Source organism: Balaenoptera musculus, chromosome 4, assembly GCF_009873245.2.
Source record: "Balaenoptera musculus isolate JJ_BM4_2016_0621 chromosome 4, mBalMus1.pri.v3, whole genome shotgun sequence".
NCBI classification, from domain to species: Eukaryota; Metazoa; Chordata; class Mammalia; order Artiodactyla; family Balaenopteridae; genus Balaenoptera; species Balaenoptera musculus.
This window is the reverse complement of record NC_045788.1, coordinates 86037279-86145416: the sequence shown is the minus strand read 5'-3', so window position 1 is coordinate 86145416 and position 108138 is coordinate 86037279. Positions and strand designations below refer to the sequence as shown.

The window sequence follows — 108138 nt, the reverse complement described above, 5'->3', positions numbered from 1 at the left end:
CTCTTCCCTGTCATTTCTTGGGCTACTGTTTCAGAACGAATGACCCTTGGGAAGAATATTCCTTCATCAGCAAAGTTTCCTGTTTTTCATTAGTAAGACTAACATAGAATATAGAAAGTTAAGTTATGTTTCTGGAGGGAAAAAAAAATACAAACTAGGTTTAAACACTGTAAAAGTTAAAAGCTAAGTTAAAAATAAAATTCCAAGGGTCAAAAGACCAAGTAAAGCCCTTATCTAAAAATATTAAAAACAGACAATATTCTGGGCCTTGTAAGCAAATAAGTGGGCTTCCCCTGAGGAGTCAAGCGGAAATGAGCTCTAAGCACCTTTCTCAGGCCAAAATTGGCATTACATTCTTTCTGGTGAAGGAGGAGTCCTGGGCACACAATCACCATACCCTGCTGAGGAGGGTGGGTATACACCTTGCAAGGTGCTGCAATTATTTCATATCTCAGTGCCTTGTTCAGGCTTCTTTCCCCACGTGGAAATGTTTACCCTCAAGGACACGGACCTAGTCAGACACTGACAATGACTAATATTTTTTGGAGTGTATCCTTCTCTTCTCCATTGGCTTAGATTTCCACCCCCCTCCTCCCCACCCCAAAAAAATCTAGAGAACTTAAAAAGCATTGTAAATTATTCTGAATGTATTTGGGTGATTTGAGTACCAGTGTCATCACGTCTAGCTGTGACTTTGAGCAATTTTCTGGATTCTTTAAGCTCCATTACTTTCTCTTTAAAATGGGATGATGATAGTACCTACCACCTAAAGTTCATGTAGTGATGGCTTAAGCTGAAATGAGGGCAAGACCCTCAGAAGAGTGCCTGGTGCACACTAAGCTCGCTGTCAGTGATGGCTACTGGCAGAGAGCACTTCTTCCCCCTCCTGATTTCTGGTTCCAGATTGAGGGCTTCACTCTCCATTGCCTTAACACTCCTGGCCTGTCACCACCTCCTCATTCATTCTGCTGATGTGGAGTGGCTTATCAGGTTAATGAATTTGGAAGCAGAATCTGGATGTTCTTTGTCCAGCCCCTTCTTCCTGATTCCTTTTGGGGGCGAACTTGCCCTTAGAAATCTTATTTTCTACTGTTCTCAGCTATGCAGTAAGCTTAATGGTAAATGCCTACAGTGGTAAATCTATCCCAATCTGGGAGTCAAAAGGCAACCATGTATTCCATGTCAGCTCAGTCACTAATAAAGGTGTGTGTGTCTGTGTGGGGAGAGTGGGATGTGTGTGTTTTAGTTTCTAAGTGCCTTAATCCTCTGTCTTAATTTTCACTTGGTTCAGAACTCAGGAGAGGAAAGGTACTCATTAATAAGATCCCTCAGGTATTATGCTAAGTGAAATAAGTCAGACAGAGAAAGACAAATACATATCACTTACATGTGGAATCTAAAAAATAAAACAAGCTAATGAATATAACAAAAAGGAAACAGACTCACAGGTATAGAGAACAAAGCAGTAGTTATCAGTGGGAAGGGGGAGGGGGCAATATAGGGATAGGGGATTAAGAGGTACAAACCATTATGTGTAAAATAAATATGCTACAAGGATATATTGTACAATACGGGGAATATATCCAATATTTTATAATAACTAAAAATGAAGTATAACCTTAAAAATTGTGAATCACTATGTTGTACACCTGTAACTTGTATAGTATTGTACATCAACTACATCTCAGTAATAAAAAATAATGTCTCTTCAGACATTAAAAGAGCTGTCATGTAACTATCACTGGAAAAGAACTGGTTGAGTTTAGTTTTGGAGAGAAGTGATAGCAGTTTGATTTGACTTTCCCAACAGCAACAAACCAAACTGTCTTCTCCACAAGCGCATTTTGTGAATGGAGTCTCTACACTTGGCTTCTGAAAGCTGTGCCTCCCACCAGTTGTAGCAAGAAAAAAGTTTGGAATAACATCTCCCAACCCCTGGGTGGAAGCATGATCCTAAAGACATATATTTAAATTTTTATAAATTCTTCAGATACTTATTTAAGACTTACCATACTGGAGACTTACCATATGGTAAAATAGCTAATCACAGGCTTGTTTTCAAATCTCTGCTCTGCCTCTTACTAGCTGGGAGGTTTTCGGCAAATTGCTCGCACTCACTCTTTCAATTTACTCATTTGTAAATTGGAAATAATAGTACCTACCCTACATGGTTGTTGTGAAGATTATGTAAGTTCATAACTGTACAGCATTTGTCATATACCAGCATACAGAAAGCACACAATATCTCTTCACTGTTAAGATTACCTTTTAAAATTATGTGCTGGGCGTTGTGGTCACTGCTGTAAATATAATGATGAACAAAATGGACACTGGCAGTTTCACTTAGGACTGAGTTACATGGTTCAGTCTAAATCCATTTCCATTCTTTGCTATTTTAATTCACTGAGTGCTTCCAAAATGAGTGAAGTGCAATGAGTGACAAAAATCAATACTTGGTTCAAGAGCAACATTTAAAATACATTTTAATAGCATTTAATTTTCATAAAGTGAAGCAAACTATTTTTGCTCTAAGAGTAATATGCAAATTATTGAGGCGGCATAAGCTCATTTTCTGGCTCTAAAACCAAAACTCACTCTAAAATTTTCTGGGGTGTTTCACATATTTTAAATAACAGATATTTTAAATCAAGGAAATTTTGCAAAAGAAGTATTTTAAACGGAACAGTTGCAAGGTCCAAACTTCTTTCCTTGTGGCACCAAGAACATTCACACAGGATCCAACGCGAAGTTGCTCCCTCTTGAGGTAGGGAAATGCATTTCAAAAACAGGAGGCATCCCGTGACAGCAAGTGCCAATCAATGCATGTGTCAGTCTTCAAAACAGCCTTGTCAACCATTTCTAAAAAAATGAAAAGGAAAGAAAACAAAGGCAAAAGAACTTTGGAATCTTTCAACATTGACCCACAACCTGGGATAGGATGTATTGGAGTGTCATTTTCATTCTCACCAGAAACATCTGGTCATTATTGATGAGGCCAAGGAAGGAAGTTGAGCAAGTGAGTGTGAATCATTCATCCTCATAAAGGGGTGGCAGCGTGATTTAAACTGGGAGTCCGAATCCAAGTAGCCCTTGGCGTCTGCTGAACCAGACAGGGGTATTTTATGCATTATCAGGAAGAGGGTTTTCCATTGTGGGAATAACTCACTGGAGTCATTATCACTCACTGAGTTTCAGCTCTGGCTATTACCACTCCCTTTCCAAACACTATGGATTGCTGAGTGTAAAGGGTGGTAAAAAAGAAAATACAACTTTAAAGTAATTTATATTTGAATAATGCTTGATAGTTTTACAGTCATATTTTTCATTATAAGAGTAATAAAACTGCATAAAATAAGAGAGGTAAATAAGCCCATCCCTACTCTCACCTTTCCACTTAATTACATCATTTGGATTTATCTTTTCTGGCCTTGTTTTATGCTAAACAAGGTATAAGTACAGTTTTGCCTTCAGCTTTTATATTTTACATTGGACTACTCAACCAGTCTTTTTCATGGTTTTATGATACTCCGTGTATGGATGTTCTGTAGTGAAATGATACACTTTCTCATTGTTGAACACTTAGGCTCTTTTAAATTTTTTGCCCCTAGAAATAGTAGTGTACTAGACATGTTGTACATATGTCTACTTGAATACTTTGGATTACTCTCTTTGGACTGATTTTTACTCTCTTTGGATGTCAATTTTCAGATTGATTTTTTCAAAAAACACTGAGCCCAAGAGTGTAAGCATTTTTATGACTTTTGTTAACAAATTACTTTTACTTATCTACCAGCTAAATATGAGAAAACAAGTATCACTCTATTTTCAGTTATTTCAAAGGAAATAATTCTACCATTGAATAAAAGTTGCTTATTTAAAAAAACAAATGTTAATCTTCATTGTTGTTTAGTTTTGCATTTTTAATTTTCTCTATATTCTGGGTATTGTCTTTTCCCTGAACTGGCTGTTCATAAGTTTGCCTGTTGGAATCATAGTGTTTTCCTCATCATTTTGTATACATTTTTCCCATGTGCTGCAAATAATTCTTGCAAACACCTTTTCGATGGTGTATTGTTACCTTTTAAATCTATTTTTAAATATGATCTTTGCCATAGGAAGTGGTATGCAAGAGCTAACGTTTTTTAAATGGAGATAAGATTTATCTGAAGGTCATTTTTAACCCAGTGATATTCTTAAAGTAACATAGAGTCATATAAAGCACTTATAAACACATATTTCCCCAGAGACACCACATTTTGAATGGCCAACAGTCAGGCTGGTCTACTCATTGTTCCCCCAAAGTCTTGCTCTCTTGTGTCTTCTATTCTGAGTATCCGCTTCATTTCTCTACAAAGACTTTGTTTATGCTCAGTAGCTACTTTTTCTCTTTTGAATTCATTTAGCTTCAGCTGATGCTGTCCACGTTGTATCTCATATTGTTATTTTAATTGCCTTCTGTGTGGTATGTTTTGTCTCCTTAACTAGAACATAACTAAACTTTGGGACATGAAGTCATAGCTTATTGCCTGTTTACATTTTCCACAGTGCATGGCTGCCTGAAAAATGACCTCCAAATTGGGAGCAACCAGTGTTATGTGTGAGGCTAAATAGCAGAATATAGAGAGGGAACCACGAGACTATAAGGTTTTCAGAAATCCAGATAAAGGAATCTTATTTTAAAATTAATTTTCCAAATTCGAATTTAGAGCTAGTGCCATTAGCAGCATTCTGGCTAGTGGAAGGTGGTATAATCATACTATCACACAAAGGCAAATAAACTGGCTTCCTTCACATCTCCGGGGACAGGTGTGATCCTGATCATGTTGGAGAAACTGAGGCAGCTTACCAGACTTTCATTTAGGCTTATTATAGGTGTCCTCATAGATGTTCTTATCCTCCGTGGTCTTAACAATTGATTCTGTAGGCTGTTGATTCTAAAAATGGAGGTAGGAGTCAAAGTCTGAGACTGTTAATAAGGGTCAGATTTATAAAGCAGAGCTGGTGTCAAATCTGGTCTGTAGATCAGGGCACCTAGAACTGGGACTTCTGCCAGTGACAGCACTGTGTGGGGACCAAAACATTTTGTAAGGAGTCACTTTATGTTGTGTCAGGCTTTTTGATTATATAAAGGTAAAGCTACAATTCTGGGGTGGTAGTAGTAGGGCAATGGTTTGAGGGGAGTAGGAAGGGAGCTGGCTCAGAAACATAGCCAAGATCTGACATCAGGGAGAAAAAAGCGTTTACTAAATAACACAATTTGTTGATCTCTGTATGTCTCACTAGCTGATGTTTCTACCATTTAATGGACTGTCTCTCACTTTAACACTACTTCCTCCATATTAGCAACCATCATGCAATCATTTTTCTTAATTAAGAAAAAGCAGCATTTCGGGGCAAAATGTACCAGGAGAGCACTAGCTTCCCTGGCTCCTCCCTCCATCCCCTCAAATATGCTATTAAGATGACTCCTACAGGCTTGGCAGCCTGCCAGGGCTAAGGAGAAAGATGGCTTAATCGGTAAGCTAGACGAAGCCATCTAATATTTTATCTTAAGTGCCTTCCTCCTCTTTTTTTGTTTTTTAATTGTAATTTCCCTTTGTTATTTCCTAGTCCTCAGCAGCAACTGTGTTTGGGAGAATTAGAGGAGGTGACTGTATCCATATTTTTTTAGAAAATTAATATGGGGAGAGCAAAAGAGGTTTGGAGAAGTAGTTTACAATGTTAAGAAGGGGTTAACAAAGAATAATAGACATTTTGTGTATGTATTGCTTGTTATATGTCAAATACTATGCAGCGTACTTCCCATTTCTTTAATCCCCATGTAGTCGCACTGTATGAAATAGGCATCGTTATTATCCTTGTTTTATAGACAGGGAAAAAGTGATGCTCAGGCAGGTTGAGAAACTTGTCCAAGGTCACATGGCTAATATGTGATGGAACCAGGAGACAAACCAGAGAATTTCATGCTAGAGCCCATACTCTTAGCCCCAGAGCTATTGGGTCAGGAGTTCCAGGTAACAAGCAACAACCAGGGAGGGTTTGAGGAAAAGCTTCCCCAGGAAGACTCCAAAATACTTAGGGAGAAAGTGAACTTCCTGCTTTTATGCAGAATGAGAACATGTGTGTTAAAGAAGAGTATTGGCCTCTTGAAGACCTGAGAACTTTGACACATTTGAGTTTAAGACAGACATGAGAAAAACACCTTCAACCTCCCCCATGGGACCTATAATCACCTTTCATTCAACATACACTCATGAGGAGAGTTTCAGGGGAAAGGGAGCATGTGTTTTGAGTTTGATGCCTACTGCTAATAGAGCAAGTAGACTTAACTGATGTAAAACATTTTTAACAATCAAATATACAATTTTCTGATGTATTTGTAGTAGATATTTCTCAGATTCTGGTCATGATAATCAACATCTCCTGGAAAAATACAACCAGTTTGGAAAAGACAAGAATTAAAAATAAATTCTCCCCGAAACTAATATGTCAAATATACCTCAACTGGGCTTCCCTGGTGGCGCAGTGGTTAAGAATCTGCCTGCCAATGCAGGAGACATGGGTTCGAGCCCTGGTCCGGGAAGATCCCACATGCCGCGGAACAAATAAGCTCGTGTGCCACAAATACTGAGCCTGTGTGCCACAACTACTGAAGCCCACATGCCTAGAGCCTGTGCTCCCAAGAGAAGCCACCACAATGAGAAGCCTGCATGCCACAATGAAGAGTAGCCCCCGCTCGCTGCAACCAGAGAAAAGCCCACATGCAGCAACGAAGACCCAACACAGCCAAAAATAAAATAAATAAAATAAAATAAATAAATTTTAAAAATATGCCTCAATTTAAAAAAAGAAAATGTATTAAAAAAATAAATAAATAAACTCTCTACCCCACCTGGAACTCCCTAAAATCCAGTCTACAGGTAGGCTGGTGTAGATCTAGTGAGGTAGAGTCGTCCCTAGGTATCGGCAGGGGATTGGTCCCAGGACCACATTCCCTCTTCCCACAAGGACCAAAATCCATGGATGCTTAAGCCTCTTATATAAAGTGGCATAGTACAGTCGGCGCCCAGTATCCACGGGTTCCGTGTTCTAGGATATGGAGGGCTGATTGTACTTTCACTGTATTTCTCAGTTTACCTGAGTACTTGTCTCTTCTTGAGGATGTTCTTCATTGGTTCTGCTTTCAGCTGCTTCAAAAAAGACTGCATTAGTTCAAGCACTGAAACAAAGGACTGTATCAAGTAGTCCGACTCTCAAAGTCAACCACGTTCAAGTCACTTACACCCAGGACCTGTGATCTGAAATTGGTGGTAATTTCAATTGGTAACAAGTGGGGTCACTTTTCAAAAAAGGGATTAAAAATCCTCTATTATAAAGATTGTGTAACAATTGTGCAGATGGTTTGGAAAGTAGAGAGACAAAATCATCTATTGTCCCACCATCCCCAAAATACTTTTATATTAATATGCATTGAGCATGCCAGGCCCATTGGTAAGCAATGGGGATACATAAGAAAACAAACGAGTTATGCTCTGTGCCCTCTTGGAGAAGACGGACCAGCAAAAAAAATAAAAAATGGGAAAATATGACTGTGTGCATAGCGGGCTATGGGAGCACACGGGAGAGTGAAGTGTTGTGAATTTGGAATGTATCAGTGATGCTGAGATTTGAAGAATAAGAAGTTAGCTCCATGGAATGGAGAGATGTGGGGAGAGGCATGTTTAGAAGCTCCAGGCAGAAGGAAAAGAAGGAATGTGCAAATGTGAGGTCTCCCAGATTATGTGAACCATTAGCCGTTTGGTATGGCTATGTTTTAGAGAGTGGGGAGGGGAGATGGCTGAAGAAAGAGAAGATGGTGAAGGTTTCAATACCATGTCCCATTTCTGCTTAATCTAAAGATGAGAGGAGACTCATGTGATGACAGTATTGTGTGTCCACATGGATTCAAAGGTATATGATTGTAACATAATAAAGATAAAATTTGTTTAATATTAGCAACACAATGTTGTATCATTGGTATTTTCACTTGACATGTATCATTGGTCTTTTCCAAGTTACTACATGGGAAATTAATTGTTTAAAGGTTATTTAGCATTTAATCATGTTGACTAATGTGTTAATTTAATTAACCATTCATTTATCATTAGCCATTTTGATAACTTCTACTTTTTAGTTTTATAAATAATGCTCAATTACCTTTTTCACTTTTCTGCTTTATTTCTTTACAATAAATGTCTAGAAATTATACTATTAATTAATTTTTTATTGAGGTATAATTGACATATATAGAAATTATATTATTTAGGCAAAGGATATAAATACTTTTATGGCTTTTGGAATCCTGTGATAAATTTATTTTATCAATTAGTACTGGTATCAAGGTAAGAATGTATATCAGATTCACAACATTTTTTTTTGAGTATTAGGCATTATAATTCTTTAAAAATCTCACTAATTAAACAGACCAATATTTAATTTCTGTTTCTTTAAATGGTAGTAGTGTTGAACTTCTTTACATGTTGTTTTCAATATAACTTTTCTTCCATGAATTGTCCTTTGCTGATCTCTTGATTGGTAATATTTTTATTGACACAGAATTTTAAAATTAATTTCTATATTTCTAAGTTTAGAACTATGTCCCTTTCAGTGAAATGATAAATATTAAATTATATTACTATTTATTCCATAATTTAATTATTTACTATTTAATTTTAAAATCTACCTCAAACTCATTTTCCAAATTTTAATCAATGGCTTAATAGTATTTATTAAATAATCATTTATGTTCTGATTCAACTTTATTCATGCAAAGTTTGTATGAAGAATAGGCTTTATAATAAGGTTATTTATTGGGGCCCTGAACCAAGATGACAGAGTAGAAGGACATGCTCTCACACCCTCTTGCGAGAACACCAGAATCACAACTAGCTGCTGGACAATCATCCACAGGAAGACATTGGAACTCACCAAAATAGATACCCCACATCCAAAGACAAAGGAGAAGCCACAATGAGACGGTAGGAGGGGCACAATCACAGTAAAATCAAATCCCATAACTGCTGGGTGAGTGACTCACAGACTGGAGAACACTTATACCACAGAAGTCCACCCACTGGAGTGAAGGTTCTGAGCCCCAAGTCAGGCTTTCCAACCTGGGGGTCTGGCAACAGGAGGAGGAATTCCTAGAGAATCAGACTTTGATGGCTAGTGGGATTTCATTGCAGGATTTCGACAGGAGTAGGGGAAACAGAAACTCCACACTTGGAGGGCACACACAAAGTAGCGTGTGCATCGGGACCCAGGGAAGGAGCAGTGACCTTAGAGGAGACTGAACCAGACCTACCTGCTAGTGTTGGAGGGTCTCCTGCAGAGGCGAGGGGTGGTTGTGGCTCACTGCAGGGACAAGGACACTGGTAGCAGAAGTTCTGGGAAGTACTCTTTGGCGTGAGCCCTCCCAGAGTCTGCCATTAACCCCAACAAAGAGCCCAGGTAGGCTCCAGTGTTGGGTTGCCTCAGGCCAAACAACCAACAGGGAGGGTACCCAGCCCCACCCATCAGCAGACAAGTGGATTAAAGTTTTACTGAGCTCTGCCCACCAGAGCAACAGTCAGATCTACCCACCACCAGTCCCTCCCATCAGGAAACTTGCACAAGCCTCTTGGATAGCCTCATCCACCAGAGCGCAGACAGCAGAAGCAAGAAGAACCATAATCCTGCAGCCTATGGAACAAAAACCACATTCACAGAAAGATAGACAAGATGAAAAGGCAGAGAGCTATGTACCAGATGAAAGAACAAGATAAAACCCCAGAAAAACAACTAAATGAAGTGGAGATAGGCGACCTTCCAGAAAAAGAATTCAGAATAATGATAGTGAAGATGATCCAGGACCTCGGAAAAAGAATGGAGGCAAAGATCGAGAAGATGCAAGAAATGTTTAACAAAGATCTAGAAGAATTAAAGAACAAACAGAGATGAACAATACAATAACTGAAATGAAAACTACACTAGAAGGAATCAATAGCAGAATAACGGAGGCAGAAGGACAGATAAGTGACCTGGAAGACAGAATGGTGGAATTCACTGTCGTGGAACAGAATAAAGAAAAAAGAATGGAAAGAAATGAAGGCAGCCTAAGAGACCTCTGGGACAACATTAAACGCAACAACATTCACATTATAGGGGTCCCAGAAGGAGAAGAGAGAGAGAAAGGACCAGAGAAAATATTTGAAGAGATTATAGTCGAAAACTTCCCTAACATGGGAAGGGAAATAGCCACCCAGGTCCAGGAAGTGCAGCGAGTCCCATACAGGATAAACCCAAGGAGAAACACACCGAGACACATAGTAATCAAATTGGAAAAAATCAAAGACAAAGAAAAGTTATTGAAAGCAGCAAGGGAAAAACGACAAATAACATACACGGGAACTCCCATAAGGTTAACAGCTGATTTCTCAGCAGAAACTCTACAAGCCAGAAGGGAGTGGCATGATATACTTAAAGTGATGAAAGGGAAGAACCTATAACCAAGATTACTATACCCGGCAAGGATCTCATTCAGATTCGATGGAGAAATCAAAAGCTTTACAGAAAAGCAAAAGCTAAGAGAATTCAGCACCACCACACCAGCTCTACAACAAATGCTAAAGGAACTTCTCTAAGTGGGAAACACAAGAGAAGAAAAGGACCTACAAAACAAACCCAAAACAATTAAGAAAATGGTCATAGGAACACACATATCGACAGTTACCTTAAACCTGAATGGATTAAATGCTCCAACCAAAAGACACAGGCTTCCTGAATGGATACAAAAACAAGATCCATCTATATTATGTCTACAAGAGACCCACTTTAGACCTAGGGACACATACAGACTGAAAGTGAGGGGATGGAAAAAGATATTCCATGTAAATGGAAATCAAAAGAAAGCTGGAGTAGCAATACACATATCAGATAAAATAGAATTTAAAATAAAGAATGTTACAAGAGACAATGAAGGACACTACATAATGATCAAGGGATCAATCCAAGAAGAAGATATAACAATTATAAATATATATGCACCCAACATTGGAGCACCTCAATACATAAGGAAACTGTTAACAGCTACAAAAGAGGAAATCGACAGTAGCACAAAAATAGTGGGGGACTTTAACACCTCACTTACACCAATGGACAGATCAGCCAAACAGAAAATAAATAAGGAAACACAAGCTTTAAATGACACAAAAGACCAGATAGATTTAATTGATATTTATAGGACATTCCATCCAAAAACAGCAGATTACACTTTCTTCTCAAGTGCACACGGAACATTCTTCAGGATAGATCATATCTTGCGTCACAAATCAAGCCTCAGTAAATTTAAGAAAATTGAAATCATATCAAGCATCTTTTCTGACCATATCACTATGAGATTAGAAATCAATTACATGGAAAAAAATGTAAAAAACAGAAATACATGGAGGCTAAACAATACGTTACAAAATAACCAAGAGATCACTGAAGACATCAAAGAGGAAACCAAAAAATACTTAGAGACAAATGACAATGAAAACACAATGATCCAAAACCTATGGGATGCAGCAAAAGCAGTTCTAAGAGGGAAGTTTATATTTATATAAGCCTACCTCAAGATACAAGAAAAATCTCAAATAAACAATCTAACCTTACACCTAAAGGAACTAGAGAAAGAAGAACAAACAAAACCCAAAGTTAACAGAAGGAGAGAAATCATAAAGATCAGAGCAGAAATAAATGAAATAGAAACAAAGAAAACAATAGCAAAGATCATTAAAACTAAAAGTTGGTTCTTTGAGAAGACAAACAAAATTTGTAAACCATTAGCCAGATTCATCAAGAAAAAGAGGGAGAGGACTCAAATCAATAAAATTAGAAATGAAAAAGGAGAAGTTACAACAGACACTGCAGAAATACAAAGCATCCTAAGAGACTACTGCAAGCAACTCTATGCCAATAAAATGGACAACCTGGAAGAAATGGACAAATTCTTAGAGAGGTATAACCTTCCAAGACTGAACCAGGAAGAAATAGAAAATATGAACAGACCAATCACAAGGAATAAAATTGAAACTGTGATTAAAAATCTTCCAACAAACAAAAGTCCAGGAGCAGATGGCTTCACAGGTGAATTCTATCAGACATTTAGAGAAGAGCTAACACCCATCCTTCTCAAACTCTTCCAAAAAATTGCAGAGGAAGGAACACTCCCAAACTCATTCTATGAGGCCACCATCACCCTGATACCAAAACCAGACAAAGATACTACAAAAAAAGAAAATTACAGACCAATATCACTGATGAATATAGATGCAAAAATCCTCAACAAAATACTAGCAAACAGAATCCAACAGCACATTAAAAGGATCATACACCATGATCAAGTGGGATTTATCCCAGGGATGGAAGGATTCTTCAATATATGCAAATCGATCAATGTGACACACCATATTAACAAATTGAAGAAGAAAAACCATATGATCATCTCAATAGATGCAGAAAAAGCTTTTGACAAAATTCAACACCCATTTATGATAAAAACTCTCCAGAAAGTGGGCATCGAGGGACCCTACCTCAACATAAAAAAGGCCATATATGACAAACCCACAGCAAACATCATTCTCAATGGTGAAAAACTGAAAGCATTTCTTCTAAGATCAGAAACAAGGCAAGGATGTCCACTCTCACCACTATTATTCAACATAGTTTTGGAAATCCTAGCCATGACAATCAGAGAAGAAAAAGAAATAAAAGGAATACAAATTGGAAAAGAAGAAGTAAAACTGTCACTGTGTGCAGATGAGATGATCTATACATAGAGAATCCTAAAGATTCCACCAGAAAACTACTAGAGCTAATCAACGTATTTGGTAAAGTTGCAGGATACAAAATTAATGCACAGAAATCTCTTCCATTCCTATACACTAATGATGAAAATTTGAAAGAGAAATTAAGGAAACACTCCCATTTACCACTGCAAGAAAAAGAATAAAATACCTAGGAATAAACCTGCCTAGGGAGACAAAAGACCTGTATGCAGAAAAGTATAAGACACTGAAGAAAGAGATTAAAGATGATACCAACAGATGGAGAGATATACCATATTCTTGGATTGGAAGAATCAATATTGTAAAAATGACTATACTACCCAAAGCAATCTACAGATTCAATGCAATCCCTATCAAATTACCAATGGCATTTTTTACGGAACTAGAACAAAAAATCTTAAAATTTGTATGGAGCACAAAAGACCCCGAATAGCCAAAGCAGTCTTGAGGGAAAAAAATGGAGCTGGAGGAATCAGACTCCCTGACTTCAGACTATACTACAAAGCTACAGTAATCAAGACAATATGGTACTGGCACAAAAACAGAAACATAGATCAATGGAACAAGATAGAAAGCCCAGAGATTAACCCACGCACCTATGGTCAACTAGTCTATGACAAAGGAGGCAAGGATATACAATGGAGAAAAGACAGTCTCTTCAATAAGTGGTGCTGGGGAAACTGGACAGCTACATGTAAAAGAATGAAATTAGAACACTCCCTAACACCATACACAAAAATAAACTCAAAATGGATTAGAGACCTAAATGTAAGACCGGACACTATAAAACTCTTAGAGGAAAACATAGGAAGAACACTCTTTGACATAAATCACAGCAAGATCTTTTTTGATCCACCTCCTAGAGTAATGGAAATAAAAACAAAAATAAACAAATGGGACCTAATGAAACTTCAAAGCTTTTGCACAGCAAAGGAAACCATAAACAAGATGAAAAGACAACCCTCAGAATGGGAGAAAATATTTGCAAACGAATCAATGGACAAAGGATTAATCTCAAAAATATATAAACAGCTCATGCAGCTCAACATTAAAGAAACAAACACCCCAATCCAAAAATGGGCAGAAGACCTAAATACACATTTCTCCAAAGAAGACATACAGACGGCCACGAAGCACATGAAAAGATGCTCAACATCACTAATTATTAGAGAAATGCAAATCAAAACTACAATGAGGTATCACTTCACACCAGTTAGAATGGGCATCATCAGAAAATCTACAAACAACAAATGCTGGAGAGGGTGTGGAGAAAAGGGAACCCTCTTGCATTGTTGGTGGGAATGTAAATTGATACAGTCACTACGCAGAACAGTATGGAGGTTCCTTAAAAAACTAAAAATAGAATTACCATATGATCCATCAATCCCACTACTGGGCATATACCCAGAGAAAACCATAATTCAAAAAGACACCTGCACTCCAATGTTCCTTGCAGCACTATTTACAATAGCCACGTCATGGAAGCAACCTAAATGCCCATCGATAGCCCAATGGATAAAGAAGATGTGGTACATATATACAATGGAATATTACTCAGCCATAAAAAGGAACGAAATTGGGTCATTTGTGGAGACATGGATGGATCTAGAGAGTGTCATACAGAGTGAAGTAAGTCAGAAAGAGAAAAACAAATATTGTATATTAACGCATATATGTGGAACCTAGAAAAATGGTACAGATGAACCAGTTTGCAGGGCAGAAATAGACACAGATGTAGAGACTAAACGTATGGACACCAAGGGGGAAAGCGGTGGGGGGTGGGGGTGGTGGTGTGATGAATTGGGCGATTGGGATTGACATGTATACACTGATGTGTATAAAACCGATGACTAATAAGAACCTGCTGTATAAAAAAATAAATAAAATTCAAAAAATGTTTTTAAAAATAATAAGGTTATTTATTTAGTCGCATGATTTATATCTCTGTTGTTCAGACAGTGCAGCAATATTTTCATTATTACTGCTATATAAAATATTTTAACTTTTGGGAAGAATTAGAAATTCCCTCATTAATTACTTTTATACACAAATAATGTGTATAATATATAATACATATTATAATTATATGTGTTTGTTTTTATAGATTAAATATTAAAATTTCTAATAACTTAGATGTTCTCAGTTTTAATTCACACATTGGATATCAAATATGGCAGTTAAAAGGATTCCTCAATACTCTAGGTAGAATGCCTACAAGTTTCCAAATACATATACGACTATTTTACAAAAGGAAAGTAAGTTCCCAATTACTCAAAGAAATCTAACATACCTGATGCTGCAGGATGAGCTGGTTTACGTGAAGCTATATACTTTCTAGTGTTCCACCTGAATTTATTTGAATCAATCGCAGTTTGAACAATTGTTACCTTTGTGAAATCTTCAGTGCCTTGTATCTGAAAGTTGACAGATTACAAGCTATATCATACAGTTGAATGTTTCTCTGTTAGGCTACTATCTCAGACCCTCTCTAAATATCTGGGCCTGAAAATTGACAATATCAATAGATATTAGATATCTTTAAATACCTGGATATGTTAGTCTTGTGAGAGTCAATATTCTACATACTTTCACTGAGTTTTAATTATTTTGCTCATTTTTATTACAACTGAGAAAAATAATCAAGAGTTAATCATCAATGACCCTTTAAAATATCACCCAGAAGGTTTTTCTATGTGGCAGGAAGAAAGTTTGAAAATCAATGGATTTCAAGAAATCTTCCAACCTTGTGACTGTCTTCAATATGCTTTGAATAACATTGGTGCCCAAATCCACAGTGAGCAGAGCTTTATGCCTAGTAGAGTAGACAGAGTTGGGCAGGTTTGGTCTGCCTCGAAAATCTCTTACTTGGTCATCTAAATTCCCAACCAGCACCCCCAACTAAGCTCTATTATTATGTATTCAAGAATAGAGTTGGGGAGCACCATAGTTAAGAATAATGTTTTACTTCCTCTCACTTGGCATCAAATTGGTGCTAGTGGCATCCACGTAGAAAATTTTCTTGTGACTGTTTCTCAGCTTAGGATTCCTCTTATTCCCACCTCAGTTTTTTTCTTGTGTCCCAAATCTACCTTTTAAGCACTTCTACCATAGCTGTAAATGTTTATTCATCTATTTATATATGTTTCTTTCCGCTTGGTTGAGAGATCTCTTGAGGGCAAGCTGAAAGTCTCATTCGTCTTGACCACTTTAGCATCTAGCACTGTTTCTGTCATAGTTGCTTTAAAAAAATGCCTGATTTAATTGACTCTAGGTCCCTCTTTCAACTTACTTTCTTTAGCTGTATTTTATGCGTCCTCTGATTCCTCCTGACATGTGCCTCTCTTACTCTACCCCAATACACACACACACACACACACACACACACAGACACACACACAGACACATACATAATACAGTCTTCTTTCTTTCTTCTCATGGCACAGCATCTCATTTTAATTGGAAGGGTAACCCAGCGGCTTAAATATGAGAAGTCCTTCATTTGTACATTCACTTTCAATGTAGCTGGGGAAATACCTTGGTACTCACTTCAGCATGGGACTGACAGAACATTTTTAGAACACTGCTGTTATAGCCCAGAGAGAGTAGTCCTTCTGCAATATGTACATGAACTTAATAGGTCCTCTTTTGCTATTTACAGTTGCACCAAAATCTAACTGCAGTCAAAATGTATAGCTTGGCCTAATTCATTGACAGTGAATAGGAATAGCTTGGTGTTTGGGCTACCCAGTGCCAAAGCAATCAATTAATTTGGTGTGTGTGTGTGTGTGTGTGTGTGTGTGTGTACACGGAGGTGGTGGGGGAAAGGGAGAGAATGGGAAGGTGGAAAAGTGACAATTTTTCTAATATTAACACATTGTTGGACAAACGGCATATTGACCTGAAGATATGAATCAATATTTCTTTACCTGATGGCATGTTATAGGAATTAAGAAAGGAGCCTTATAAGCTTTTCGTAACTGACAATCTTCCACAGCTCCATGAATGAGGATGACATAAATTACAGTTTCATCATAGATATCAGTTTTGGTGTTCTTTGGTATATCTTTTACATAAACATTACAGAGTTTTAACTGCATCTTGTAATTCCAATCCTATAAGAAAAACACAATTTCATAGTCTATTGTTTATAAAGTTTAACATAAATTCCTAAATAGTTAATTTCTAACAATACTTTAGGGCAATTTCACTCAGAGAGAAGTACAATTTTATATAAACACCTCTTACCTCATAAGATAAATGCTCCCTGATTTTTTTGGCAGTAATAGAAAGTCCAAGTTTTAGCCACATTTTATATTCAATGTGAGGACAGAATTGTTCAAAAGCTTCATACAAGTGATGTTTGGGAATAAAGTATGCCTGGAAAAAAGAGGATATCAATTTTTTTTGAGTCTTTTATTGAATTTGTTACAATATTGCTCTGTTTTATGTTTTGGTTTTTTGGCTGCAAAGAATGTGGGATCTTAGTTTCCCAACCTGGGATGGAACCCACACTCCCTGCATTGGAAGGTGAAGTCTTAACCACTGGACCGCCAGGGAAGTCCCAGAGGGTATCAGTTTAACATTTCATCCTGTGTACCCATGATTTAATGAAATGAGGTTTTCTCATTTATATATGTAACATTAAAGCTAATAATTTAATTTATATAGATTCATGTTATTGCCTGGAAACCTAATAAAATGTATCTATTTAGTAAATATTTGTGCAATCTTGTCATACACTAAGCACTAAAAGACTACATGATCCAATGAGAGGTTCTTTATTATCCTTATAGATTCTGAAAAAAATAGAAAACCAAGTATCAAAGATCATTTAATCTTTTCTAAAGACATAACTATTTCTAAAAACATATTATTTGAGGGGAGCAAGTGTTTTGGTCAATAATAAAATGCGGATACTAACAATGAACAGACTATTGGCTATTAGGAATAAGCTGCTATGAATACACAAGACATTGTGTATGTTGGTTTTAATTTCTCTTAGTAAGTATCTATGAGTGGGGTTGCTGGGTAATAGGGTAAGTGTGTATTTAACCTTATAAGAAACTGCCAAACTGTTTTCAGATGAAGTTGTAACATTTTACCCTTTAACTAGCCATGTATGAGAATTTCAGTTGCTTCACATCCTTGCTAATACCTTGTGTTCAGTTTTTTTTATTTTTAGCCAATGTAGTAGGTGTGTAGTGATAACTTATCATGATTTTAATTTGCATTTCTCTGAGAGCTAATGATATTGATTATCTTCTTCATGTGTTTATGGGCCATTTGTATATTCTTTTGTGAAGTATCTGTTCAAATCCTTTGCCCAATTTTTAAAATTGAAGCATAGTTGATTTATAATATTATACTAGTTACAGGTGTACAACAGAGTGATCCAGTATTATTATATATTATACTCCATTTAAAGTTATTACAAAGTATTGACTTTATTCCCTGTACTGTACAATATATTTTTGTAGCTTATTTATTTTACACATAGTAGTTTGTACTTCTTAATCCTCTGCCCTTATTTTGTCCCACCCCCTTCCCTCTCCCTATTGGTAACCACTAATTTGTTTTCTGTATCTGTGAGTCCATTTTTGTTTTGTCATATTAATTTGTTTGTTTTCTTTTTTTAGATTCCACATATAAGTGATAACTTATAGTATTTGTCTTTCTCTGTCTGACTTATTTCACTAAATATAATACCCTCCAGGTCCATCCATGTTGTTGCAAATGTCAGAATTTCATTCTTTTTTTATGGCTTAGTAATATTACCATATATATGTATATAATATATATATATTACCACTTAGGTTGCTTCCATGTCTTGGCTGTTATAAATAATACTACTGTGAACATTGGGGTACATGTATCTTTTCGAATTAATGTTTTCATTTTCTTCATATGCCTATCCAAGAGCAGAATTCCTGGATTATATGGTAGCTCTATTTTTAGTTTTTAGGAACCTCCATACTGTTTTCCATAGTGGCACAAATTTACATTCCCACAAACAGTGTACTAGGCCTCCCTTTATCCACATCCTCACCAACATTTGTAATTTGCAGACTTTTTTTTCCCCACTTTTTGACCGCACCATGCAGTATGTGGGATCTTAGTTCCCCAACCAGGGATCAAACCTGGGGCCCCTACAGTGGAAGCACGGAGTCTTAAACACTGGACTGGCAGGGAAGTCCCATTGTTATTTGTAGACTTTTTGATGATAGCCATTCTGACAGAGGTGAGCTGATATCGCATTGTGGTTTTGATTTGCATTTCTCTGATAATTAACAATGATGAGCATCTTTTCATGTGCCTGTTGGCCTTCTGTATATCTTCTTTGGAAAATATCTGTTCAGGTCTTCTGTGCATTATATAATTGAGTTGTTTTGATATTGAATTATATGAGCTGCTTATATATTTTGATATTAACCTGTTATTAGTCATGTAATTTACAAATATTTTCTCCCAATCAATAAGTTGTCTTTTTGTTTTGTCAATGGTTTCCTTTGCCATGGAAAATCTTGTAAGATTGTTTTTGTTTCCTTTGCCTTAGGAGACAGATCCAAAAAAATATTGCTACGATTTATATCAAAGAGTGTTTTGCCTATGCTCTTTTCTAGGAGTTTACAATATCCAGTCTTACATTTAGGTCTTTAATTCATTTTGAGTTTATTTTGTACATGGTGTGAGAAAAAGTTCTAATTTCATTTTTACATGTAGCTGTCCAGTTTTCCCAGCAACACTTACTGAAGAGCCTGTCTTTTCTCCATTGCATATTTTTGCCTTCTTTGTTGTAGATTAGTTGACCATAAGTACATGGGTTTATTTCTGGGTTCTCTATTCTGTTCCATTAATCTGTGTCTGTTCCTGTGCCAGTACCATACTGTTTTGCTGACTGAAGTTTTGTAGCATAGTCTGAAGTCAGGGAGCATGCTATCTCCAGCTTTGCTCTTTTTTCTCAAGATTGCTTTGGCAATTTTGTGTCTTTGGTAGTTCCATATAAATTTTAGGATTATTTGTTCTAGTTCTGTGAAAAATGTCATGGGTAGTTTGATAAGGATTGCATTAAATCTATAGACTACTTAGGGTAGTATGGACATTTTAACAATATTTTCTTCCAATCCATGAACACAGGATATCTTTCCATTTCTTTGTATTATCTTTAATTTCCTTCATCAATGTTTTATAGTTTCAGAGTCTTTTACCTCTTTGGTAAAGCTTATTCCTATATATTTTATTCTTTTTGATGTGTTAAACGGGACTGTTTTCTTTTATTCTCTTTCTGATAGTTCGTTATTTGTATATTGAAAAGCAGTATATTAATCTTGTACTCTGCAACTTTACTGAATTCCTCTATTAGTTCTAATAGTTTTTTCAGTGGAGACTTTAGGATTTTGTCATCTGCAAATAGTGACAGTTTTACTTCTTTGCTTCCAGTTTGGATGCCTTTTATTTGTTTTTCTTCTCTGATTTCTGTGGCTAGGACTTCCAATGGAACATTAAATATAAGTGGCAAGAGTGAGCATCCTTGTCTTGTTCCTGACTGTAGAGGAAAAGCTTTCAGCTTTTCACCATTGAGTGTGATGTTAGCTGTGGATTTGTCATAAATGGCTTTCATTATGTTGAGATATGTTTTCTTTATACCAAATTTGATGAGGGTTTTTATCATGAATGAATGTTGAATTTTGTCAAATCCTTTTTCTGTGTCTCCTGTGATGATCGTGTGATTTTTATCCTTCATTTTGTTAATGTGGTGAATCACATTGATTGATTTGTAGATAATGAACCATCCATGCATCCTTGGAATAATTCCACTTGGTCATGGTGTATGATCTTTTTTATATATTGTTGAATTCAGTTTGCTAATATTTTATCAAGCATTTTTGCATCTATATTCATCATAGATATTGGCCTGTAATTTTCTTTCTTTTTTTTCACAGTAGTAGTCATGTATTGTAGTCATGTATTGCTTAGAATCTTCCCTCTTAGAACTGCTCTTGCTGTGTCCCACAGATTTTGCAAAGTTGTGTTTTTATTTTCATTTGTCTTGAGGTATTTTCTGATATCCTCTTTGATTTATTCATTGACCCACTGGTTTTTTTGGTAACATGTTCTTTGTTATTTATTTATTTATTTTTGGCTGCGTTGGGTCTTCGTTGCTGTGCACGGGCTTTCTCTAGTTGTGGCAAGTGGGGGCTGCTCTTCGCTGTGGTACACAGGCTTCTCATTGCAGTGGCTTCTCTTGTTGTGGACCACAGGCTCTAGGTGCAAGGGCTTCACTAGTTGTGGCACGCAGGCTCAGTAGTTGTGGCTCATGGGCCCTAGAGCACAGGTTCAGTAGTTGTGGCACACAGGCTTAGTTGCTCCATGCCATGTGGGATCTTCCCAGACCAGGGCTTGAACCTGTGTCCCCTGCATTGGCAGGCAGATTCTTAACCACTGCACCACCAGGGAAGTCCAATAGTCTCCACGTGTTTGTGTTTTTCCCAGTTTTCTTTCTGTAATTGATTTTAGTTTCATATCATTGTGGTTGGGGAAAATGCTTGATATAATTTCTCTCTTCTTAAATTTGTCAAGACTTGTTTTGTGGACTAGTATGTGATCTATCCTGAAGAACATTCCATGTACACTTGAAAAGAATTTGTCTTCTGCTGTTTTTGAATGGAAAGTTCTGTAGATATTTATTAAGTCCAACTGGTTTTGTATGTCATTTAAGACCACTGTTTCCATATTGATTTTCTGTCTGGGTGATCTGTCCATTGATGTAAATGGGGCATTAAAAGTCCCCTGCTATTACTGTATTGTCAGTTTCTCCCTTTATGTCTGTTAATATTTGCTTTATATATTTAGATGCTCCTTATATTTGGTGCATATATGTTAATGAGTGTTATGTCCTCTTCTTTTATTGATCCCTTTATCATCATATAATTCCTTTCTTTGCCTTTTGTTATAGACTTTGTTTTAAAGTCTATTTTGCCTGATGTGAGTATTGGTACCAGAGCTTTCTTATTTCTATTTGCATGAAATATCTTTTTCCATACCCTCACTTTCAGTCTGTGTGTATCTTTAGCTCTGAAGTGAGTCTCTGGTAAGCAGCATATAAATGGGTTTTGTTTTTTTTTATCCAATCAGCCAGCCTATGTCTTTTGATTGGAGCATTTAGTCCATTGACATTTAAAATGATTATTGATACATACATACTTATTGCTATTTGTTACTTGTTTTCTGGCTGTTTTTGTAGTTATCTGTTCCTTTCTCCATTTTTCGTTTCTTCCCTTGTGGTTTGATGATTTTCTTTAGTGGTAGGCTTGTGTTCCTTTTTTCTCTAGTTTTTGTGTATCTATTGTAAATTTTTGATTTGCGGTTACTATGGGGTTCATATATGTTGACCTATAGCTATATCTACTTATTTTAAACAGATAGTCATTTAAGTTCAAACACATTCTAAAATATCTACTTTTTTTACTCCCTTGTCTCAGGTTTTGTGTTTTCGATGTCATATTTTACATCTTCATTTTTATCCCTAACTATTTATTGTAGCTATAGTTGATTTTACAATTTTTTGTCTTTTAATCTTGTAATAGTTTAATTAACTGATCCACAACTTTTACTACATATTTGCCTTTATTAGTGGCTTTTTTCCTTCCCTGACTCTTTTACTGCCATCTCCAAACTACTCTTTTAAGTTCTAAAATTTCCTTTAGATTCTTTTCTATTTTTCAGTATTTCCTATGTCTTCTCTCATAAAGATTATATTTTCCTTTAGCTGCTTGAACATATTTCCCTTTAGTTCTTTGAATAAGAACTAAAGGGAATAAGAACTATAAGAATAACGCTTTCATGTCCTCATTTAATCCATATTCTGGGCAATCTCACTGTTGGTTTTTTATTTATTAACCCACCAACCTCCAAACACACACACACACACACACACACACACACACACACACTATGGGTCACATGTTCATGTTTCTTTGCTTGTTTAGCAATTCATGATTGTTGATGATAAATTGTAGAGATTCCAGATTCTGTTATCTTCCTTTGAGCACTGCTTATTTTTGTTGTAGTAGGCCCTTCATTTACTGTCTGATAACCTTGAGCTTGTATAGGTTGATTTGTTTAATCAGTAGAAAACTCTAGGTATTTTCCATGATTGTGTAATTTAGTGGTACTTAACCTCCAAATTCTGTCTCCACTGTGAAGCCTGCCAGGGCTTGCTCTCAGGCTTTGTTATAGTAAATCTAGAGCTAACCTTACTAAGTCATGGTATTTACTCCTAAGGTCTATTCCTTCTGTCCTCTCACCCCCATGCCTGAGGTTTTAAAAGTTCTATCCTTTCCGGCAAGATAGAACCTTAAACATCTCAAATCCTTGGCACTGCTTGACCTCTAATATCTCTGGTCCATTCTTAGCAATCTGATAATTTAGTTTTGTCTCATCTTGTGCATGTGCACCCTATCCCTCAACCAAGGACTTGTGGAGAACCACCACACAGATTCCTCAGTTCTCCCTCTGTGCAACTCCTGCTCCTATGCCCAGTTCTACAGATTCCAACCACTTTAGCTGCCACAAATTCTTATCTCTCCCATCTCAGCTCAGCAGGATCATGGACTTCCTCTTGGATTCTTATTGTGCTGTAGTTGGAAAGTGTCCTAGTGAGAGGGTCAGGGTGGATGTGGGGCTTATCTTGTGAGCTTCTCTTCTCTTGAGGTTTCCAAACTTAACACTGCCTGTTTTCCAATGGCTGAAAATATTTGTCTCATATATTTTGTCAAGTTCCATGGTTATTTACAGTGAGTATGCTACCACGTTCTCGGTAACTTCATTATATCCAGAAGCAAAAGACTAGAGTATTTTTATGTGAATGCCCGGTATCATGTAATTTCACTTGTAAATATTCTAATATGCATTGCTGAATGATAGAGACTTTAAAAATTTTCCCTTGCCTTCTTCCTCCTCCCCTCCCTTTTTATTCCTTTGATTTGTTGAAAAAAAAAAAAAAGAAACAGGTCATTTGGCCTGTAGGACCTTCCACATTCTAGGTTTAGCTAATTATTCTCTCCTGGTGTCAATTAACTTGTTTCTCTCCTTCCTGCATTTTCTGCAAACTGGTTGGATTTAGAAGCTTCAGGTTTTCTCTTTTCTTGTGCAAGAAGACTCCATGGTGCTAGTCCTTCTGTTGCATCAGATCATGAAGTATGTGATGCCCCAGTAGTCATTACTTTAGTGATGCTAAGATTATCCTTAGGTGGTGTGACCCTGGTTTTTCATTATAAAATTTCCCATTAACATTCTGGTTAGTAGTTTTAGCATCAATTGGTGATTGTTGCATAGGTTTATTACTTCATTAAGGCTGGCAAAATGGAGATATTCTAATTCTGTCATTCAACATTTGTTAGCTGGAATTCTTCTACAAAGAAGAATTTTTCATCATTTTTTTTTTCTTCTTAGCTTCCTTGAAAGAGTTCATAGAGGAAAGGCAGGATAAATGTTTCATTTTTTCTTTTTTAAAAGAAGCAATACAGAATTTCCTGGTGGTCCAGTGGTTAGGACTCCGGGCTTCCACTGCCAGGGGCCTGGGTTTGATCCCTGGCTGGGGAACTAAGATCCCTCAAGCTGCGTAGCATGGCCAAAAAAAAAAAAAAAAAGTAAAAACATAATAAATAAAAGACTGTCCTTTAAAAAAAAAAAAGAAGCAATCTATTTTCAGAGACATAAGTTGATATCTTAACAACCTTTTTGGAATAAAAAAATAGGTGTCATTATCAACTTATGGGTTTTTTATATATTTTGGGGGTTCAATTGTTTACATCATTATTCTTTCTGAGTTCACATTAGGCCAGTGGGAGTCCCTGCTGCTTTGAGGATTTTGTCCTCAACTGTGTGTCAGGAAACTTCCATCCACTTTGCTCAACTTTTCTAGTAATAAATCCCAGCTCTTTGACTTTTTCCCTTCCTTACCCTCCAAATTATGGTATTGATAGTTAAAATATCCCATCTAGTTTTCCCATGAGAGATCTCATATAACCAGTTTTTCTGGTTAAATCCTTGTTTCAATATGGCAGGTTAACTTTTACAAACCATTTTGTTAGGACATTATACTGTGTTCATAAAATTTTATAACAAGTTTTATTTCTTTATCATCCCTATTTTTAAAAAAATTGTCACTAGACTGTAAACATATACAAGTACAAAAATAACCTTAAATTTTGTAGTAGATATTTAACAAGGTACAACAGTAAGACATAAGGTGATGTTTTCTGACCTCCACTACAGTTTTGCAGGTGGCGGAATATTTCATGGGTTCATTAGTCAAGCAGTTTAGCTCTCCTATTATTGCCCCACTGATCAAAAAGTCTGTGTAAGTTATTTGGTAATCTTTCTCCTCTGACTCCCAGATTATTTGGTCAATTCCCAAACCTGGCTTTGATCTTTGAAGCTGTTCAGAAACAAAGAAAGAAAAAAAATACATATGCCAGTTAATTTACCAAAACTATTTAATTTATGGCTTTTTCCCCCTTTGGTTTTAACAATTTTAATATTTATATATTGTTTGACAACATGTATCACTCATAACTTTTAAAGTGAATTTATTAAATTAGCAATGACTTGGAAAAAAAGCATTTTTAAATACTCTGATCTTTCTGATCCCACCTACTCACCCAACCTATACCTGTCTTAGAATGGCTAAAAGCCCAACTCAAACATAAGATAAACAACAATTTATATTATAATTTTCCATCTTAATGCGGATCCTTTGAGGTTTTTTGTTATCTATAGGAACGTATGGCTTAAAGGTGATGGCTGGTATTATCATTGTGTCTGAGGAAGAAAATTGTCGTTTGGATAACAGCTGCTATCCAAAAAAAGGAATAATAGAGTTCTTAACATTGAAAGGTATTTATTCTCTATTATGTAACTTTTTAACTAGTGCTCACAAGTGCATTTATAAATGTCTCTGCCTTACCTTTACCATGCCTGAAACAATTACATAAATTCCTTGGGGCTCATCACCTTCTTCAAATATATCATTTCCACAATCAAATGTTACAATTCTGGATCTTTCCTAAAAAATATCACCAAATACATAAGCTATAAATAATATTTTAGTGGTGATTGAAGTTTACATTTTTTTAAAAGTTGTACATTTTTAAAGTAAATGTTACTCAAAAATATCTGAGATTTTGTGTTAGTAATAAATTTGTAAGAGAAAATAGGAATTATGGCTAACAAAGAGAAGAAGGTGGATATTCACAGGTATATGTAATTTCAGATGGGGTGTTCATACATAGATTAGAAAACAATCTAATCTAGGAATAAGAATGTAGTAGAAGGATGAAAATATTTCATTTGGATGAAAAATAGGACAGATGCAAGCTAATGGCACATGTGTGTCTTATACATACTCGTGCTCTAAACAGCTGATGAAGTAATAAAAAAAATTCATTCATTCAAAATATTTTAAGCAGGTGAAAAAAATATAATTTGTCTTTTGGTACTTATTTGATATAGAAAAAGATGTTAATAGAACAGGTTAAATCTCTTTATTTGTTCATCCCACAAACACTTATTGAACACCCGCTATGTGAGATGCTACATGGTAGGAGTTGAGTATTCAAAAGCTGGATGAGGTAAAAATTATAGTAGGGGAGAGAGATGTAAAGATAATAATTGTAATGTAATGTAATGATGCTATAATAAAGGTATATAGTTACAGTGGTAATTCCTTTAGTCCTCCAAACTCTGGATGGACCATAGGATGTTCTTCTACTGGTGGGGTATTTGACTCTAAAGCCTGCTTTTCAGAGTACCTTTGGTGGGGGGTTTCCAGAGAAGCAATAAGCAGAGGAGGTTTGGGGGGAAAAAAATGAAAGCAAAGAGCATTTCAAGATAAGTAAATAGCCCTCACAGAGGAATGGAATTAAAGAACAGTATAAAGTTCTTGGGGTACCATGAGTGGTTCAGTATAAATAGAGTATGGGGTATATGACACATGGGTAACAGAAAGTAAAGATGGAGAGGTAAGCAGGAGGCAGACTGTGGGAGAACTTTGCATGTCATTCAAAGAGATTTTGATTTTATCTTACAGGTAATCAATGACATTTAGATAATTTAAAACTGAAGAGTAGGGCTTCCCTGGTGGCGCAGTGGTTGAGAATCTGCCTGCCAATGCAGGGGACACGGGTTCGAGCCCTGGTCTGGGAAGATCCCACATGCCGTGGAGCAACTGGGCCCGTGAGCCACAACTACTGAGCCTGCGCGTCTGGAGCCTGTGCTCCGCAACAAGAGAGGCCGCGATAGTGAGAGGCCCGCGCACCGCGATGAAGAGTGGCCCCTGCTAGCCGCAACTAGAGAAAGCCCTCACACAGAAACAAAGACCCAACACAGCCAAAAATAAATATAAATAAATATATAAATAAATAAAATTTAAAAAAAAAAAAAAAAAAAAAAACTGAGGAGTATCATGGTTAAATCTTTACTTTTTAAAATATCATTTGCTGATACATTAGAGATACTATTACTAGCAAATACAAATATTACCTGAATAAAGCTTATATGGTCTTGGTCTTTATCCAGCCATGGAATATGATAGAGTGCTTCGTCAACAGTAAGAGGTTTGTACATAGGTTGAAGATCAAGTATCTCTCTTTTTCTGGCCGTTATTAACTAAAACCACAAAAGTTAAGAAAGGAGATGAACAAAACTGGTGTTCACAGAATGTTTAAAACAATTATGGTTTTATACTATTTCCTTTTCTTGCTCTTCTGACATTTTTGTTCTTCTATGGAAACCTTCAACCTCTCTCCTGTTATAGCATTTTTCTATGTTATCATTATTCTGAAGTCATAGGTTACTTTTAAAAGTAAATCTTATATGTCCATGCCACTCTCTCACTTCATCTCAGCTACCAAATGTAAAATAGATAGCTAGTGGGAAGCAGCCGCATAGCACAGGGAGATCAGGTTGGTGCTTTGTGACCACCTAGAGGGGTGGGATAGGGAGGATGGGAGGGAGACTCAAGAGGGAGGAGATATGGGGATATATGTATATGTATAGCTGATTCACTTTGTTATAAAGCAGAAACTAAGAAAAAAAAAGTAAATCTTTTACCAAAGTATAGCACATATGCAAAAAGTGCACAAATCATAAATGTCCACTCAAAGAACATTTACCACATGAAAATATCTGCGTAACCAGCACCCAGATTAAAAAATAAAACATTTATTGAACCCTAGAATCCTCCCTTATGTTCTCTTCTAGTCATTACTTCTACCCCAAATTAATCACTCTTTTTCTATTACCATAGTTTAGCTTTGTCTGGTTTTGAGCTTTATCTGCATGAAATCAATGAGTATGTACTTATTTGTGTCTGGTTTCATTTGTTCAACATTATGTTTCTGAGATTCATCTATAATGTTGCAAGGAGCAAACATTCATTCATTTCATTTTCACTGTTGTGTAGTATTATGTTTTATGAATATACCACAGCTTTATTTATCTGTTGTTGATTGACATTTGGGCTGTTCCAGTTTGGGACTTTTGAAATGCTTCAGTGAGTACTTGCTTGCTGTACATATGTACTCATTTCTGTTGTATATATGGTTATGTAATCTAATTTCTGGGTCTTAAGATATGTATATGTCCAAACAATTTTCCAAAGTGATTGCATCAGTTTATACTCCCACTCTAATGTTCCAGTTGCCGACACTTGGTATTGTCAGGTTTTTTGGGTTTTTTTTAAATTTTAAGTATTCTGATGGCTGTGTATTTGTATTTACTTTTGGTTTTAATTTGCATTGAGCTTATGATGATGATATAACATTTCTTATGTTTATTGGCTTCTAGAATATTCTCTGTTGGGAAGTGCCTCTGTTTGAAGTGCCTTCAAATCTTTTGTTGATTTTTTTTAAATGAATTTTCTGTCCTGTTCTTATTGATTTGTAAGATATTTTTATATATTCTGAACATGAACCCTTTTTTAGATATATTTATTTTGAAAATTTCCTCTACCTTTTTGTGGATTGTCTTTTCATTATCTTGTATCTTTTTTTGTCTCTCATTTTCTGCATTACTGTCTTCTTTTTTTTTTTTAATTTATTTATTTTTGGCTGTGTTGGGTCTTGTTTCCGTGCGAGGGCTTTCTCTAGTTGTGGCAAGCAGGGGCCACTCTTCATTGCAGTGCACGGGCCTCTCACTATCGTGGCCTCTCTTGTTGCGGAGCACAGGCTCCAGCCGCGCAGGCTCAGTAGCTGTGGCGCACGGGCCCAGTTGCTCCATGGCATGTGGGATCTTCCCAGACCAGGGCTCGAACCCGTGTCCCCTGCATTGGCAGGCAGATTCTCAACCACTGCACCACCAGGGAAGCCCTGCATCACTGTCTTCTTTTGTATTTAGTTGATTTTCTGTAGTGAAACATTTAAAACTCATTTCTCATTTATTTATATGTAATTCTTTAGTTATTTTCTTTTTTATTACCACAGGGATTACATTTAGCATCCTAGAATATAACACTCTAATTTGAATTTATAACAGTTTAACTTTCATAACATACAAAACTCTGCTCCTTTAAAAGCTCCATCCCCACCCCTTGCAGTTGATGTCATAAAATTACATCTTTATGTGTTGTCTGTCCAAAACACAAACTAAAAATTTTTTTAAATGCATTCATCTCTTAAATATGACATTACAAGCCAAAGCTATAATAATTCTAGCTTTTAGAGTAATAATTACTTTAAAAAACATATTAGTCTCTTAAATCATGTAGAAAACAAAAAAAATGGAGTCAGACACAATTATTACAATAATACTAGCATTAATAATTGCCCATGTATTTACCTTTACTGAGATTTTTATTTCTTCATATGGGTTTGAGTTATTGTCCAGTGTCCTTTCTTTTCAATCTTCATGACATGTTTTAGAATTTCTTTCAGGGCAGGTATAGTGGTAATGAACTCCCTCAGCTTTTGTTTGTCTGAAAATGTCTTAATTTCCCTCTCACTTCTAAAGGACATTTTTGCTGGATATAGGATTCTTAGTTGATTATTTTTTCTTTTAGTACTTTGAATATATCAGCCCACTTTCTTCTGGTCTCCAAAGTTTCTGATGAGAAATCTGCTGATAATCTTATTGAGGATCCCTTGTACGTGAAGAATTTCTTCTCTATTGCTGACTTCAAAATTCTCTCTTATCTTTCAGCGATTTGATTACAATGTGCCTTGATGTGGATCTATTTGAGTTCAACCTACTTGAAGTTCACTGAGCTTCCTGGATGTTAATATTCATGCTTTACATCAAATTTAGAAAGTTTTCAGCCAATATTTCTTTAAATTTCCTGTCTGTTCCTTTCTCTCTCTCTTGTTTTCTTGGGACATCTACATTGCATCTGTCGGTCCACTTGATGGTATCTCACAGGTCCCTTAGACTCTGCTCACTTTTCTTCAATCTTTTACTTTCTATTCCTCAGATGCTATAATTTCCATGGTCCTGTTTTCAAGGAGACTTATTTTTTTTTTTATGCCTTTTAGTTCTTGCCACGTGGTGTTATACATATTTTACCTTAGGTTCATTCTTAAGGATTTAGAGTTTTTAATTGCTATTGTGAATACAATATTTTTCCACATTTTCTTTAGTTGTGGAATAATTTTGAAAGTTGATCTTGTTTCTGGAAACCCTATTGAATTACTTTATTGATCCTATATTATCAATTTTAAGTTAATTCTCTAGGGTTTTAGATTAAACAATCAATAAGCAATAACAGTTTTATCCTTTTTCCAAAACCTCCATCTCTCAAGTTCCTTTTATTTTTCTTCTTGATCTGGCTAAGACTTACAAGCACAGCATTCACTACTTGGAATGACACTGTTTTTCTTTTTTCCTGACTTTAATGGGAATAATTCTAAATGTTTTGCCATCTAATACAATGTTTGCTTCAGATTTTTAATAGATACTTTTTATCCAGTTAAGGATGTTACTTCTTTTATTAGCCTTTGAACATTCTGAATGAGAGTTGGATTTTATCAAATGACTTTTCTTCTTTGATCTCTTAATAAATGAGTTATATAGCTATTTTGGGAGACAAAACCTTCTTAGTCATAGTGTATTATGCCAGATTCAACTAGCTTCTATTATGTTAAAAAGTTTTATATATGTATTCACAAGTATAATAGCTTTTTTCCCCGTATACTATTCCCGATTTCGGGAATAAATTTTGTACTTACAGAATGAATTGGGACCCTCTCTAACTTTTTACATGTCACGGTACCATTTAAATAACTTAGAGAAAGGAAATGTAATTAATTCTTACCCTATAATTGAGTGCTCTTATAAATCATAGTTTTTATGGAAAAAGTTGTTTCAGTGTCACAGGTAACTCCCAGGAACATATTGATACCCAGTCTAGCCTAGGATGAGGAATAGTTTCATTATACCTTTAGTCTGGGTGCAAAGCATAGAAAGAGGTTGTCCCTCACTATGGCAAGAAAGGAAAGGGAAGTTGACCAATAGAATTGCAGGAAGGAAACTCTCTCTGGTAGGTGCTTTTCTTCAGACAACTGTTTTAAGTTATATATTTATATTGCAAGAATGGCCTATATTGGAAAGAGCCAAAAGTAGGTTTGAAGATCATAAATGACTATATATCAAGTAAGTATATTTGCTTTGAAAATATTCTACCATACCTTATTAATTTCAAAACCTTCAGTTTTATGAAGAATTCCTTTTAACCTGAAAACTTTAACAATTTCTCTAGCCAAACTGAGCATGACATTAATCTCCTCCTTTGTTTTCATAGTGACAGCGATTTCTGGGTGGTCATACTCTAAGTAGCCTGAAAAATAACAAAATATTTTCAGATGAAATAGGACATTGCTTAAATATTTCATGTGGACAGTAAGCTAATACTTCTTCTTTAAACCCATGGAGTATAACCCTCATCACAGGGAAATGTATCTCTCCCTGAAGAGGCCTCTACAATCAATCAAAATTCACCAGTAGTTGCAGAATTCTGCCTGACATTTTCTTGTCGGCAGCCCATACCTGTGTCTAAGCCCATGAAGGACAGGCAGCCCTAGTCCTAGGATCAAAATTATACTGAAGCACCTATGCTGGACACTGAGGGCTCTCCTGGGCTCTAGGTCTGGAGTTATGACCCAATTTTTTATTCTGTTTGAATGAAGATTTCTGACTACAGACTGTGTGCTTAAATATGGCTTCTGATCAAGTCCTCTCACTCCTCCTGGGTCATTTCCACCCGTCCTGCCTGGGCATCTAGATGACTCATTTATCTATGTTCTCCTGCCTGTCTGATGTGGATTCCTGGATGCCTATGAGAGTTTCATCCACTTAGGACTTTTTCTTGGTCATGACCTCTTGTCTGGCTTGACAACTATCTGCCATGCAAGATCTCTCATGCTTGGCCTCATTCCCAGGCTTGCTGTGTTCTTTTGTTGTCCACCATCTGGTACCAAACCCCCTTCTTCTCCATACACATAATCACTGTGCTATAGGCATGTGTCTGTCTCACTCCCAGGATTTGTGCTGCACTAGGACCATGAACTGGCGTGATTCAGAGAACAGGCTGTTGTCATGTTTGGGCACTGAGCCTCCTAGCAGTCACATCAGCGATCTGTGAGGCTCTGTTCCGATTTCAACTCGTTTTAAAGCCTAAATCCTCAGATGGCAACTCTGTGGCAAATGGAGGAAAAAATAGTTTCTTTCCTTGTGTTGCTCAGGAAGGTATGTTTGGAAGAAAATAGAATTTATAAGGTGATAAAGACATGCATAACCATGGCATGCGAATGCGTTTTCTTTAAACAGAAATTAAAAGGCCTTCATTGTGGTATAAGGCAGAGAGAACAAATGTGGAGGGGTAATATTACACTATTCTCATCCAGCCAAAGATACGATCATGTTGATTGTTGAAGTTATTCACTTTATTATTGATAGTAAGTAGGTCTCCTCAAAGATCAGTTTAGTTATCAAAACCATTACCTCTCTGTAGAAATGATGATAAAAGATGGTCATGCTAGATCTTTAAGGTGAGAGGTACTTACCTAGCTCTTTCATAGCTTGTCCTGTATTCTTCGTTACCCTCCTTAATAACATCTACAGAACAAAAGAAATGTTTTGGGAGACAAAACTGTTATAAAATGTCTTTACATTAGCAACTGATGAATTTTTAACCTAAATTAATAACTTTAGGGCTTCCCTGGTGGCGCAATGGTTAAGAATCCGCCTGCCAATGCCGGGGACATGTGTTCGAGCCCTGGTCTGGGAAGATCCCACATGCCGTGGAGCAATTAAGCCCATGCTCCACAACTACTGAGCCCGCGTGCCACAACTACTGAAGCCCGTGTGCCAAGAGCCCGTGCTTCGCAACAAGAGAAGCCACTGCAATGAGAAGCCTGTGCACTGCAACGAAGAGTAGCCCCCACTCACTGCACCTAGGGAAAGCCTGCACGCAGCAACGAAGACCCAACGCAGCCAAAAATAAAAAAATAAAATGAATTAAAAAATAACTTTAAAGAAAAATACGATGGGGAACTTTCCAGGAATTAGATTTGAATTTTGTGCAATGAATTTTATTTTACTCCAGCAAGAGTGGTGGAGAGGATAAGAAGCGGCATTACCTAGGCTAATTTTGAGAAGCCTAAAGGTAAGTCGTATATTTTTTCTTAAAGTAACTTACTTTTGGATACTATTGATTCTGAAAAATGCAGGCATGCTAGGTACTCTCCCATTCAATTTTTGAGAGCCTCCAAATTTGGGAAACAGGTGTGGCTTTCAACCTTAAATGAGACAGAAGTTTTAACCAAACTATGTGGGAGGAGAAATGAGGACTGAAACTGGCCAATATCTTAGAGATTCAAGGCCTTCTGTATTTTCTACTGTGTATCCTCAATATGAGTGGTTATAAAAGGTAACAAAGTTTAGCAAAATAGTTTTATAGTTACAGGTGGTGAAGAGAGAAAAGATACAGCTCTTTGTGTTCAACTACATATTGAGTGTTCAATGTTCTCAACTACAAAGCTTTGGGCATATAGCATATAGAATACAGCATTCAAATGTTCTAAATTATCTTGAAAGGTGACTGTTTAATTCCACATAGCTGGCAAATTTGTGGGGACATATAATCTGCCTAATTGAGAAAATGAAAAATAAGGTCTAGAACTCAGGCCCTAGCTTTCTTTTTGCTGTTTATTAGCTATGTGTGTGACTTAGGGCATAATCATTTAACCTCTCTTGGCTTCATTTTTCTCATCTGTATAATGAGAGAATTAGATGTGGTTTCCCTCTAAGTAAGTTATTGGTACGTCTTTCCATTTGCCATATCCCCATCCTTTACTTCTTTCATTATTTATTGTGGGAAAATCAGGGATATAGAGAAATAGAAGGAGCCTTTGGGAATTATGAGGAAGGTCTGTTGGCTCAACCCTGCCATCACTTATCGTCCTCCAATATTTCCTATTTAATGCATCTGTAGCCTGACAGATCCTGTAACTTGCATTGAGAGAAGCTGACTGTTGCACACGGGTTTCATGACAGCTCCACAAGGACAAAAAATGTGCTCCAAGAGCCTCATAACTTGTTAATATGGCATAGACACTTCAGTAAGGAGCCTTTTGAGTAATCTAAATGTTGATCGGTTTCAGTTTTTACAGACATTTCTTAGTAAACCAGGAGTCAAATGTCATATATAGACAGAAGACATGATGGGTGAGGGAAACTGAGGGGTGAGGGACATAAACCATTTTCTTAGCATTTAAAGTTTTCCTCACCTGTTTAACCTGTTTAGAACTTGCAATCTTATCAATTATAGTCATTATGTCTGCTTCGCCTTGGATATATCCTTTTAGTATAGCATACTTAAAGGACAGCTGATGACTCATCCTTTTATCTAATATCTGCAGCAACTTTGGTGTTACGAGCTAAAAAAACAGGACCACTATGTAATATAAATTGTACAAATTATAGTTGATTTTATGTTGGTTAGTTTAAAATAGGTATTAATAAAAAATGACATGTTCTCAATGGTAACTATAGTAACTTGTCAAGATTCTTGGTTATTTTATTCATAGTATCTCTATAATTTCATGGCTAGCTAGAGCTATTTCCCCATAACTAATAATATTAGATGTCTCTGTGAAGTTAAGACTTTATTCTTTACTTATTTCCCTTAGAGAGAATTGCATGCTATTTTCAACTGGTTTAAATTCTTGGAAAACAATGTGATTAATCCTCTGGGCTTAGGCCATAAAATGACTGTCTATAAAGTACTGTCACTTTTACCTGCTAAACCTCCCACTAAACTTTTCACTAGATGGTTCATTTGAGCGAGAGTCCACCACAACTATACTCCCTGTTTGACCCCACAATTAACTTCTCGTTGTTTCTTTGCTGAGGGTTTAAGTCCCCAGGTTATCTGTTACCCTTGTACAGTCTCCTAACTTCAGCAGAGTTGGCTGATCCCTAAGTTTTCTTGTCTGTGCTCCATAATCTCCACACTCATATAGAAATAAATAACTACTCATTATACTTGTTATAGGAAGACATTAATTAGACAGTCAAAGGTCATTTTTGATGTTGTGATTTTATAATATTATGAGTTTATATAACACAAAATGTGTATTTTTCGGTTTCTTAATTTGTATGAATGTATACTATTTGCTTTGTTGCTACATGGTTTGTTTTGTTGATTTCCATCATTTATTTCAGGTATTCATAAGAATAAACATTACTTTGGAGTTTTCATGTGCTCTCTATTCAAAGGAGAAGCTGTGATGAGTATTTCTGTACTTTCATGTGCTAAACAAATTTCTAATATAACTTGGATATTCATAATATAATCTGTTATAAAACTTAATTTGTCAAAGGGATCTAAAATATAAACATTAGCCCAACAGAAAGTGGAAACCATAAAACTAGTAAACTGATTTTAGTCCATATTTCATGAAGCAGTCAGAAGTTTGAAACTGCATGATTTAATAGTCCTTTACCTTCAAAATTCGTAGAATGCGAAGAAATCGAACAACTTTTATAAAGACCATTGTTTGAGTCAAATCAAAAGTATAATAATTAATGGAATTTGTCTCAATAAGCATTACATCTACGATGCCAATTAACGTAATTGTTAACTCAAATAGATTCCAGGCATGTAAAAAATATTCCTTCTTCATTGCTGCTATCTGTTGATTTAAAAAGAAATTGTATTTTCTTATTTGTTTTTGCTTTTACTACACCATTTTCCATAATAACTGAAACATTACTAGTTAGGTTTTTCTCTGATCTACCTTAAGATTCTACTTGTCTAAAATACTAGTAAGTGATCATATCAACTTGAAATTAAATGGTTAAAATATTGAAACATCTACTCCAAGAGAGAAAATGTTCAAAATACCTACTAACTTATTCATTCTTTATTTATTAAAAAAAAATTTATTGAAAACCTACTATAACTAAGAGAGTAGGAGTGGTCAAAAATGATTGTGGAATCCAGCCTGGGAAATTAGGTTTCCAGGGGAATTTTGAAGCAAGAGTAGGTTTAGAGATGATACATTTGTTTTGAATATGCTGTTTGAGATGTTTGCACAGTATTTTATTGCCGAGATCCAGTCATCAGTTGTCTATATGATCTGAGGCTCAGAATAAAATCTGAGCTGGAAACATGAGTTTGGGAATCATTAGCCTATGAATGGTAGTTGACGCCAGGGAAGTGGTTTGAGATAGCCTGACCCATGAGGCCCTTTATTATTTAATTCATGTCTGTGTCTCCTTTCTCATTTTCCATATCCTCCACACAGATTTAACATCTCTCCAATCTCCATCCTGACCAACCCATCCCTAAGCTGCTGTCATTAGGAATAACGTTCCCTGTATGTGTCACATTGTTGCTTCTAAGTTTTCCCTTGTTCTTGTTGTCCACTCACATACTCACTCTCTACTTTGACTCCTATTCATTATTCAGAATTCAACTCAAGCATCTCCTTTCCTTAATAGCCTTCCTTCTCTGAACCTACTATTCTGTGTAAGGAACTCCGGTTTTTTCCCATAGCACCCTGTGTATGTCTCTATCATAATACTTAAGATACTGATTTGTAATTTTGATTAATTTGTCTTTTTTAGCAGCCTGATCCCCCTACTCAATTAAGAAATTGTCATGCTTGTTTGTAAACAGACTGTTGTGTGTTTAATGGTAGAGAGTCATTTCCCTTGAGTCTGCTCACATTTGGCAGGGCTGAGGAAATTCAGTGTCTGAATCTAGGGAGCAGAAGACCAGATCCTGGTCTTGTGAGGTCCTGCTCAAGGCACCATTCAGCTACTGTAGATGTCTCATTTCCTTCTTATTGAAACAGAGTATAGGTTAGATCATTCTCTTAGGAACTTGAAAGAACTGGTATAAACAGTAAGACTTTATCCAGATACCAAGTATTCAGAAACGTGAAGGAGTTTTTTGGAGGTCAGTAGAATACAGCCACAGGAGAGGAAGAGCTTGGTATGAAAGGATAGTGTAGGCTTCAAAGGAAGAGGGGTTTGTTAAATATAAGGTTGTTAAAGAATGGTTAGAAATTCAGGTAATGGAAGCCTCCGGCACTCACATATAGAAGAGTGATTACCCTTCCTCTGAGAAAGTTTCCAAAGATCCATTACTCTAATAGGTTGAGGAGTGTTTTGGGAAAAGTTTGAAAATACAAGAAGGAAAGTTTAAGGCAGAATTGTGTATTAGAAAGAACACAAACTTTGAGGGATTGGATCCCAACTCTACTATCATTAGCTATGTGACTTTAAACAGCTTCTCAGAGACTCAGGTCCCTCATCTGTAAAATGCAAGGCATAATATATATCTACATTAAAGGGTTAACTTAAGGATTTGAAATGTTATAATTGCAATGATACCTGGTACCTTAATGATCATTTATTATTGTTATTAACATAATGAATATTTTAATAGGCATAGTACAAAGGGGGCAGAACTGAACTTGTGTAGAAAAGACAGCAAAGAAAATGATAAGTGAAGGGAAGCTTGTAAATTGGGCGGTGAAGATGTATCCTGAGTTAAATAGAAGGGAGAGACAAGAACAGGATTGCACATTTGAGAGTATCCTCTTAGCTATGAAGTGTAGCGATGTCTCTGCAGTCCTGGTCTGCTCTCTTAAGTGGACCTGATTGAAGGAGCTATGGCTATGCACAGTTGTGACAGCAGCTTAAACTTGGCAAAGTACAAAGACCACAGAGCTAGAGGGATCGTTATCTCTCATTTAGGCCAACCCTGATATTTTATAGAAGAAGAAACTGAGGTTGGGAAAAGTTTAGTGACTTGGTGAACAGCTAACTGTTTGTCAGAGAAAACCAAAACCAGAGCCAAGTCTGCTGCATCCCAGCTCAATGTTCTTTCCACTATGGTACATATTAAGTGATTTTAGGGAACACTTTACTCTCACCCTCACCCTAGTATTAACCCTAACCCTAATTGCTTTATTTCTTCTTAATTATGTGACATCTCCTATGGTCGTTCCAACTAATTGGAATTTATTACATACAATGTGATTGAATGTGAAGCCATTCCCCTCACCCCCCCAAGCACAGCTCTGCAGTAGCATTTTAATTTTCCAGTAATGATTTGAGATTTCATCCACTTTGTTTGAATGTCATATATAATTCTTCTATTTAAATCGTCTGGCTAAAAATATTTTATATTACAACTTGATCCATATGACACAATACTATTACCAGTTTGTGGACCCATCAATACATTTCCATCATTTAACAGCTACCTTTGTACTGGATTTAAAAAATCAAATTATGAAATGTTTTTCAAGTATAAATGAATTTCTATCAATCTACTTATCCATCTGTTTATCTATCCAGTATAAAAACAGTAAAATGGGACTTCCCTAGTGGCGCAGTGGTTAAGAATCCACCTGCCAATTCAGGGGACACAGGTTCAAGCCCTGGTCCGGGAAGGTCCCACATGCCGTGGAGCAACTAAACCCATGCCCACAACTACTGAGCCCACATGCCACAAGTACTGAAGCTTGTGTACCTAGAGCCCGTGTTCCGCAACAAGAGAAGCCACCGCAATGAGAAGCCCGCGCACCGCAACAAAGAGTAGCCCCTGCTCGCCACAACTAGAGAAAGCTGGTGCACAGCAATGAAGACCCAAGGCAGCCAAAAATAAGGAAAGAAAAGAAAGAAAGAAAGAAAGAAAGAAAGAAAGAAAGAAAGAAAGAAAGAAAGAAAGAAAGAAAGAAAGAAAGAAAGTAAGAAAGAAAGAAAATACCTTCCATTAAAAAAAAAATAATAAAATGAACATCCAGGTGCTGACCTCTCTGCTAGGTTAAAGAACTTTGCCAATACCTTTGTAACTCACTCTGCATCCCTTTGACACACACTAATTAAAAATTTGCAGGGCTTCCCTGGTGGCGCAGTGGTTGGGAATCTGCCTGCCAGTGCAGGGGACGCGGGTTCGGGCCCTGGTCTGGGAAGATCCCACATGTCGGGGAGCAACTGGGCCCGTGAGCCACAACTACTGAGCCTGCGCGTCTGGAGCCTGTGCTCCGCAACAGGAGAGGCCGTGATAGTGAGAGGCCCGCGCACCGCAATGAAGAGTGACCCCCGCTTGCCGCAACTAGAGAAAGCCCTCGCACAGAAATGAAGACCCAACACAGCTAAAATAAATAAATAAATAAATTTATTAAAAAAAAAAAATTTGCAAATACAAAATCAATCCTTAAAGTATGAATATTTTCTATTGTCACCCTAAAATCACCTTTAAAAAATAGATTTGTTTGAGGAGTGAGGGAGAATTTTATACACTCCTTTGGAAAACTGTCTGTAGCTAGTGTTGGAAAATGAAATTAGGAAATCTCCCTGTTAGACATATCACACACACACACACACAAACACACACACAAAATCACATTTTAGCTTACCTTAAGTAGTGCCTCCATAATATAAAATGCAAGAAAAGAGTAGTTAGCATATGTTAATTCAAGCTCATAGATATCGTTTAGCACAGATATCCAAGAAATTATAATAGGAAACATATTCATTAGTATCACAAGGTATCCGACATACTCAAATTCATCAGTAAATACTATTTTATGGCATACACGAAGAAAGCAATGTCTGTAAAAAAAAAAAAAAGAGATAGTTATATCTGATAAAATAATTACACTGAATTAATTTCAATATATGCTCAGTTCTGTTCTAATCATCAATAGCTACAAAGCCCAGCTTAATTCTGAGAAGTAGTTGTCACTACCATACACTTTCTGGCATCCTACTTCAGATACTTTCCTTTAATTTCTTCCTCTGCTAAATGTCTTCAGGCTGGTTTCCCCTCTTTCTTTCTCACTTTCCTCACCTCCCATTCATTTTTACTTATACTTTTAGTAGAAATACTTCAGATCATGAGACAGGGATAATTCAAACTGGAAATATTAAAAAAAAAATCTCTCCCACCTTCTAATAATTCCACTTCTCAGAGATGGCTACTATTACCAGCTTGAATATTTTTCCAATATTTTTGTTTATATAATCATATTTATAAATACAAAAGGAATTATATCATGCATATTGTTCTGTAACCTTTTTTTTTTTTCTCTTAGCAATGGATCATGAGCATTTTTCCTTGTCAAGGCATATAATCTGGAACAAATCCCAGCATGTGTGGTAGTGGAACAGTTTAGGTTGCATTTTATCAAAAACTTTAAATTAACATACATGCTTTGAAAAATTATTTTTAAACCGAGTATGCTAGACAGTAGAATTGTGGGTGAGAGGATTTACTTAATGTATTTTTAATTTTATTTTTAAATTATTCAACTAGTATAATAATGTATTATTATTGCTAAAACTCAAATGAAATTATTAATCAATTATTGACTGAAGAGTGGGTAAGTGCTGGATTACTTTGCTATTCTTAGAGGTAGATCCGTGTTACGCAGGACCTGAAATTTTACAATTTGGAGCCCTATTTAAGGAAAAGAAGATGAAATTATGAATACATATATGATGCTGTCATCAAATTGCAAAAATCCTCCAAGGCCTCAGGCAGTGCCAGTGTGAGGGAGGAGCCATGGAGTGTAAGTTTTGTTAAGTTTATGGTAACACTGCCACTGCCCTTCTCAGCCCTCTCTCCAGACTGTTTTTCTTTTCTCTCTATTTTTAAAAAAATGCAGCCATATTGAGGTATAACTGACATAAAAAATTGTAGATATTGAAAGTGTACATCATATGTACATGTATATGTACAATACAATGTATATACATATACATTGTGAAAGGATTCCCCCCATCTAGTTGATTAACACATCCATCACCTCATATAACTCTTTTTTAGGGGTGTGACCATTTAAGTTCTACTCTCTAGCAAATTTCAGTTATAAAGTACAGTGTTCTCAATTATAGTCACCATGTCTTACATTAGATCTTCAGGCATCATTCACCTTATAGCTGAAAGTTTGTAACCTTTTATCAATCCCTATTTCCCCAAACCCTCAGCTCTGGTTTCTACTCTCTGTTTCTATGAGTTGACTATTTTTTTTTAATGAATGAATGAATGAATTTATTTTTGGCTGTGTTGGGTCTTTGTTGCAGTGCATGGGCTTCTCATTGTGGTGGCTTCTCTTGTTTGTGGAGCATGGGGTCTAGGCACGCAGGCTTCAGTCGTTGCAGCATGCAGGCTCAGTAGTTGTGGCACACAGGCTTAGTTGCTCCACAGCATGTGGGATCTTCCAGGACCACGGCTTGAACCCATGTCCCCTGCACTGGCAGATGGATTCTTAACCACTGCACCACCAGGGAAGTCCCTATGATTTGACTTTTTAAAATCTATTATTTTATTTTATTTCATTTTTTTCATTTTACTTATTTTTAGAGTTAGCATATAAGTGATACCATGCAATATTTGTCTTTCTCAGTCTGGCTTATACTTAGCATAATGCTCTCAAGATCCAACCATGTTGTCACAAATGCAGGAATTCCTTCTTTCTCATGGTTGAATAATACTCCATTGTATTTTCTTTATCCATTCATCCACTGATGGACGCTTAGGTTATTTTATTTTATTTTTTTTTAAGAAATTCACGTTCTTTTATTTATTTATTTATTTATTTATGACTGTGTTGGGTCTTCATTTCTGTGCGAGGGCTTAGTTGCCGCAAGTGGGGACCACTCTTCATCGCGGTGCGCGGGCCTCTCACCATCGTGGCCTCTCTTGTTGCGGAGCACAGGCTCCAGACGCGCAGGCTCAGTAATTGTGGCTCACGGGCCCAGTTGCTCCGTGGCATGTGGGATCTTCCCAGATCAGGGCTCGAACCCGTGTCCCCTGCATTGGCAGGCAGATTCTCAACCACTGCGCCACCAGGGAAGCCCTATTTTTTTTTTTTTAAACATCTTTATTGGAGTATAATTGCTTTACAATGGTGTGTTAGTTTCTGCTTTATAACAAAGTGAATCAGTTATACATATACATACGTTCCCATATCTCTTCCCTCTTGCTTAGTTTATTTTTATATCTTAACTATTGTGAATAATGCTACTGTGAAATGGGAGTGCAAATATCTCTTCGATATCTTGTTTTTATTTCTTTTGGATATATACTCAGAAGTGGGATTGCTAGATCATGTGGTAGTTCCATTTTTAATTTTTTGAGGAGACTCCATACTGTTTTCCATAGTGGCTGCATCAATTTAAGAGATAAGAGAATGTGAAATGAACAAAGAACTATAAAGTAGCAAGAAAACAATTATCAAATGGCAATAGTAAATCCATACCTATCTACTGATGATTTTCAGTAGTGGTATGCTTAGATTCCTTTCTCTTTATCTTTTGTGTATCTACTATTGTTTTTTTGCTTTGTGGTTACCATGAGGCTTACGTAAAACATATTTATATTTATAACAGTCTATTTTAAGATAAACTTAACTTTGAATGCATACTAAAATCTTTACATTTTTACTCCTCCTCTCCACATTTTATGTTTTTGAGGTTACAATTTACATCTTTTTACCTTGTGTATCCATTAACAAATTATTGTAGTTAAGTTATTTTTAGTACTTCTGTCTTTTAACCTTCATACTAGACTTATAAGTGACTTACTCACCATTATTACAACATTAGAGTACTCTGAATTTTACTATATATTTATTTACTTATGAAATTTATACTTTGATATGTTTTCCTGTTATTAATAAATTCCCTTTCATTTTAGCTTGAAGAAGTCCATTTTAACATTTCTTGTAAGGCTGGTCTTGAGGGTGCTGAATTCCTTAGCTTTTGCTTGCCTGGAAAAACTCATTATCTCTTCTTCAATTCTGAACAATTTTGCTGGGTAGAGAATTCTTGGTTGGTAGTTTTTTTTTTTTTTTTTTCTTTCAGTACTTTGAGTATATCATGCTACTCTCTTCTGACCTACAAAGCTTCTGCTGAAAAATATGCTGATAGCCTTATTGGTGTGTGTGTGTCCCTTGTATATAACAAGTTGTTTTTCTTTTGCTGCCTTTAATATTCTCTCCTTGTCTTTAACTTTTGACAATTTAATTACCTAATGTGTCTTGGTGTGGGTCTCTTTGGATTAATCATATTTGGAAATTTCTGAGTTTCCTGGATCTAGATGTCTGTTTCTTTCCCTATGTAAAGAAAGTTACCAGCCATTATTTCTTTGAATAAGTTTGCTGTCCCTTTCTTTCTCTCTTCTCCTTCTGGGACCCCTATAATGTAAATACTGGTCCACCTGATGGTGTCCCATGAGTCACTTAAGCTATCTTCACTCCTTTTCATTCTTTTTTTCCCCCCTCAGATTGGATGAATTCTGCTGCCTTGTCTTTGAGTTTGCTTATCTTTTTTCTGCTTGATTTAGTCTGCTGTTAAACCCCTCTATTGAATGTTTCAGCTCAGTTATTCTTCAGCTCTGTGATTTCTGTTTGGGACATTTTTATATTTTTTATCTCTGTTAAATTTTTCCCTGTGTTTATACATTCTTCTTCTGACCCTAGTGAGCATCTTTGATCTCTCTAACAGATAAATCACTCTAACAGATCTCTTTAAGAGATAAATCACTTATCTAAATTTCATTAAGGTGTTTCTGGAGTTTTATTGTTCTTTTGTTTAGAACATATTCCTCTGTTTCTTCATTTTCCTTCATGCTCTGTGTTGGTTTCTGCACGTTAGATAAAACAGCCACCTCTTTCGGTCTTGATGGAGTGGTCTTGTGTAGATAAACCTTATCATTCAGCCTAGCCTGAGCTCTTGGTTGTCTCTCAAACCTTTGTGATTGTCCAAGCTGCCTTATTTGCTCTTAGTGGCTCCCAGTAGTTGAGGATGTGCCAAGACCTGTTTGTGTCCCATTGTGGAGAGTATCATTCATCACCTAGATGCAAGCTGATTGGAACTGGACTCCTCAGGTAGCAGCTTTTGAGGTATGCAAATAGACTTCTTTCAGGGAAAGACTGGGAGATGGGTATTTCTATCTGCTCCATCTGCACTGAGCCCTGGGGCTGTAGTCCATTAAGAAGTGTTTCTCTGTTTGCTACAGTCCTGTGGGTCCTAAAATACAAGCCCCCTTGGCCACTAGAGCCAGGCAATCAAGAGGTGTGTCCTTTGTGTGGCAGCCACAAAAGCCAGGGTGCCAAATTTTGCACAAGCTCCTTCCAAGGAGACAACATCCTCATGAACCTACTAAGAACTGTTTCTTTGTCTGCTCTAGTCTTGTGTATTTTGTGGTTATAAGCCTCATTAGATTTCAGAACTAGGTATTTTGGGGGCCCATTCCCTAGGGTGAAGTCTTAAAAGTTGGGGTGCTAGATATTGGGCTCAAACCCTTTGCTTCTCGGGAGATACTGGGAGCTGTGTGTTCCCTTCCGATTGTATGTCTGTGCCAAGGGGGTGAGTTTTATGGTGAAAGTGTGTCTCAGCCTTTCCTACCTCTTTCAAAGTAGGTATTTTTTCATTAGCCTGATGTGTAGGAGTTGCTCAGATAGTTTCTGGATTTCTTTCAAGGAGAACTCATCCATGTTTAACTGTAGATTTGGTGTGTCCATGGAAGGAATTGAGTTCAGGAGCCTCAGTGCCACCATCTTGGATGAGAGCACAGACTGCTTTTTAAAATTTCTTCCAGCAATAAAATCACATCTGGCACAGCATTACACTTGAGATTACCTTTTGCTTAAATTGATAATTGACTATAATCTGACTTGTTTATGTCAGATAGATAAATTAAAGAGGATATGATGGGAATTACTTACAATTCCTTTAAATCTTTAATGTTGGTGTTAGTTTTTAAACTCCTCCTGGAATGCTATATTGCTTCTTATTACTATTTTGGCCAAGGGTTCAACTTGGTCACTTGGCCATTTCTGCCATGATTCTTACAATATAGGTCAACAAGACAATGTGAGTGTTCAGCTAGACACTAAGTATATTCATCCCAATTATACACTTAGGGACTTAGGGAAATAACCACACAGTGGACCTGGTGGACTTCTATGAGACAGACTGGGTCAGAAACTCCATAAATTATCTGGCCTAAAAGCTCCCAGTTTAACTTGAGGAACACAATAGTATTTCAAGCCTTTGGTATCAGTATCATTTAAAATGCCATAACCCAAAGTCCTAAAAGAGTCTGAGTATTTTCTTTTCCCAATGCACAGGAACTCTGGTAAAATGATTAAATGTCCATTTGAGAGAAGATTGAGGAAATATTTATCCTACATATTTGTGGTGTTGTTGCAGTTCTTTCTCAAGGACTCTGGTTCTGAGAATTGACTTAGCTATCTTGCAGTAACTGACTTCATCCCTTTGCTCAACAGCTCTCCCTTTCTATCTTTAGAAAAGTCAAGTAATACCATAGTTAACTGTTTGTCTATATTGTCTTTTAATATACAATATTTGTTACCCATCCTTAGGTCAAACACTCTGATTGCTACTCCAGGTTTGCTGTCCACAAAATAAAGTATGCCCATCTTGCCTCTGACATTTAAGTGTTGCCATCTCTCTTCTGCCATTCCCATTTCCTTTTGATACTAGGGAGACCAGTTCCACAGCAGACTTAATGATGGTTAACCATGTTCTGCAGAGGACATCTATCATTGAGTTTCTCACTGTTGCCTTGGTGAAGGGAAATATCCTCCATTCTTTCCCAGGGAACAAGATCATGAGGTTGGTTCTTCATTCTAATATAATAAATCTAGTTAAATATTCCAATTTTATCATCTGCACTTCATTTATTGTAGGTTATTGGCCTGGTCAAGCTTCAAAGAACCATCTCAGGAATATAATAGCACCAGTTCCAAGTGTCTTAGATAGAATGCTGAATCCTGAATTATCATGGATAAGACCTCTGTGCCAATAAATTTCTCCCCAATCTGGCCTTATGTTGTAGCCCTCTGGTCCCATATACTCAAGATCTATCCCCTTATATGTTCTACTAGTATTTGCTGATGCCAGGTCCTGTAGTTCCGTCAGCTGACAAGTTGTAGTCTCCTGAAGCAGCCACTATATTTCCCCCTCCAGCTGTGTTGAGACCTGACCTGGGTAATTACCTTGGAAGCAATGAAAATGTGGTAGAAACTATTATATATATTTTCCATGTTATATAATTTATATATAAATTATATATTTTTTCATTTTCATTGTATAAATCTTCTTTTGGTGATTGGTCTTGTTCATGTTTGTGATTCCATCACTTACTAATTTCAACCTTTCATTAATACTTACAGTCCATATTGGATAATTTTAATAACTGAAGTCTTAGGGATATAAATCTGCTGCTGTTATTTCTGCTGATTCACTCTTATGATTATTTGCTTCCTTCTGTGTTTGTTCATCTTTGATAGTGACTTCGTCCACTGGTTAGAGAACTCAATTTTTATTTAGCACTTAGTAATAAATGCTAACATTTAAGTGCTTACTTAGTGCTAGTTTCTGGACTAAGTGCTTCTACACACGCTATTTATGTAATCTTTACAACAATCCCATAATGTAGGCAGAGGTGAACCCAACTAGCATATACTAGTACCTACTATGTGCCAGTTATTTTGCCAAATGCTTTACATATATCAGTCTCCAGAATATGACATAGATATTACTTTATCCATTTTTCAAATGAGAAAACTGAGACCTGTAAAACTTATCCAGCTAATAAATGATAAAGACTAGGATTCTAAACTAAGCCATCTGACTCCAGAATCTGTACTACCTACTGTGAGATGAATGATATGTAAGAGACAGCCTAAAAGGTAGATTGACTATAAATCCTAGTTTTTCAAATCTCCATTTCTTTGTTACATCAACAGAAATAAGTATTCAGAAAGTTGTAGCTTAAGTCACTATTGAAGGCTTTAAAAGAACCATAGTACAAAAATATCCATTGGTATTTACTGATACTCCTATTGAGAAGAGGGAGACCTCCCTTGAATCTAAGAAAAGAAATAAAAGACATCCCAGTTGGAAAGGAAAAAGTAAAATTATCTCTATCCCTAGGTGATATGCTCTTAAACACAGAAAATCCTAGAGAATTCACAAAAAGCAACTAGAGCTAATAAATGAATTCAGCAAAGCTTCAAGATACAAGATCAATTTACAGAAATAACTTGTATTTCTATACACTAGAAATAAACAAACACTACAAAAATGAAATCAGGAACACAATTTTATTTGAAATAGCATAAAAATACTTAGGATTAAATTTTACCAAAGACATGTACACTGAAAACTATAAGACATTCCTAACAGGAATTAAAGAAGATCTAAATAAATGAAAAGACATCCCATGTTCATGAATCAGAAAGTTTAATATTTTAAGACAGTAATACTACTCAAAGCAATTTACAAACTAAATGTAATCCCTATGAAAATCTCAATGACATTTTTTATGTGCATAAATAGACAAGCTAATCCTAATATTCATATGGAATTGCAAGGAACCCTGAATAGCTATACCAATCTTGAAAAAGAAAAGTAAAATGGATGGACTCACATTTCCTGATTTCATAATTATCTAGCAGATGTGGAAAACAATTTGGTGTTTCCTCAAGAAATTAAATAAATTAATTAAATTATATAAATTTTATTTTCATATGATCCAGCAGTTTTACTCGTAGGTGCATACCCAAAAGATGGAAAGCAGGAATTCAAACAAATACATGTACATAAATGTTCATAGCAGCACTGTTTACAATAGCCAAAAGGTGAGAACAACTCAAATACTCATCAACCGATTAATGGATAAAGAAAATACAGCATGTCTGTACAATGGACTATTATTCAGCCATAAGAAGAAATAAAGTATTCATACATGCTACAAAGTAGATGAACTTATGCTACAGATACATGCTACAATGTGGAAGAAACATTATGCTGAGTGAAAGAATCCAGAAACTGACTTACTTCACCCTGTATGACAGACTCTAGGTCCATCCACCTCACTACAAATAACTCAATTTCGTTTCCTTTTATGGCTGAGTAATATTCCATTGTATATATGTGCCACATCTTCTTTATCCATTCATCTGTCGATGGACACTTAGGTTGCTTCCAGGGTGGGATAGGGAGGGTGGAAGGGAGGGAGACGCAAGAGGGAAGAGATATGGGGATATATATATATGTATAGCTGATTCACTTCTTTATAAAGCAGAAACTAACACACCATTGTAAAGCAATTATACTCCAATAAAGATGTTAAAAAAAAAAAGAATCCAGAAACAGAAGGCTATATGTTGTATGATTCTATCTATATAATACATTTGGAATAGGTAAATTCATAGAGACAGAAAGCAGACTAGTGCTATCCAGGAGCTGGGGGGAAGAGAGAATGGGGAGTGACTGCTTAATGGGTACTGGATTTACATTTGGGGCAATGAAAATGCTGTGGAATTTGACAGAGGAGATGGTTGCCCAACGTGAATATACTAAATAACCCTGAATGGTACACTTAAAAATGGTTAATGTATAATCTTGTATGAAATTTACCTCTATAATAAAAGTTATTACACTATATCTTTTTTTCTTTAAGTAACTTTTTGTATGTATATAAGTAATTTAGTTGTAAACCAACTCAAAATATTTTACAAAGTAGTCAGGATATAAATTTTAAAAATAAATAAAAGGAAATTTCAAATGATTATAATAGCATTTCTAGTAAGGTTTAAAAGCACTTACCTTGATGGGATCCCTTTTTCCTTTTTCGTATTATACACCCAATTGAGCAATACTTTTCTAGTAAAGACAAGAATTTTTTTGCTTTCAGAATAATTCTTTATTGTCTCAGCACTCATATATCTAAAAAAAAAAAAAAAAAAGAAGAAGAACCTTTAAACATATTTTAAAAGTTTTGAGATAAGTTTAATGCAGTATTGTCAGGAGTCAGGAAAACTATTTTGTCCAGTGACGACAGGAAATGAGACACTTTCATGGGCATAGGTCCAAGTCATGAAGATGTAGATAAAGGTGAATATATAATTATGAAGTTAGATTGTGGGGCTCATCATTAAACAGAGAGTAAAAAAAAAAAATGGAGATAAATGGTTCAAAATAGAGAAGCCAAGTTTCAGGGAGAGAAAGCATACCATGATTCAAATATTTGGGATTCAAATATATGTGGATTTTTGTGTTTGATCCTCCATTATCTGGGTGGCAGTGAACAAATTACCTCATTAACCTGTTTGCTCTCAGAATGGAAGTAAAAGTACTTACGTCAGCCTGGGAAACTTAAATGAGACAGCATATATGAGGCATCCAGCCCAACTCACACATTCGCCCATCTCTTTTCTTGCACTTTCTGGGCAAGTAATCAGGGAGTTTATGGGGAAAATACAAGTGGTGAAGTGAAAGAGTAAAAATGGTTACTTGGAGAAGTTAGTGCTCATAAACCCCCAAAAGACATTTGCCCCAAGTTGCCTGTAGGTTTCTTCTGGGTTTTTTGTTGAGACAGTTCAGATCTATGTGCTATCATTTGGTCTCGCTCAGCAAATTCCCTTGGTTTTATGAGGAACTTACCTGCTGCTGACCAGATACTTACATTGTCTTCATCAGAAGGAGGATGGGGCTCCATCTCTGGATCTGAGGCCCTACCTTAAAATGCAGCTTAATGGAAGGGCATTGGTGACAAGTTCATAGGTGGACCTTGTTCTTCCTATGGATTATGATGTTCTCACCCTAAAATTTGGGCAATTTCTCTGTTACAGGGATACTGATATAATTAAAAAGAAGGAAGTTATTCCATTCTCTGTGATTCAATATAATAATGTGGTAATTACGTGGAAAATCATGAATGTATATATGACTTGATTCATTTCTGATTTTTAAAATATTTGATCGAGCACCTTTTATGCTTGATAAATGCATGGGGTAAACCATAAATATTGGTCTCTGCCCTCAAGAATCCAGAAGACTAGTGGAGTAAAACATGCAAACAACACTTGCAGTTAAGTGTACTTAAGTATTCTGCAGAGACAATAAGAGGACACTCTGGACCCACAAAGGGGGGTGTTGAATATAGTCTTGGGGAATCAGGAAACCTTCCTGAAGGAATTAATGTCTAAGCTAAGACTTGATCATTTCACAAGTTCCTATGAATCCTAAAATTCTGTGATATCAATGTGTGTGATATCTTACAGGCCAAATTATTGTGTTTTTCAGGCTCTTGAGTTCCTATTTTATATCAACATGTTCACTGTTTAGACCTGATTTAGGAAAAGAGTATGATCTCTCTAACTGGATAGTGAGGTAGGATAGCTTTGAATCCATGCTCTATAATTCATTAGTTAAATAACCCTGGGTAAATTATTTAATCTCTCTGTGCCCCACTTTCCCCACCTGCAAAATAAAGATAATAATAGCACTTATAGGATTTTTATGACATTGAATGGGTAATACATGTAATATGTTTAAAACTGTGTCTGACACAAAACAATAAATATAAGCTCTATTCAAAGTATTGCTTCTTAGGCAATTACGCAGGCACTTAGCACAGGTCCTGGTACCTCTATTTAACCCCCTACTGTTGTTATCTTTAGACTTGTTTTTTGCTGCAGGGTACCCCGACAGGTGGGGCTATGGATAGGAATGATCAGCCGATGGTGAAATCAACTCCAAGGCAACACAGCAAAGCAGCAAGCACTGAGCACAAGTGTAGTTAAGAGAAAGTTCTCCTCTGATCTGAACACCATTTCACTGATCTTGATATTCCCCAGTGCTGGCATATAGTTTTGCACACATTAGTATTCAATATTTATCTCTTGCATGTATGAATGAAAATGTAATAAATGTTTCAAAATTTGCCTTTGTTGCGCACTCTGAGTCCTTTCAAACCTTAAACCCATTTACTCTGGGTCCTCAGAGGCATACGTTGCTTCTGCCTTCGTGGGTTTTTAGAGGAAAAATCAAGGAGGTGGGCTGAATTGCTCTATATAGGTACTGTTTTACATGTATTCTACATATGTTAACCTCTCCTGGACAATGCAGTGATACTACTTTTCAGCATGTCATTTGTTCCTTCATTTAAAAACTTCCGCTGTACATAGTGCATCTGTCTTTAAAGTATGAATCATATTGTTTTAAATTGATCACATCTGCCCAGGCTTCTCCCTCTACTTCACTAACACCGCTCAGGTCCCCTAAGCATCTGAGGGCCCTAGAGCCAGAGGGCAGGTGGAGGACTTGTACCATATATGGAAAGATAATGTCATAATGATTTGCATGGCTAGGCTTGAAATTAAAACTCTTAGACTCTTTGAAAATCTGTACTCACACTGCAGTGAGAGCATGCTCCAGTGTCAGGCTGCTTCTCTCCCCACACACAGCTTTATCTCTCACTGTACCTCAAGCCGGTGCATGTGAGTGGACACCAGGCCGGCACATGTCTTAGGTTTTGAGGGGTGCACACCAAGGGCCCAGTTTGCTTGTAAGATCATGACATAAGGGAAAAGGCCCAAGCAATCCTAGAAATAAGCTTAGGACCACTTGAGCAGGAAATTTTGGTGTCCGTGGTACCAGAAGTGAGATCTAGAACAAGAAGGTATGTCTGGGTTTTGGGTGGTCGCTGTCGCACCTGCACTGCAGTTTAACTCGTCCCTCTGCCCAGTCAGACATCCTTCATCCTTCCACTCCACAGGGGATGATCTGAGGGTACTCCCTAGCATGCTGACTTTGAGGAACTCATTGCTGACTCTGGAGGCTTGCATCTAAAGAAATCATTACGAGTATATCAGGAGAGGATGTGCATTGGGAAGACGTGCCTGGAAGGACTAAGGAAGTCTTTGACCTCAGTGAGGTATCTGAGTAGCCTAGAAGGAGGTGTGGTTTACCACAGCTTAGCTTTGCAAGGGTGGGCAAAAGGAGAAAGGGAAGAGCATCTCAGTCAGAAGCAGCAGCTGGTTCAAATGCACAGAGGTGTGAATGAGTGGAGCAAGTTTGGGAAACTGGAAGCAGGTGATTTGGCCTGGCTGTGAGCTGGAGAGCAGGCCGTGGCTTGCACACATAATACTGGATGATCTCAAGTTACTGGACAAAAGCGAGAAACTCATTTGCACAATTTCCTAAATGCAGTGGCTTAGGATGGAAGCTTTCCCCTGAAAATATACTTACTCTCCTTTCTCACCAAAGCTTCCTGCTGCACCTACCAGCACCTGGACTGCGCTCTGGGACAGAGTCTCATTCCTGTATTGTCTCTGGTAGCTTGCCTAAAAGAAATGTTGAATCAAATCATTCCATAATATGGGTAACAGGGACAATATATTATTTTCTTTATGGAAGAATAATCTGTGAGAAAGAAGTCAAAATCCCCAAATAATCTAGTATCTTTATATAAAAAAAAATCTTTCTATGGAGTCCAGACCATGAGGCTAGTGCAGAAGGTAGGTCTGAGTTTTGGGTGGAATGAAAATGCAGGGCTTCCCTGGTGGCACAGTGGTTGAGAATCTGCCTGCTAATGCAGGGGACACGGGTTCGAGCCCTGGTCTGGGAAGATCCCATATGCCGCGGAGCAACTAGGCCCGTGAGCCACAACTACTGAGCCTGCGCGTCTGGAGCCTGTGCTCCGCAACAAGAGAGGCCGCGATAGTGAGAGGCCCGCGCACCGCGATGAAGAGTGGGCCCCGCTTGCCGCAACTAGAGAAAGCCCTCACACAGAAACGAAGACCCAACACAGCCAAAAATAAATAAATAAATAATTTAAAAAAAAATGGTTATGCAGGAAACTAGGTTCCTCTAGATGTTAATTAGGTTTTCAAAAATAAGTGGAGTTCTGTGGCCAAATAAGTGTGGGAACTGTTGCAAACTATCCCCATCTTAAAAGTTTATATAAATATAAAAGTTTATATTAGAATATTAAAGACTCTGATAAATTCTACAGTAAGGGATTCTGATTTATATCTTTATTTAATTCCACTTCCCCAAATATTTTGACAACAGAACTCTCTTGTCTCCAATCTATTCCCAGCATGAAATGAACTGCTCCTGTGGTGCAGAACACAGACATTCATTCATTCAGTCCATATACTGAGAGCCCAACTTGGCTTCAGTGTGCTGAACATTGCTGAGAATCAACTTCCTAAATTGGGATGTGTGATATGACTGAAGATTTCTGGTTCCATAGAAGACATTCTGTCTGCACAATTATTTTTATTTTTTTAAAAATTTATTTATTATTATTATTTTTGGCTGCATTGGTTCTTCATTGCTGTGCGCAGGCTTTCCCTAGTTGTGGCGAGCTGGGGCTACTCTTTGTTGCGGTGCACGGGCTTCTCATTGCGGTGGCTTCTCTTGTTGCGGAGCACGGGATCTAGCCACACGGGCTTCAGTAGCTGTGGCACATAGACTCAGTACTTGTGGCTCACGGGCCTTAGAGCACAGGCTCAGTAGTTGCGGCACACGGGCTTAGTTGCTCCGCGGCATGTGGGATCTTCCTGGACCAGGGCTCGAACCCATGTCCCTTGCATTGGCAGGTGGATTCTTAACCACTGCGCCACCAGGGAAGTCCCTATGCACAATTATTTATGGACATTGAAACATGGTTTTGCTCTTGGGGGATCCTAGAAAGGGACAGAACTAAATTTAAGGATGAAAGGTCAAAAGGTTATTTGTCAGTAATGAAAGGAATTCAATAGAGTATCATTTTCTCCTTAAACTTCATTAAAATACTTGCAAAATAATGTAAAATTAAAATATTTTCAGTATCCTCAAAGCTAAACACTGTAGTTTGTGGGGAAAATAAGAAAGCTGAAAGTCATATGGAGCTCATGAAAGCTTAGTGACACAAATGACAAAGCAGTTAGATACTAGAAAAATGTTAACTCTTAAATGATCCTTCACACCAAAATGTAAGAAGAATTTAGAGAATGGTTGATTCCTAACAATAACTGCCATCTCTGAGCTCTCAATATACTATTGAATTAACATAATAATTCATGTTTTACAGAAAATTATTTAATTCTTGCAACAGCTTTATGAGGAAGGTATACGAATCTGCATAGATGAGAAAGATGAGGCTCCTCAGGGAGTTCAGCAGTTTTCTCAAGATCACATTGGAAACTCAGTTCTTTCTGAATTTAAAGCCTGCCTCTCTTTTCCCCCATTATGTTGTGCTGCTCTCCTGTGCCACTGTCTTACCATACTGTGTTTCCTCTTCTTTCTTTTTTTAATTAGTTAATTAATTTATTTGTCTTCTCTGGGTCTTAGTTGCCTCACGCAGAATCATCGTTGCCACGTGTGGGTTCTTCCTTGTGGCATGAGGGATCTTTAGTTGCGGCATGCATGCGGGATCTAGTTCCCTGACCAGGGATCAAACCTGGGCCCCCTGCATTGGGAGCGTGGAGTCTTAACCACTGGACCATTAGGGAAGTCCCCCTCTTCTAACATACAGTAGGGGAGGAGATATTGCTCCCGTTAACAAGAGCTGGCTGAGATTTAAATAAAAACTCTCAGAGCTTTGAAAACTGCAATAACCAATTAATACTGTTGGGAACAGTGAACATTAGCATTGAGATTGCAGAAATCAAATCAACAAGCTAAGATACACGTGAAAATATGTCTAGAACAAAGAAAGACTAAAAATGTACGAGGTGAGATGAAGATCTGGAGAATAGAACAGAGAGATCCAATATACTTTGAAAAATAGGATTTCTGGATTAAGACCTAATACACAGCACAAAATCAACGAAGGTATAATAGTAGAAAAAAAAAAACATTTAAGGCAATAAATCAAAAAGGTACAGGAAGTATATATTGCAGAAAACATAAGCTATCATGAGTGGAAGGAATCTAAGAGGTCATTCAGGTAGCATAATTTCCTCTTTTACAGATGGGGAGAATAACAACTTAAAAGAATATGTTCTGAGTCACATATCATATTAATAATAAAAGCAAGACTCAAAATGGAGTCTCCTGCATTGATTTTAAGGGTTCCTGAATACTATATTTTCCTGAAATAAATTAAAAATCTGGAAGTGACTCAAAGACATGCTCTCATAAAATCTGCTGGTGGAACAAAGCATGATATGGGCATAAGTTCACCCTTCATGGCACTGCCTCAATTGCTTAAAGAAGTTATTTAGGTCCTTGGAAAGCTGTCTTTGAGACTCAGCTTGTCTGCCAGGACTACTGCTGAGGAGGGAATAATCATACCCTAAAGATCTTCCATTTCCCAAGTTAGACTGAGCAAGCAGAATCCTATATGCATGGAACAGCTGAGAAATGCATGACAGTTCCACAGGCAGTGAGGAAGGCCCAACATGAACATTTTGAGAGGATGAGTCATGGCAACTGGTCAAGATTCTGACCTGGATAGAAAATGGTAACTAGGCTATTAGCATTTCCTCACAGAGTCCTATATGCTGCTGTGCTACAGAATTTCTTTAATTTTTACCCAAGATTTGATATGAAAACATACTAACCTATACCTGCAGTTGCTAGTGGACTTGGTGGTATTCTTTCGGGAAAAACTGGTTTGGTCCAGAGATAGGCAGTGTCATGGAACTGACTGCATAACGCATCTGGTGGTAGAGCTCAGCTGTAATTTCTGCCATTGGGATCTGTGAAATTCCAAGTTCCTCAAAATAAAACACCTTCTACTTAAGCTAATTTGAGTGGATTTCTTTTTCTTTTTGTCCTTTTCTTTTTTCTTTTTGCAGTCAAGCAGATTCCTAAGACAATGCCAAACTTCCCTTTGCCTTTGTAAACAACCTATTAAGCTGTGCAGGTGAGCATAACCAAGATGTCTTAAGCAAGGGAGAAACTTTTCAGTATAATTTTAGCCAATAATTTAATTTTTTTAATTTTAATTTTTTTAGTATAGTACTGGCACAAAAACAGACACGTAGATCAATGGAACAGGATAGAGAGCCCAGAAATAAACCCATGCACCTATGGTCAATTAATCTATGACAAAGGAGGCAAGAATTTACAATGGAAAAAGACAGCCTCTTTAGTAAGAGATGCTGGGAAAGCTGGACAGCTACATGTAGGAGAATGAGATTACAACATTTTCTCACATCATATACCAAAATAAATTCAAAATTAAAGACCTAAATGTAAGACTGGAAACCACAAAACTCCTAGAAGAAAACATAGGCAGAACACTCTTTGACATAAATCGTAGCAATATTTTTTGGGATCTGTCTCCTAAGGCAAAGGAAACGAAAGCAAAAATGAACAAATGGGACCTAATTAAACTTAGCAAAGGAGACCATTGACAAAACGAAAAGACAACCTACTGAATGGGAAAAAAATATTTGCAAATGATATAAGTGATAGGACAATAATTTAAAAAGCGTATAATAAAATACTAACTATTTGTGCTGACAAGAGACGTCTCTTGGCCAGTTCCATTGCTTCAATGTTAAGGGTCTCATCTATTTCCTTGTTACAGTGTAGACATTTCACTTTTTGATGTTCTGTTGTTTCTTCTTGGCCCAACTAAATAAAACACAAATCAAAACCAAAAAATAATACATGAACATTAACATATTGTTTAGCATAAACCTCAAGCAATTCACATACCATTTTGGTTTAAAAAAATATAGAAATTTTGCTAGATACAGAAAAATGTTCAGATGAGTTTTCTCATCATTTGCACAGTCATCTAGAAGGTAAAATAATTGCCAGTTTTTTGGGGAAGGAGTTATAACATATTTTTACCTTTGCATGGCATTGGTAAAAGTTTATAAAAGCTACTACATTTCTGTTCACACTTTAAACCACTGGTTCTGAACGTATGTTTCCCCAGCACCAGTAACATCACCTGGGTATTGTTAGAAATGCACATTCTCAAACACCACCATAGACCTGCTGAATCAGAGACTGTGGGGAGATGGGACAGCAATGGGACCATTCCATGATTCTGCTACACCTAAAGTGTGACAACCACTGCTTTAAACTAATCACTTAAGGTAGAATAAAAAGTGAACATGGCTGTTAGGAGATGGGTATATGGATAACTCCATTTTATAGATGAAAAAAGTTGAAGCTTAGATAAAATAAAAGGTTTATAAAAAGATCACAAAGCATTTATTAAGTGATAAAACTAGGATATGAACCCAGATTTTCTGAGTCTAAAACCAATGTTCTATCTATAACACTAGAATATCCCTCATGTCAGCATCATAAACAGGAGAATGTAGTTGTTTAATTATCTGCCTTCTAAAACAGATCAAATACCAGAGTGGTGACCTCAACCCTGACTTTGCATTAGAATTAGCTGGGTAAATGGATTAAAGATATATATTCCTGGGACCCTTCTCAGACCATCTGCATCAGAATCTCCTGGGTAGAGGCTGGGAAATCAATCTGTATTTTTTAATAAGCTTTCCAGGTGATTCTGATGCAGGCAGATTAACAAAAGGCCACAATCAGATATTGGGAGCTACTATAAAAAATCCTTAGATTTGACTTGGTACTTTTCTTATCCAGAAATCCTGGCAATATTCCTGCAGACACAAGGCTTGATTCTGGGCCCCCATCTGGAGCTTCAAGCACCTGTTAGAGGATTTAAAATGGAGCTTTAGAAATCCTATTTCATAGCAACCAATTATCTATGTCTACAGTCATAGAAGTTGGCCCCTCATATTGTGTGATGCAGAAAAGCATTGCAATGAAAATTGGACATAATATAGGAGATGGCAACCCAGAAGAAGCATTGAGCAGATACCAGGACAACTTTTATTATTTCTCCTTGTGGCATTCATGACTGCTGATGAATTATGAACTCATATATGAATTAGAAGTCTGACCATGGAGATTCTAAAGCATATCTCAGAAGCAGGAGGTGACATTTCACCACATCTAATCGTATGACACTGGCTTTGAATTCTATTTTATATTACAAAGTAATATTAATCATAAACCAGGGCCTAGCAAGTACTTGGCTATATAATAGCCTAAATAAACACTGAATAAATGCTGTCCATCCTCGGTCTAGTAAAAAAACTAGCCATTTTCTAAGGCTCACTCTCTTCTTTTTATGCTGTCTTTTAAAGGCAGCTCCAATACACTAGTCCTTCTTTTGAATTTACAATACATACTTGCTATACTCAAAGGGGTTGTCATTTCTACTTTGCCCCACAGTGGTCACAAAATTCCCTAAGAATTGTGAATTAATATTTATAACATTTATACTTATTTAAGGGCAATCATATCCACTTTGAAGGAGTAAACAAAAGATATTACTTGCTTACTTCATATGGGTTTTGCAGTATAATTGCTTTCTCAACCATGTTCCAATCTGCGTTAGCAAGATCTTTGTCAAATTTGAGTGCAGAGGCTGCAGATATGGTTAGTTCTTGAAAGTGTTGAAACGTATAATACAGTGATTTATACTTTGTTGATGTGACATCACGAAGACCTTTGATACAAAGAACACATTTTATAAATAGTAGACATCATCATTTTGATGATATATATAGAATATACATATATACATATAGATGTGTAGGAGATATATGCAGGAGGTATAGATATACATATACATATATGTACACAGTGTATGTGTAGATATATACACATATTTCCCACCTATACATAAGGTCATACATATAAGTATTTATGATATATATTTATTTATCTCCAGATATATACATTTGACCCTTGAACAACATAGGAGTCAGGGGTGCCAACCCTCCACGCATATAACTTTACAGTTGGCCCTTCATATCCACGGTCCTGCATCCTCAGATTCAATAAGCAGGTTCGTGTTATACTGAAGTACATATTAAAACATTTTTTTTAATTAAAAAAAAATTCACATCCACTTATAAGTGGATTGACGTAGTTCAAATCCATGTTGATCAAGGATCAACTGTGTGTGTGTGTGTGTGTGTGTGTGTGTGTGTGTGTACGTATATATATCTCCAGACCTCAATAAGGTTTGAAGGAATCTTACTACCAGACACAAATTCCCTTTTTCTGAGCCATAGAAGTTTCTTTGGAAAGTAATAATGTTCCATGAGCAAATGTTCACTGCTCTCAGTGCAAGTGAACAGATGCTCCACAATAAAAATTTTAGGTTTATTTAGCTACTAAGTAGAACATCTGATACACTGCAAAATTTTACCTCTTTAATCTGTTTTTCCCATTTTACTATGTTAAGGCTCAGAAAATAAAAACAGAGAAAAAAGTAAATGGAAGAAAAGATTTTGTTGCAAATATGAGGATGAAGGTGCAATATTATCCATAAAGATGAAATTTAAGATTGGTTACAAAATGCCATATGAATGAAATCTCTGCGTGTAACAAGAAAGGGTGATAAAGCAGTTAAGAATACAATGGATTAAAAGCATTAGAGCAATTTGATTTTAGTTCTTTAACTGCCATTATCAAGCTGTGTGACCTTAGTCAAGAACTTTTGACTCTTTAGATTTCAATTTATCAATTGTTGAAAAGTAGGGGATTGAAACAGTCATATTGCATAATGCAGTTGCCTCCTAAAACTGATATTTCTGTTTCTACTCTCTTCATAGCTCCCAATCAGCTATCCACAGAACCAGAGTTGTCTTTTTAAGGACCGTATTCATAAAATTACACTTACTTGCTTAAAACCAACCAAGAAATCCATTTATCCCTTAGAATAAAATCTTAAAATTCAAGGTCCTTCATTATCTAACTCTTTCCCTACCTCTCCCATCTGGACTTCCTCCTCTATTGGCATTGTTCTCGAAGGTCCCAGCACCTTACCTTCTTGCCTTGAACACACTCATTTTCTAATTTCCTCAGGAATCTATTACCTGTTGTGTTTTCTATTTTATTTATATGTGGTTTGTTTATTTTTATACAAAAATGACTCTCTGATATTACCTTATTTGACTTGTTTACTGCCTGTTTCTCCTCTCTCCAACATAAGCTCCATCAACTCAGAAATCTTTTTTGTCTTCATAATGCATCACTATCAGTTAGAATAGTGACTGGCATATAAGAGGCTCTTAATAAAAAGTTTGTCAAATAACTGAATAAACTTATTGTATAATTTTACTTAAACTGGACTAATGTAAATAAGTAATCTTTTTTTTTAATTGGAGTAAAATTGCTTTACAATGTTATGTTAGTTTCTGCTGTACAATGAAGTGAATCAGCTATATGTATACCTATATCCCCTCCCTCTTGGACCTCCCTCCCACCCCGCCCCCCATCCCACCCATCTAGGTCATCACAGAGCACCGAGCTGAGCTCCCTGTGCTATACAGCACGTTCCCACTAGCTATCTATTTTACACATGGTAGTGTATTTATGTCAAACCTAATCTCCCAATTCGTTGCACCCTCCTCTTCCCCCTCTGTGTCCACATGTCCATTCTCTATGTCTATGTCTCTATTCCTGCCCTATAAACAGGTTCATCTGTACCATTTTTCTAGATTTCACATATATGCGTTAATAATATATGATATTTGTTTTTCTCTTTCTGGCTTACTTCACTCCGTATGACAGACTCTACATCCATCCACATCTCTACAAATGACCCAATTTCATTCCTTTTTTATGGCTGAGTAATATTCCATTATATATATGTACCACATCTTCTTTATCTATTCATCTATCATTGGACATTTAGGTTGTTTCCATGTCCTGGCTGTTGTAAATAGTGCTGCCATGAACACTGGGGTACAAGATTATTGCTTATTGGCCTAAACAATTCATATGACTTTACATAGAGATCCAATTTCCTCTTCAATTAGACACCATTGATTTGTATTTATATGGCTTCTTTCTTCATTATTAACAATTCTTTAGCATGTTTGGAATATTTTTCTCTTCACTCAGAATATGAGTTTGCAGGGCTTACCGAGTTTAGTAACTGCCATTGGCAAAATAAATCTATTGACAATCAGGCTAACTAAGGATACTGACACTCCATGAAATAATATCTGGAATAGAAAAAAAAAAAACAAAGTAAGTTTTCATCACAATGTCATATAATATACTCTATATTTACCAATGTAAACTAAGCTAGGATGTACTATGTCAATAGATACTCATGGCAGAGGGGAATTTGGATGTCAGGCATGATGACAGTACTCTGGGGATTCTCTATCTTCTTGCATGTGCTTCATTCACATTTCTGGAACCAAACCAAAAATCAGGACACATGGTTTGATAAATATTTATGTACATATGGAGACATTAGGAGAAAATACTTGTTCTTAAACTCCATAACTGCACTTCTTGAGCCCTGGAAATATACCTGTGCTTCACCAATTCTCACTCACCATACACACCTCCATGTACACAGCCACACAGTTCTCTGCTCAACATTATCAACACATCTGTATGAAATAATTCTCTCCACCTAGGAAGAGAACAACTCAGAGGCCTTGGTATGTTTGCTCCACCTCATATTTTGCTTCTCTGGCATCCTTTCATTGCCAGCAGGGAGGAGCAACTGATGCCTTTGGTGCCACCTGTTTTTTTTTCTCCACTTATATCCCAAGTTAATCTCCATGGACAGATGAAGCGATACTTTTCAATTTGATACTACATACTTCCATTGATTTATGGAATTCTAACTTCCAGAACTTATTTTAAACTCTTAGCCAGTCCTCTATTCTTTGGCTACAAATGGAGGTTAGAGACAGAGCATGAAACCACACCAGAGGCTTTCAAGGTTGCATACTAGGATCACCAGAGAAACTTTAAAATATTGGTGCCCAGGATGTTCCCACTGAATATTCTGATTTAATTCTTCAAGGATGCAGCCCAAACACTGGTAATTAGAAAAACCAAGGTATAATCTACACACGTTGAAATGTACTTATGTATCATTTGATAAGTTTTGACAGTGCATATACCTATATAACCCTCAGTCCTATCAAGATGTAGAATATTCTCATATCCCTCCAAATTTCTCCAGTGCTGCTCCAATCAATCCCCACCTGACACAAGGCAACTACTGTTCCTATTTCTATTTCTATAGGTGAGATTTGCCAGTTCAAAAACCTTCGTTTAAATTGAATATTATGTTTCTCATTGTAGTTTTAATTTGCATTTCCCTAGAGTAATGATGTTGAACATTTTAATGTGCTTAGTGGTATATATCTTTCTTTTTGAAACATTTGTTTAACTCTTTTGCCTATTTTTAAAATTGGGTTGTTTTTCTTTTATTATAAAATTGTAGAAATTTTGAAAAATATATTCTGGATAAAAGTGCATTGTCATACAGATGGCCAACAGGCACATGAAAAGAAGCTCAATAGCTAATTATTAGAGAAATGCAAATTAAAACTACAATGAGGTATCACCTCACACCAGTCAGAAGGGCCATCATTAAAAAGTCTACAAATAGCAAATACTGGAGAGGGTGTGGAGAAAAAGGAGCCCACCTACACTGTTGGTGGGAATGTAAATTGACACAGCCACTATGGAAAACAGTATGGAGGTTCCTTAAAAAACTGAAAATAGAGTTACCATATGATCCTATTCCTGGGCATATATCTGGAGAAAACTCTAATTCGAAAAGATACATGTGCAGCAATCTTCACTGCAGCACTATTTACAATACATGGAAGCAATCTAAATGTTCATCCACAGATGAATGGATAAAGAAGATGTGGTATATATATATACAATGGAATATTACTCAGCCATGAGAAAGAGTGAAGTAATGCTATTTGCAGCAACTTGGATGGGCCTAGAGATTATCATACTAAGTGAAGTAAATCAGACAGAGAAAGACAAATATCATAGGATACACTTATGTATGGAATCTAAAAAATGATACAAATAAACTTATTTACAAAACAGAAATAGACTCACAGACATAGAAAGCAAACCCATGGTTACCAAAGGGTTTAGCAGTGGTGGGGGGAGATAAATTAGGAGTTTGGGATTAACATATACACACTACTATATATAAAATAGGTAAATAACAGGACCTGCTGTATAGCACGTGGAACTATATTCAATATCTTGTAATAACCTATAATGGAAAAGAATCTGGAAAAGAATATCACTTTTCTGTACACCTGAAACTAACACAACATTGCAAATTAGCTATATTTCAATAGAAAAATACAGAAAAAAGTGCATTATCAGATATATGTGTTACAGATATTTCCTCTCAGTTTGTGACTTACATTATCCATTTATGTAAAGCTATCTTTGATGAGCAAACATTTTTAATGTTGAGAACTCCAATTACTATTGTTTTTTTGTTCTAAAAACCCTTTGTCTATTCTAAGGTTGCAAAGGTATTCTCTTATGTTTTCTTCAGAAATTTTAGGGCTTTTGATTTTATATTTATGTCTATGATGCATCTCTAAGCACTTTTACATATGGTGTGAGGTAAAAATGGAGGTTTTACTTTCTTTGGCAATTTATTTACCTTATAAATGGGAGTCTGTACTTTCAGGCTGCCTTCATCCATTTCCTCCATCTCCTCTCACCACCTCTGGCCATCACCAATATGTTCTCTGTTTCTATGAGTTCAGTTTTTTTAGATTTCACAAATAGTTTTTTGAATGTTAAACTAATATTTCTGGACATATTTTTTGGATAAAGTCTATTTGGTCATAATGTCCTATACTTTTTATATATTTAAAATTAATTGGCTATATATTTTCTAAGAATTTTTGCATCATGTTTAATTAATGGTTTTGTTTGTTTGTAATTATCTTTGTTGGGGTTTAGTATCAGGGTGGGCTGGCCACATAAAATAAGAAAGTGTTTCATCATTTTCTATTTTATGAGAGAGTTTATGTAGAATTGCTATCATTTATTCCTTAAATGTTTGGCAGAATTTGCCAGTCAAGCCATCTGGGCTTCTAGTTTGTGAGACAGTTTTAATTTATATACCCAATTTCTTTAACAGATATAGGGCTATTCAGATTTTCTATTTTCTTTTGTGTCAGTTTGGGTAAGTTGTGTTTTTGAGGAGTTCAACCATTTTCATCTAAGGTATTGAATTATTCTGACAAAAAGTTATGCATAATTTCTATTTATTACTCCTTTAATAACTATATAATTTGTAGTCATGTTCTCTTTTTCAATATGGATATCAGTAATTTTTTCCCTATCTCTTTCTGCCTGTCTCTGTCTCCATCTCTTGCTCTTTTTTAAGGTTTAACATTTTATTTATTTTATTTTTTAAACATCTTTATTAGAGTAAAATTGCTTTACTGTGTTGTGTTAGCTTCTGCTGTATAACAAAGTGAATCAGCTATATGTATACATATATCCCCATATCCCCTCCCTCTTGCATCTTACCCCACACGTCTAGGTGGTCACAAAGCACTGAGTTGATCTCCCTGTGCTACACAGCTGCTTTTCACTAGCTATCTACTTTACATTTGGTAGTGTCTGTATGTCCATGCCACTCTCTCACTTCATCCCAGCTTACACTTCCCCCTCCCTGTGTCCTCAAGTCCATTCTCTATGTCTGCGTCTTTATTCCTGTCCTGCCCCTAGGTTCTTCAGAACTTTTTTTTTTTTTTTACATTCCATACATATACGTTAACATACGGTATTTGTTTTTCTCTTTCTGACTTACTTCACTCTGTATGACAGACTCTAACTCCATCCACCTCATTACAAATAACTCAATTTAGTTTCTTTTTATAGCTGAGTAATATTCCATTGTATATATGTGCCACATCTTCTTTATCCATTCATCTGTTGATGGACACTTAGGTTGCTTCCATGTCCTGGCTATTGTAAGTAGAGCTGCAATGAACATTGTGGTACATGACTCTTTTTGAATTACGGTTTTCTCAGGGTATATGCCCAGTAGTGGGATTGCTGGGTCATATGGTAGTTCTATTTTCAGTATTTTAAGAAACCTCCATGCTGTTCTCCATAGTGGTTGTATCAATTTACATTCCCACCAACAGTGCAAGAGGGTTCCATTTTCTCCACACCCTCTCCAGCATTTATTGTTTGTAGATTTTTTGAAGATGGCCATTCTGACTGGTGTGAGGTGATACATCATTGTAGTTTTGATTTGCATTTTTCTAATGATAAGTGATGTTGAGCATCCTTTCATGTGTTTGTTGGCAATCTGTATATCTTCTTGAAGAAATGTCTATTTAAGTCTTCTGCCCATTTTTGGATTGGGTTGTTTGTTTTTTTAATATTGAGCTGCATGAGCTGCTTGTATATTTTGGAGATTAATCCTTTGTCAGTTGCTTCATTTGTAAATATTTTCTCCCATTCTGAGGGTTGTCTTTTCGTCTTGTTTATGGTTTGCTTTGCTGTACAAAAGCTTTTAAGTTTCATTAGGTGCCATTTATTTATTTTTGTTTTTATTTCCATTTCTCTAGGAGGTGGGTCAAAAGGATCTTGCTGTGATTTATGTCATAGAGTGTTCTGCCTATGTTTTCCTCTAAGAGTTTTATAGTGTCTGGACTTATAAGAGGTCTTTAATCCATTTTGAGTTTATTTTTGTGTATGGTATTAGGGAGTGTTTTCATTTCATTCTTTTACATGTAGCTGTCCAGTTTTCCCAGCACCACTTATTGAAGAGGCTGTCTTTTCTCCATTGTATATTCTTGCCTCCTTTATCAAAGATAAGGTGACCATATGTGTGTGGGTTTATCTCTGGGCTTTCTATCCTGTTCCATTGATCTATATTTCTGTCTTTGTGCCAGTACCATACTGTCTTGATTACTGTAGCTTTGTAGTATTGTCTGAAGTCAGGGAGCCTGAGATCTCCAGCTTCATTTTTCTTTCCCAAAATTGCTTTGGCTATTCGGGTTCTTTTGTGTTTCTATACAAATTGTGAAATTTTTTGTTCTAGTTTTGTGAAAAATGCCATTGGGAGTTTGATAGGATTGCATTGAATCTGTTGATTGCTTTGGGTAGTATACTCATTTTCACAATGTTGATTCTCCAATCCAAGAACATGGTATATCTCTCCATTTGTTTGTATCATCTTTAATTACTTTCAACAGTGTCTTATAGTTTTCTGAGTACAGGTCTTTTGTCTCCTTAGGTAGGTTTATTCCTAGGTATTTTGTTCTTTTTGTTGCAATGGTAAATGGGAGTGTTTCCTTAATTTCTCTTTCAGATTTTTCATCAGTAGTGTATAGGAATGTAAGAGATTTCTGTGTATTAATTTTGTATCCTGCTACTTTACCAAATTCATTGATTAGCTCTAGCAGTTTTCTGGTAGCATCTTTGGGATTCTCTATGTATAGTATCATGTCATCTGTAAACAGTGACAGTTTTACTTCTTCTTTTCCGATTTAGATTCCATTTATTTCTTTTTCATCTCTGATTGCTGTGGCAAAAACTTCCAAAACTATGTTGAATAATAGTTGTGAGAGTGGACAACCTTGTCTTTTTCCTGATCTTAGTGGAAATGGTTTCAATTTTTCACCATTGAGAACGATGTTGGCTGTGGGTTTGTCATATATGGCGTTTATTATGTTGAGGTAAGTTCCCTCTATAACCTAGTTTCTGGAGGGTCTTTATCATAAATGGGCGTTGAATTTTGCCAAAAGCTTTTCTGCATCTATTGAGATGATCATATGGTTTTTCTCCTTCAATTTGTTAATATGGTGTATCACATTGATTGATTTGCATATATTGAAGAATCCTTGCATTCCTGGGATAAACCCCACTTGATTATGGTGTATGATCCTTTTAATGTGTTGTTGGATTCTGTTTGCTAGTATTTTGTTGAGGATTTTTGCATCTATGTTCATCAGTGATATTGGCCTGTAGTTTTCTTTCTTTGTGACATCTTTGTCTGGTTTTGGTATCAGGGTGACGGTAGCCTCGTAGAATGAGTTTGGGAGTGCTCCTCTCTCTGCTATATTTTGGAAGAGTTTGAGAAAGATAGGTGTTAACTCTTCTCTAAATGTTTGATAGAATTCACCTGTGAAACCATCTGGTCCTGGGCTTTTGTTTGTTGGAAGATTTTTAATCACAGTCTCAATTTCAGTGCTTGTGATTGGTCTGTTTATATTTTCTATTTCTTCCTGGTTCAGTCTCGGAAGGTTGTGCTTTGAATTTGTCCATTTCTTCCAGGTTGAATTTGTCCATTTCTTCCAGGTTGTCCATTTTATTGGCATATAGTTGCTTGTAGTAATCTCTCATGATCCTTTACATTTTTGCAATGTCAGTTGTTACTTCTCTTTCCTCATTTCTAATTCTATTGATTTGAGTCTTCTCCCTTTTTTTCTTGATGAGTCTGGCTAACGGTTTATCCGTTTTCTTTATCTTCTCAAAGAACTAGCTTTTAGTTTTATTGATCTTTGCTATTGTTTCCTTCATTTCTTTTTCATTTATTTCTGATCTGATCTTTATGATTTCTCTCCTTCTGCAAACTTTCTCTCCTTCTGTTAACTCTGCTAACAAAGTTTGTTCTTCTTTCTCTAATTGCTTTAGGTGTAAGTTTAGGTTGTTTATTTGAGATGTTTCTTGTTTCTTGGGGTAGGATTGTATTGCTATAAACTTCCTTTTTAGAATTGCTCTTCCTGCATCCCATAGGTTTTGGGTCGTCGTGTTTTCATTGTCATTTGTTTCTAGGTATATTTTGATTTCCTCTTTGATTTCTTCAGTGATCTCTTGGTTATTTAGTAGTGTAATGTTTAGCCTCCGTGTGTTTGTATTTTTTTACAGTTTTTTTCCTGTAATTGATATCTAGTCTCATAGTATTGTGGTTGGAAAAGATACTTGATAAGATTTCAATTTTCTTAAATTTACCAAGGCTTGATTAGTGACCCAAGATATGATCTATCCTGGAGAATGTTCCATGAGCACTTGAGAAGAAAGTGTATTCAGTTGTTTTTGGATGGAATGTCCTGTAAATATCAATTAAGTCCATCTTGTTTAATGTATCATTTGAAGCTTGTGTTTCCTTATTTTTTTTCATATTGGATGATCTGTCAATTGGTGAAAGTGGGATGTTAAAGTCCCCTACTATGATTGTGTTACTGTCAATTTCCCCTTTTATGGTTGTTAGCATTTGCCTTATGTACTGAGATGCTCTTATATTGCGTGCATAAATAATTACAGTTGTTATATCTTCTTCTTGGACTGAACCCTTGATCATTATATAGTGTCCTTCTTTGTATCTTGTAATAGTCTTTATTTTAAAGTCTATTTTGTCTTATATGAGAATTGCTACTCCAGCTTTCTTCTGATTTCCATTTGCGTGGAATATCTTTTTTATCCCCTCACTTTCAGACTGTATGTGTCCCTAGGTCTGAAGTAGGTCTCTTGTAAACAGCATATATGTGGGTCTTGTTTTTGTATCCATTCAGCCAGTCTATGTCTTTTGGTTGGAGCATTTAATCCATTTACATTTAAGGTAATTATTGATGTGTATGTTGCTATTACAATTTTCTTAATTGTTTTGGGTTTGTTATTCCAGGTTTTTTCCTTCTCTGTGTTTCCTGCCTAGAGAAGGTCCTTTAGTATTTGTTGTAAAGCTGGTTTGGTGGTGCTGAATCCTCCTAGCTTTTGCATGTCTGTAAATGTTTTAATTTCTCTGTCAAATCTGAATGAGATCCTTGCTGGGTAGAGTAATCTTGGTGGTAAGTTTTTCCCTTTCATCACTTTAAATATGTCCTGCCACACCCTACAGGGTTGCAGAATTTCTGCTGAAAGATCAGCTGTTAAACTTATGGGGATTTCCTTGTATGTTAATTGTTGCTTTTCTCTTGCTGCTTTTAATATTTTTTCTTTGTATTTAATTTTTGATAGTTTGATTAGTATGTGTCTTGGCATGTTTCTCCTTGGATTTATCCTGTATGGGACTCTCTGAGCTTCCTGGAGTTGACTGACTATTTCCTTTCCCATATTAGGGAAGTTTTCACCTATAATCTATTCAAATATTTTCTCAGTCCCTTTCTTTTTCTCTTCTTCTGGGACCCCTATAATTCAAATGTTGGTGCATTTAATGTTGTCCCAGAAGTCTCTGTGACTGTCCTCAATTCTTTTCATTCTTTTTTCTTTCTTCTGCTGTGCAGTAATTATTTCCACTATTTTATCTTCTAGGTCACTTATCTGTTCTTCTGCCTCAGTTATTCTGCTATTGATTCCTTCTAGAGAATTTTAAATTTCATTTATTGTGTTGTTCATCATTGTTCGTTTGCTCTTTAGTTCTTCTAGGTCCTTGTTACACGTTTCTTGTATTTTCTCCATTTTATTTCCAAGATTTTGGATCATCTTTACTATCATTACTCTGAATTCTTTTTCAGGTAGACTGCCTATTTCCTCTTCATTTGTTTGGTCTGGTGGGTTTTTACCTTGCTCCTTCATCTGTTGTGTATTTCTCTGTCTTCTCATTTTGCTTAACTTACTGTGTTTGCTGTCTCCTTTTTTCAGGCTGCAGGTTAGTAGTTCCCATTGTTTGTGGTGTCTGCCCCCAATGGGTAAGTTTGGTTCAGTGAGTTGTGTAGGCTTCCTGGTGGAGGGGACTGGTGCCTGTGTTCTGGTGGATGAGGCTGGATCTTGTCTTCTTGGTGGGCAGGACCATGTCTGGTGGTGTGTTTTGGGATGTCTGTGAACTTATTATGATTTTTGGCAGCCTCTCTGCTAATGGGTGGGGTGTGTTCCTGTCTTGTAAGCTATTTGGCATGGGGTGTCCAGCACTGGAGCTGGCTGGTTGTTGAGTGGATCTGAGTCTTAGCATTGACACTGACATCTCTGGGAGAGCTCTGGCCGATTGATATTATGAGGAGCTGAGAGTTCTCTGGTGGGCCAATGTCCTGAACTTGGCTCTCCCACCTCAGAGGCTCAGGGCTGACACCCAGCTGGAGCACCAAGACCCTGTCAGCCACATGGCTCTAGTCCTCCCCTTGGCACTCTGTGACATAATCAGGAGAAATCTCTGAGTTCCTGGGTCCTTGCTGGACCAGGCCCCCAGCCCCTGCTGCGGGTGTCCCTGATGGTGTTCAAAGAAGAAAATGGTTCCTGATGGAGGAGACTGAGTGGAGGAGGCAGCTTCACCAGGCTGCTGCCAGATGGGCTGATTCAGAAACAGAGTGTAGTGCCCTGAAGCTACCCTTAAAGGCAAATGTTTGAGGGACAAGTACAGTTTGTTCTCTGGCATGAATTTTTGATACCTCCAAGCTCCCAGGAAAAACTTCTTGACCTAAGGATAGTGGAAAGTCTTGTCAAGTTGCTGTAGCCTTGACCTTGACAGACTTAGCATGGGAGCCCTAGGTGTCCGGGCCAGAAGCTCCCATGCTACCCCAGGCCCTTTGGGTCCCTTCCTTTGCGTATGTAATTTTTTTTTTAAGTAACTGCCAAATTCTTTTCCAGAGTGACTGTACTATTTGTTATTCCTGCTAGCAATGTATGAGTGGCCCAGGTTCTTTGCATCCTCACCAACATTTAGTTTCATCACCATATTTCATTTTAGCCCTTCTAATAGAGAGATATCTTTTTGTGGTCTCAATTTGCATGTCCCCAGTGGCTAATGATGTTGACCATTTTTTATGCTTATTTGTCATCTGTATATCCTCTTCTGTGGAATGCCTCTTCCTGTATTCTGCCCATTGGACTGTTAAAAGTTTTTAATTTTGATGAAGTATTATTTCTTCTTTTTTTTTCTTTTATGGATTATGCCTTTGATGTCTTTGCCTTATGCTAGGTCCCAAAGATTTTATCCCAAGTTTAAAAAAAGTTTTACATTTTATATTTAATTCTGTGACCCACTATGAATTAATTTTTGCAAAAGATGTGAGACTTTGAGTCAATGTTCTTTTTTTTGGCTTATGAATGTCCTATTCTTCAGCACCATTTGTAAGACATCCTCTATTGAATTGCTTTTGCACCTTTATCAAAAAAGTTGGGGATGTTTGTGTGGATCTATTTCTGGGTTCTCTATTCTGTTCCACATGTCTCTGTCTTTCTGACAATACTATCTAATCTCCATGACTATAACTGTAATAATGCCTTAAAATTGGGTATACTGATTTTTCCCACTTTTTCTTCTCTTTCAAAATTGTTTTCATTATTTTAGTTCCTTTGCTTTTATTTCTTGAATGATTGTATGTGGAATTGTATCTTTATTTTCATTTCCTTGTATCAATTGCTAGTATATAGAAATACTTGATTTTTTATACTTATCTTGTATCCTGAGACCATGCAGAACTCACTTATTAGTTCTAGGAGGGCTTTTTTTCTCTTCTTTTTGAAGACCCTTGGAATTTTTTATATAGATAATCATATTATCTGCAAATAGGGATAATTTATTTCTCCCTTTTCAATATTCATGTGGGGTTTTTTCCTTTATTTTATTTTATTTTTTTATCTTATGGAGCAAGCTAGAACTTCCATCATGATGTTTAACAAAAAGAGTAAGAGTAGACATTCTTGGATTGTTCCCAATTATAGGGTGAAAATGTCTTTCACTATTAGTTATAATGTTACCTGTAAATTTTTTTGTAGCTGTTCTTTATCAACATTAGGAAATTCCCTTCTATTTCTATTTTTTGAGAGATTTTGTCATAGATACATATTGATTTTTGTTAAGTGTTTTTTCTATATCAGTTGATACAATTCTATAAATGTCAATTAGATCCTGTTGGTTGATGGTGTTGCTTAGTTCTTCTATATCCTTGCTGATTTTTTATCTAGTTGTTCTACACTTTGTTGAACAAATTATAGAAAGGAGTGTCAAAGTCTCCAAATATAGTTTGTCTATTTTTCCTCTTAGTTCTCAGTTTTTGCTTCACATATTTTTATGCACTTGTTTGGAACATATTCCGTTCAGTCATTGAACTTGTGAGTAGTAGAGACAGGATTAAGTTAAAATTTTAAGCTTTCATTGTAGTGTTTCTTTGTGAGTATTAATAAATTAGCTGTAGGATTCAGCTAAATTAAATTAAGTAAGGAGTGCTACTTTCTTCTCAACTAGTTAACTACTACTGAGACATCTCTCAAATGATTTTATTTACCAAAGTTTTATTTGAAAGCGAGTCTACATGGCAACATCATCATCATCATAGCTCAGATTTATTGTACATTTACTATATGCTAAACAATGTGCTTAGCATTTTAGGTATATTTTCAATTTATCATAATAACCCTTTGAGACAGTGGAGATAGTGAGATAGCCAGATAGACCTGGCTCATACAAGTTTGTGAGAGCTGATCATTAAATTTTCAGGAAGTTTATGAGCAGATTGATGTTCCTGTTGGTGCCAGTGATTACGCAACAGAAACTGGCAAACACTACAACTTAGGGTCTCCCCCTCTCTGAGAAAGTTACTTGTCAAATATTTATTAACAAACCATTGGTATTATTACTAAATCTGTTTTGGAGTGAGGAAACTGACACTTTGGGTGAGGTGGTGGGAATTAAATAACTTGTGGATGGTCACACAGTAAATAGCAACCAACTAAAAATTTCGAAACCCATATCCATGTGCAATGTTCACCATTATACTGGTCAGGATGTATGATGATGACACTGATTTTTATTCAGGCAGGTGGAGATAGGTTAAAAAGAAGGAGGAGGTCATGTAATATTAGATAAGGTTTAGAAAGCAGTGCTTGAATATTTAGTTTTTTAATGTTTGGATTATACATAATAATGGCCTTTGCACTGTTCCCTTTACTCTTGGAATTTATGTAAAAAAAAAAAGCCACGATAGAAGTATTAGATGTGCTGTGATGTCTGCATAGAAAATTTCTTAAAGAGCTCCTTGAAATTATCTTATTTTGAGATGAGGTAGAGGGAGAGTCATACCCATTATATTTTGTTAGGCAGAGTTTGGGGGTTTTATCTTAGAGATAACTTCCATTGATAAGCAAAATGTTTTGGTTCCTAGCATTACTAAATGTGGCCTCATAAAGTTACAGAAGGCAATAGAGCCAATTATAAGTAGATATCTGCTTTTCTTGAGTAAGTGTTAGAAGTAAATAAAAATAGAAACATTTATTAAGTGCATACTCTGTATCAGGTAATATTTTAAATGATTTATAAGTTTTAATTCCCTTAACTTGTACCATAAACCTATCTTTTAGGAGTGTGATGAAGGGATTTAGGAATCCCTAAGCTAGAATGGAGAAGAGGAAAGTTGCCAGTTGTTTTTCCCCTCCCCAGTTTTACCATCATAGCTAAATCACTCCCACATTCCAAGTGGAGTTGAGCAATCTCACTACAAAAGCATATTTTAGTACACAGAAACAGTTTTCATAAAATATTCAAATAAAATAACACATCTTTCTTTACTTGAGATTTCTCCCTCTCAGATCCAAGAGAATATTCAGAGTAGGCAAGCAGAAGAGCCATGTTTATATTAGGAGTCCCTTTCATTTCACTCCAGACCATAATGAATGCCCAGCGCCAGCTGAAACCATGACCAAGTCGAGACAAAAGAGGGCTCAATAATAGAAAGACCAGAAGTCTAAAAGACAAAACAGATTTTAAAAAGTTACTTTTGTCATAGAAATTTCTTTCCATCCCATTCTATGCTATTCCAATCTATTCCCTGTGCAACTGCCAACTCTCAGACAAATGAACCATCTTTCACACTCTGTTGGCATGGCACCAAAGGAAGGCAGAAGGGCATTCCATACCAAGAGAATGGTATTATTATTTTTCTTTCTTTCTCTTAGGTAAGTAGTAGAGTAATTCCACATCACCTTTGAGTGGTGCTTCTCCAGGTGGAAAAGAAAGTGTTAGAGATATTTTGTAGATATACGCTATTCTAGATCTCAAAAACAAATAAAAGCAAATCTAATAAATACGAGAGAAAATAATGTTTTTTCTTTGCAGATTTTAATCTTACTGAATCTTCCCAGTATCAGTTAATTCATTTCTATTTCTTCTTTTAGTCACAGATCATTCTTATTACACTAACTGTATCTGATAATTTGGGACTAATTTCCATTTACTTGGCACTGGCTGACTTGATGTTGAGTCCCAACTAATTTTCCTAGATGGAAGTAGAATGTTAACAATTTGGGTGATGGAGATTAAAGAATTGTTATGGTGGTTTTCCTCCTCTATGTCGTCTCTTTTTCAGTTACATAAGCAGACTGCTTTTTGCCTTTTAACACTGGAAAGGGGGCTACAAAAATTATTTAGGCAAAAAAAGACATTTACAAGGAGGACTTCCATATGATTTTTATTTTTATTTATTTATTTATTAGACATGTAATCATTTAATTTATTTTTAATTTTTTTTTAATCAAAGCTAGAAAAATGTTACCTAAAAGTAACATAACATAACATTGCATAACAAAACATAACATGGCAGAATGCCAGAATCGTCAGAACACCGAACAGAGCAGATATCAAATAATAGTGAATAATAATTTAGGAGGAAAGAAAGCTTATCTTTCTTTTTTTAAAATTTTTATTGGAGTAGAGTTGATTTACAATGCTGTATTAGTTTCAGGTGTATAGCAAAGTGAATCAGTTATACATATACATACATCCACTCTTTTTTAGATTATTTTCCCATATAAGCCATTACAGAGTATTGAGTAGAGTTCCTTGTGCTATACAGTAGGTCCTTATTAGTTATCTATTTTATTCATAGTAGCATGTATATATCAATCCCAGTCTCCCAATTTGTCCCTCCCTGATTTTTAAAAAGCTATTTCCAACTATACTTTATTAATAGTAAGTTATTTGTTATATAATATTAAGTGAACAAAGCAAGATAACATTTTTATTTATGATAGGTGCTTAACTTCATGAAACCTCAGAGAATAAAAAACAATAAAAAACACTGGAGGAAATATACGAAATGTTAGTAGTGGTTGCCTCTCGGTAGTAAGATTATGAGAAATTTTTTTCTAATTTTCAAAAATTTTACAACATGCTTGCATTGCTTTGAAATGTAGTTAAAAATTGAATAAAACACTGAGTGCTAATTTGCTGATGATTCCTTGGAAAGTTTGAGTGAATTTTTCATTCTAAGGAATGAAACATTTCTGTCATTTAAAGAATGTCTTCAGGCTTAGTCAATGTCTTATAAATAGAAAAATTCAAATGACTTTCTTACCTGAAAACAATAAGTGTTAAGCAGATATTTAATGAATAATATATATCAGAAAATGATATATATAAATATGTATGTGCAGGAATTAGAAGTCCAATGAAAGTGAACACCATAAGAAAAGCAACAAATGATAGACAATTCCAGAATCTGCATTTTTAGAAAAAAATTTAAATATAGTTAATTAATCTAACATATTCAATGCAAGACTTATCTATGTAAGGCATTGTGCTAGGCATTATAAAGAAAATAAAGATGAATAAGGCATTCACCAACACTCAAGGGGCTTATAATTTAACTGCAGAGAAAGGAGCACTAAGGCAAGTAAACAAATAATTCTAAAGCAACTTTAACCAGCTTACACTGAATGTAAATTAGTGTCTTTCTATTTGGGTTGACTCTGAAAGACATGTTAGGTTGTAGCTATGCTATTTGACAGAACTCATTCAGGCACTATGGTTCAAGTAGCTGGAAAATACTGATTGTGAAGTCCTTGTATCATTAGGAAGATCTAAAATTGTTTATTTTAAAAGGAAATACTGAACTACTAGCCTGATTTACATAGTGATAGAATTAAGCCTTTGCCCAAAATCTAGCTAGCACTCAGGATATATGAATGAATCTTTTATTCACATGAATGCCGCTTTGTAGGTTCTCCTTTTGTGATTTCTGAGTCTGCACTTATTCAAGTACTCCAGAGCCCAGGAAAACTCTGCATCATTCCCAAAGCTCACGTTCTCATCAGCTGCAGGCAAAGCAGTTTGAAAAAGTACACTCAGACACAATTATTTGTCATTTTTGGGTGTTGGGACCATAGCTATTTAAAACTTCTTGTTATCTTTCTGTATATTTCATGTCTTTAATGTTGACATTATATGTATAGCAAAATAAATGGAAAAGATTAAAAGGGCACATGAATACCATTTTATAAGAGGAAAAAGAGCTTGGTTTTACCCATATGCTGCCAGACTCTGTCCCTGAAACACAAATACCCCGGCATTACCAGAGAAAATTTCAATATGAAACACTGTGGGAAAATGCCTCCAAATATCAAAAATCTCAGTCTTGTTGAGATTAGCACAAAATGTAATCAAATCAATTAAGCGACATATATTAAAGAGTTATCAAGACTCTTTCATATATGGTGGAAATTAACGGGAGATATCTTATGAGGAGGAAACCAGATTCTGTAAGGAATCAATGCCCACCAAATTCAGAGTGGATATGAGCTGAATAACCAAGCTCCAAATCCGTCTAATAGACGTGCCCATGTACGTGTGTGTGTGCATGTGTGCAATCAGTCAGGCACACAGAAAAAAAGCTTCTGAATTTTTTTTTTTTTAATTTTATTTATTTATTTATTTATTTATGGCTGTGTTGGGTCTTCGTTTCTGTGCTAGGGCTTTCTCTAGTTGCGGCAAGTGGGGGCCACTCTTCATCGCGGTGCGCGGGCCTTCTCACTATCGTGGCCTCTCCCGTTGCGGCGCACAGGCTCCAGACGCGCAGGCTCAGCAATTGTGGCTCACGGGCCTAGTCGCTCCGCGGCATGTGGGATCCTCCCAGACCAGGGCTCAAACCCGCGTCCCCTGCACCGGCAGGCAGACTCCCAACCACTGCGCCACCAGGGAAGCCCTGAATTTTTTTTAAAAGTCTGTTTCCGGGCTTCCCTGGTGGCGCAGTGGTTGAGAATCTGCCTGCTAATGCAGGGCACACGGGTTCGAGCCCTGGTCTGGGAAGATCCCACATGCCGCGGAGCAGCTGGGCCCGTGAGCCACAACTACTGAGCCTGCACGTCTGGAGCCTGTGCTCCGCAACAAGAGAGGCCGCGATAGTGAGAGGCCCGCGCACCGCGATGAAGAGGGGCCCCCGCTTGCCACAACTAGAGAAAGCCCTCGCACAGAAACGAAGACCCAACACAGCCATAAATAAATAAATAAACAAATACTTAAAAAAAAAAAGTCTGTTTCCTTTATTTGGTGATCAGGAGTTATCCTAACAAATCTAGACCTTTTACGGCAGCAAAGGGTCACAACCCTGTCTGTATATAAGTATCATCTGGGAAGAGTTTTTTAAAATCAGACATCCCATGCTCTCACCCTCATAGATTTTGATACTATAGATTTAGGCATCTGTGCATTTTTATATCTCAATGTTGCACAGCTCTTAGCCTAGAGGAGTGATAAGACCTTATGGCCTGGACATTTTAGGGACATCAATTTGCCAAGAATAAAAGATTATACAGGTTGGCACTTCCCTGGTGGCACAGTGGTTAAGAATCCACCTGCCAATGCAGAGGACATGGGTTCGATCCCTGGTCCGGGAAGATCCCACATGCTGCGGAGCAACTAACCCCGAGCGCCACAACTGAGCCTGTGCTCTAGAGTCTGTGAGCCACAACTACTGAGCCCGTGTGCCACAACTACTGAAGCCCACATGCCTAGAACCTGTGCTCAGCAACAAGAGAAGCCACTGCAATGAGAAGCCCTTGCATCGCAACGAAGAGTATCTCCCACTCGCTGCAACTAGAGAAAGCCCGCACACGGCAACAAAGACCCAATGCAACCAAAAATAAATAAAATTAAAATAAAATTAAAAAAATAAAAATAAACCAAGTAGTACTATATGACTTAAAAAAATTATATGGGTTGACAAGGAAGTATCTCTTATTTGGGGAATTTCTTTCTAACAAGGTGATGTATGAATAGAAGAATGAAATAGAAGCATGAAATTGGCAGCTACTTACGCCAATATGTAAAGGAAGCACATTTCAAGAGCAGAAGCACAAGGACACAAGCCCAAACAGGAAGCCTGTTTGGTATATTTGAGGAAAAACAAGTGTGGCTAGAGCAGGGTGGGTGAGGGTGAGAGTGGTAGAAATGAATCACAGAAGTAACAGGGGGACAAACATATCATTTGTTTGCCATTAAAACAACTTTGACTTGTAGCCAAATGAGAAGTTATTAGATGGTTTTAAACAAAAGAAATGATCTGGGTAAGGAGGAAGTGAGGTGGGTGAGGGTCAGAAAACATCACAGGTTCAATGCGTTATATTCTCAGTGTGACAACAGAATTGATAGAATTGGAGCCCTAGGGGGTTAAGCTGAAAAGATGGGAGATGGTGCGCCTTCTCTCAGAGAGTAGCACGGACCTGCTGTAGACTCTTGTAGGATTTACTAGGATTTACCATTATTATCTTAGATTTCTACTGTTTTGGAGAGTAGGAGCTGGTACATATTATATTTTAGATAGTAAGATTCTTGAAATTGAGATTATGAAGTTATTATTTGTATGAGCATAAAGTGGGTGGCTGAAGCAGAGTGATAGATGTGCTCACAGGAGGAGAGGAAGTCTTGGAATTGAAAGGTGAGGGAATAGTAGGACCAACTGTGTGAATATTGATTGATGCCACTAAGGATGGTGATAGCATGATGTTGGAGAGAGTTGCAGTGAGACAGGGGCCAAGATCTTCACAAAATGGAGAGTGTGACTCAGAGTTCTAGAGATAACTAAAACCAAGAGGGTGGCCGATGGTATAATCTGATGGCATGAGCTTCAAAATTGGGCTCCTCTGGGGAAGAATAAGAAAAATAATATAGAAGTGACTGAGGTACAGAAAAATCACCCACCTCAACCCTAGGCTTATAGCATCAGGGATGCAGGTGAGAAAGACACTATAACCTTTAAGGAACATGAGGGAAATAATGTCTTCAGGGGAGATCCAGCTTTCAGTTACAGCAAGAATGAAGGGAGCCTTCAGAATCACTTCCCATAGATATAAATACATGCATAACATTTAAAATTCTTCCTATAAGGGTGGCCCAATTAATGCTGCCTAGCTGCTCGTACAACTGGCTTCCATTGTAATTGACATGAAATTTTAGTGGCATGTTCTCAAATCCTATAAAATCCTATACTTTTCAGCTTCTGACTTCTGAACTCATTTCATCTTCCATAATGTTCTCCCAAACGCCAAAAAATCATTGATTATGTTCAGGGCCTCTGTTAACACATATTAATATGCTGCCATTGTGTGATTTAGGCCAAGTTCCCATCCCATGTATTGGAACATTACAGAAAGTATCCTTCTTCAAGACTGACACAGATTCCACTGACCCCCTCAGCTGGGTGCCCTTGAGCAAGGCACAATTTGTACACTTCTATTTTCTTTTTTAACACTGCCAATTGTATTTAAATGCCCCAGCTTAATCTTTTAATTGGATTTGCATGGCCTCTCTTCACTCTCTTTAAAATATTGGTCTTCCATTCTAGTGGCAGTGCCAAACTGATCCATATTGGAGCCTGAGGCAAAAGGAACTGTTAGTAATATTGATCTTTCTTTTAAAATTTTGTATTTTCACCATGGATTTTTTGTATTAATTTCAATTTTAAAATATTGCATTAAAATATTTACTTTGATTACTGAGTGTTTTGGCACCTTCTTAAATTTTGTGCCTGAGATGAAGGCCTGTTGCCTTACCTTAATCCTAGCCCCTGTCTAGGGGATTAGACTGAACATTACTAATATGGTCAGAGACTTAAGGGAATTAGAGGTGAAATAGAGTCAACATGAACTCAAAGTGAGGTTACAAATTTTGCTTAAAGATAGAGGTTTAGAGGACACAGGCAATAGAGTTTTTAGAACGGGTTTTTAATTAGCTAGTTTTCAAGTCAGTTTCTTATTTTGACCATGTAGACGTAGATGTATTTACTATTACAATATTATAACTTCTAATGTACGAAACAAAGTGAAAATATGCTAGCCACTCACTCAAGAAGAAGTGCTTCAACTCCTGGTTTAAAACTTGTAGAATTTAAAAAAAGTCCCATAATGACGATGGTAAATATTCCAGACATTCCAACTAGCTTACCTATTTTTTTAAAGAAACAAATATAAAGTATTAATTTAACATCAACAGTGGCACAAATTTTGCCAGAGATGAAAACATCAGATATCTGATAGTAGTGACTTCATATAGAGAGGCTAACCCACTCGGTTTCAACTGGATAATATCACAAATTATTATCACCACCCATTGTCCTTCTTCCTCCTCAGATTCATACCCAACTGTGCAGAAAAGTCTGTAATGAACATCCTTGCACTGCTTTGGCTTCTGATCATTGGCAACAATGTGGTGCTCACAAATCTCTTCATATGCCCTAGTGAGGCTAGAGTACCCTCCACAGGTCTAATTTTTTCAGAGGGGCTCTGGATGAATTAAATGGAAGTGAGCTGATGAGCTCTCTAAGGTCTAGCCCACTTCACATACTTTTTCTTGGAAGACAGTAGGAGATAGAAATGGTTTGATCTTGTGACAAGACTAAGGGAGTGGAGCCAATAGAAACCCAATATGGATCTACTTCCCCAGTTTAATTTTGGTTTGGTGAATTTACTGTCAGGGACTGAAAAGTGTACAAAACTGTGAAATATTCTTAAACAGTCTCTTAGTTTTCATGAGCTAGAGGGAAAAATAATTTTGAAAGTAGCTTATGAAAGCGATATATTATCACTGTGAAAAATTCAAATAATATGGTATAGTATAGAGATTATATTTTTTAGAAAAAGGGAATGCCCATAATTCCACTGCCAGGACTTCAGGTATAGTTTTTTTTGTTTTTTTGTTTTTTTTAATTTTTCCTGTTATTTCTGAGGTTTACTTATTTTTTTTTTTAATTTTTCCTGTTATTTCTTAGGTTTACTTTTTTTTTTAATATTTTATTATTTATTTATTTATGGCTGTGTTGGGTCTTCGTTTCTGTACGAGGGCTTTCTCCAGTTGCGGCAAGCGGGGGCCACTCTTCATCGCAGTGCGCGGGCCTCTCACTATCGCGGCCTCTCTTGTTGCGGAGCACAGGCTCCAGACGCGCAGGCTCAGTAGTTGTGGCTCACGGGCCTAGTTGCTCTGCGGCATGTGGGATCTTCCCAGACCAGGGCTCGAACCTGTGTCCCCTGCATTGGCAGGCAGATTCTCAACCACTGCACGACCAGGGAAGCCCCCAGGTATAGTTTTAAAGAAAATTTTGATTGAAATTTCTATTGAAGAGAGGACTATATTTGCCTAGAAAAAATCATAAGATAAGTTACTTGAAAGTACAGAATGAGACCCAGAAGGTAACTCCAAGCATTAAAGGCTGCTTGCTGAATTTCTATACTGGAGACAAGTGGTAAAAATTAAGCGGGAAACATGGAAAAGTGAGGAGATAGGGGTAGCTGTTAGATCTCATAGAGTTGTGAACTACACAACGTAATTTTCCTTGTGAGATCCCCTTGTCCCCGTCTTCACTAGAGTTTACTAAGAAGAAGAAATTGCTATATATTTATGAGGAGGCAGCAGAGATTATGAGGAAGAAAACTCCAGAAATTTTCAGAAATGATGAGGAGACACCTTTGGATTTTCATAGACTATAGAATTGGAAGCTTAAGATAATTGGATCAAGATCTTAGAGAGGAGTGGAGTACCCTGTGAACACTCACAGAGGCTTGCTTCTAACATACATATACACAGTCACACATTAAGAAAAACTACAGAGGGATTATACAGCAATACAGTTCTGTAATGGGCTTATTTTTTTTCTCTCTTAATGTTTAGCAGACATTGTTCTAGTTAACTAGTACAAATTAAAATTTTTGTTTTAATATTGAAGAATAGTGTGGCTATGCCACTTTGATCATTATTGCCATGTTTATCACATTGTCATACATGGATCTGTTTTGTGCCCCTTCTGTTTCTTTGGTTTACTTTGTATTCCTCTGTTAATAGCAGTTGTATTTTAATTACTATAGACTTATTAAATGTTTAATACCTACCTAATAGTAAAATTCTTCACTTTAAAAAAATTGCCATGCATAGTCTCACAGTTTATATTTCCAGATGAATTTTTTAAATTATTTTGTAAAATTTCACCTCCCTCTAAAATTCTGTCATTATTTGATTCAGATTGTGATAATCTTAATTTGATGAAATGAACATCATTATCACACTATTGAGTCTTCCCTTCTAGAGATGGAAAATTACAAGTCTTATATTCTTTATTTTAGTCTGGCTAGGAATGATAGCTAAGCCAGAAATGAACACTTTACTTAGTCATTTCTGAATCGTGAAAGAAGAGGAAACTGTGGATGTACGTGCTATGAGGAGATCAAATCCTGGACTACTCTTTATAACTTGTTAAGTAATGGTAAAATTTGGAAAATACTTATGATGACTACCTTGAAGATATTAATATAAACAATAAGCCAGGTCAGGGTAAAAGTTCTTTTACATTAGATTTATATTTACTCATTATCTGTTTTCATGAAATTCTGTCCTAGGATTTTTTTTGCTAAGATGTTTATTGAGACATCTTGACTCTAAAAATTTAAAATACTTTTCTTGGAGATAGGGTAGGGGATTATGAGATACAAATTATCATGTAAAAAATAAATACGCAACAAGGATCTACTGTACAGTGCAAGGAAAGATAGCCATTATTTTGTAATAACTTCAAATGGAGTATAATCTATAAAAATACTGAATCACTATGTTGTACACCTGAAACTAATATAATATTGTAAATCAACGATAATTCAATTTTTAAAATTAAATAAATAGATAAAATTATTTCCTTGAGTGTAACTCTTAATCTTGAGATTATGCTTCCTTAATCATGTTAGAGGAAATTATATTTGCTGGAATATAAATTTTGTAGGGTTAGGAATACACCATTAAAGTAGTATGTCACGAATGTACTTGTACTGACTCATCATTCTCTCACTGTCTATTAATTCATTAACGATTCTGCAACCTCACTAGATTATAACTGGTTTAAACCCAGATTAGTTAGGAAACCTCAAATCCCTATGTTCTGCCTTTCCTTCCTCAGACATGAAAGTAATGAATCCTGTTACTCTAGCATTTCTAAAAAGAAGCTTTTCTTTGTGTCTATTTAAATTTTATACTTCTCAGAAAACTTGTGTAGCTTTCTGTTTAAGTCCAAACTTCTTGTTAAGTTTATTCCTTGATATTTTATAACTTTTTGCTAATGTAAAGAGAATCAATTTTCATTATATTTTATAACTAGTTACTGCTGCTTTATAAGAATGCTATTCGATTTATTAATTTTTGTATATTTACCTTATATCAAACTATTAAAGAACCTTGTTGTCTTAGTTTATTAATTAATTCTCTTGGGTGTTTTTATATAATCTAAAATGTTGTGACTAATGTAACCATTTTCTCTTTTAAAATATGTATAAACGTCTTTCTTTTTTTCTTATTATATTAGCTAGAGCTTCCAAAACATTTTTTTTAACCTCTTTATTGGAGTATAATTGCTTTACAATGTTGTGTTAGTTTCTGCTTTATAACAAAGTGAATCAGCTACACGTATACTTATAGCCTCATATCTCCTCCCTCTTGCATCTCCCTCCCACCCTCCCTATCGCACCCCTCTAGGTGGTCACAAAGCACCGAGCTGATCTCCCTGTGTTATGTAGCTGCTTCCCACTAGCTATCTATTTTACGTTTGGTAGTATATATAAGTCCATGCACTCTCTCACTTCGTCCCAGCTTCCCTTTCCCCTTCCCCATGTCCTCAAGTCCATTCTCTACATCTGTGTTTAATCACGGATATGAGGCTAGGCAACACTCTTATTCCTAAATGTAATGGAAAGACATAGTGTAATTTGGGAAGTAGGTATTATCACACATGCCAACTCCAAATCATTTGTGGAGCTGTCTAAAGGACTGGGGTGAAAGTGCTTCTGAGGCTCTGTCAGGGAACAGTGATATGGCTAATTATCATTGCCTGCCATACTTCTGTGAGAAGGGAGTTGTGGTAAATGGATTAGTAATGTTGATAGAGTTTCTAATGTTTAGCCTTCTATTTTTATTTCCTTTTTGATTGAAGAGTTACCAAGAAAAGTTTTTTTAAATTACAGGCAGTTAGAATGTTTATTTTTAAAGACCCTCCTTTTGTAGTTAGCATTTAATTGCATTGTAGTTGAACAACGTTTGAAATTTTATTGTAATGTTCTTCTAGTCTAGTTTATTTCTGTTAATGTCTATAGGTATATGTAAAGGATAAGCATTCTGTTTTGGAAGATAAAACTCTTTATATATCTTGTGAGCCAAGCATTTGAGTTTTTATTTAAATCTTTTTATAGCCATAGTCGTTTTTTTGTCCAGTTGGTTATGAAATTATCTAGGAAAGGCATGTTCAAGTATCTCATTGTAATTATGATTTTGTCAAATTTCTCTTGTTTTTTATAATCGTCTTTATATATCTTGGTATATTGTTTCCCATTGTATACATATTAATATTTTTAATCTCCTTTGATACATTATTTTCAAAAATATTCCTTCTAGATCAGTTGAATGGTTTTTTTTTTTTGGCCTAAATATTTCCCACATCTTTATTTTCAATTTTTCTACATCATTTAATTTTAGGCATAGCTCTCTTACTTACAAATATAAAAGATGAGGTACAGAATTGAAATGCTGAGACTTATATGATTCACATCATCTCCAAAAACAGTAGACATCCACAATTGTACCAGTTTTGAAGTTAGAATTCCAAACAAGAGACTTGCTATACAATATGACCAAATTTTATCCATGATGCTATAGGCTGCAAGAAAGGGGAGTAAACAGAAAATAATTAATAGAACTTACTTGCTCTTAATTTTAAGTGATAATCTGGGTCAACTTTTCTTTTTGTCATTATCTTTAAAAATAGCTCATAGTCTTTGGGGTAGATGTAGGGTATTTTCTCATTCCTAAATTGAAAGCGTTTCTTTTCAAATGTTAAAAGTCAGACGCAAATTTGTAAAATTTGATCAGTTTAGTGTAAGAGCTTTTTTCAGTCCCCATTAGGGAATATATATTTATTCAGTGCCAAAAATTGTAATACATTTTGGAAAAACAGTAGTGAACAAGAAGTAGAAAGTCTCTAAACCCATGGAACTTATTTTCCAGGTCTAACATAATACACACAAAGAAATACAAAAAAAGGAATGCCTCTGAGTCCCAGCTGAGTGAATTTCCTGTATTGTCTTGGCCTCCCAAACTGAACCAATTGGTTCCTTATTGTTGGGCGTTTCATTGTTTCCAGTTTTTTTCCCTGATAAGCAATGTTGCAGTGTATATTTCTGTACATAATTATTTTGTAATTCTCTGATTACTTCTTAGGCCCCAGAAGTGGAATTACTGCACTAAAGGATAGTTGATCCTTTATCGATATTATTATATCTTGCCAAAATGCTTTCTACAGTCGTTATGATGCCCTTCCCAGGAAAACAGGAAACCTAAGCCCTTGATAGCCTTGATTGCTGGAATCAGGCATTTTCAGTGGGTGAGGAAGTCCTTCCCACATTTACAGGGTGAGGAACAGAGGAGCAAAGTTTGAATTACAGATGAGAGTGGGTCTTAGGGTCAGGAAAGCCTGAAGGGTCAACTTCAACAGAATATGTGAAGAGCAAGAACAAAATCGAAACAAAGAATGGCCAACAGAAAACAGCAACAGCAACCACATCAAAAAACAAGGCTAAATTTGGGGAAGTAAATCCTAGAACTATGCTCTGAGATAGTAAAATGAAGGAGAAAGAATCCATTTGTGAATCGTTAATCATGTCCACTGGTGGGGAGGGCAATGTTAAGAGTACTGAGGCTATTTAGATTCCTTCTCTACCTAGTCTCATTCCTATGGCTGAAAGGGAGCCACGGTTTCTAGATATGCCAAGCAGAAAGATTTAACATCCATAGGGATAGTGTGAACTTGGGAGGAGAATTTCATGAATGACCCTCTAAGTCACATCCATTCTAGGTATGGCGTTGACCATGATGATAATTTTGGGAATCCAGCACCTCCTGTAAATGAAACATAGGCTGGAGGCTGGCTCTGGTTTCAGAAGGATGCAGGGAACTGGAGTTAAAAGACCCAGTTTAAAAGTTGCTTTCCCCTTTAAGAAAGAAAAATAGCTCTTAATGAGTACAATATGTGCTGAATGGATTTATTAGGTCAGGAAAAACCTCAAAGCAAATCCATTATTTCTTACAATGTTCTTAAACTTCTAATATACAAATAGGAAAAGGTAAGAACCTCTGAGTGCAATAACTTCTTGTTTTTCCCTATTATGAAATATGTGTTCACTTCAAAGATAGAGCAATACTGTTTAAATAATTACATGTTATAAAATAATGATTACTACGAAAATTACTGTTTCACAGTTGTGTTAACTGATATAAATGAAATACCAGTAAAACTTATCAAAAACCTTTCTTAAGGGAAATTCTCCTGTTAAAAATTCAGAGAAAGTCCTGATGTCGAAGAAAATAAGTTCACTCTTCTCTTCTTCCTACAGCAGACATTTGTAATAAAATGTTGTTACTATTATCCTTTTAACAGTGATTACTTAAAAGTTTTTACTCCTCTGAAATCTAATCAAAAACAAAATTCTCTTCCATTGATTATAGTCAAAATTTTGAGGCAAGCTCCATGAAAGCAAGGACTATTATGTTCATGGCTGAATCACCAGGACCTAGAATAGGAGCTATCACATAGTACATATCAACAAGTAACTGTTGGATTAACGAATGAATTAACTTCTACATCAGTACTTTTCTTTTTTCCTTTTTGTATTTTTGTTTTTTGCTTCTCAGTGAATATCAAGAAAGTTCTTTTCATTAGATTGTAGATGTCGCCTCTGATAAAGTTCCCTGAAATTCTGTGATCAGTATTTACTATCTTAAATGGGACCTGGTAGAATACTAGATCAGTTATAGGGGCTGGGCTTGGATCCTTCTGACCAGCATGTATGACTACATTTTACATTTTTCAGTTTCCCCCAAGGGTGGCTTTTGAGTTTTTAAGATGCTTCTGAATATAAACATTTCTTTTTTTGTTCACTTTATTCATCTTCAGGAAGGCCTTATCTGCAGCAATTTTTATGGTAAAAACTCTCTAAGTGCTGTATGGTGTCACCTCGTTTTGTACTCTGGATTTTGGAAAAGGTTGTATGTAGGTAGTTGGTTTGGTTTTCTTGTACACCACAGATGGCATATATGAAGCATTTAAAGAGGATGTACCTTCTTGTGCTAAACTGGGCTTCCAGTTGATGTTCCAAGCTGCCATGGCCTGGGTAAAATAATTGGATACAGAACAATGCTGAAAGCAAGTGCTTCTTATGCCCAAGTAGGGTAATTGTCCACCACCTGAACCACCTCCCTAGAGGAAGACATGAGGGGTGATTCTTTTTGGAAAAGAATAGTCAGTAATCGGACTGAATGTCAATATTATGACATAGTATGAGTGTGTTTCATGTTTGGTAATTGCAATCATTGTTGCTTTTGTTGTGGTCATCCATGTACAATGCTTGGTGTCAGTCTATCTCTTGTAAAAATAAAATACAGTGTGTGTGTGTGAAAAAAAAATAAAATAAAATAAACCTCTAAAAAAAAAAAAAAAAAGAATAGTCAGTAATCAAAACCGTATGGTATACAAGTACCATAACATTTTGATTACTGTAGCTTTGTAGTATAGTCTGAGGTCAGGGAGCCTGATTCTTCCAGCTCTGTTTTTCTTTCTCAAGTTTGCTTTTGAGGTCTCCTGTGTTTCCAGACAAATTAAAAAATTTTTTGTTCTAGTTCTGTGAAAAATGCCATTGGTAATTTGATAGGAATTGCATTGACTCTGTAGATTGCCTTGGGTAGTATAGTCATTTTGACAATATTGATTCTTCCAATCTAAGAACATGTATATCTTTCCATCTGTTTGTGTCATCTTTGATTTCTTTCATCAGCATCTTACAGTTTTCAGAGCACAGGTCTTTTGTCATCTTAGGTAGGTTTATTCCTAGGTATTTTAACTTTTTTGATGTGGTGGTAAATGGGATTGTTTCCTTAATTTTCCTTTTTGATCTTTAATTGTTAGTGTATAGAAATTCAACAGATTTCTGTGTATTAGTTTTGTATCCTGCAAATTTACCAAATTCATTGATGAGCTCTAGCAGCTTTATGGTAGTGTCTTTAGGATTTTGTGTGTATAGTATCATGTCATCTGCAAACAGTGACAGTTTTACTTCTTCTTTTCCAATTTGGATCCCTTTTAATTCTTTTTTTTTTTTCCCTCTGATTTCTGTGGCTAGGGCTTCCAAAACCATGATGAATAAAAGTGGGGAGAGCAGACATCTTTGTCTTGTTCCTGATCACAGAGGAAATGCTTTCAATTTTTCACTATTGAATGTGATGTTAGCTGTGTGTTTGTCATATATGGCCTTTATTATGTTGAGGTAGGTTCCCTCTACACCCACTTTCTGGAAAGATTTTATCATAAATCGATGTTGAATTTTATCAAAAGCTTTTTCTACATCTATTTAGATGATCATATGGTTTTTATTCTTCAATTTGTTAATGTCGTGTATCACATGGATTGATTTGCAGATACTGAAAAATCCTTGCATCCCTGGAATATATCCCATTTGATCATGGTGTATGATCCTTTTAATGTATTGCTGGATTCGGATTGCTAGTGTTTTGTGGAGGATTTTTGCGTCTACATTTATCAGTGATATTGGCCTGAAATTTTCTTTTTTTTTTTTTTTTTTTTGGTATCTTTCTCTGGTTTTGGTATGAGAGTGATGGTGACCTCATAGAATGAGTTTGGAAGTGTTCTTTCCTCTGCAATTTTTTGGAATAGTTTCAGAAGAATAGGTATTAATTATTCTCTAAATGTTTGGTAGAATTCACCTGTGAAGCCATCTGGTCCTGGTCTTTTGTTTGTTGGGAGTTTTTGAAATCACAGATTCAATTTCAGTGCTTGTAATTAGTCTGTTCATATTTTCTATTTCTTCCTGGTTTGGTCTTGGGAGATTGTACCTTTCTAAAAATTTTTCCATTTCTTCTAGGTAGTCCATTTTAGTGGCATATAGTTGCCTATAGTAGTCTCCTATGGTCCTTTGTATTTCTGTGGTGTTGGTTGCAACTTCTCCTTTTTTATTTCTAATTTTATTGAGACTACACTCTGAGAACCACTGAAAGCATGGGGAAGGGACATATAAGATGCTCATGGGAGTGCTGGTAACTGTATTTCTGGTCCTGAGTGATAATTACTCATCTGTATACTTTATAAATACTTTATAATCACTCATTATAGTGTGCATATATCATTTATTTCATACACACACATGCACACATACACATATGATAAAGGAAATAAAATACTTATTGTTCAGGGCTATCTGAATGTGGTAAATGAGCTTCCAGGCATATTACAGTCTCTTTGCTTACAAGCACTGCGCTCAGGCCCTGTAGATGGCTGTATATGACTCACATTTCCTCACTGAGCTGACAGCTTTCTGTATTGCCTGCAGGGAGATAGTCCCAGGGCGAAGGGAAGGGAAGCCACCTCCTCTCGCCACTGGTGGATGCACTACCTGGCTTATCTTTTGAGTTCATCTTCAATGCATAAAAAAACAACATCTCTCATTCTTGTTATCAAGCATTCTGGTTCAGCCTAGGCCTGTGGAATGTTGCTTCTATATGCATCCTCGTGAAAAGTCCCAACTAAGCCTCACAACAAAACTACAACAGATATTAAATAAGGGATGTGTGGAAGTGCTTTGTAAAGAGTAAATCATTATACTAATACGATTATGTTTGTATAAGCATAACTTATGGTAAGGTGTTACAAAATCCATGTCAGCTTTCAGAAAATACAGGATTCTAATTTTAAGAAATTAAGAAAAAAATAAGTCCTTACCTAAGGAATAGTTTATCTTTTTTTGCAAGCCAAAGTTAATATCCATAATACTAGTAAACACTATTAAAGACACTATAGAGGTCATCAGACTTTCTCCATTAATTAAATTGACGAGGCCTCTAGAAAGACCTGCAGAAGGAAAAATATTTTTTTAAGGTGGGAAAAACTTCATCAACGTTGAAGAATAAAATTTTATCAGCAATTAGAAGGATATTCTTAGCTATGTATTTATATCACATATTTTTCCTACATACTTAAGTATACTTTACTCATGTTTGTAAACTCCCTTCAAGGAAATTTCATTATGTATCAACTACAAGTTAAGTCTAGATCACCATGATTAGTTACCAAATTAATTGTGGTTGATTATAGTTTATGTAAGTAAGATAATCAACTAGAGCTCTCATTTCTTGTTTCAAAGCACAGATGAAAACATGAAATTTATTATTTTTAATTCTGAGACTTGGCTTATATAAATACATACATCATGCATTTAAGACAAGAAAAAAATGATGGTGGAGGAATAAAGTATATTTATAAACCAAGGCTTTATACCACGGTATAAATACTAACCAAAGTATTAAGGCAACTGTCCTGATAATCACATTATAATTAGAAATTGTCTGACTTTCCCATACATCACTTTCAATGGTTTTAGAAATCAAGTTCCATTAATGGAGAGCACCCTGATATAATCTACTTTCAACCTAATTCTCCTCTATTTATGATGATATTCTAAGTTTAGATATCCATCAATTATCATTTTTTCTTTGCTATTCAATGTGCCTGTAGGGGCAAAACTATAACTTTGAGCATCTTTAATGATTTTCAAAATGTCCATAGAAAGGAAATATTATTAAGGAAATGGTAAAAGCCCTCCTTGTGAACCAACCACTCTACAGTTGTGATCACAATCTAATACAGTAAGTATGCTGTTGGAAGAGAAGAAAAGCCAAGGCAGTCTGTTCCTGTGGAAGTTCAATTGCCTTGATGGTCCAATTCTTCACCTCTCCCTGCATCCAGGCCCTCTGCTGTAAGACGTTGCAGTTTCTCTCACCAAAGAGATCTGTTTTTTAAATTTAAAAAAATTATTATTATTATTTTTTTTAATGAGACTTGATGCAAGCAGAGGCTTGAGGAAGATTTCTGCTTCCTCTCTCTTGGATCCCTGCCACCACCATGGCAGCATTCCCTGGCTACCCTTCTGGAGGAATGTGAGAAATACATGGAAGAAAGGTGGATCTTCATAGTTGAGGCCATCCTAGATCACTTAGTCCCCAGATGACCCTCCAGCTGACTGGAGATTCATTAGTGAGCCTAGCCACAATCAGTGGAGCCCAGTCCATGCCATCAGAACTGCCAGACTCATGAGAAATAAAATATAATTGTAGTTTGAAGCCACTATGTTTTGGTGGTGTTTTTTTAGTCAAAGACAAGGACAAAGACAAACCCTAACTGACACTGTTGTATAACTATTCCATTTTAGAAAATGGGGCTATAACAAAATGTGAGTATTTGGGAATAAATAACAGACAAGGAACATAAGAGAAGTCAGTGGACCCTAAAAAGTCCAAGACAATGTGAATGTATTCATGTACTCCAAACATTGATTGGCCTGGGCAAATTTTATTTTTGAGAATAAAGTAAAAAATATATAAAAGTCTTGCTTTGAAAACTCAGACAAAAATGTTGCCAAGAGAAAGATACTTTATTTTTAAAAAAATTTGTTTAAAGAGGCAAATTGAGGAGAAAAATAGAATTCCAAAAGTAATGGCAAGATGGCCAAAGTTTATGAGAACAACCTTGTAACTTAACCCAAAGAAATTATTTAAATTCAACAATGGTAAGCCAGGAAGTCAGTGGAATAAGTAACTAGATTCCAGTTAAGAGGAGTATGGAATTCTCTCAGGTAGCATAGAACTCTTCCAAATCTTTTGAGTAGGAAAGGGCCTGACATTGACAGAGTCTCATAGAAGCAGGGTTGCGGGATAGACAAATCTCCTTGTCTTAAAGATCTGGCTTTTCTTTATTCACATAGGTACACTTGAAGTTTCTGCACTACTCTGTTTCTACTTGCCTCAGAGAGCTCTTTCCTTTTCAAGTGGCCATAAAAAGTGTGTGTGTGTATGCGCATGTATGTGCCATATTAAAATTCTACTTTAATTCTACTTTAAAGCAAATGTTTTTGTTCTCATTAAAAAATAGCTGAGGGAATACAAATTAGGTTATTTTTTCTTTTGAATAAGGCTCTTGGATTTTTTTCTGGGTTGCATTGACTTGGTATTTTATACTTTTAAATATAGATTTCTTTCTCCTAAAATAGTACACACTGTATCATTATTGATTTTATTGTTTTTGACTTTTTAGCCTTTTGGTCTTAATGGTGACAAACACTCCAAAGACTCTGTTTCTCTTTCTTTTTTTTTTTTACAAGTAGCATTATCTTAACGACAGTCTTTTCAACAGAAAAGAGGTTTTGGGCAATAGAAATGTCACCACAATGTACATGCCATATTGCGATTCCCCCGGAACTACTCTGTTGGCTCAGGGTAGAAGCATGTATAAAGTCAAGGATTAAAAATAATCCCCTGCCCTATTCCACAACTGAATGTCAGACTTAAAATACTAAGTTAGCCCATCACTGGCATTTCCTTCTGTTCTAAGCATCACCACCTGAATCTCTACATTCAATCCCCAATGTCCCAGCACCCCACTTCGCATAGTGAAAAACTATAGTGAACAAAAGATCTTAAAACTAGACAGTTTAAGCATGGAATATATTTTAAATATAGGAAAAGAGAAAAATATACTTACCCAGGTCTTTTATAGCAGATGAAGTCAGCATAGGATCTGAACTCACAAGGATAGCTGAAAATAATAACCATGTGGTGGTTTTCAAAGTTAATTTATTCACAGATGCCAAATACCAAAGAATTAAGGTATAATTAATCAAAAAGCCAGGAATTGTAATTAAAAGTATCTGCAAAGAAATTTTATAGATAGAAAAATCAGACGGCATTTGTATTCCATTTTTAAATGCAGATAATCAGGATACTGGAGATGTAGAATCACATTCAATCCATTAAAGGGAAATTTTAAATTATCTTATTTAACAACTATATGATTGCCACTCTGGAAATAAGGAACAAATATTGCAATGAGATTCTTAGGACCTAAGAAATACCAGTTACAAGAAATACCATATTATAGTTAAAAAGGAACTTTTATACAATCTACTATATATAAAATAGATAAACACATAAAGCACAGGGAACTATATTCAATATCCTATAATAAACCATAATGGAAAAAAAATGAACTTTTAATTTTCTTGATAAGGCCACTGAATATAGATGTATATGTGTGAAGGTATATACATACATACCATATATATATATATACACATTTAACAATGCCTAAAAACTGAGACACAGGGCTTCCCTGGTGGCGCAGTGGTTGAGAATCTGCCTGCAAATGCAGGGGACACGGGTTCGAGCCCTGGTCTGGGAAGATCCCACATGCCGCGGAGCAACTAGGCCCGTGAGCCACAACTACTGAGCCTGCGCGTCTGGAGCCTGTGCTCCGCAACAAGAGAGGCCGCGACAGTGAGAGGCCTGCGCACCGTGATGAAGAGTGGCCCCCGCTCGCCGCAACTGGAGAGAGCCCTCACACAGAAACGAAGACCCAACACGGCCAAAAATAAATAAATAAATAAATAAATAAATAAATAAATAAAATAAAATAAAAAAGTGAGTTCAAAAAAAAAAAAATCTGAGACATAGCTTATTAACATAGAAAAAAGAACACAAATTTAGAAAGAAGTTACAAAAGAGGGGAAAAAAGAGAAAACAAAATAATAGAAGGAATGTATAGAAAGGGCAGAGGACCAGAAAAAAGATGGAAAGGGACATTCCATTATTCTAGGACTGGATCCTGGCCTTCTGCCTTCCCACCATTGCCTTCTACTTTCTCTTATTCTACCTGTGGTGATTATCTAGCAAGATTTTATTACCAAATGCGCTTGGGAAAATGTGGTGATTGTGCCTTAAAGTGTCTATGAGAATTCACAACTACACCCTCATGTTCACTGTAGCATTATTTACAATAGCCAAAACATGGAAGCAAGCTAAATGTCCATCTATGGATGAATGGATAAGGAAAATGTGGTATCTATATAGAATATTATTCAGCCATAAGAAAAAGAAAGAAACCTTGCCATTTGCCACAATATGGGTGGATCTTGAGGGCATATACTAAGTGAAATAAGTCATACAGAGAAAGACAAATAACATATGATCTCACTTATATGTGGAATCTAAAAAAACTAAATTCATAGATACGGAAAACAGAGGCAGGCAGTGGGGTGGGGTGGGGGGTTGGAGGTGTGAAATGGGTAAAAGGGGTCAAAAGATACCAATTTCCAGTTATAAAACAAATAAAGCATAGGGATACAATATACAGTATGGTGACTATAGTTAACAACAATAGTGTATTTCATATTCGAAATTTGCTAAGAGGGTAGGTCTTAAAAGTTCTTATCACAAGAAAAATGATTTGTAACTATGTGTGGTGATGGATGTTAGCTAGACTTATTTTGGTGATCATTCTGAAATATATACAAATATCAAATCATTATGTTGCACACCTGAAACTAACATAATGTTATATGTCAATTATATCTCAATTTAAAAATAAAATAAAAATGGATAACTAAGAATTTCATAATGATGTTGAAAAATGCTCTTACTGCCAATATAAAATTAAAAACAGCAATATCATACATCCTTAATTATATCCTTAGAATTTCAATAAGTAAAATTAAAGACATGCATCATTTTGGGACTTTCCATAGAGATTACTAATACATCCTCCAATAAGTTTTACCAACAAACACAGCCACCAGCAGTGTACTAATCATTCCCATTTAAAACAATTCTCCAGAGAAGTAAAATCAAATAAAATCCCCAGGTTCCTGTCTCTGCTTTTGCTACATCAAGAAAAATGAAAAAGCACAAGTTCTTATCCCCTTATTTATTACACATTTATTCACTACCTACTATGCAATGAGGCATTGCAATAGGCACTGGAGAAAGACATACCTAATGCAGTTAATGAAAAAGAGAATTCAGAAGAGCTAAAATATTAAAAGCTATCTTCTTTCTGATTATTTTAGTCTTTTGTTTGTACAGGGACATTCTTGCAGAGTTAGGGTCCAGTTGGGGAATAACTGGACTCTGATTCAGGAGGCCTGGGTGCTAGTCCTGAGTGATTTTGGTTAAGTCACTTAATCAGACATTTCTAACCCAATCTTAAAATTGACAGAACAATGACAGAGTGCTTATATGGCATTACTGAGGCCTGACACTATTGAGAGGGAGTCTTTGGTAGATAAAGCTTGATAACAGCATCAGAATGGTGAAAGAAAATCAAGGTCCCCTAGGTAATTTACCTCTAGGGTGGCTGAATTCTCAATTTAAGGTTTTGATGGTAAAGGGAGTTTTAATACTAACTCCTGTTCAAAGAAACAAATTAAAATGAGGCTTTGAGACAAGAGGATTGAGGGTCAGGATATCCAAATCCTTGTTCTTCCACCAAATAGCTGTTGATACCTCAATAAATCACATAGTATATTGTTTGCAAAAATGGCTGCAGTAATTCTGCTCCCTGATTCCACACCATTGGGCAGCTATCTTCCATACTGACTGAACAAGAGCAAACGTGATACAACTAGAGACTTAAAAAGTAGGGAGAGGGAAGTGGGGAGGGGCAATATAGGGGTAGAGGATTAAAAGATACAAACTATTATGCATAAAATAAGCTACAGTGATATATCGTACAACACAGGGAATATAGCCAATATTTTATAATAACTATAAATGGAGTATAACTTTAAAAAGTTGTGAATCACTATATTGTACACCAGTAACTTATAAAATGTTATATATCAACTATACTTCAATAAAAATTTTTTCTTAAAAAGCACTAGTAAATTCAAGTTTGCCCTCTCCCGCTGATGTTTGAGACTCTGAAATCACCATGTGAAGAAGCCTGGAATAATTGCCTGGATAATGAGATACATGTACAGTGACACTCATTGCCTATAGCCAATATTAACAGTACCAACCAAAAGACATATGAGCAGAGCCATCTAGCTCATCCTACCTCAGTTGACCCCCCAGTCGAACAGAGACTCAGGAGATGGCTTGACAGGGAACACTAGAACCAGCTCAAACTACTATTATATCTCTATTCTTTTCAATTTCATTTTTTTGTAATTTGTCTGAATTTCATTTGCCTGGACTCTGTTTCAAGTGTAAATCATTTTAATAGTTTTGATTCTAATGTATTTTAGGTAACGGCCTTATACTTACAAAACTGTATTGATTACTTTGAAAGAAATGCACATCCTGCTTATAATCTAGAGTATTTTTCCTCAAGCTCTTTCCTGGAGGGGTTCAAATATCACATGATTAGAAAATAATCATAATAGTTTGTGAATTAGTATTATTGCTGTTTCTGTGAGTAGTCTTCTCTGTGTTGTTCTTTTATGTGTGGGTGTGGGAAATTTTAGAAGGTGGGTATTTGAAACACAACTTTTATCAGTAATTTCCTTTTACTGGACCTAATATATTTAATAATAGCTTTCTTATAGTATCTCAGAGTTAAAATCATAAGTGGCATTAAGTTCTGCCAGTCAGATTTTTTTGAGTTACTTTTTTCCTCCATAATTTCTTTCTTGAGTCTTCAGCATGCTAGACAATTGAAAAGATATAGTTTATTCACTAAAATATAGAGCTGAATTTACTTGTCCCACACTTTATACTTTTTCCTTGTTTTTTTTGTTTTATAATTTGGAGCAAAGTTTTAAAAATTTTGAATATAGAGGGCAGTGGCAAAGACGGGGTGGGTGCGTAGAAAGACCTCAAGCTCACCTCCTCCCACTGGCACATCAAAATGACAACTATTTACAGAGTAGCTTTTGTGGAGAAAGACCAGAAGACTAGCAGAAAAGATCTTCTACAACTAAAGATATAAAGAACAAACCACGACAACCCAAGCGTCCATCAACAGATAAATGGATAAAGAAGATGTGGTATATGTATTCCATAGACTATTGCTCAGCCATAAAAAGAATGGATGGCACCTATGCTCACCACTATACAACCAATGCAAAAAGAATGAAATTCTGCCATTTGCAGCAATGTGGATGGACTTAGAAAATATTATGCTTAGTGAAATAAGCCAGACAAAGACCAATACTATATGGTATCATTCATATGTGGAATCTAAAAAATTAATACAAATGAACGTATATGCAAAACAGAAACAGACTCATAGACATAGAAAACAAATCAGTGGTTACCAAAGGGAGAAGGGACAAATTAAGTGTATGGGATCAACAGACACAAACTAGCATGTATAAAGTAGATAAGCAACAAGGATATATTGTATAGTACAGGGAATTATAGTCATTATCTTATAATAACTTATAATGGAGTATGTTCTCCAAAAATACTGAATCACACTACATTGTAAACCTTAAACTAATATAATATTTTAAATCAACTATACTTTAAAAAAAACCCCAAAAGAACAAACCATGAGATGTGTAGAAGGGCCAGAGACACGGTATAGTCAAGATCCATACCCACAGTGAGTGAGCCACAACTAGAAGGATAATTACAATTGCAGAGGCTCTCCCTAAGGAGGAAGGGGTCCAGGCCCTGCATCAGGCTGCCCAGCCTGGGGGTACTGCACCATGAAGATGATTCCTCCTGAACATTTGGCTTTGAAGACCAGCAGGGCTTGCTTTTGGGAGAGCCAGATGGCTGTGGGAAATAGATACTCCACTCTTACAGGGCACACACAAAATCTCAGATGCTCTGGGACCCAGGGCAGAAGCAGTGATTTGAAAGGAGTCTGAGTCAGACCCACCTGCTGATCTCAAAGAGCCTCTCAGAGAGGAAGGATGCAACTGGAGCTCACCTTGGAGACATAGACAACTGGTGGCAGCCATTTGGGGGACCTTGTTCTACCACATGAGCACTGGTGCTAAGCAAGTGCCATTTTGGAATCTTCCCTCTAGCTTATTAGTGCCAGGACCTGGCCCTGCCCACCAGCCCGCTGGCAAAAGTACTGGGATGCCTCAGGCCAAGCAGCTATCTGGTGAGAATATAGCCCCACCCACCAGCAGGCCAATTGCTTTAACACTGTCTGAGTGTACAACTATCCTGGGACACAGCCCTGTCCACCAAAAGGCCTAGGATCCAACCCAACACACCAATGTACTGGCACTAGTCCTGGGATCCCCTGCATATCCACAGCCATCTGTAGGGACCTGGCTCTGCCCACCATCAAGCTGGCACTAGCCCCTAGACAAGCCTCTCCCACCAACGGGCTGGCACTAGTCCCAGGACCACCCAGGCCCCAGCTCTGCCCACTAGCAGGCCAACACACCAATTCCAGGACCCTCAGGGCCCTGCAGCCAGAGAACCTAAGCCATAGCTCCACTCACCAGTGGGCTGGCACTAGCCCCAGGACCCATCCTCACCCACCAGTGGGTGGACATGAGCCCAGGGACCACCAGAGCACCAAAGCTATCCAGATCAGCAGGACAGCACTTGCTCCAGGACCCCCTGGACCATGGCCCTGCCCATCAGCAGGCCAACACCAGCCCTGGGACCCAACCACCAAGCCCGTCAGCAAGCTGACACCAGCTCTGAGACATCTTTGACCCCTCAGCTCCCCACCTCCGGGTTCAGCCCTACTCACCAACAGGCCAACATGAACTTTGGGGTACTCCAGACCCTGTAATCAGCTGGGTCAGGAACTGGGCCCACCCACCAGCAGCAGACGCTAGACCCAGGATACCAGGTCCCACAACCACCCACTCCAGAACCCAGCTCTGCCCACCAGTGGGCCAGCCCTAGCCCCAGGACCACCCAGGGCTCTGCAGGCAGCTGCCTTGTGGCCTGGCCCTGCCCACCAGCAGCTGGCAGCAGCCACGCAAGGCAGGACCTGGCAACCAACCGGACTGGGGGTCAGCCACATCTACCAGAATACACGTAGTAGCTGTCCTCCTTCAACAGAAGGACCCACAAAGCCCACATAGGAAGAACTCCTAGAGGATACAGCTCTGGTGATGAGAGGAGAGTGTGTTGCTGGGTTGCAGAGGACTTCTAAAAAAGACCACTTCTCCAAGGTTGGAAAAATGTAACTAACTTACCAGATACATATAAATAAAACAGCAAATTAGGCAGAATGAAGCAGCAGAGGAATATGTTCCAAATGAAGGAAGAAGATAAAACCCCAGAAGAATAAGTGAAGTGGAGATAAGCAATCTACCTGATAAAGAGTGCAAGGTAATGATCATAAAGTTAAAGCAAGAATATTAAAAGCAGCAAGGGAAAAGCAACAAGTTACATACAAGGGAATTCCCAAAAGATGGTCAGCAGACTTTTCAGCAGAAACTCTGCAGGCCAGAAAGGAGTGGCATGATATATTTAAAGTGACAAGAGGGAAAAACCTAGAAACAGGACTACTCTACCCAGCAAGGCTTTAATTAAGATTTGATGGAGAGATGAAAAGTTTTGTAGAAAAGCAAAAGCTAAAAGAGTCCAGCACCACCAAACCAGCTTTCCAAGAAATGTTAAATATACTTCTCTAAGTGAAAAGGAAAAGGCTACAACTAGAAATATGAAAATTATGAAAGGAAAAATCTCATTGGTAAAGGCAAATATACAGTAAAGGTAGTAGATCAACCACTTAAAAGCTAGTAAGAAGGTAAAAATACCAAAGTAGTAAAATCATCTATATCAACAATAAGTAGTAAAGGGATACATAAAGCAAAAATATGTAAAATATAATGTCAAAAACAGTAAATGTGAGGGGGTAATAAAAATGCAGGGTTGTTAAAATGCATGTGAGCTTAAGAGATCAGCAACATGCATCAATGGAACAGAATGGAAAGCCCAGAAATGAACCCACATTTATATAGGCAATTAATCTACGGCAAAGGAGGGAGAAATATATGATGGGGGAAAGGCAGCCTCTTCAATAAATGGTGTTGAGAAAACTGAATAGCTACATGCAAAATAATTAAACTGTACTACTCTCTCACATCCTGCACAAAAATAAATTCAAAATGGATTAAAGACTTAAATGTAAGACCTGAAAAACTTCTAGAAGAAAACACAGGTAGTAAGATCTTTGTTATCAGTCTTAGTAAAGATTTTTTTGGCTATGTCTCTTCAGGCAAGGGAAACAAAAGCAAAAATAAATAAATGGGACTACATGAAACGAGAAAGCTTTTGCATAGTGAAGGAAACTATCAACAAAACAAAAAGATCACCTACTGAATGGGAGAAGATATTTGCAAACAGTATATCGAATAAGGGGTTAAGATCCAAAATGTACAAAGAGCTCATACTACTTAACATCAAAAACAAACAAACAACCCCATTAAGTAATGGGCAGAGGATCTGAATAGACATTTTTCCAAGGAAGACAGACAAATGGCCAAAGGCATATGAAAATGTGCTCAACATCACTGATCATCAGGGAAATGCAAATCCCTGATTTCGACAATGAGATATTGCCTCACATCTGTCAGAATGGCTATTATCAAAAAGACAACAAATAAGTTTTAGAGAGGATGTAGAGAAAAGGGAAACCTCACACGCCATTCATGGGAATGTAAATTGGTGCAGTCACTATGGAAAACGGTATGGAGATTCCTCAAAAAATTAAAAATAGAACTACCATATCATCCAGCAATTCCACTTTTAGGTATTTATACAAAGCAAATGAAAATGCTCATTCGAAAAGATATGTGCACTCTATGTTCATTGCAGCATTATTTACAATAGCCAAGGTATGGAAGCAACCTAAATGTTCATCGATAGATGGATAAAGAAGATGTGGTTTATATATGTGTATATATATATACACAAACACACACAGACACACAGTGGAATATTACTCAACCACAAAAGAATGAAATCTTGCCATTTGTGGCAACATAGATGGACCTAGAGGGTATTATACTAACTGAACAAATGTAACAAAACAGAAATAGATTTATAGATATAGAGAACAAACAGGTAGCCACCTGGAGAGGGGGTTGGGAGAAGGAAAGAAATAGATGAGGGAGATTAAGACATACAAACTTCCAGTTGCAAAATAAATGATTCACAGGTATGAAATGTACAGTGTGGGTAATATAAGCAATAACTATTTAATATCTTTGTATGGTGACATATTGTAACTAGACATCGTGATGATCATTTTGAAGAGTATATAAATATCAAATCACTGTGTTGTATAACAGGAACTAACACAGTGGTGTAGGTCAATTATACTTCAAAAATAAACAAACAAGCAACCAAACTCATAGAAAAGGAGATCAGATTTGTGGTTACCAGAGGCAGCGTGGGAAGGGGTGTGAGAGGGAGAATTGGATGAAGGCAGTCCAGAGGTACAAACTTTCAATTATAAAATAAATAAGTAGTAGGGATGTGATGTACAACAGTATGATAAATATAATGAACACTGCTGTATATTACATACAAAAGTTGTTAAGAGAGTAAATCCTAAGGGTTCTCATTACAAAGAAAAATATTTTTTTCTATTTCTTTAATTTTGTATCTGTATGAGATGATGGATGTTCACTAAATTTATTATGATAATCATTTCATGATGTATGCAAGTCAAATCATGCTGTACCCCTTAAACTTATATGGTGCTCTATATTGATTATATCTCAATAAAACTGGAAGAAGAAAAAAAAGAAAAAAAAAACTGGAAGAAGAAAAATGATTTTGTAAAAATTGAACATCCATATGAAAAAAAAATGAAACAGAACACCCATCTCATATCATATAAAAAAATTAACTCAAATTGGATCTTAGACCTAAATGTGAAATCTAAAACTATTAAACTTCTAGAAGAAAACATAGCAAAAGATCTTAGTGACCTTAGATTAGGCAAATAATTTTTAATAGGACATAAAAACACAAATTCTAAAAGAAAAAAATTGATGAATTGAACTTCATCAAAAGTAAAATCTTTTGGAAAAAAGAAAACTACAGTGGTATCAAAGTGGAAACTTATTTTTGACTGTGAATCTAAGTCATACATGGAAGACAATGAAACTGTTATGTAAATCTTGAAGAACCTGCTAAAAACAATATGTAATGGATTTTTAAATCAATTTAATTGAATATAATTTATCTTGCTTAGGAATGACTTTTGAAAATAATGCCTGTAATAGTCACTATGCAAATTTTTTCACCTGGCATCTATTTGAGACTTTAATAATAAGGCTATAGAAATGATTTCCTACTTTTCTCTTTGAATTAATATTCAAAAGAAATATACTATATGGAAATGACAAGTAATGAGAAAGTTAGTCTTTGCACTTGTACCCCATGACCTTGCAAATGACTATCTGCACCAAAAATTACATAATATTTGGATAGAATTTCTAAGGTAAATCAAATGAAATGGAATCATTAAAAAAGAGAAAGTTGGATCAGTACTTACCTCTCTGAGGCATTGATGAGGGATTGACTTCAAAGATGTCTGAGGGAATTTTCTAGGATAATGGAAATTTCTATATCTTGATAGGTTGATATTTATCAAAACTCATCAAACTGTACTCTCAAAATGTATGCATACCACTGCATATAAATTATACCTAAATATAGTTGATTTTTAAAAATGTAAAAAAATCTGAACATAGATAACATGTAGTAGTTCATGAGTGAATAATATTATTGAAAATAACACTTCTTACCTGCCAAAATAACTTGTGGAGCAGGTAAACATCCATGTCAAATGCAACATTAAAGATAATTACTGGTGTAAATATATCAAAAAATAAGTGTGGATCCATCCACTGTATGGCTTCTGCATATTTTTGGACCTAATAATATAAAAATGTTATTTTCTCATTTATCTGTTGGTCTATTAGCATGGAATACATGCCAGGCACTCCTATGCCTAGCACAAGATAAAAAGATAAATCACAACATAGTAAGTGCTACAGTCTTAACTCTTGGATTTTCATAATTTTGCATCAGATCATTACCAACTACAGCAAAAGGTTAATGAACATCTCTATGCCTATTTTTTTTTTTTTTTAAGAATAGATATAGGAAACAGTTTGACAAAAGTACTAAAGGGTATGTAGGAGATTTTCAGGCATACAAAAGAAAGAAAGAGATTTCAGGTAGATAGATCATCATGCACAAAATCCACAAAGGAGTAAACAATCATATCAATTTCCAGAAACTACATAATTAGCCATGGATTATACAGAAGATGTGTATGGAAGAATAGCAGGGATAGAGACTAGGAAGGTAATGCAGATTATGAAATAACCAATCAATGGTGTTTATCATAAAATATTTAGTTGATAGTTTTAAATCCTATATGGGCATCTGTAACCAAGCAGGACCCTCTGGGGCCTTCCCCAGAGAGATGTCTCCCTTATATCTTCTGCTTTAGGTCCTCTCTGAAGTACCTAGATAATAGTATCTCATGCACATTTCCTGAGTTGTTTTACAGATGCAAAACCCCCCACCAAATGAAAGAAATTAACACATCCCTTCAGGAGTCTGGCTGGAACCAGGAAATATTTGCAACAATTTTTGATCTTTTTACTTTACCTCACCATCAACCAAACAGAGAATTGTGCACGAGCTCATCACATACCCTGGGACTCCCTTCCTTTGCCTTGCTTTTAAAAATGCTTTGCTGAAACCCATCGGGGAGTTCAGGCTTTTTGAGCACTAGCTGTCCCGTACTCCTTGTATGACACCTTACAATAAACGCTGCACTTTCCTTCACCACAACCCACTGTCAGTAGATTGGCTTTACTGCCCGCGGGCAAGCAGACCCAGTTTGGTTCGTTAACACATCCATTCAATATTCACTCATTAAGGAAACACTGAGTACCTACTGTGTTAGGCGCTATCCTTGCATTTGGGAGATGATTCTTCATGGGTCTCTTGTGTTTCTCTGTATGCTATGGATGGAGGCACTGACTGCTTTTCTTCCAGGAATATTTTCTTTCAAGAATATTTGTATGGCTAACAGCTTTGGAAGATAAAGGAAGTGTCTCCCTCCAGAGAAAAAGGCAGGTTTACTATACTGTCCAGTGTTATAAAGATATTATCTCTCTCTGGAGCAAGAGGGCAGATGAGCTCACTGCCCATCATAAAATATTCAAGTTCTCTAAGCTCAGATTTCTTCTCCTATAATGCAACCCATTGTGTATGCAGGTTTCACCTTGCCCTCTTTACTTCTCCCTGTGGGGCTCATGGAACAGGGACAAGAAAATGCTGATACTCTGGCTTCTGCTATTGCTATGAGTAATAAAGTCCTTTGTCTCTAGCCCAGGAGTCCCGTGTCTTTTGCCAGGACCGTGAAACTGTGGCAAGCGAAATTATTAGATTGAAAGTTGAGTAAAATCTTAGACCGTTCACAGTTCTCAACATATGGTCCCTTCCTTTAAAGAGTTGTTGACAAATAGTAAAGTTTATAGAAGTACTTAAAATTGCATTTATGTCAAAAATCAGATGATTATAAAACCTGTTCAGGACAAATGAAGGAGTAATCTGCTTCTGGTTCTGGCATGGATACATGGTTTCCATTATGGTTTTTAACATCACTGGTTAAATTTGTTTGGGAAAGTCAATCATTTTCACACACGTTCGTATTTATATACTGATTAACTAGGGCAGGTGTTGGCAAACTATGGCCCCTGGGAACAAATCTGGCTCAATGCCTGTTTTTGTAAATAAAGTATTATTGGAATACAGTCATACCAATTTACTTATGTATTGTCTATGGCTGCTTTTAAACTACAGTGACAGAGTTGAGTAGTTGTGACAGAGATCATATGGCCTTCATAGTCTAAAACATGCACTATATGGCCTTTTACAGAAAACACTCTGCCACCAACCCCTGGGCTAGAGGACTATTCAATGTGTCAATAATGCACTCTATATTCCTTGTAGTAAGCATATTGTCTCTCCTTTACCTGACTCCAGCTCTTCCCAACTATTTAGTAATACTATATATGCCTTGACTATATAGTTTGTCTTGTTCCTCACTTCCAACTCCATGTAAGAGGTTCAGTGTATGTTTCTTGAAATATTCTAAGGCAGGTGCACTTAGAGAGTAGCCTCTATTCTAATGGGAACCCTATGAAACATTCCTGAGACAATAGATTGGTTCAATGTCAGAATTCTCTTGCTACTAGAGTCCTGTATCAGTAGCTCAAAGTCTCTCTGGACTTCTATCTTGTTTACCAATTTCTTGTCTAAGGTTTTGAATTATTATTAAATACTCAGCTACTCACATTCTTAGCAGCTGTACGTGTACTCATTCTGAATTGCCTACCTAGTTTCAGACCTAGGCTCTGTTTTGACTATGTTACCTGGATTTTAGCTCTTTCATGCCTGGTTCCTTCTTCTACACAGCTGATATGATGTTATCCACATCATAAGCATCTATCAACTGGCAGAGCAGTGAAGAAATATGTTTACAAATTTTCTTAAGCCATCTTTGTATTTATATGAATCTTAGATATAGTCAGATATATAAAATACTCATATTTACTATACACACCTGGTCAGATGTAAAACTTAACATTTCAAAACTGCATCCAAATAAAAATAGTATCACAGGGAGAGGAATTGGAAAGTCTTTCAAGTGTAGGTTCAAAAATGCTGCAAAAAAATATGTCTATTGAAAGGCAGTGAAATACCACATTTATAGAACTTTAATTTGATATGACTTCTTAATACTGAGGACAATGAAATACTGCACCACCCCTTACTTGCTATATTCCTGTAACTGAAACCCTCCCTCACACTTAAGCATATAGAATCAGTATAATTGGTCATCCACTAAATTCATGCTTTACTTCTTTTACGAAGTCTACCATTTTCTTAGAATCTTTACTAAATATTGCTAGTAATCATTGGTTCTTGTGTTCCTACTAAAATATTTATAGCAGTTTATGTACATGCTATAAATCAGATATTCATTTCTTTAGCAATCCTGCAATGAGGGATTAATAAACTACTAAACTTAAATGAAATATCCTGGCTGATTCCCAAGATAACAATGAGGAATTAGTGTAATAATTTAATAATGAGAAAAACTAACTACCTATTACTAATTACCTACTACCCATTAGAAAGTCTATAATGGATATTTAACTTTGTTCATAATTTTTTTCAAAGTGCAATAAGCAATATCACAGCATTTCCTTCAGTTTAATGTTTCTAATTCTTTGTAATACAATTCCTAATCGGGTCAAAGGATGCAAAAAGTGTGCTTTCTTTTGATTTCTACAGTGTTCTTTTCTTCTCATAAAAGCTGGGCATAATTTACCATTTGGACAAAACCTAAGGGAACACCTACCAAGGGGTTAAAAAGTAACTGAATCATTCAGAAGACCTATCACTTTGAACATTCTTTTTCCAAGTGAAGAAATCTGTGGGACAGCTAATTTTAAAATATGAATGAAACTCTAGCTTATGATGATGCAGGTAACAATAAAATCCCTAACCTTTGATTTTCTGCTTATCTGGTTCAATTCCCCACATCACTTAAATCTAACCACGACCTAGCAAGTAAGAAGGTATGAATACTCTGAACTCAATAGAGGTGAAGAATGTGGATCAGATCTACATGGGCTTTCCTCAAGGGCAGATTACTGTTGGATTCATTTGATTGAAAATCTTGGTATAGAGGTATGAATTTAGAAAAAAAATCTAATTTCCTATTATTGCTACTTTTCTTAATTCTCTCTGGTGACATTTACAAAATACATCCACAAGACACACTTAAATAAAAAGAATTACACCTACCTCCGATTGTACAGATCAAAGACAATATTAGAATGATTTCAGGGAGTTCCTGAGAACTTTTCATGAATGTATTCCTAAAAAAATCCAGCCATATGTTGGTAAATCCTTTGTTAAGAAAAGTGAAATTAGAAACAAGGCCATTCATCCTGTGGTTTCTCATAGGCCGTCTGAATCCAACTCTTAGGACTCTCTGCAAAACTCACCTAGGACCAAAAGAACATAAGATTTTCCTTCTTGGTGGCCTTCTACAGCTTTTCTTAAAAAATAAATAAAAAGTCTATATTTCTCTTTAGTTATTTCTAGTGATTTCTTAGGGTGTGCCAAAATTAGGGATGACTCCCTCTTCAACAATGTTTTCAATTTAAATGATAGAAGAATTACAACCCCAAGTGATAGAGACGAGCCAGTGTCATCCTGTGTTCTTATGATGCCAAGCACTACTCAGCTATTTTTCGCCCTGTATCTATCCAGCTGAAAAGAGGATTTTTCATCTAACCAGTCACCAGGGCCACAAGCTGGTACAGGTTACTTAGTTCTGAGGATGGACAACTGAGGGGTTTGCTCTCAGCTTATCTGAGCCTCTGGAAGCATGTTCTGGCAGCTATTCCAAAGTAGGAAGTGGTGGTGGTGAGAATATTCTGATCTCTTTTGTTGTTCTGTCCAGACAGAAATTAATAAACCATGATGATGTTCAATAACAGCCTTCTTTTATCTCCTTTGAGACATTGATGGGCCATGTTTTCTCTAACTTTTAAATATTTTTATAGCAACCAAGGACCTAAGAAAAATATTGAAAACAAAATGATTTAAAACAAGGGAGTTGTTACATGTTTCTGTTGTTACTTCTTGGAAAAGGAACAAGGGCCATGGTGTGTCTTGGTTTGAAGAAATAGGTGATAGCTGCAGTCTGCCAATCCCACTTGCTTCCCATGGTGAGGAAAGTTTTACATCGGGGTCTTAAACTTCATGCAGGGAACTCTTCCAATTCTCTCATAATATTGGCTTAACCTTTTCTGGTGTCTATTAGCATCTCATCTGGCTGCCTCGCTAAGCAATCAATTAGTTATTACTAAACATCCTCTCACAATCCAGCAATGTCTTTTTCAGTTTCATATTTCACATACATATGTTTTATAATATGCTCTTTACTGACTATAAAAACAAACTTTTGAAAGAAAATTAAATGAATACATGCTTATTGTGAATATTTTTGAAATAAATATGTAAAGAAACATTTCAAAAACAGAAAAAAAAATATGCACAGTCATGTCATCTAGTGGCTTTTATATA

At 36.3% G+C, this 108138-nt stretch overlaps 1 protein-coding gene across 1 annotated transcript; it reads right to left on the bottom strand.

The window, feature by feature from the left end:
* Positions 1-4853: 4853 nt before the first annotated feature.
* On the bottom strand, positions 4854-106993 carry SLC9C1 (solute carrier family 9 member C1). The gene is made up of 27 exons (XM_036849684.1): positions 106849-106993; positions 105599-105699; positions 102759-102887; positions 92777-92942; positions 89963-90091; positions 84674-84835; positions 79998-80097; positions 75236-75379; positions 73453-73627; positions 61111-61192; positions 58514-58680; positions 56631-56756; positions 52431-52525; positions 49005-49124; positions 39776-39971; positions 35843-36031; positions 34625-34774; positions 32900-32951; positions 31526-31674; positions 27390-27515; positions 25816-25914; positions 25114-25287; positions 17094-17225; positions 16775-16960; positions 15139-15262; positions 7138-7202; positions 4854-4934 (listed from the first exon to the last, which is right to left on the bottom strand). Exons 1-27 carry the CDS (start codon positions 106991-106993, stop codon positions 4854-4856), a joined length of 3564 nt encoding a protein of 1187 aa, XP_036705579.1.
* Between the last annotated feature and the right edge of the window lie 1145 nt (positions 106994-108138).

What these genes read in the sequence shown, in the direction of transcription:
- SLC9C1 (XM_036849684.1), bottom strand. Translation starts at nt 106,993, where the DNA reads ATGAATGGCCTTGTTTCTAATTTCACTTTTCTTAACAAAGGATTTACC. An exon ending in GTTCTAAACAGGTTAAACAG is followed by an intron (nt 32,952 to 34,624) that starts GTGAGGAAAACT and finishes TTTGTTCTGTAG; the next exon opens with ATGTTATTAAGGAGGGTAAC. An exon ending in TTCCTATAACATGCCATCAG is followed by an intron (nt 15,263 to 16,774) that starts GTAAAGAAATAT and finishes GTCAACTTTCAG; the next exon opens with ATACAAGGCACTGAAGATTT.